We start from the raw sequence: 144,179 nt of genomic DNA on the forward strand, positions 1-144,179 counted from the left end.
TTGTGATTACTCTTCTTCAATTGGATAGGAGCTAGCTCCCCTTCCTTCGCTTGACTTTCTTCGTCTAACAACTGGTCTTCCTATGCTTCGGTTCATTATTGTTGCCTACCGCCTTTCTGAAGTTCTTGAAAACTTAGGTATTCCCCGCCTCACTGCTATGAATGCGTCACCCAATTACTATATAACAATTTTATCAACAAAGCTCCGTAAACGAATTTGAATCTGCGTTCGTATTATGTAAAGGACTACGAACATACGACGAACATTTTCTTAAAACTTAAACAATCTTCAAGGCGCCAAAGGTTTCGCCCAAATCTTCTTATTTACCTTACTCGTCTTTTACCACCTCTGAATCCTTACGTTGATTCACGCGACTCCGGAACCGATGGTTAAAAACTCGATGCAATATGATTATTTTCGTTTAATCACATTTTGGGTTTTATGGTCGTCTAATCTGCTATTTAATAACCGCTTAGTAGGATTGAAAGGTGTCGATTTTAATAGTGTTGCCATTCGTTATTTTGTTAGCATAGTATTTTACTTCGAGAATATACTGGCGGAGATCTGTGAAGTCATAAGATAGCGAATTTTTCTTTGAATTTTCTTTAATTTTAATTTCTTTCTAAAAGATTTCATATACTGTTTTTACAGTATATTTTATTTTCTTTTTTCTTATAGTGTAATTTCGTAAAGTTTGATAAATAATTAATAAAGATAAAGCGCTACTATACCATTGTTTGTTATTTCCGAAATGTGATTATGACGCACCCGTTTTGGAGAATGCTAATATCCGTCCTATCCTTCGATTGAGACGTAAATCTTCATCTTCTTCTATTAATAAATTTTTCTATTTTATTTTTTTGAAATTGACTAATTTGTACATTTAATGAATTATGAAGGTAGGTTTTGATTTTATTAAAGTGTCCAAAATATGTGAATAATAAGGAGCGATAATAAATTTTGGCCACATGACATCTCGTGGTGTTAATTGATAAATTTGGAAGGTCTAAATTTGAAACGATTCTTTTTAATCGATTTAAGCTTTTAGGTCTCTCCCAAAATTTTAGTCAGTAGGAAAAATATGTTTATTTGATCGATGTGTTTTGGTTTAAAATAATTTTCTAATCTATTAATAAGTGAATTAATATAATAATAATCATTTTCTAAAATTCTAATCGAATAGGAATATGTTTGATGCGTATTTTGTTTAATTATAGGGAAACCTATAGCGTTAATAGCTTTGTGAATACTTGCATACAATGTTTTCAAAACTATGTTGACGTGTTTTTGGGGGTGTATGGCTTGGGAAAGCGTGTCGATATTGATTGAAAATTATTCCATACAAAGTTTTTAAAATCTACCCACTTTCTTTTGGATATTTTGCTATAATTATATCTTTCATTGATGGGAAAAGAGTTTTTGTTACACATTTCAATTTCGTTAAAAATGGCGATGTTAATGGGTGTTTTGATTTGGGGAATAAAAAAATTTATTGCTATTCACAGTAATCACTATTAATCGATGATCAGTATGTACAGGTTCGTATATCACATTACAAAATATTAAAATATTATAAATATCACACTCAAATATCACGCGTCCGAGCCTACAAAAAGGGGGTGCATCAACTTGCATATTTTGATTGGGTCAAGATTCATATATTTGGTTATGACTCGACCCTTTCTGGAGGCGTGTGCTCGCACGACGTTGTCGATCACATATATTTTACAATACTTTATGTATAGGGTCGACTTGTGAGGTGTTAGTTCTAATTTCTAGTGAAAAAAAAAGATCTTCACTCGTGATTGATTGAGATATCTATAAATAATTAATTATGCTGCTGTACGAGGTTGCATAGTTACACTACTTTTATATTAGGTGATCGTACGTCTAAGTCTTGGTTTTATACGAACTATGTATATTTACGATATAGTTATGCTGTGTCAGAAGAATATTCCTTGCTTTCCTGTAGTATTTAAAAGCGTTCTTTTGGTTTAAAGTCACATCTACACTAATTTTTAACTAAAATTCTTTCATCATAAAAAGTGTGAGCGTAATATAATTCGAGATCATTTACACTAAACATTAGTAATAGAGTATGTAAAAAGTCCATATGTATTATTAAAAGAGAACAAAAATTTTGCCACTTCATCTCTTACCGTTAAAATGCGTTTTTCCTGTTTCTTTTGTTAACATTCTTTTAATATATGGCAGGGACAGATAACGCATACTGTCTGACATCGAAGTCAATAAATATCAGATTTCCTGTAGAATATAATAAGATATTCTAGGATCATTCTCACCAAAGTAGATATTCTATTCCTTCAGGTTAATTATCCGTTATTAGTCATTATATTTTTTTTTAATTAATATCTTTCTTATTTAAAAATATTAGAAATGAATTCAATACTAAGAAACGATAAATATTGTACGATTCTTGAAGAGGAGGAGGATATGTTCTCTGATGTTTGTACTAATGACGGGAAAAAACTTTGGGAATACGGAATCGTTCCATATGTTTTCAACGATAATGTTAGTGACGAACTTAAAAAACTTGTGATGGAAGCAATGAAAAGGATTACCAGGGTATCTGTCATAAAATTCGTAAAGAGAATGAACCAAAGAGATTACATCAAAATTAGTGATAAAGGGAAATTTTCTTCTTACGTGGGTAGAATAGGAGGCAAACAGGTTCAGATTTACTAATAATTATGTTCTGTCAATAGTGCCAATTGCTCTCTCTCACTTTATTTCGCAATCATACAGAATTTGCATGTTACTAAGGATGAAATAAGGTGGCCAAATACTGTGGGCAGTGTTATGCATGAACTGATGCATGCGCTCGGTTTTTACCATGAACATTGTCGCCCAGACCGTAATGAATATGTGCACGTTGGAAGAACTAGTCGCAATTATGAGAGATTTAAAGAATCAGATGTGTTGTGTTATGGACCATATGATTTTGAATCTATAATGCATTACTCTGAAAAACAAGGAGTAATGTTAATACCAGGAGTAAATGCTAGAATAGGTTTGTATGTATCTCCTTTCTTTTTGTTCTTACTTCTTCCGTCTTCGCATAATAACATTTTTCCACAACTGAAATAACGCAAAGCGTTAAGCTCGATGCGATAAATAAACGCGCTCAATAATATTTATCCGGCTAAATACTATTGCTATATTAATACGTCTGGTTACCCTAATTCATATATGTTGAACTATGTTGGACGATTACGAAAACGACGATCAATACAACGATTAATACGACGATCACAAACACAAAACTTATATTATAGGCTGAAATTACCAAGACAAGAAACAAACCCTCTATTCTTATCTCAATTGTTTAATGGATGTTCTTTCCCCTAAAATATTACGATTCGAAAAATGCAAAATCCGTATATGATGATATTTATAATAACTTAGTATTTTTTTAAGCTGCAAAATATATAGTATGAAATTTTTCAAATAAGAATAAATATAATATAATACTTATAACTTTTAATGTCTATAATAATGAAAACCTTTCTCTACTTAGTTTTACCTTTTGTTTGCTTATTTTCGTTACTTTCTTCCACAACGAATTTTTTTATAAACAAACACCTTTTAGTTCTTCTAATTTATTTTAATTTCTATTTCTATACATTTTCTTTAGCAATATATTTTCACACCAAGAAAAATTTCTATAACGTGTCTTTGTACTACTAATTCGATATCTTTGACAAGGTCATCTCCAAGACTTGTCAAGATGTTGTATGCAAGTATTTTAAGATTATTGGGAGCCATAGTGATCCACCAGTACAAAGAATAAAAAATCCAGTTTTTTTATAGCAATAAAAAATTCTGCAGGAACAGGAGATCACCAGATCATCATTTTCTATTGTGTACTTCTTTCGTCATTTTATTAATCTTCCTCCTTGCAAATCACCATAATTAGCATACACAACATAATGGGTAAAATATTTCATCTTGGAATATAGTAATACCGTTAGATTATAGAATTGTAAATCATCATGATTAACATAAATAATGGTAAAATTTTTTAGATATATAATAGTACTATGGTTTATTCAGCACCAAATTTTCTACAAGACCTTAGTTTACTTGTATACTTTTAAGTGATCTAGATATGAAAGGAAGTTGTTTTATTTCTTAGTATAAGAGATACCTAATAACAAGATCATGACCTAAGGTTACAGTCAGCTTATTTCAGAAAATCAGGCATGTCTTACATAATACAATACTAATTTCTGATACTACTGTGATGTGTAGGTCCTTATTGAAGATTTTTTTTATCGATCATTTTGTCGATCATTAAATTGATGGCTGAATTATTATTTAATATCAAAATTTTTTGACAAAGCTATAATAAAAAAAAAATTTTATTTATTAAATATCATATATTATTCATATTATTTGACAATTATAATTTATTATAGGGTTTTGTTTTTTATCGCACCCGCGATATGTCGCAAGGGCATGCGCCTCCTAATTTTATTGGCGAAAAATTTTTTTGTGGCGCGTCAAATTTCAATTGTAACACGATCTTAAAAAATTTTTTTTTAAAAAATTCTTCGATCTGTTTTGGTTTCTTTGTCCCTACCCTTTAATAAAAACAAACCTTTACATTTCTTTTCTAATTACGTTTTCATTAAAAACATTGTTTATCATGTTTATATTCGATGGTTGGTTTCTTTTTTCTTCTTTTTTGTCTTGTTTTGAAAACTACACTAAAGGTTTTTTTTTTCTTTTTTCAGGTCCTTTGCGTTGTGGATTTTGACGTTAATATCATTTGAAAAGAGACTTTTCGTTCTTTAAAGACTCGGTAGGTGAAGTTTAATACACCGTGTTTAATAACCTTAAAAACACTATTAACGATTTTTTTTTTACTTTAGATTCTTTCACTTTAGATTCTTTTCACAACGGAAGTTTAATGTCAATTTCGTTACTCTTCCTTCTTCTCATTTGGAAAAAATATTGGTAAGTGTCGGTTATATAGACTATGAACTAATTTAAACGGCCTCTTCAAAGTTTTTGTATATGTATTAACCTCTTGTAAACAATATTAACCAATTTTCTTCTTTTTTTTAGGTTCTTTAATTTGATTTCCTTTCTAAAGAAGACCTCTTACTTTCCACTTTGGCGAAGTCTCGGTAGGTGTTATTCAGGTTGTTGGTGTACGCGAAGCTTTTAGAAACAACACTAACAGGTGTTTTTTCTTTTTTTTTAGGTTTTTTTTTCGTTGTAAAAGCTAAGATTTACCGCCAATTGTGTTTTTTTTCATTTCGGTAGGTGTTATATAGGTTAATGGTGCATGTAATAACCTGTTATAAATGATATTAATGAGTTTTTTTCTTTTTTTAGGTTCTTTCACGTTGTTAAAGCCAAACTTTAAAGCTGATCTCATTTTTAAGGTACCTTTGTTACCTTTCACTTCGGTAGGCGTTATATGGGCTAATGGTGTATGTAATAACCTATTATAAATGATAATATTAATGAGTTTTTTTTTCTTTTTTTAGGTTTTTTTCACGTTGTTAAAGCCAAACTTTAAAACTGATCCCATTTCTAAGGTACCTTTGTTACCTTTCACTTCGGTAGGTGTTATATGGACTAATGGTGTATGTAATAACCTATTATAAATGATAATATTAATGAGTTTTTTTTTCTTTTTTAGGGGGTTTTCACGTTGTTAAAGCCAAACTTTAAAGCTGATACCGTCGGACGAAACATACCAGGTAATAAAGGACTAGTAGAAATTGTTTGGCGGAAAAATTCTAACGCTCTACCAGGATAAATGGTATAAATCCTTTTTTCTCCATTTTTTTGGTACCTTTGTTATTTTTTACTTCGGTAGGTGTTATATGGGCTAATGGTGTATGAAACAGCCTTTGGAAATGATTAAAGTATATAAATTAGGAACCAGGATGCTTAACAATTTTTTTAATAAAGTAATTAATTACATACACATAAAATTCTTATATAGAAAAGGTCTAATAATTAATGATTAATCCTTACTTTTCTTACTTTCTTGATGGTATTGTCTTTTTATTTTGATAGAGAGTTGGTAAATATTATATTAAAAGACTTCTTTTATTGCAGAAGCTTAATTTTAATTTTAAATCTTGTTAAAAAAAGACTTTTCATTTTCGGTAAAGTGTTGATAGGACTAATAGTATATGTTATTGCTTTTATAAATGTCATTAACTTGGTTTTAGTTCTGAATAAACGAAAATATTAGTGTGCGGACAATGCTTAATTTTATTGGCTAGTAAATATATGAATTGTGATTGTAACACAAAAGTTACTATTTGTTTACCTAATTTTTTTGTACGTCCCTTTATTTTTTTTTGCTTTTTACACACCTTATACCTTTGTTTACTACAATGCAACAAGAAAACTCTGAACCAGTTTTGTATCAAGGAAAGGCTTTCACCACTTGGAAGCAAGCATTTGAAACTATTGAAAGTCGGGCAAAGCAGCAAGGGTTTAATATCATATATAGTCGTGTTGAGAAAAAATCTGATGGAACTTTTCGTACGTACTGCACAATGTGAACATCATGGTAATTATGTTACAAAATCCAATAAAGAGACAACAACAAAACGTCTAGGCTGTGCTTGGCATATTAATTTATCAGAACCTACCTCTAAAAATCCTTTTAAATATGTTTATATTACAACACTTCATGATATCCATTCACATAATCTTAATCCTAATATCATTCAATTTGGAGATAACAAATACATACCTCCTGAAATTATGAAGGAGATTGAATTTCTTACTATTAAATGCAGAATGGGAGCTGCTACACAAAGACAATATCTTGAAGCAAAGTTCCCAGGACAAATAATTTATGATAATGATTTGTATAAAGCAATTCAACATTTTCGTCCACAAAATAAAGATGATAGTAATGATGCAGCTAAATTGTATACGAAATTACTTGAATTATCACAAAATAATCCAATGTGGAAGGTTGCGATCAAATTTGATAATAATAATACTCTTACACATTTATTCTGGATGACGCCATCTCAGTTAGAATTATGGTATCGGTATTCAGATATTGTGGTACAAGATGTAACTTGTAAAACCAATAGGTATGAGATGGCTTTAAGTTTATTTATTATTCTTGATGAAAATCGGAATGTAAGACTTGTTGCACAAGCATTATTAATTGATGAAACAAAAGAATCACATGAATGGTCATTTGAACAACTCAATTTAGCAACAAATAATGTGTATCCACAAGTAATAATGACAGATGCAGATCCAGCTGTACATGCTGCGATTAGGTCTACATTTCCTACCACATACCCGATGCATTGCACTTTTCATATTAGCCAAAATTTGATTAAAAAGGTTCAAAAACTAATTGGAAATAAATTTCAAGAGTTTTTTACAAAATTTCATGCTGTACGTAATACACTAAACACACTTTCCTTTGAATCAGAATGGAGAAAATTAATTACTCAATATCCTGAAATACAGCAATATTTGATAAATACTCTTTATAATACTAAAGAATCATCGGGCTCATCCTTGGACATGTCACCAATTTACTGCAGGACTCCATGCATCTTCTCCTGTAGAAAGCATTAATGCATGGATTAAAAGTTATATTTTTAACTCTAATATTTCTTTATGTGAACTTGGGGATGTAATAGAGAGAAGACAAATGGCAGAAAACAAAAAATATCAACTTGTGTTATGGAAAGCTGCTATTCCCTGTATGCCTACTCAGATTTCCACTGCTGCGTTCATGTTTACTTCTATTAACCAAAAACTTGAAGAATATTTGCCTCCTGCCATATTAGAACTTCAAAGAGATGAAATTCGTCAGTGTGTTTTTTATAATGCTGTACAAGTTACCCAAGAAGTAATTGATGAATTTGATAAAGTATATATTACAATAATAATTGTATACTTATTATGTTTGTATTTTACTTGATTTAACATTGCTATTACATGTGTTTGCAGTATGATCTCTTATTAGGTCAATATTTGGAAGATGTATCTGATGCTCGTCAAATAACTGCAGCATGTATGATTTCCAACATTAATAAAGATCAAATTTCATCTATGTGGGCTGTAAATGTTGAAAACAAACTTGTTGAGAAACATTTTATTATCTTATTAATAAATGGATCTCATTATTGCTCTTGTCTATCTCTTATTAATCGAGGAATTATTTGCAGGCATTATTTTCAAATAATGCTTCGTAGTCCTGCAGCAAGATTCCATTTAAGACTTATTCCTTCACGATGGTATTATAGAGATAAAGATCCTAGTAAAGAGCAATTTTTAGTTGCTAGCAAATTTGAAAATGAGATTACACCTCTTATTCCTCAACATAATGTTCCATTTTTAACTGCAATTTGCAAAACATCACAAGAATTTATTACTCGGCATGAACAACTTACAGACATACAATTATATGGTAAAATTGCTGGCTTATCACATAAAGCTACTATGAAAGCTGTTAGTAAAAGGGATATACGTATAATACATATTTTGGAGAATTACTTAAAAGATGTTGATGAAGAACAAGATGAAGAACAAAATGAAAATATCGAATTAGAAGATACAAAAGATGATGAATCTGATAAGGAAAATTTTCCTTTTATTCTCAATAATCCTAATAAACAAACCAGGTCTAAAGGACGCCCGAAGGGTACAAAACGAATTAAAGCAAGCCATGAAAAAGAAAAGGCTACGACTTCAGTAAATAGTAAACAATATAAATGTGGAAATTGTGGTGATATGGGTCATAATAAGCGAAATTGTAATATTTTAAGATAGTTATCAAATGCTAAAGTATCTTTAAATTTGACAATAAAGTTTATTAAGCCTCCTAATTAAATCTTCACTAATACTTCCCAAAGATATACATACACCACTAATCTATTTATTATCTCCGAAATAGAAGACATCAGAGTTTCCATGTGCATTTTTCATGTTCACTAGTCGTACTTGTTACACTTGCTGTATCATCATTGTCGGGTGAATTACATCCGTATGAATCTAAAAAAGAAAAAAAACCATTAATTCATTTTAAAGACTACTATATAGTACATACACCATTAGCCCATATAACACCTACCGAAGTGAAAGGTAACAAAGGTACCTTAGAAATGGGATCAGTTTTAAAGTTTGGCTTTAACAACGTGAAAAAAACCTAAAAAAAGAAAAAAAAACTCATTAATATTATCATTTATAATAGGTTATTACATACACCATTAGCCCATATAACACCTACCGAAGTGAAAGGTAACAAAGGTACCTTAAAAATGAGATCAGCTTTAAAGTTTGGCTTTAACAACGTGAAAGAACCTAAAAAAAGAAAAAAACTCATTAATATCATTTATAACAGGTTATTACATGCACCATTAACCTATATAACACCTACCGAAATGAAAAAAAACACAATTGGCGGTAAATCTTAGCTTTTACAACGAAAAAAAACCTAAAAAAAAGAAAAAACACCTGTTAGTGTTGTTTCTAAAAGCTTCGCGTACACCAACAACCTGAATAACACCTACCGAGACTTCGCCAAAGTGGAAAGTAAGAGGTCTTCTTTAGAAAGGAAATCAAATTAAAGAACCTAAAAAAAAGAAGAAAATTGGTTAATATTGTTTACAAGAGGTTAATACATATACAAAAACTTTGAAGAGGCCGTTTAAATTAGTTCATAGTCTATATAACCGACACTTACCAATATTTTTTCCAAATGAGAAGAAGGAAGAGTAACGAAATTGACATTAAACTTCCGTTGTGAAAAGAATCTAAAGTGAAAGAATCTAAAGTAAAAAAAAAAATCGTTAATAGTGTTTTTTAAGGTTATTAAACACGGTGTATTAAACTTCACCTACCGAGTCTTTAAAGAACGAAAAGTCTCTTTTCAAATGATATTAACGTCAAAATCCACAACGCAAAGGACCTGAAAAAAGAAAAAAAAACCTTTAGTGTAGTTTTCAAAACAAGACAAAAAAGAAGAAAAAAGAAACCAACCATCGAATATAAACATGATAAACAATGTTTTTAATGAAAACGTAATTAGAAAAGAAATGTAAAGGTTTGTTTTTATTAAAGGGTAGGGACAAAGAAACCAAAACAGATTGAAGAATTTTTTAAAAAAAAATTTTTTAAGATCGTGTTACAATTGAAATTTGACGCGCCACAAAAAAATTTTTCGCCAATAAAATTAGGAGGCGCATGCCCTTGCGACATATCGCGGGTGCGATAAAAAACAAAACCCTTTATTATATTATTAATTTATAAATTTGAATGTTCATTGATTTACAAAACAATGAACAACGCTATAAATATTCAAAAATAGTAAAATTTCATGTTTAACGAGATAAAAAAAAACTTAAAATAGCATTCGCCATCTCCTCTTTTGACATCGATCTTTCATTTTCATTTCCAACTTTTTCTTTTTTTTAAATTATTGGCGGACTTTTTGTGTAATCTCTACACTTTCATTACCAGAACCTAAAAGAATGATTCTTGATTCTTGTAATTCTTTGCTCATATTCATGTGCACTTTTATGTTATATCTACCCTCTAATTACTGCTAGTGAATAGCAATTGGCTAAACCTGATACTTAATAAAGGTATATACCATAGAAAATTTCCAGTATTCATTGGAATCTGAATTGGAAAACTTCTCAAATTCTTTCAAAAAATTTGGTTCTTGAAGTGCTTCCATTAACCCAAAAGTATTAATAGTTTCATTTTGTAAATCTTCCTTCAAAAATTCAATATAAGAACTTTTACGCTGTGAAGTATTGGAATGCTATTTTGAAAAAAAATATGTAAAAAAGCATAAGCAAATGCTTGATCATAATTGCCTTCTAATTGACAAACACTCAAAGGTAAATATATCCATGGTAATATCCATTTGAGAAATCCATTTAAAGCTTGGTTAACTCCTATTTGAAGAGCTTCATACAATTCATTTATATCTTTAGAACTTAAAAGTACACTTTCAGCTAATTCTTCTTAAAATATTTCAGATATAGTTTCTGCAGCATTTTGGAGTTTATCTATCCATACCATTACTTTATCAGATATTTCGTAGACGTGATTACTAGGTGGAAAAGTTACTATTTTACCATCTACATCAGAAAATTTGTTTAGACATAATTTAGTGTAATATTTCAAAGGTAGTGTAAAATTTTAAAATATTATACTAAAAACATAATATTACAAAAGTTTATGCTTTTAAATTTGAATAATTATAGTAATTTAAGAATATCTCGCTTAAAGCCCCGAATGGGTCAGTTTGGTCCAGATTATAGATGGTTCAGATTAGAGCTAAAATCCGTAAAAACTAAACCAAAAAACTGGCAATTCAGTTCAGTTTAATCTGATTTTTATAAAAATGCGAAAAATTGAATAGCCGTCCATCTAGTGATTGTACAAAGTCGAGCCATATATCATTATATTAGTCTTGATGAGATACATCGAATGGTGGTAAGATCATGTTTTTAGCATCAATAAATCACAAGTTAACTCACGTTAAATAATTTATCAATAATTTGAATCAGCAAGTTATCTATCAGTGCTGGAGACTTGATCTTAGCACCATTCGACGCATTTCAGTAAGACGAATCCAATGAATATAAATTTGTCTGTGTACGACTACTGGATGCGAATAATGTCAAGTTTTGCATTTTTTTAAAATTTTCAAGCGTTAAAAATTAAAAATTCTGATATATAAATTTATTCGTTATCCGATAGTCGTATAAATATAAATTAAGACTCATTAGATTCGTCTCAATGAAATGAGTCGAATGGTAGTAAGATCACATCTCTAGCATCAATAGATAACTTGCTAATGCCAATTTTTTATAAATCATTTAATATGAATTAACTTACAATCTATTAATGCTAGAGACATGATCTTACCACCATTTGACTTGTTTCGTTGAGGTGAATCTAATAAGTCAGAATTCATATTTATACGACCATTGGACGACGAATAAATTCATGTATCAGAATTTTTAATTTTTAATACTCAAAAATTTTAAAAAAATGCGAAACTTGATATTATTCGTCATCCAGTGGTCATATACAGATGAATTTATATTCATTGGATTCATTTCACTGAGACGCGTCGAATGGTACTAAGATCAAGTCTCTAGCACTGATAGATAGCTTGCTAATTCAAATTATTGATAAATCATTTAGCATGGATTAACTTGTGATTTATTGATGCTAAAGACATGATCTTACCACCATTCGACGCATCTTATCGAGACAAATCCAATGATATATAGCTCGACTTTATATGATCACTAGATGGATGGCTATTTGATTTTTCACATTTTTATAAAAATCAGATTAAACTGAACTGAACTGCCAGTTTTTCGGTTCTAATACCTAAACCGAATCGAACTGAATTTTGAGCCAATTTCAGATCAGTTCCTCAGTTTAGCCTGAACTGTTTGGAGCTTTAATCTCGCTATCTACTGATCCAATCAGGATTATCTATAGCTCATTGAAATCAGCTTATCAAGACTAAGGTTGCTTGTCTAAACCTCTTCAAAATTCTACGATTAGTTTCGTCAAAATTTTACTATAGATTTATTATAGTTTCGGCAGAGTTTTGGCAGTTCCAGCATTTATAATAAGTTTCAGCAGTTTCGCTTTTCTCCAAAGTTTCGCCAGTTTTTTAATATAACTTTAATATAGTTTCGGCAGAATTTCGCTTTTCGGCAAAATGCCATCTTGCCTAAACCCCTAGGTTTCAGCAAGCAACCTTAATCAAGACGAATCGAATGGTAGTAAAATCACATGTCTACAGTTGATAGAACACTTTATAGTATGCAATTAAGTTTTAAATTAATAGAAAGTCATCTATCGAATATAAAGATACGATTTTACTACCATTCGATTCGTCTTGATGAGCTGATTCCAATGAGTTATTCATTCTGATTGGATCAGTAGATAGCAAGATATTCTTAAATTACTATAATTATTCAAATTTAAGAGTGTAAATTTTTGTAATATTATATTTTTAGTGTAATATTTTGAAATTTTATACCACCTCTGAAATATTACACTAAATTATGTTTAAACAAATTTCCTGATGTAAATTATAAACTTATGGTATAAGATTATAACTGGTAAGAAATTCATAAATAGGTTCAAAAAACTTTTCTCCAAATTTAACAAGACAACATAATTGAAGATTAAGCTTAATATTATTTAATTATGAATAGAATATTTTTAATTTTTCAATATATCTTTGTGGCACTTTTTTAATAATGCTTAATTTTTAGACAAACCATTAAGTAAATTGAAGGTAGATTGCATATTGTTCAAAATATTGTTTTGCTGTTCGTAATTTATATAACCATCTCATCCTAATTGGTTTTTAATATTTTGTTAGATTATAATTTAAAAGTTTTTTATAAAGTTGATATATTACATCTGTTTTTATATTTAAAGAATTATCTTTATCACTTTCATTATATCCATCATGAAGATAGAAAGCCAGATTTATTAAATTATATGGATGTTCTTTTAATAATAATCCTGATAGTGAGTCAAGTTTTCCAAATGCTATATTTTTAAAGTTCATTAATATGATTTGAACAACATGTAATCTATAAGGAATATGAAAAAAATCTGCAGCTGCTATTGTATTGAAGCATATTATTGCGCCTTCTTTTTCTGCTGACATATATGTTGTATTATCACCCTATAAAAAATATGTATATAGTTTTTATATTGTATATACATATTTTTGATACAGTTCACATTTTTACATATGGCATATCAGTATAATGTATACTGTTCGCAATATGTGTTTAGTAAAAAATATAATAAAGTATATGGTAAACATATTGTGTAATACAGTATATTAAATTCATACGTTTATAACATATACCATTTCTACTGTATATCAGTATTTTGTATACGGTTCACAAAAATATTGTAAATAAAGGATACGGTATACGTATTATTCTACAGTATATTAAAATTTATACATTTATAACGTATTTTCTACAGATATACACAGGTCAAATAAATAAAATCAGATTTTTGCTCTTTTTAATATGGCTGTCTTATAGATGTCATCAGAATTCCCTAATTATGACATTTTGGAGTTACAACATATGTTATTAATCATGCCGTAACCATAATAAAATGCTATAAATCATAAATGCCATAATTCTGTAATTTAATTTGATGCTGTAATGCCATATTTTAATCTAGCGTTGTAATGCCACAAATAGCCGTAAATATTTTTTTTTAAAAAAAAATGTTTACAATGCACCTTTTTTTTTAGAAACAGTTCTTTCTGAAATATTATTAACTTCTTTTATTTTATTTTTAGAAGTATTTTCTCATATTTCCCAGACTTCCTGTAGGTAAAGGTTTTTTTTTATTTACTTTTAACAAATGATATTAACTAACTTCATTTCTTTTTCTTTGTATTTAGGAACAGTTCTTGTGGACTTATTGTACCTCCTAGTAAATAGTAAAGGATTTTTTTTTTTTGACATTTACTTTAGGAAATAACATTAACTTCGCTTTCTTTTTTCTTTTTTAGAAGCAGTTCTTGCAGGATTTCTTGGATTTTCTGGTAAGTGGAAAGAGGTTGTTTTTGATATTTACTGTCAAAAACAACAACTAAATTTATTTCTTTTTTTCAGAACAATTTTTGTGGACTTCTTAGACGACTTCATGGTTAAGTAAAGAGGATTTTTCTTAACATTTATATAATAATGTATGCAAAAAAAACATGTCTAATAAAAAGTAACCCAACAATAGTACATATATAAAAATGTTCTTATTTTTATATAATAATGTATGCAAAAAACACGTCTAATAAAAGTAATCCAACAATAGAATGTATATAAAATGTTTTTGTTTTTATTTTTATTAAGATGTTAATTTGTATAAAATACAAAAAACTAAATAAGATACACGAAGAACTTTGTAGGTAGGGAATGGTTCAACCATTGACGAATCTATGGTAAGCAGAGGAAAGTTTCTTGCATTTACTTTTAAGAAATATTATTAACTTTCATTTCTTTATTCTTTAGGAACATTATCTAGTTACCTGTTGGAATTGAACTAGTTTGGACAAATGTCTAAACCATTAATAAATAAAATTGAAACAAATCAAACAACTTAGAAATTTTTGAAATTTTTTATTATTACGAAATAAAAAATATTTTGTGTTACATAAACTTTTAATCAGTTGATGTGTAACATGAATCACAATTTTGATAATCTTTTTTTTAATTTAAATAATCTTACAAATTGTGTATTACATTTTTGCTTTTACATAATCTTTGTGACTGTAAAAATGGATTCAACAGATTTATTTGATAATCAAAATATTAGAGAAGTTAGAAGGGGTCGTAAAAAATCACATGTCTGGGATCATTATTTTAAAGAACCATTGGGTAGTGAGCATTACATAGCTAGATGTCATTACTGTAATCAAAACTGGTCTAAAGGAAAACCAGAAATTTTGAAGCCACATTTAGCATTGTATTGTAAAGATGTTCCACTATATATTAAAACAGAATATATGGAAATGCTGGCTGTTGAAACTACATCTACTAAGCATAGCGAACATGCTTATATCACCTTGCCGATCATTTGCCGATCATATTATATGTGATATCACACTAATTTTGAGACTTTATTCCAGGCCATAAATATTCTAAAAAATCATTTTAAATTGTTTTTTTAATAGTATAATATATTAATAATTTAGTATAAAAATTTTGTAGCAAAATAAAATGTGGCGCCAAAGTTAGCTTTAGGCCGAAATTTTCAATATTTGATATATATGCTGATCATTTCCTAATCGGACTTTGGAGCATCGGGCGAAGCCACAGATGTTCGGGCGAAATTTGAAACTTTTACAATATATTAATTAGGTATTCAAGAATTAATGGCTAAAATAACCAAGAATAATTTTTAATAATCAAGAAGTTATCATTAAATAAAGACTTGCAATTGTTATAAGGTTAATAAGGTTAATTTTTGGCACATCTTATGAACTATTTTAAGAATTAATTCATTAACAATATAAAATAAATAAATAAAGTAAAATGATTAAAATTTATATGGTTCACTTTTTTATAAATAGTCCTTTAAAAAATTCACAAGAAATATTTATAAAATTAACATCATTTTCAATATAAAATATTATTATTCAATTTAATATAAAAAATATTATTTTTTTTAACTTAATACAAAATAATACTTTTTTAACTTTAAATTTCTGAAATTTTATTCAAAAAAAATGTCCTGCAGTTTTAACTCAACTGATTGCAAAGGAGTAATTAGGACAATGACTAATAATACAAAAATTCCAATAACACAAAAAGAAACTATTTTAGTTGGCATGAAATTATGTCAAACTCACTATAATAAATTTATTATTAATGAGGCTTATAGCCTAAAACATAATGAAACTTGCTCTCATCCAAAGCATGATGAATATAAAAGCCAATCAAAAAATGCAAATAAGAGATCAAAAAACCTTAATCTTGAAAAGATACCAAAAAGATTAATACCAATTTTAAATTTAGATGAGACTGCTAAAATTTGTAGTTTGTGCAGAAAAAAAAACAGATAATGATCCTGATTATAATATGTTAGAAGAATATACTGCACCAATTTCCAAAAAAAAGGATGATGATAATATTTTAACAATGGGAAATCATACTTATTCATTTAGAAAAGATATTTTATATAATGGTGAAGAACTAAAACAATTTGAATCAGATTATCAAGAAATTATATCACAATTAACAATTACAGATGAAATTAGTTTAAGTAACAAAATTAAAAAAATGTCTAATATTCTTTATAAAAATCAAAGAATATTAGAACAAAAAACAATTTATGATCCTGATAAATTTAATAATATGTTAGAAACAGAAGATGCAGATTTAATTGGTTTTTTTGATGAATTATATCAAGGAACTAATCCTAAAACTAAATCTGATAAAACAAATAATAGTAATAAGAAAAAATTAGTTTCTTTATGCTATTTTTTAGCTAGTATTAATAATAAATACATTAATGGAATTAAGGCTGATATTGGATCATATTTACAAACTTCTGGAGCATCAGCTACTTCTATTGATACACTTGCAAATCTTGGATTATCAGTATCAAGAATGACAGTAAATCGACAAAAAAAAATTGTTTCAGATGAACATGAACAATCTGTTGATAATTATTGTTTACAAAATATAGAAAAAATGTTTGTTTTGAATATTGATGATTACCATAATATTCATCGACGTACTATGCCATCATTATTGGAAACACATAATATCTTTCATTTTGTTACAATATTATTAAATTCTAATCCTAATATTCCAAGCATACCATGTTTTTCAAATAATATTTTAATACATAATCCTAAAGGAATTGACTCTAAATTAATTATTAAAAAGTTTGAGAATTATTTTATGAACCAAATAGGCAAAAGTTATTATGAGCAAAATGAATTATGGAAAAATTTGTTAATTGAAGATTCTTATGAAAATAGAATTGAAAATCTTAATGTTCATAATTATGATGGTCGCATTCAAAAACATCAGGAATTAAGATCATTAAATAATAGCAAATTAGTAGATTTTATTTTGCACCCATTACATAGTACTAAAGATTATATTGAATGTTCAAATCTTTTATTTAAAGTATTTGAAAGGTTAGAAAATACTGATTATTTAGATCATTACATTATTCCTATAATTGCTGATTGGCCAGGACAAGTAAATATAAGAAGAGCTATAACATTAAGAATTAATAGAGGAATTGCATCTGGAATTCCAAAACAAATATTAAGTTTAATTCCTATGATTGGACCACTTCATATTTCTTTAAATAGTAGAGAAACCTTGTTTCAAACTTACCATTTTTTTCTTTGAGATGTTGTATCATGATTTATTTGGAGATAAAAAAGTATTGTCTCAAAAGCCAAAACAAACTGTAATTAATCTTATTTTAGATTTAACATTTAATGGTTGGAAAAAGATTAGAAAAGTCATTATGAATCGTTTTAAAAATTCTAAAGATGCAGAATATAGAATGATGATTGATTTGTTAGATAATTCTATACCACTTACTTTAGATATATATGCAGTACTTTTTAGAAGTGGATACTTTGAGGGATATTTAGAAAGTGTTGTAAGAGTTTGGGTATTATTTCAAAGATTAAGGAGACATAATTATAATAAAGCACCACTTGTATTTTTAAGTGATGTGTTTTATTGGGAGCTTAATAATCATCCAATGGCAAATGTTTTGAAAAAAAATTTACCTATTTTTAATGATTATTTTGTTGAAAATTTCCACAGTTCTATTAGAAGTCAAACTGCTGAATCAAATAATGCACTGCAAATTATTCAAAAAGCAAAAATTATTGATGCTGAAAGAAATAATAATTCATTTAAAGAATCTTTTATTAATTCAAGAAATCCAACTATTTCTCAAGATAAATTAAATTATTTAGAAAGAAAAGTTTCTTTATTTTTGTTTTCTCTTTTTGATAAAATTTATCATAATATTGGAAATACAACCCAAATTAATAATAGTAAATATCCAAGTTTTATGCTTCCAAGCTTTGAAATTAATGTAGATATAAAAGTTCTTCCATTAGCATGGAATACAGCATATAAACCTGCTAATGATAATTTTTGTGATGCAGAAAAATGTTTATTACCTAATAATATAGATTCATCTAATGGTATTGTTTTAATTTGTGGGCATGGTTTTCATAAAGAATGTTTAACTTTATATAATGATAAATGTAATCATTGTTTTAATTATTTATCATTTGAAGCTCAAAAAAATATTAATACCTTAACAGCAAGATTAACTACTCCACTAAAAGATAATGAAATACCTTTAGTTGAAGAGGAAATAAATAACAATTCAAATGAAAATAATGATGAAAATATACAAAGTATTTTAGAAAGATTAGAGCAAAATATAGATAATCAATTTGAAATTTTATATCAAGAATGGTCAAATTATGATAGCTTATAATTTATTTAACTTAGAATATATTTTGATTTTTATATGTAATATTATTTAATTTATAATAAAAATACATTTTTATTAAAATTTAAAAAGTTGCTACTAATAAATCTTATTCAATGATGATGAGGTTTCATAAATCAGTAAAGTTAGATCAATATTAAGTATTTTGTAACTGAAATTTGAGCCATATTATTATGCAGAATTGTTTAATTAAAGTTTATTAAACAATATGACAGCATTTTATTAAAAGTTAAAGTTTCTACTAATAAAAGTTATCCAATAATAATGTGATCCAAATAAAATTTGATACACAGTAAATTCAAATCAATAATAAGTTGTTTGGAAATTTTGAGCATATATTATTATGTAGAATTTTCCAATTTAAGTTAATTAACTTAACATAACAGTAAATATGCTATTATATTAAGTTAATTAACTTCGATTGGAAAATTCAACATAATAATATATACTCAAATTTTGCATACAGTTTAATATTGGTTTGAAATTACTGTATATAAAATTTTATTTGGATCGCATTACTATTGGATAATTTTTACTAATAGAAACTTTTAATTTTAATAAAAATGCTTAAAATTTAAAAGTTTCTACTAGTAAAAGTTATCCAATAGTAATGCGATCCAAATAAAATTTCATATACAGTAATTTCAAACTAATATTAAACTGTATGCAAAATTTGAGTATATATTATTATGTTGAATTTTTCAATCGAAGTTAATTAACTTAATTATTGCGAAGTGATAAAATTGATTAAATGATCGACAAATGATCTACAGATGATCGGCAAAATTGTGATAAAATCGGGATGTTCGCTATGCTCATCTACTATAAATAGAAAACAAAAAACAGATTCTGATTCATCAGTTGAGCTTACTGCGGATAAAAAAGATAAAATCGATCAAGCACTTATACGATTTTTTATTTGCTGTGGAATACCATTCTCAACCGTTGGTCATCCTTATTTTATTGATTTTGTTCAAAGTCTCTGTTTTGCTTATAGTCCTCCTAAAAGAACAACCCTATTAACAACTTTCTTAAATCATGAAACTGCTATAATTTTAAATAAAATCAAAGAAGAACTCAAATATGAAAAAAATTTAATATTAGGTAATTTATTTAATTACTGTATATCAAATTAATTAATATTTTTACATATATATTAATATTTTTAATTTTGTTATAGCGGTTGATGAATGGTGTAATCCTTTAGGAAGATCTATTTATGCATTTATAATAATTATCGCAAGTAAAAGGCAATATATTCTTACTTTGAAAGATACATCAATGGATTCTCATACTGGAACTTTTAATGCTACTGAAATTGAAAAAGTTTTGACTTCAATTGGCCCAGAAAAATTTGCAGCTGTCACTGGTCAAAATTAATACTATCGGGTACCTATCGGGTACCTGATATGTGTATAATATATGTGATATATGTGTATGATATTTAACAATGCTACACATATCAGGTACCCGATATGTGTAGTAGAAATGTAGAAAAATGGTGACACATCATGTACATATCACATATACATCTTACACATATCAGGTAGTTAAATATCGGTCACATATCATAGACTTATTGGGTACCCGATATATTATGATATATATCATATAGATATCATACAGATATCATACAGATATCAGACGGATAGATATAGGATAATGATTTCGTATTAATACTAGTAAATTTATTATAATTTAATTCAAGCAAAAAAATTATAAAATGCAATCATAATTTATATATTTTTTTAATTTTAATTCAAAACTTTATTACAATTTAAATTTATTTACACTTTTTAATTAAAAAAAAACAATTATACTAATTATACTTGAATACTTGAATAAATATATATAATATATAACTTCTACTAAAAGTAGCATAAAAATAAAATCACTTGTTTGCTTATACCTGTTTGATTATTTAAAAGAAGCATTAATGATAAATATATTAGTAAGAAAAAAGAGAATGTTATTAAAAAATATTAGTATAAATATATAAATATAGAAAATATTAGTAGAAACATTAGCAGAAAGAAAAAGTTAGTAGAATAAAAAATGTTAGTAGAAAGAGAACGTATATCAGTAGTAATATAATATTAATAGAAAATATTAAATAGTAAAAATGTTAATATAGTAGAAAAAAATAATAAAAAATATATTAGTAGGAGTATTAGTAAAAGAAAAGAAAGAAACGAAAAAAAAATGGTAGAAAAACATTAATAAAGAAAAGAAATATTAGTAATATATACCTTTTTATGCATTTCTAGATATAACAAATAAAAAAAATATAAAAATATGTATTTCTGGTTATATTAAATAGATAAAAAATTGTGTTTTTAAGTAAAAAAAAATTGAGAACAAAGAAAATGTTTTAATAAGATAAACAAAAATGCGAAATATAAATATTTAAATCATGTGATCACATGATAACAATATTACGTAACGTAACTTACCACATGTTATTTTATAGCCTGAATACATTTATAATTAAATTTGGTAAAATTACGTCGTAAAACAAAAATTTCTCAATCCAAATGACCCCTTCGATTAAAAAATTATCAAAAAAAAAATCTTTCCAAATGAACCCTTAGAAAATTTCTCATCAAAAAAATATTTGAAATGACCCCTCTAGTTAAAAAACTTTTTTAAAAAATTTCTTCAAATGAACCCTTAAAAGATTTATTAAAAAAATCTCAAAAAATCTTCCAAATGAATTTTTAGAATTTCTTTATTAAAAATAAAATGTCCTAAATGATCCCTTTAGTTAAAAAAATCCCAAAAAATAATTTCCCCAAATGAACTCCTAGAAATTTTCTGTCAAAAAATGTTCCAAACGATCCCTTTGGTTAAAAAAATTCTTAAAAATAATCTCCCCAAATGAACTCTTAGAAAATTCTCTATCAAAAATGTTTCAAACGATCCCTTGGTTAAAAAATTCTCAAAATAATCTTCCCAAATGAATCCTTAGAAAATTCTCTATCAAAAAATGCCCTAAATGATCCTTTTAATTAAAAAATTCTCGAAAAACTATTTCCCAAACGAACTCTTAGAAAATTCTCTATCAAAAATGTTTCAAACGTTCCCTTTAGTTAAAAAATTCTCAAAAATAATCTCTCCAAACGAATCCTTAAAAATTCTCTATCAAAAAATGCCCTAAACGATCTCCTTAATTAAAAAATTCAAAAAATAATTTTCCTAAACGAACTCTTAGAAAATTCTCAATCAAAAAATGCCCTAAATGATCCTTTTATTTAAAAAATTCTCGAAAAACCATTTCCCAAACAAATTCTTAGAAAATTCTCTATCAAAAATGTTCCAAACATTCCCTTTAATTAAAAAATTCTCAAAAACAATCTCTCCAAACGAATCATTAGAAAATTCTCTATCAAAAATGCCCTAAGCGATTCCCTTAATTAAAAAATACAAAAAATAATTTTTCTAAACGAACTCTTAGAAATTTCTCTATCAAATGATACCTTCAGTTAAAAAATTCTCAAAAAATAATTTTTCCAAACAAACTTTTAGAAAATTCTCTATCAAAAAATGTTCCAACAGTCCCTTTGGTTAAAAAATTCTCAAAAATAATCTCTCCAAACGAATCATTATTCATTAGAAAATTCTCTATCAAAAAATGCCCTAAACGATCCCTTTAATTAAAAAATTCAAAAAATAATTTCCCTAAACACACTCTTAGAAAATTCTCTATCAAAAAATGCCCTAAATGATTCTTTTAATTAAAAAATTCTTGAAAAACCATTTCCCAAACGAACTCTTAGAAAATTCTCTATCAAAAATGTTCCAAATAAAGCTCCAATCGGGTCGGTCCTAATCCGACAACCTGGACCGAAAATTCAGATTGGTCCGGTCTGGGTTGATGCTTCAACCCGGACCAAAATATTTGGTCCGGTCCGGTCCGGTTTCGGATTATAAATCTAACCCGGACTGAAAAAACGGGTTGGGACCGGATTGGACTGATAAATATTTTCGCAATGGTTTATATTAAAACCGTTGCGATTATTTAATTATTAAATAAAAAAAACGTTGCGTAACATTTTTTTTAACATATTATTATAAAAAAAATGTTTGCGCAACGTTTTTCTAATTAATTTAAAGAAAAAATGTTGATCAACGTTATTCTTAATATATTTAATTAGAAAAAACGTTTGCGCAATGTTTTTCTAATTAATTTAAAGAAAAAACGTTGCGCAACGTTTTTTCTTAGTATATTTAATTAGAAAAAACGTTTGCGCAATGTTTTTCTAATTAATTTAAAGAAAAACGTTGCGAAACATTTTTTCTTAGTATATTTAATTAGAAAAAACGTTTGCGCAATGTTTTTCTAATTAATTTAAAGAAAAAACGTTGCGAAACATTTTTCTTAGTATATTTAATTAGAAAAAACGTTTGCGCAACGTTTTTCTAATTAATTTAAAGAAAAACGTTGCGAAACATTTTTTCTTAGTATATTTAATTAGAAAAAACGTTTGCGCAACGTTTTTCTAATTAATTAAAGGAAAAAACGTTGCGAAACGTTTTTTCTAAGTATATTTAATTAGAAAAAACATTTGCGCAACGTTTTTTATTATAGGACCGGACCGGACCGGACCAAAATAACTGGTCTGGTCCGATCTGGTCCCGGATTCTCCTTTTAATATAAACCGGACTGGACCGAAATGAACTAATTTTTCGGTCTGGTCCCGGTTACTCTCCAACTCGGACCAACCCGGACCATTTAGAGCTTAGTCTAAACGCTCCCTTTAGTTAAAAAAATTCTCAAAAACAATCTCTTCAAACGACTCACAGGAAAATTCTCTATCAAAAATGCCTAAGTGATCCCCTTAATTAAAAAATACAAAAAATAATTTTCCCAAACAAACTCTTAGAAAATTTTCTATCAAAAATGCCCTAAATGATCCTTTTAGTTAAAAAATTCTCGAAAAACCATTTCTCAAACAAATTCTTAAAAAATTCTCTATCAAAAATGTTCCAAACGTTCCCTTTAGTTAAAAAATTCTCAAAAACAATCTCTTCAAACGAATCATTAGAAAATTCTCTATCAAAAATGCCCTAAGTGATCCCCTTAATTAAAAAATACAAAAAATAATTTTCCCAAACAAACTCTTAGAAAATTCTCTATCAAAAATGCCCTAAATGATCCTTTTAGTTAAAAAATTCTTGAAAAACCATTTCCCAAACAAATTCTTAGAAAATTCTCTATCAAAAATGTTCCAAGTGTTCCCTTTAGTTAAAAAATTCTCAAAAACAATCTCTCCAAACAAATCATTAGAAAATTCTCTATCAAAAATGCCCTAAACGATCCCCTTAATTAAAAAATACAAAAAATAATTTCCCTAAACAAACTCTTAGAAAATTCTCAATCAAAAATGCCCTAAATGATCCTTTTAGTTAAAAAATTCTCGAAAAACCATTTCCCAAACAAATTCTTAGAAAATTCTCTATCAAAAATGTTCCAAGTGTTCCCTTTAGTTAAAAAATTCTCAAAAACAATCTCTCCAAACGAATCATTAGAAAATTCTTTATCAAAAATGCCCTAAGCTATCCCTTTAATTAAAAAATACAAAAAATAATTTTCCTAAATGAACTTTTAGAAATTTCTCTATCAAATGATACCTTCAGTTAAAAAATTCTCAAAAAATAATTTTTCCAAACAAACTTTTAGAAAATTCTCTATCAAAAAATGTTCCAACAGTCCCTTTGGTTAAAAAATTCTCAAAAATAATCTCTCTAAACGAATCATAATTCATTAGAAAATTCTCTATCAAGAAATGCCCTAAACGATCCCCTTAATTAAAAAATTCAAAAAATAATTTCCCCAAATAAATTCTTAGAAAATTCTCTATCAAAAATGTTCCAAACGTTCCCTTTAGTTAAAAAATTCTCAAAAACAATCTCTTCAAACGAATCATTAGAAAATTCTCTATCAAAAATGCCCTAAGCGATCCCCTTAATTAAAAAATACAAAAAATAATTTCCCTAAACGAACTCTTAGAAAATTTTCAATCAAAAATGCTCTAAATGATCCTTTAAGTTAAAAAATTCTCAAAAAACCATTTCCCAAACAAACTCTTAGAAAATTCTCTATCAAAAAATGTTCCAAACGATCTCTTGGTTAAAAAATTCTCAAAAATAATCTCTCCAAATGAATCCTTAGAAAATTCTCTATCAAAAAATGCCCTAAACAATCCCCTTAATTAAAAAATACAAAAAATAATTTCCCTAAATGAACTCTTAGAAAATTCTCAATCAAAAAATGCCCTAAACCATCTCCTTAATTAAAAAATTCAAGAAATAATTTCCCTAAACGAACTCTTAGAAAATTCTCAATCAAAAAATGCCCTAAATAATCCTTTTAGTTAAAAAATTCTTGAAAAACCATTTTCTAAACGAATTCTTAGAAAATTCTCTATCAAAAATGTTCCAAACGTTCCCTTTAGTTAAAAAATTCTCAAAAACAATCTCTTCAAACGAATCATTAGAAAATTCTCTATCAAAAATGCCCTAAGTGATCCCCTTAATTAAAAAATACAAAAATTAATTTCCCTAAACGAACTCTTAGAAAATTCTCAATCAAAAATGCCCTAAATGATCCTTTTAGTTAAAAAATTCTCAAAAAACTATTTCCCAAACAAATTCTTAGAAAATTCTCTATCAAAAATGTTCCAAACGTTCCCTTTAGTTAAAAAATTCTCAAAAACAATCTCTTCAAACGAATCATTAGAAAATTCTCTATCAAAAATGCCCTAAGTGATTCCCTTAATTAAAAAATACAAAAAATAATTTTCCCAAACGAACTCTTAGAAAATTCTCTATCAAAAATGCCCTAAATGATCCTTTTAGTTAAAAAATTCTCGAAAAACCATTTCCCAAACAAATTCTTAGAAAATTCTCTATCAAAAATGTGCCAAGTATTCCCTTTAGTTAAAAAATTCTCAAAAACAATCTCTCCAAACAAATCATTAGAAAATTCTCTATCAAAAATGCCCTAAACGATCCCCTTAATTAAAAAATACAAAAAATAATTTTCCTAAACAAACTCTTAGAAAATTCTCAATCAAAAATGCCCTAAATGATCCTTTTAGTTGAAAAACCATTTCCCAAACAAATTCTTAGAAAATTCTCTATCAAAAATGTTCCAAACGTTCCCTTTAGTTAAAAAATTCTCAAAAACAATCTCTCCAAACGAATCATTAGAAAATTCTTTATCAAAAATGCCCTAAGCTATCCCTTTAATTAAAAAATACAAAAAATAATTTTCCTAAATGAACTCTTAGAAATTTCTCTATCAAATGATACCTTCAGTTAAAAAATTCTCAAAAAATAATTTTTCCAAACAAACTCTTAAAAAATCCTCTATCAAAAAAATTCTCTATTAAAAAATATTCCAATGGTCCCTTTGGTTAAAAAATTCTCAAAAATAATCTCCCTAAATGAACTCTTAGAAAATTCTCAATCAAAAAATGCCCTAAACGATCCCCTTAATTAAAAAATTCAAAAAATAATTTCCCTAAACGAACTCTTAGAAAATTCTCAATCAAAAAATGCCCTAAACGATCCCCTTAATTAAAAAATTCAAAAAATAATTTCCCTAAACGAACTCTTAGAAAATTCTCAATCAAAAAATGCCCTAAACGATCCCCTTAATTAAAAAATTCAAAAAATAATTTTCCTGAACAAACTCTTAGAAAATTCTCAATCAAAAAATGCCCTAAATGATCCTTTTAGTTAAAAAATTCTTGAAAACCTATTTCCCAAACAAATTCTTAGAAAATTCTCTATCAAAAATGTTCCAAACGTTCCCTTTAGTTAAAAAATTCTCAAAAACAATCTCTTCAAACGAATCATTAGAAAATTCTCTATCAAAAGTGCCCTAAGTGATCCCCTTAATTAAAAAATACAAAAAATAATTTTCCCAAACAAACTCTTAGAAAATTCTCTATCAAAAATGCCCTAAATGATCCTTTTAGTTAAAAAATTCTTGAAAAACCATTTTCCAAACAAATTCTTAGAAAATTCTCTATCAAAAATGTTCCAAGTGTTCCCTTTAGTTAAAAAATTCTCAAAAACAATCTCTCCAAACAAATCATTAGAAAATTCTCTATCAAAAATGCCCTAAACGATCCCCTTAATTAAAAAATACAAAAAATAATTTCCCTAAACAAACTCTTAGAAAATTCTCAATCAAAAATGCCCTAAATGATCCTTTTAGTTAAAAAATTCTCGAAAAACCATTTTCCAAACAAATTCTTAGAAAATTCTCTATCAAAAATGTTCCAAGTGTTCCCTTTAGTTAAAAAATTCTCAAAAACAATCTCTCCAAACGAATCATTAGAAAATTCTTTATCAAAAATGCCCTAAGCTATCCCTTTAATTAAAAAATACAAAAAATAATTTTCCTAAATGAACTTTTAGAAATTTCTCTATCAAATGATACCTTCAGTTAAAAAATTCTCAAAAAATAATTTTTCCAAACAAACTCTTAGAAAATCCTCTATCAAAAAAATTCTCTATTAAAAAATGTTCCAATAGTCCTTTGGTTAAAAAATTCTCAAAAATAATTTCCCTAAACGAACTTTTAGAAAATTCTCAATCAAAAAATGCCCTAAACGATCCCCTTAATTAAAAAATTCAAAAAATAATTTCCCTGAACAAACTCTTAGAAAATTCTCAATCAAAAAATGCCCTAAATGATCCTTTTAGTTAAAAAATTCTTGAAAACCTATTTCCCAAACAAATTCTTAGAAAATTCTCTATCAAAAAATGTTCCAAACGTTCCCTTTAATTAAAAAATTCTCAAAAACAATCTCTCCAAACGAATCATTAGAAAATTCTCTATCAAAAATGTTCTAAGCGATCCCCTTAATTAAAAAATACAAAAAATAATTTTCCTAAACGAACTCTTAGAAATTTCTCTATCAAATGATACCTTCAGTTAAAAAATTCTCAAAAAATAATTTTTCCAAACAAACTCTTAGAAAATTCTCTATCAAAAAATGTTCCAACGGTCCCTTTGGTTAAAAAATTCTCAAAAATAATCTCTCTAAACGAACTCTTAGAAAATTCTCAATCAAAAAATGCCCTAAATGATCCTTTTAGTTAAAAAATTCTTGAAAACCTATTTTCCAAACAAATTCTTAGAAAATTCTCTATCAAAAATGTTCCAAACGTTCCCTTTAATTAAAAAATTCTCAAAAACAATCTCTCCAAACGAATCATTAGAAAATTCTCTATCAAAAATGTCCTAAGCGATCCCCTTAATTAAAAAATACAAAAAATAATTTTCCTAAACGAACTCTTAGAAATTTCTCTATCAAATGATACCTTCAGTTAAAAAATTCTCAAAAAATAATTTTTCCAAACAAACTCTTAGAAAATTCTCTATCAAAAAATGTTCCAACGGTCCCTTTGGTTAAAAAATTCTCAAAAATAATCTCTCTAAACGAACTCTTAGAAAATTTTTAATCAAAAAATGCCCTAAACGATCCCCTTAATTAAAAAATTCAAAAAATAATTTTCCTAAACGAACTCTTAGAAAATTCTCAATCAAAAAATGCCCAAATGATCCTTTTAGTTAAAAAATTCTCAAAAACCCATTTCCCAAATGAATTCTTAGAAAATTTTCTATCAAAAAATGTTCCAAACGGTCCCTTTAGTTAAAAAATTCTCAAAAATAATCTTTCCAAACAAATCTTTAGAAAATTCTCTATCAAAAATGCTCTAAATGATCCTCTTAGTTAAAAAAAAATTTTTCCAAACGGACTCTTAAAAAATTTCTCAAAAAAATCTATCTAAAAGTTTCTTAAATAAAATCCCTATTAAATATTATTTAAATGGACTTTTAAAATTTCTTAGAAAATTATTTATGAAAATTATCTAAAAAATGAATTTAAATAAAAAATTTTAGTTGAAACGGATTATATATAATACAGTACGTTGTACAAAATAAAAATCTTACGTATTAAAATTTACATATCGGGTACCTGATATGTGTAAGATAGATCAATGCCCGATATACAATATCAGTAACTAATAGCTTAGCTATTGGGTACCCGATATGTAAAAATACCCGATATTTATCCGATTAGCCACTGATATATAGGTACCCAATATGTACCCGATAGAATTGATTTTGACCAGTGTGTAGAGGACCCCAGATATCACCAAAACAGGTCATAAGTCACACTTTCGGCAGATTGGCCCATTTTTAAAAGTTCAAAAAATCGTTTTTTGTAAATATCTCGGCATCTAGTGGTCTAATTTTGATGAACTTTTTTTTAAATCGTAGAGATAAATGAGGGCTACAAAATAAAAAAATGTTCATTAAAATTGAATTACTGGATGTTGAGATATTTACAAAAATGATTTTTGAGTTTTAGTAAAAAGGGGTGTTTTTGGCCAAAAGTCCATTATGACCTTTATATTAGATATCCAGGATTCTAGTTGTAGTATCAGATGCTGAATCAGCAATGCAAATGGCGAGAAGACTAATTACTGAAAAGTACACCCATATTTTATCTATACGATGTATGGCACACCATTTGAATTTAGTTTCAAGTGATATTATTAAATTGGATTTTGCAAAAAATACATTAAAAAAATGCCAATCTATTATAACTTTTTTTAAAACATCATATCATGCAGGTGCAAATCTCCAAAAAGATATTATTCAAACTTTAACAGAAGGAGGTGGCCTTAAGACATCAGTAAAAATAAGGTGGTCTACTGCATGGACTTGTTGTTATTCAATTATCCATTTGAAAAATAATCTCAAAAATTAAGTTAACAAATAATAACATATTTAATTGCTAGTCTGAATAATATCTGCAGTGACACATATAGCTATTTACTATAAAAATCGGGAATAAGTAACATATAAAAAATATATTGTTTTTGAATCTCAAAGTCGTCTCTTTTATATGGTACCTAAAGTTCGTGAAATTGTTGTTACCTTGTTAGTAGTAGGTTCTATACTATTAGACTTGCACTATGGGCCATATTCGCGTCTTTGGTGGCAAAAAAATAGTGACAATAAAGAAAATGAAATCTCAAATTACTTTCTGATTCGTATTGGTCAAACCACAAAAGCTGTTCTAAATGAAATGGACTTTTATACCACTATTTTACTAGGAAATTCTGAAAACTCTTTTGCTTCTGGGTTTATTTGTACTTCAGGCGTCTTTTCAAGCAGTGTAGAAAGTATAGTGCAGAACCTCTATATTCAACTACTTATGTATAATAACAATTGATTGATTATAAATTCCTAAAAAAAAATTTTTTTATATTAAATTAAAAAATTTAACCGATAATTTTTATAGATATGACCATTAGCTTTAAAAATTATCGGTTATTTTTTTTCTAAATTAAATTTTGGCTGAGTTTTAGCTGTTTAAAAATCTGTAATTTAAATATATTGATTAAATTTAGTTAAAATTAAGACTAGTTTAAATTTTTGTATTACAGGTTTTTTTAGCCATATTTAATGTACAGATTTTTTTTTTTAATATGCTAAGAAGAAAAAAAATTTTAAAACTGCAAAAAAAAAATTTAATAAACAAGGTTGTTTAAATATAGGTCAATTTAATGTTATAGATGATAATTATATACCATCAAGTGAATATTTAAAAGACAGTTCAGATAAATTTATAAATGAAAAAATTCAAAAACTAAGTAATTTTACTTTAATTTGGTCAAAAAATACATATAATAAAATACAAATCTCATCATCATATACCTGATTTATCAGTTTATAATGAAATACAATAAATAAATATATTATATAAATTTTAATATCTAAAATCCTAATTTCTGATTGGTTAATATATGTATCACGTGATGCTTACATAATCTGAAAAATTGAGACTTTTTTTTTATTTTATAAATCAATTCCTTTTAATAAATAGAGTTTAATTTTTTTTATAAAATTAAAATCCAATCATAAAATCAAATTTTATTCAATTTTTTTTAAGTTCCTATTATAGAGGTTCTGCACTGTAGTTCTTCTGCTGCAGTTTCAAATAGTGGTTCGATCCGTGGATATGAAATCTGGATATCCGTACGGGTACACAGATATCCGGATATTAATTTTAAATAACGGATAAAAGATTACGGATATACAAATATCCATGGATATCTATACAGATATATATTAGTTTTGTGTAACTTTGTTGATCAAAAAATGCGCTATAAAATACATTGAGCAAATGCGCGTCAGTGATTAAAAAAAGGCTTATTATAGTCTAGTCTTTGTTATAATAATGTCCAGTGAGAAGTTGGCAGATATTCCGCAGCCAGAAAATCTTGAAACCTTAACTTGTGGGTCAAAAAGGCCAAGGCAAAGGGTATGTGAACTATTAAATCAGCAAAATTTAGCTCCAAATGGACCTTTAATTGAGCTAACGTCAGACACGGATTCTACAAATAACCAGCATAAAACTGGCAAGAATAATAAGAAACGCAATAAAGTTTCAACAAAAACTGATTTAAATAAAATAGCTAACCAACTAGTTTTAATCCCAAATGCTAAACCACCAGGACAGAGTTGGATATGGAGTTACTTTGAACAATATGAACCAACTGAACAATATAGAAGGATTGTAAAATGTTTAGTTCAAGTTCAACGGAAAAATGGTGTAGAACCATATAGTTATTTTATGGGTTCTGATAATTCTACTGGCAATTTTATTGTTCATCTTTCTACACATAGAATTACTGAAGAAAGCTATAGAAGAAGGATGAGTGAGATACGAAATAACAATCAGCTATCACAAACCCGTATAGATGAAATTATTCGAAATAATCCAGACATTAAAAATAGTCAGGACAGGAAGTTTGTTGGAATATTGATTAAAGATAATAGACCAATTAGTATATGTAATGATGAAGGTTTTGTCAAATTTATTCATGAACTTGATCCAAACTATCAAATTCCAAGTGATAAAACAATTCAACAACTAATAGCTGAGTCATACAATCAAATCAAGGTTGTTTTAACAAAAAAATTTAGTAAAGATGTTATTTCTTGTTCTATCACAACGGACCTATGGACAGCATGAAGTAGAAATGGATATATTGGTGTTACGTGTTCTTTTATTGATAACAATTTTAATATCTGCGAAGCAATTTTAGCAGTTCAATACGTTCCATATCCTCATACAGGTGATAATATTTGTGAAGTACAGATGGTGCCCAAAATTATCTGGCCACTTTATTTTGCCAAAATTATACTGATCATCATGTGTTATTATGATGTAAACAAACAATAATTTTGTATTTATAATCACAATGAACAATCCTCTGCGCCACATTTCTTCTGGAACTTTCCAGAAAAATGAAACCACTTACCCCAAAAACTCGTGGCGCAATTGTTTACGGTCACAATTGTGGACATTCAAGTCGTACAATTGCCAAACAACTGGGGTGTGGGAAAACAACAGTTAATGACATACTTAAACGCCTTCGTGAAACTCACTCTTTAACACCAAAAAAACAAACTGGGCGTCCACCACTTCTTAACTCACCAGCTCAACAAAAACTTAAGTCCTTCATTAAAGAAAACAATGAAAATCGTCGACTTTGTTCAAAAAAAATTGCGACCACTTGGACAGTTCAAACAAAGCAACCTATTTCTCGTAATACTATACGCCGAAACCTTAAGAAAGTTGGACTTACAGCCTGTGTTCCTCGTCGTAAACCTGCAATGACAGAAGCACATTGTCAGGCTCGGCTTGAGTGGGCTTATGAACATGAAAATTGGACAGAAAGAAAATGGAAAAGAGTCCTATTTTCAGATGAAAGCACTTTTACTCAATTTCAACAGGGTCGGCAGGGAATGGTATGGCGTGAACCTGGGGAGGAGTTAAATCCTGATTGTATTTCAGTTACTGTGAAACACAGTCCTAGCAAAATGTTTTGGAGGTGTTTTTCCTGGAGCGGCCTTGGGCCAATTGTTCCATTAAATGGTTCAGTTACTGGCCAAATGCATGCTCAAGTTATTAATGATTTTGTTGTACTTACCTTGCACACACATTTTCCACAGGGTAATGGAATCTTTCAGGAGGATAATGCTGCGCCACACTGTTCAAGAGTTGCAACGGCTGCACGTGAAAATGCTGGGATTGTGACTCTTGACTGGCCAGCTCAGTCACCAGATATTAATCCTATAGAAAATATTTGGGCTGAAATGAAGATGATGATTCGACGTCGTTCACCACCACCATCTAGCATTAGTGTGCTTATGGAGTATGTTACAGATGCGTGGAACGACATTCCTCCTGAATATTATAGAAAACTGATCAAAAGTATGCCTCGGAGGGTTGATGCAGTTATTTCCGCAAATGGAAATAAAATCAATTATTAAATTTTTGTAAAATTCAATAAAGGAAGGTATAATAAATATATTAAACTTAAATTTTTATTTTCATCATATTTAACATATATAAGTTTTTCAAATTTGAAAAGTGGCTGGATAATTTTGGACACCATCTGTATTACATGATATTATTTCAAATTGGAATTTAAATGGTAAAGTCTTTACAATGATGACCGATAATGGTTCCAATATGGTAAAAGCTGGAAAATTAATGAATGAACTTACAAAACTCCCCTGTACAGCTCATACATTACAGCTTGTTGTAGGTAAAGGATTAATACCAGCAGAAGTTTTAATTGCACGAGCTAAAAGACTAATAAATTTTTTTACATCACCTAAACAAACGGAAAAATTACTGGAGATTCAAAAAAATACCAACCATCTTAATAATAATGAGGTAATTAAATTTTTATTTATTACTAATTTATTAGATTATTTATTACTCTATTATGCTAAAAAAATGCACTCCATTTTATTAAATCAATTTATTTAGTATTAATTAATGTATTTTCTTCAAAAAATTATTTTATTACAGAATTTAGAAAATAATAATGGATACCTCTGAATGATTGCTGATGTAGAAACTTGGTGGAATTCTAGCTATCTTGCATGGAAACGTTTAATAAAAATCAAAGATCTTATTAATGTCCTGGCATCTACTATGTTGATTGATCCTGATGCTTCAACACGGCGTGATGGAAAACGACTAAAAAAAATAAATTTAACAGAAAATGAATGGCAAGAAATCGGTAAATTAATTATAATTTTGGAAGATTTTGCCGGAGCAACTGAATATTTAGGCGGGAGTAAATACACAACCATTAGTTTAATGTATAGTGTATTAGCAATAATTAATCAAAAAATTTTACCAGATGATAATTCGGATGTGGAAGTTATAGATTTAACCAGTCAAAATATGGCATTTGATGATGATGTTGGCTATGAAGATGCACCAGAAGATGAACCTATTTCTGGACAACCTATACGTAGAAAAATTAATATTAATATGCCACAAAATTGCATCAATCTTGATAAGCGTGTTAAAGCAGCATTATACCAAGCAATGAATCATTATTGGGAAGTTCCACAGGAGCAAGGGATGTTGGCTGCTTTATTGGATCCACGATTTAAAGAACTTGGATTTGCATCTAATTCATTGCGCCTTAGATCTCAAGAGCAATTAAGAAATGCATATCAAGATATGAGGATATTAACTGGTGAAAATCAAGAAGTTGAATTACAACCAGTTTCATCAAATTCATTATTAGCAAGGATATTTCAAGATAATGTTACTCACGTTGATGAAGTAGCTAATTATTTAGCTTTACCTAAGATTCATCATGACGATTGTCCTTTAACATGGTGGAAAACTAATAAAACAAGATTTCCGGTACTATCAAAATTAGCAAGGAAGTATTTGGCCATCCCCGCCACATCCACTCCAAGTGAAAGACTTTTTAGTGAAGCTGGCAATGTTATGACCATAAAAAGAACACAGTTGGCGCCAAATATGTTGGAAAATTTGGTGTTTTGTAAGAAGAATTGGCGTTTGGTTGAAGGGATTTTTCCTTTAAAATATTAATTATGCCGATTAATATGACAAAGCTACACGAAAAGTATTTAAATCTTTTCGTTCTTTTATTTTTTTGAAACTTTATTTTTTACATCGTATTGTGATATAATAATGAATAATAAAATAATAAACAACAATAAAATAATAAACCATACTGACTATTGTTTCAACTTTTCAATTATAATAATAAAATTTTTTTATCCGTTTTATCTGTTGTTATCTGTTTATCATGTTATCATCCGAATAAATCTGCAATCTGGATTATCTGTGAATTAAATTTATCTGCACAGATTTATCCGGATTTACCTGGATTTTTTATTGGTAGAAATCCGTATCTGTGATGGAGGTCACGGATTATCTGTTCGCAGATAAATGGATATCCAGATCGGACCACTAGTTATTTGCACGAGTATATCGTTTACTTACTATAGAGATTTTACCACATAATCCTTGTTCTACCATCATGTACAGTCGCGTCCGAAAGTGACGCCCGATTTGAAAATGAAGACAAAAGCAAAAATATCTGTATTTTTTCACTAGTGTATACATTAGTAAAATATTCATACCTAGTTTGTTTCTCATACTAAATCAAATTTTCATAATGCCAGGGTGGCAACCTTCTCAAAAACAGAACTATTTAAATTTTTATTTTTTCTTTAATATAGCTTTAAATTCGCCTACAGCTCTTGGGAGAGGGACACACTTCTGGATAATATATTGGTTCATTTTTAAATGTTCTCTACTTGGTTTAAACCAAATAAATTTGTTGGAAAATTAGTAGTTGCAATTTTATTTAATTTTAGCTTATTTTTGGCCTAAAGATAAAGGATATAATCATCTGGAAACCTGGGATTATCTTGGCATCCAGTGATCAGAATTCGATGAACAAAGGCTCATTGGATTTGTCTCGTCAAGATGAGTTGAATGGTGAATGTCTCATATCTCTAGGGTTAATAGATACTAAGGTGTACCTTAAAACATTTTTTTGATGGTTTGGCCTTTATCCTGAGATATAATGATGCTACATGTATGAACTGGCCACCATTCGACGTGTATCAATGAGACAAATCCAATGAGTCTTTGTTTGTCAGAATAGAATCACTGGATAGTGAGATATTCCCAATTTCGTGAAATTTAGAGTTTCGAAAAATTTTCAGGTAAAGAATGTTTTAAGTTATATCTTGGCATCTATTGATCCTAGAGATATAGGCCAACCACCATTCACTTCGTCTTGACGAGATGAATCCAATGAGCCTTTGTTTGTCGAATTCTGATCACTGGATGCCGAGATGATCATAGTGACTTAATAATTATGGCCTTCATCTGTAAGTAATCGGGCAACACTTTCGGACGCGACTGTACATGTCCTGGTCAATTATAAGATCCAATTTTTACCCTGTCATGAAGAATAGTGCATCCCATGCAAAGCCTGGTGTTGAGTAATACCAGAGAGGATCTAACCCATATTTTTTCAAGGCCATTTCTCGGAAATTCTGAAATATATCGGCTAGTAGGAGGACATCAGTTTTGAGATAAATATCATGATAATCTTGCATTGTTTTACATCCTGCTTTTTCCCATACATACTGTGCATATTCATATTCTTTATCACTAATGTGGGTTTCATTAAGTTTGCTATAGAATGCTCCTTTAGGTGGTAAACTAGTTTTCTTGAACTTTTTCCAGTCATCCATGTATTCATATGGGTAGACACCTTTCTTAAGATAAATCTCGAGTAATTCAGGTGGTATTTGACTTCGTGTTATCTTAAAGTTTTCAGGATGTGCAAAGCATCTACCTGCATCAATTCGCCATAAGTGTTGTGGATTACTACATTCTTGTGCTCTACATTTTTCTGCGCCTAGGTTGGATGCTAATTTGTCGAGACTTGATTTCATGAATTGTAAGCTGTCTATAAATCGAAGAGAACCTAACTTGAATGCCATATACTTTTCCATGTTATAAGGGATAGGATCGATATCATCCTCACATTCCATTGCACCAATTCCTTGCATAATTATGTGTCCATCATATCCTGATAAATTGTGAAAGATTACTGGGATATGCATTTCGTGAGGTTTTATGGATAAGTCAAGATTACATCCTCTATGTGCTGCACCTCGATACCTTCCTGTAATATGGCAGTGATCTCTTACTTTATTTCCATCTAAGAGGTTACGACATATCCAGCAGTTTATTGCATTATCATAACTTGCTTGCTCTTGGATTGTTAACGGCATCATTTCCATTGGGTTTCTGAATTCATTACGAATTGCTTCAGCTTCATTTAGCATTTCGATTACAAATTTTTGTGCTGCATTTTCTCCTGTAAATATCTTCTGTAATTTACTTACACCATTATATCTTACCTTAATATATGAGTATGAGCAGGGGATTTGCTCTTGTACTTTCTTGGTTTTCTTATCTTTGTCTTCATCTGTAGGTGGTATATCCATTACTAGGGCTTCAAAGTCTGCAACAAAGTAATATAGGACTTGCATGCGGCGTTTCCAGTTCTTGAATTCATATATATCATTTCCTTTCTTTACTGATGGCATGCGGTCTGCTTGTGGAGTTTTCTTTAATCCTCGACATATTACTACATGTTTGTCATGGATTTCTTGTTGATATGTGAAGTGGGAGATATACCATCAGCAGACAAATGTTGCATGTCCATCTTTTATATGTTTATTTACTAAACGGCTCATATTCTTAATCCAGCAATAGTGCTGCTTTTCCCCGTTACTGATAAGTACTAAATCTATTATTTTACGTCCCTCTCACTAGTCGAAATAAGGCAAATCGGCTAAAAATCGGATATCCGATTTTAGGTCAAATTACGGCTGAAATATGTCCGATTTTTACAAAAAAAATATATTCCGATTGTTATCCGATTGACTGCCAATCAGATGTACTTCGGAACTTAAATCGGACATAAATCAGAACTAAATCATACTAAATTCTGACAGTCAATCAGATGTACTTCGGAACTTAAATCGGACATAAATCAGAACTAAATCATACTAAATTCGGACAGTCAATCAGATGTACTTCGAAACTTAAATCGGACATAAATCAGACTAAATCATACTAAATTCGGAAAATTATTATATATAGAAAATTCGATTTAAATTTATTATCGTTATATATTAATTATCAGAAATATTTACGAATAATACATGAAAAAAAAAAATTTAAAATAAATGTAATCGATAGTCCCGCTTTATTCAGCTAAATCATCACCGGCTCCACTTTTTTGACTATCGATTAACACCTCTTCCGTTTCTTCACCATAGTCTTCATCTTCGTCGAAACCACTTCTACTATCGATTTCCGTATCATATATAAAATCCTCTTGCTCGACATATGACCATTGTGGAGCATCTTCAGAATGCATTCGGTCGAAGTGTTGAACTTCGTCATCATACTGGCGAGGTCGTTGTAATTTTGCCGTTTGAATATCTGCCGAATGTGAGTCGATGACGTTTCGAAGTAAATTTTTTAGCTAAAAAAGACAATATAAATAAAATAAATACAAAATAAAAAAAGGAACAAGAGTGATATATCGAAGTATAAATATCGAAGTATAAATATCGAAGTATAAATATCGAAGTATAAATATCGAAGTATAAATATCGAAGTATAATAAATATCGAAGTATAATAAATATCGAAGTATAAACCTCTTGTGATCGCCAAGAATAATCATAGACGCATACGATCGTCTTATCTGGATTCTCTTCATCTGACTCACTGATTTCCGGCGAGTGGTAAGATCGATTTGCCAACATTTTTAATAATTGGCGTTTTTCATAACCAATTATTCTTTCGTCATTTTTCCTATAAAGATCCTTTGCAGCCTTAATTCGACGCAATTTTTTCTTAAATGATAAATATATAAGAAAATTAGCATAAATCATTAACATGATGATAAAGGAAAAAATTCGACAATTTTACATTTTGTACGCGACTGTTGTTGTGAACTCTGCGACTGTCCTCGTCGCTTTTTCCACTTTTTTCAGTTGTGTTTGTGATCTTTGCGACTTATGGAGGGCGCTTAACCAGTTCGTCAATTGTGCTACTGAAGGTTTATAATTCGGAAACATCGCCCTTCGAAGTTCGGGAATTAATCTACTGCGAATTTCAACATTTTTTGGACTATTAAACGTTTCGTTATCATCCAAATTGTCATTAGGTTTAATAGTTTTGAGGATCATTTTCATTTCAATCTTTAAATCGGAACAATTAGTATAAAAGTATAAAGACTGTACAATTCTGCCTAAAATTACAAAATTACAAACCCTCGCCTCCTTTTCACGTTGTTCTTCTTGTTCTTCTTTTGGTTGATTTTTGGCGTAGTGTACCGTCTTCTTTACTTTTTGACCCATCCGATTTGAACCGTTTTGCTAACCGTTCTTCTGGAACATCAATAAAATCAAGGCTTTCAGATGATGATCGTATCTGGTATTGTTCGAGTTTCGTTTTTAATTCGTTAACCTCTTCTTTCAAGTCGTCATTTTCAGAACCGAATTCTGCGTTAACACCAACAAGAAATTCGTTATCTTCTCGTAAGCGAGCTATTTCAGTGGCAACGACAGCTGTATGTTTGGTTAATTCATTATTTCGTCATTCTAACTGTAAACACTTCGCACGCAAATCGGATACTTCTTGAGATAACCTCCGATTCTCTGTATAAAATGTAAAATCAACAAAAAAAAAATACTAAATCTAACTGACGATATATACACGATACAGACCTGTTGATGCATCATCATCATCGCGGGTAGGTTCATTAGTTTGATATCTGACCGGAAGCCGAAGATTTTTATATCTCTCTTTTACACTTTGGACTCGTTCATGACTTGGCGCAGCAGATGGTGGTTGAGTATTGGACGAATCCGGAAGCCGAAGATTTTTATATCTCTCTTTTACACTTTGAGCTCGTTCATGACTTGGCGCAGCAGATGGTTGTTGGATATTGGACGAATTTTTATTGATGTTAGTAGTTTGAGCTCGCTCATGAATTGGGGTGGCAGTCCCTTCAACAGCTTGTTGGATATTGGACGAACTTTTATTGATGTTAGTAGTTTGAGCTCGCTCATGAATTGGCGTGGCAGTCCCTTCAACAGCTTGTTGAATATTGGACGAACTTTTATTGATGTTAGTAATCGTTTTATTTCGATTATCACTAGCCAAACCTTTTTCAGTATTTTTATTTTTTCTATTTTGGATCATTATTTTTTTTGGTTGCGAATTTTGGCTCATTATTTTTTTATTTTTTTTTTGGTTGCGAAGAGTATTAGACGTTAAAACTCTAAAAAGAAAAGGTGAGAAAAAATGAAGTTTTATTTAAAAAATTAAACTTTAAGAAACTTTCGCCATCATACTGATCGAATAGTCTATTTTATTATTAATATTATTAATCGAACGATTTGAACGCAAATCGACATCATGTAATATTTATAATTTAAGTGATAGTTGATGATTTTAATAAATTTAATATAATTTAAGTATTATATCGACAATTAAACTCTAAAAAGATTAAACTCTAAAAAGAAAAAGGTTGGTGAGAAAAAATGAAGTTGTTTAAAAAATTAAACTTTAAGAAACTTTCGCCATCATACTGATCGATCGAATAGTCTATTTTATTATCAATATTATTAATCGAATGATTTATATTTATAATTTAAGTGTAGATTGATGATTTTAATAAATTTAGTATTACATCGACGCAGTTGATGATTTTAATAAAATTTATTCTAATTTAAGTATTTTAAACGAATTATATTGATATTATTGATATATTATTAACAATTAACTTTATTTCGAAAAACGTTCACAAAAATGACGAGAAAAAGATCATTATCAAGTATACTCAATGAAGAATCAGATTCTAGACCTCATGCCATACCTTCATCACGTATACAAAGAACCAGATCAGTGTCAAATATAATTGACGAAGAATCTTCAAATCAATCTTATCCTACATCATCACGTATTGGAAGGTTAGTTGCATGTAATTGTTCTGAATGTAATGGACGATTAGTAGATCCTCGTATGAAAACTATCCATGAAATTAACCAAGATTCAGAGGATGATGATTCAGAAAGAACAGAAGTACATCTACCTGATGAAGCTGAATTGCCTAGTGACGAACCATACGAAAGTGCCTCAATATCAGATGAACCACGAATGAGAGAATCGGAAGCTGAATTGCCTAGTGATGAACCATACAAAAGTGCCTCAATATCAGATGAACCACGAATGAGAGAATCAGAAGCTGAATTGCCTAGTAGACAACGATCAAGAAAATATGTTCGACCGGTTATAATTGCTGAATTAGGAGATACAGTAGATGATAAATCTTCTGAATCTTCTGAATATACTACGGAGGAAGATGCAAATATCGATGATAGAAATGAATCATCTGATAATGAACCATCCAATGATGACGAATACCACGAAATTTTTGAAGATTATTCATGTCCACCTTTCGAACCATTTCAAGATTCTGATACTGAACAATCAATAAATAATCGGTTCTTATGGATATTATTATGGATCATGAGCTTCCGAACCAGGTTTAACTTACCAGAAACAGCTACAGAATCATTGATAAAATTCTTGAAGCTTGTTCTAACAGAAATCGGTAGTCCTGATTTTGACACATTTCCTGACACTTTATATCTAGCAAGAAAAGCCCTTAATCTTGAAGACCGGTTTCATAGTTTTGTGGCGTGTTCCAAATGCCACAAATTATACAACAAACAGGAAATAAAAAGTTTTCTCCAAAATGAGCAACCTGCCATCATGAAGTGTTGCCATGTCGAATTTCCTAATTCGACAACTCGAAGATTAAGGTTGTGCCAAACACCTTTGGCACAGAAAACAACATTGTTAAATAACCAAATTTTAATCAAACCTGAATTATTATTTCCGTTTGTGAGTATTAAGCAGCAATTGGAAGCAATGTATCGTCAACCTAACTTTGAAAATTCTCTAAGGCATTGGATAAATCGTCCAACTTTCGATAATATCCTAACTGATATATACGATGGTGAAGTTTGGAAAACTTTTAAAGAAACGACAGATGAAAGTTCGAATAATTTTTTCCGATCTGATGTTGCTGATTCGCACCTCGGATTGATTTTGAATTTGGATTGGTTTCAACCCTTCGACGGCACAATCCACAGCACCGGAGTAATATACGCTGCAATCGGTAACCTTCTGAGGGATGTCAGATTCAAGCGCAATAATATCTTGATTCTTGGCTTATTACCCGGCCCAGATGAAGTAAGTTTACATAAGATTAACCACTATCTGGCGCCAATCATTGATGAGTTGAAGTCACTTTGGGAAGGAGTGACATTAAATAAAACGTATGAATGTCAAGAAGGGAAAAGAATTCGCGCAGCTCTGATTCTTGTTTCATGTGACATACCGGCAGCAAGAAAAATTTGCGGACATATTTCCGCTTTGGTGTCATGTCATAGATGCGAAAAGAAGGCGAATTATGAAAATCGGCAGCATAATTTCGCTGGGATAAATGAAATGGACGAATGGTTTACTTGCCGTGATTTGGCTCAACATCGTCAAGATGCTATAGGATGGAGACGCTGTAATTCGGATGCAGCAAGAAAGCGATTTGTAAAGCAAACTGGAGTTAGATGGTCCGAATTATTGCGTCTACCATATTTCGATCCAATTCGGTTCATTACAATCGACCCGATGCACTGCTTGTTTCTGGGCATCGCAAAATGGATTGTAAGAAGACTTTGGATCGAAAATGGCGTATTAACAACACATATTTTGAAAACAGTTCAGAAAAAAATGGATGAATTTAAAGTTCCAGCTGACTTGGGTCGAATCCCGGGAAAAGTCGATTGTGGAGATGGGTTTTCAAATTTTACTGCGGATCAATGGCGAATATTTTTTACAATATATGCAACGGTCTCTCTCTGGGAACATCTTTCTGAGAATGACCGGAAGATTCTCGTGAATTTTGTGAGAATTTGTTCAATTTCAGTAAGTCGAATTGTAGAAGTCGATTTCATGAGAGAGGCGCATCAGAGGCTAATTAACCTAGTGAAGTTGATAGAAGAAAATTACGGTCGTGATAAAATCACACCGAATTTACATTTATCACTTTACTTATGTGAATGCTCACTCGACTATGGACCTTTATATACATTCTGGTGTTTTTCCTTTGAGCGCATGAATGGCATGCTAGGTATAATATTTTAAATATTCTTGTTACTTTCTAAAATAATGCATTTTTATCAACTTTTGTTTAAAATAAATTTAGGCTCTTTTCCGAATAGCAGAAGGAAAATTGAACCGGAAATTATGCGCCGCCTGATGTTTGATAATCAAATCAGTAATATCATTAATTCCGGCGTGGAATCAAAGGGCCTAGATTTGATTAGTAATAGACCATCTGTTGGCTCTCTATCAGAAGCCGACCAATTTTCTGCTGATGAAATGAGGCGATTTTGGTTGACTTCAAGAAACATTCATGAATCGACCACCACAGGAAAAGAAGCATTTCCGGGCGAAATGCTCAGACCAGTATTTAACGATATTGTAATGTCAAGTGATATGCTTGACTTAATAGTTGAATACTACATGGCGAGCTACGAAACGATGGAATTTCGGAAACCATTTGGAGAGGGTGCAGAAGATTCGATAATAGTTCAAGTTAAAATGAATCAATTTGGAAGGTGCCGAATTGGTTCTGAAATATTCGGCTCTTCGATATCATCACGTCATGTAAAAAGCTCATTTATCTTGGCAAAATTTATGACAGAAAGTGGTGATATCGATTGCTATCCTGGACAAGTCCAATACTTTTTTACACATGCCGTTAATTTGCCGGATGGGTTATCCGAACATAATCTAGCATTTATTCGCTGGTATAAACCTGCAGAATCATCAAATATTCGGTATCATTTCAGAGTTAGAGATGACGAAATATGCAATGTTGAATTATGGGGTACCGAGTTTTACCCAGAATCTCGCGACTGTATTATTCCAGTTCATCATATTCTTGGCCGATTTATACCAACGAAATACTGAATTTCAGGCAGGAGAAGTTCAAACGTCTATTTAGCAGTAAATCCAGTCAATAGAAAATTTCATATTCGCTAAAATTAGTATCTTTTTCAAACTTTATTTTGATGAAATGACATATAATTTCAAATAATACAAATATCGGAATTTATTAAATTTCAAAATAATACAAATTTCAAATAATACAAATATCGGAATTTATTAAATTTCAAAATATACAAATTTCAAATAATACAAATATCGGAATTTATTAAATTTCAAAATAATACAAATTTCAAATAATACAAATATCGAAATTTATTAAATGTTAAAACAATACAATACAAATATCGGAATTATTAAATGTCAAATTTACATATAATATAATTATCGGAATGTCGAAATATTATAATGCGCAAACATCGGAATTTGAAACAAATATCGGAATTTGCACCGCAAATCGGCTATGCCGAATGTCATCTGATATGCAGCCGATTATCGATCATATCCGAAATCGGAATTTTGCACCGCAAATCAGCTATGCCGAATGTCAGCCGATTATCGATCATATCCGAAATTTATCCGAAATTTGGCCGAAATTTGGCCGATTTGCCTTACTTCTGATTTGCCTTATTTCGACTAGTGTATAACTCCCGAAGCACATAATCTTTATGAAAAAGTATACATTAGACAAAAGATTCATTGTAATAGTCCAATTGAAGCAGTATATTATTCATGCCGTCGTTTAAAAACAGAAATTATTTGTTTTTATTGTGGGGAAAAAGATGGATTATTAGAACCAGATGATAATCTAAGGAAAAAGTTTACAACTATATACCCATTTTGTCAAACTTGTAAAAATAAGGGACATAATTGGCCAACAAGAGGAAAAATTAAAGTTGGTAATAGATAAAATCAATTTTACTTAATAAATCACTCAATAAATTTTGATTATATAAATAAAATTTTATATGTTTATTTTTTGATGTTGTTTATTTTGACCCCCCTCCCCCCTGGATTTTTTAAGAAAATATGGACGTTAAACAAACAATTAATTTGGAACGGCCTAACAATGTGAATATGGAAAACATGGTTAAAGAAGTTTTCAGTTACATCGTTTGGTTGTTGGAAGAGGCACAGAAGCCTGATTCACCCTCCAGGTATGAAGTAGATTCATGAAGTGAAGAGAAGGTAATAAAAAAGCCTAGGTCATTGAGCAACCTTGCTGAAAATTCACTTTGTGAGCACAGCTCAGATGCTGTAGTATAATTTTAGGATAGAGACTTCAGCGAACAATGTTCGCCCAAATCATGTATCAAGGGCAAAGTCCCGAACCTTTGTATTTATTTTTGCGTGTATTAGGGCTACGTTCCAAATTGGTATTTATTTTAATAAAAAATTTCAGCGAATATGTTCGCCAAAATCACATGATTATTTTTCCCCGAATGTTATGCCAGGACCAAAATTAAAGCGTGAGTGACGCAAGCAATGCAAAATGATTTTATTGGTCAGTATTACTGCGGTATAATTTTGTGACCTTTCTCACGTGATTCAAAGAAAATGACAAAAGCAACACGGGTAAATTTATATGATAAATATCTTTATTATAATAGAGCGATAGCTGCTTGTAGTATACAAAGATAAAAATAAATTACGCATCGATATGCAGGCCTCCTTGTATACAGGAAACTAATGACTAAGCCATTAAACCCGATTATTATTCCTCCTCCTCCTCCTCTCTGGCATATCATCATGAAATACATTGCCAATTGAAACTTGTTTTAGTGCTTGTACAATAATTAACAGCAGAAGTACCACTTACCTTCAAAAATTTCTTCACGAAGGATGATACAGTGGGGTGAAAGGTATTTTCATGATTGATATAAGCCCACCCTTCTGCTGCTCTTAAAGTAGTAATGTTGTCGTCTTTGTATTTGTATTTAACTATATCGCCTTCATGGATCGTTCCATTACTAAATGCGAGTTGCAATCTTGTATTCTCTGCCCAACATACTGAAAATAATAACAGATAAATATTAACTTCCTTTAGCTAGCCCACAAAGAAAATACAGGAAACCTACCATAAAATTTTCATCGTCTCTTTACCGCAGCTAGCATATCAGATAATTGAGTAAAAAATTTGGTATCTTTCTCTTCATTGTGCTCTTCTAAAACCCTCTATTAGCATCTGCATGACTGCATCGTATTCAATCCAAAGAAAATATATATCAAGCTCTAAGAATGACTACTAGCCTTGATTTAACGTCAAAGTATTTATCTGATCCATTAAATCCTGATTGATCTGACTCCTTTTAACTAATTCCTTATTTTTGGTTAGGATTAGCGAATCAACGATAATATGAATACATCCTTCTTTTGAACGCTTTTCTTCATCATTCCAATGATCCACTATCTTTTCTTTAAGCTTATTTAAGTTTTTCACATCATCATTCGGCAAGACGAGACTGGAAAATTTGTCGTTATCACCGTTATTGATTTCTACTTTCCACAATTTTAAGTCATTAGCCTCAATTTCGAAGAAATTGTTATTTAACTTCTTGACTTCTTCGTAAATCTTCTCTTGGAGGTCTAAAATGAGATCTTGAGTGTTGACCTCAGCAACAAATTCTGGAGAATTTTCTGCAACATCTTTGAAGAACCGATAAGTCAACGTGATGTCCACCATGATTTTGTATTTGTTGCCCATGGTGAATAAAGACGCATATTTATACTTCAATTTTCAAAACTCCCTGGTGAACCTGTTATGCCTGTGGTTAATAATTCTTGGCCTAACGATATAGGGAAATTATATCCATTTGGGTAATTACTTTCATAAGGCGTAAAGTTTTGCCCAACCACACCTAATCTAATACAATTGCATACTAGCTCGGGCTAAGGCGCTAAGCATAACTTCGAAAAATAAACAGTATATTTACTAACTAGTCTGTAGTTCTGTAATAACATAATTGTTATTAATATAGAATGACAGATGTTGCATAACACAAAAAAATATCCGGAATGAATAATGTTACCTCTGAAGGAATTTGCTTATTTGCTGTTGTGTGATCGACCAGTAGTGTGGGTTTGGCTTTAACCTTACGAAGAAATAAACAGTTTCACGAATTGATATGTTCAGGGGTATTACGCGTTTATTATTTTTTTAACGATGATATCATATCCTTTGATTGACAGTAGATAAGTCTTAGAAAAGGTGTATTATGGGCAAAGTCTCGAAACATTATCTGTATATGTATCACAGCTTATATCCCGAACGTATATTTATCTTTTGTGTTTTAATAAAAAAAATTCAACGAACTTGTTCGCCAAAATCACATGATTATTTTCCTGATTGTTTCAGTCATCTATTTTCCCTTACCTAACACATATGACAAATCACAGAAATAAACGGTATATTTTTGTGCCTCTCCAACTGAAACTAACTGATTAAAGACACACTAACGAATTTTTTAAAATAACGATTTGACGATTTGTCATCAGCGATCAGACACTGTTTAATTAAGGAATAATATGCATTCAGAGATTAATGGAGATTCGTAGTTGACTATTTAATTATAGTAGCTTTTGCTGTTTTGCTGATTGCCATAGATTAAGTTGAAAGATCGACCAGGGATTTATATTAGTGCTCCGTACTTGTCTATTTCGTCCTAGCAATGGCGAGATTTGCAAAGATGATCAGGGAGGGTTGCGTTTACTATGATGATATCATATTTCTTTGATTGTTAAGGTTGTGATAATAAAATAATTGTATGCTGCGCTCATCTTTGAGTGTTTATTAATAATCTATTGTCTTGATTGTCATTATTGTCTTTATTGTCTTCTCTTCAACGTACATTCGCCCTTTGGGCTGTCTTCGTCTGATATCATCTTTTTAAACCCAGTTAGCTCATTCTACGTAAGAAAAAATATATAAATGTATGTTTTGCCCAGTTTCACTAAAATAAATTCATTGCTTGATCATTTAATATCGCTCTGCACAAAACTGTTAATAAATTTAACACATTTCAATATTGATTTTGATTAATCTTGATCTTTTTCTCTACTTCGTACGCTCCAAGTATAAAATATCTTCATTATCTTGATTCAAAGGTTCGTTAAAGTTGGACTATTATACCTAAAATTGTTTACCGAAACAAACTAATCGATTTTTTCATTTAGATGTCCTTAACTAATTTTAATGAAAATATACTGTTTTTGTCAGTTACCTCATCTTTTTTATCGAGAAAATCAGTACACTTATTGGGATCGCAATCATTTCGAAGAAGGCTTAAAGCCACTTCGTGTGTTTCACCCAAAAATCTCTGATGTATATTACACCAAAATTAATAAAAAATTATCTGCAGAGATTAACAAAGTTAATTCTCATTGTACTGCAGAAATCACATTGATCAATGCACATATTGAAAATTTTGTCATGGAGACGCAAAGCATTCTTAATAGAATTAATAACATCGAGCAAATCGTTAATGATCTCTATGAAGAAAAAAACGTTGTGAAGAAGCACAGATAGTTAATCAGCCAGAGACCGCCCAAGGGCAAAATGATACAGAATCAATTACTTCATCCGTTAACTCTTCGTCTAATGTACCTTCTGAAGGTGTTTCATACGATATTTGGACTCGTTTTAAACAGATTGTTGAGCGGATTATAAATGAAAAAAATTTAACTTTAGATGAAGCGTGTAATAGAATATCAGTTGAAATAACTGATTATGGTATAGGAAAGATTTGTGCGCAAACTGTGAAGAATTTCTATAAAAAGAATACCTCTTATAGTAAAACATTAGATAAGATTAGTGTATGGGTACACAAGAATGAGTAGCGGGGAAGAAACTCTCATTTTATGGGTTAGGGCTCGAGTGATTCCTCCCTTGAAACAACCTGCTACTCATTTATTTCGTTTTATTAGTTATTCTATTTCTCGTTAAATAAAAATAATAAAATTTACTTTGTAGGCATAGCCCTTATCCTTTTTTCGTTTATATCTATTTAATATATATTGATCATTAATCATGTAATATATGTTATTTAGACCGAATTTCTTCATTTAGATATGTTGTCTCATAAAGTACTGTATTTTGTTCTTTCTACTATTCAAAGTATTATATATCTTGTGTTACTATTTTTTACGATAAAATAATGTCCTAAAGTTCCAATACAATCAACTCATTAATGTCATTGGACCTTATAACTTTGGAAAAAATAAATCGCTATCCATGAAATGATGTGAACATGTGTAATATTTTTTGGTAGACAACGGTTAACATATGGGAAAGTAAGAGAGACATTCTGAATTTACAAATTTATGCAAGCCACAGTGTGCTATAACTTAAATACAGCAATTACGCCATTTGTATACCCGAGAGAACCTCTTTTGGAAATGATCAACAATAATTCGCCTTGTTATACTTATACCTTAACTTTCTTTGTAAACATGTCTCTGATTCGCCAAGTGGCACATGACGATCTAATGCTAATTGAAGTGTATCTAGTGTATCTATATTTAATGTTCCATTAATGAGTCATGTATTGTCATACATTTTTTTCTCGAAAGTTCTAGTTAATAATTTAAGTAGGGACTAAGGAACACGAGTAAAATAAGATATATCATTCAGATTTAATTAATCATTATAATCATTATATCAATTTCGCTTTGATCTAGTCATTATATTAAAAAGATATATATACAACACAAGATATTCAATATGCCTGAAGATAACTACCCTTCAAATATGTACGATTTACTTTTAATTGATCTTTCATCTAAAGCTTTACACCAAGAAGTTTCTGAAATGCTAAATGTTACATATTTGGCAGAGACCACACAAAAAGAATTAAAAGAAGTCAAAGCAATTGTATACGGCCCTAATTATCGGGTCATTGTTTCCTTACCAGTAAAAATAGGAAGAAGAACAAGCCGAAATGTTTTCTTCATTGTGGATATAGGTTCTCCCGTCACTTATATTTGCGAAGAAGTTTACAAAAAATTTAAAGTGACCCTACCTGACTCAAAATCTTATCACATATTATTAAATAATCATCCCACTATCACCCATTTACCACCATCCAAATCACATTTTACTGAAAATAACGTTCTTGGGGTAGAATTTTTAAAGTCTACCGGTGCGGATTTTATCTTAAAATTCAGCGAGGAAAGGGAAAGTGCCTTTATACGCTTTAATAATAAATATGAGGTTCAAAGCCAACAGCAATCCATTCCCAAGCATATCTTTCAATTGGAAGAAATTTCTTGGCCAGGAAAAGTATTTAGTATCTTTTTAATTGCCATAGTTTCATTTGTAGTTTTTAATAAAAAACCCTATTTATTTTTTTTTATCGCTATTATAGTCTTATCTTACATTTTCTTACAGATTTAATAATTGATTCTTGGCAGTAGTTTTTCTAAATAATTCATTATTAGCTGTAGCTTTTTCAACAATTTATAATTGCTTACATTTAAAAAAATATTCCTTTTGTATTTACTCTTTGCATATTGTAGTATTAAATGTTCATTATATACCAATAATAAAATTTATTCATGATTTAAAATCATGATGCATTCTTGGCAAAAGTGATCTGGTTACAGTCCGTAACAAAGTGCACGTATTTTTTTTTGAGTTTGAATAATAATATCAGTTGCTCAGAGAAAAAATGCCAGACTTATGGCTTAAAATTATTGAGCTTGAAGCTAAGAATTTTGAGGTTAAAGTCAAAATACGAAGCTAAAAGCCAAGCTTAAGAGCAGAATCAAGGAGTTGGAAGAAAAGTAGAGCAGATATTGCTGTTGAGAATGTTAGGCGTGATATTAAGATGAGAACAGACAGCAAAGTTTCCTTCAATCAGAGATTATTTCTGAAGAAGTAATTTCAGAAAATGGGCAGAATAGTATTATTCTGGCTTTGAGCAAATGCGAGAGGGCAAGTCATCAAGATATCTGAAGATCGAAATATACTGTATAGAAACGTTCCTTTTCTTATCATGAACTAAATCAAATATATAATATCATATCACAGTATCGAGATGCTTTTGAATATACTAATTTTAACCAGAGTGTGTTCACATGCATCGGGGTATACATGTAGGTGAATTTCAATTTTCTTATGTGTTGCTGAAATAGTTACGTGAGATCGATCACCTGAAAATATATTATTATTGATTTAAAAAAAATAAATTTTATTTCAAAGATTTTTCTGATTTATAAATAGAATGGAAAAAGCAAAAATATTAAAGAAAGTTGGTCAATACTGAAATGACGTGAATGTAAATCCAGGCGAAGTTCAGCCAGATGATAAAGTCACATTATACAAACTAAATATATAGGAGAAGCCTCAGAGTGAAATTACAAATTGGAATGAGGTTGTTAATGATTATAGTAATATAATCATCCTTAACAGAGGTAAGTATTCCTCAATCCATTCAAAGTACTTTCAATACTTTTGTATGACTTTATTTTTTTAAAGGAAATGAAACTGAAATGATGTGTTAAAATGAGAATCTTCGGGATGCCATCAATGATGTGTGTAAGATAATTTCTCAATGGTATAGCCACTTTTTATATCATTACAATGTAATATTATAAGTTAATCAAGTTAATACAATCAAAGAGTTAATGGACTAAAGTTGCCTGCCGAAACCTATTTGGCCTAATGCCGAAAGGTGAAACCCCTTACATAGTGGTGAAATTGCGAAACCGCGAAACTGTGAAACTGCCGAAACTTGCGAAACTGCCGAAACGTGCGAAACTGCCAAAATTTGCGAAACCTCTATAATTAAGTTTATCTATAGTTTCGGCATAACAAGCATTAATATTTTATATGAATTTCACCATAGTTTTGCTATTCTAATATTTTTTAGCATTTTTTTTTTAATTTCAAATTGTCTAATAAATTTATATGTAATTAAAAAAAAATTATTGTAATTTTTATTGTTTTACTTAATATTTTTTTATTTTATTATAATTATTACAATAATAAAGAGATTACATTTCTTTGAAGTAAACTCCCCAGTCCCCACCCGAGTTTTATTCACCCAAATGTCCAATAATCTAAAAAAATAGAGAAAGAAACGTTAGTAACGTTTCTTTAATATTAAAAAAAAATCACCTCTCCCTTTTCCAACTAACATTCCAAAGTCTGGGTTCGTCCAAGGAATCTGGCAACCTAATAAAAATAAAGAAACGTCAGTACGTTTCTTTAATATTTAAAAAAACTCCCCTTCCACCATTCCTTACATTCTAAGTCCAGGTTCGTCCAGGAGGCTATTTTTATTTCATTTCAACAGAATTCATGTCCCGAAAGAATGACTCTAAAGTAAAGAAAAAGGACCGTTAGGTACGTTTCTACAATGAAAAAAAACCAACATTTCCCTTTTCAATCTACCGTTTTGCCAAATTCCCGGTTTGAAAGGCGCCCTAAAGTAAAAAAAGAGAAAAGGAACGTTAGATACGTTCCTACAATTAAAATTAAACAAGTTAAACAACACTTCTCCCTTTTCAACCTACCGTTTCACCGAATTCCAGGTTCAGAAGGTGCTCTAAAGTAAAAAAAGAGAAAAGGAACGTTAGGTATGTTTCTAAATTAAAATAAAACAACACTTCCCCCTTTCCAACCTACCATTACACCGAATTCCAGGTCCGGAAGGCGCCCTAAAGTAAAAACAAAGAAAAGGAACGTTAGGTACGTTCCTAAATTAAAATAAAACAACACTTCCCCCTTTCCAACCTACCATTTCGCCAAATTCCAGGTCTGAAAGGCACCCTAAAGTAAAAAAAGAGAAAAGGAACATTAGGTACGTTCTTAAATTAAAATAAAACAACACTTCCCCCTTTCCAACCTACTGTTTCACTGAATTCCAGGTCTGGAAGGTGCTCTAAAGTAAAAAAAGAGAGAAGGAACGTTAGGTACGTTCCTAAATTAAAATAAAACCACACCTCCCCTTTTTCAACCTACCACTTCGCCGAATTCCAGGTCCGGAAGGTGTCCCTAAAGAAAAAAAGAGAAAAGGAATGTTAGTGACATTTCTACAAAAAAAATAAATAAATTAAAAACCCAACCTTTCATGTTTAGGGCGGGTTTATTTTTTCCAACTATAAACAATAAAAATGTTTTTTTTTAACCTTTTTTTTTTAATAAAAAAAAGATTATCAGATCAGTAAATTAGTACGATCAGTAAGTCATATGATGTACCGAAACTGATCAGAATAAAATCTGCAAACTGCAGATTATAGTGTATGCCGAAACTATCTGTATATCATATGATATACTATGCCGAAACGTCAAAACAGTTTCGCAGGTTTTGGCAGTTTCAGCATTTCAGCATTTTAAGGCGATTTTGCGAAACTAGTTTTGGCAGTTTCGTATACACCATCTTGCCGAAACCTCCTAGTTTCGGCAAGCAACCTTATAATGGACAGGAGTGTCGATCTAAATATACATAAAAGAATTGAAAGAGTTTGCGAATTTTTAGGTGGAATAACTTTTAACGAATTAATTGTGATTGGATGTTATAAGTTATAAACTAAGGAGGAATGAAAGAGTTCATAAAATGAAGTGATCAATGCAAGATAATGCTTTGAACTGGTTGGACATAGCAACTATTAAAATGTCAAAAGATTGCAAACAAGCAATTGACAAATGCATAAAAATCGTCTATAAAACTTGATACAGCGGATCTATGTATTTATACACGTACAGTAATACTTTATTTAGAGAGACTTAAAAAAATGTATTTGTCATCCAAATTCTACCATAGTAAGGCAAATTGTAGTATAATTTCTTGTAAATTGTGATATGCTTATAGCGTAACCATATACATAGTAAAAAAATTATATATTTGCAAAATAAAATATTATATAGAAAAGCTATCGCTAAGAAAAATTATATAAGTAACCTACATTTAAATCTTTCATTATAATCTCACTTTTATGAAAAAAATAAAATCAGGATCTAATAAATTTTTCCGTGAGCAAATCCTTAAGTTAGGTGAAGTCTCAAAAAAAATCATCCAAATCAATGACATCAGTAAGTCCGTACTGTACTAAGAGTTTTTCATAAGACTCACGATCATAATTTTTAGCAAGTGCTTTACATATAAGATAATCTTCTTCATATTCAGTAGATTTGGCAATAGTTCCTTATCGTAAAAAAAATAAGATAAAACATGTTTTAAAGAATTCATGATAAGTACGATTACATGATTCAATAAATAATAAAATAGTTTATTATGAGATAGAAGCAGTATCGTTATCTTTTTCTCATTTTTTATAATTCGTATTATTGACTGCGCCTGAATGATCCACAACGCTATCATTATGGTTTAAAATTAGATGCTGATTTAGTTCTTCAAGAGTTTCAAATTGACGTAAATCATTGCAAATTGGGCACAATGGGCACTAACACAGGTCAAAATCGAGGCTATCGGTTGCATATCGGGTACCAGATATACAGTCGCCACTGGTTATAATGAACCTGTTTGTACCGAAAACTTGTTATAGTGAACTAAGTTTTACAGAACCAATTTTTTTATAGTAAATTACATTGGATATAACGAAATCACATAATAAATTGCTATATACCGCATCCGAACTCATTATAGCTAGCCCAAATATATTAGCTGCATATTTAGTATACCGAACTGTTACGTGACTTATATGGCTAATATAAAAGATGATCGCATCACCATTACACGTAAATACTTTTTCCAATTTCCGTTAGTCTGAATCGGATAAATTTCTTCAAAAGTTCTGATAATGCTGACGAAAAGAAAAAGAGTTAGTCTTTCTGCTAAACAAAAGCGTGAAATCTGTGAAATGAAAGAGAAAGACCCAACACTCCAAAATGTAGAACTTGCACAAAAATATAATGTTGGGAAGTCTACAATTACCGACATTTTAAGAGAAAGTGACCATTGGCTTACAATTACAGAAAGCAAAAAGAATACTAAAAAATTTCGCGGATCAAAATGGCCACAACTGGAAGGTGCACTTGGTTTATGGGTTGACAACGCACTTAATACTAAACAAGATATTGATGGTAATATCTTAAAGGTAAAGGCAAGCTATTTTGCCGAACAGTTTTCAATAGAAGATTTTCATCATTCAGAGGGTTGGTTAGGTGGCTTTAAAAAATGGCATGGTTTGCGTCAATTTAAAAAGCAAGGTGAAGCTGAAAGTGCTCCTTCAGCTGAATCAATAGAAAGAGATCGTTTTGCTTTACAACAGCTCCTTGCACCTTACAACTCTGAAGATATTTGGAATGGTGATGAAACTGGCCTATTCTGGAAGATGGAACCTTCTAGAGTTTTGGCACGTAATTCTCTATCAGGGCATAAAAAAGAGAAATCCCATGTTACAATATTTTGTGCAACAAATGCAACCAGCAGTGAGAAAATGACGCTAACATTTATTCACAAATACAAAACTCCTCGTGTTATGAAAAATATTAATTATAAAAACCTTCCAGTTTATTACTTTTGGAATAAAAAAGCATCGATGCAAGTTAGCATTTTTAATGAAGTTCTTCTTAAACTCAATGAAATAATGAGACGAAAAAGACGAAAAATAATTTTTTTAATTGATAATGCACCAGTACATCTTATTTTAGATGAAACTCGAGAAAAGTTGGATAGTATAGATGTGAAATTTCTTCCACCAAATACTACCACTAAACTTCAGCCTTATGATGTGGGGATCATTCATTCATTTAAGTGTCATTACAAACGACTCTTCATTCAGAATAGGATTGATGCATATGATGATGTGCAGGACGGTATTGTGGAAGAACTTGCAGATTATACCATTTATGATGCTTTACAGAATGCGGCTGAAGCATGGTCAACAGTATCTTCTCAAACAATTTCAAACTGTTGGAAGAAAACGGGTATTGTTCCACCAAGTATTAACGAAACTGGAGAATTTCCTGATAATAATTCAGCATTTTCTGATGATAGGTATGCAAAATTATATAATATAATTTTTTTAAAATTAACATTAACTTCTATTTTTCTTAGTTTTGATATGGATATTGATGAACTTGAAGCGTTAATTTCCTAGCTTCCAAATAGTGATCTTAATGCGTATGAATACCTTTATGTTGAGGATGAGATGCCGGAAGGTGGGCTTACAGATTTTGAAATAGTTGATACTATACGAAATGCAGATAAGGAAGAGGAAGATATGATGGATGAGACCGAATTTACACCTATATCGGAAAAAGTGAGTCCAACAGATGCAGAAAAGGCTATAGATAAAACTATAAAATTTTTGTATGAACAAGGACCGGAATTTGGTGATGTAAATGAAGAGTTAAAGGTTTTAAGAAAATTACATAAAAAAGTAAAACTTTTAGTTGTAAATAGTCTTAAACAGCTTGATCTTCATTACTTCCAATATAATAATAATGTTTAAATAGCTGGTTAATACTTATAGTCGTTAATAAAATAATATTGTAGTACATCGCGCATTTTATTAACTTTAATTTAAATATAATGGTCATGTGCAGCTAAAACTATTGGATAAATTTATATACCGGACAGTTCGGTATATAACATAAATATTATATATCGAATTCGTTATATACCGAACTAAATCTTTTGGAACGGCTGGTTCGTTATATCCAGTGGCGACTGTATGTAGGATATGTATATGATATGTATACGATATGCAACAATTACACACATATCGGGTACCTGATATCTGTAATGTTTATGCAGAAGTTCGGTGATATATATTATAGATATTGTGCACATATTACACATATATCAGGTAGTATAATATCGGGCACATATCTTATACATGTCGTATAAATATCATATAGATATTGGTCAGTATAATATCGGACACATGTTATATAGATATCGGGTAAATATAGGATACATATCGTACATTTATCTGACAATACGATAGGTAATTTTTTATAATATTATAATTTAATCTGGGCAAAATTATAATTTCAGATTAATTTTTAATTTTAATTTGGGCTAAAGTAAAATTTTATTACACAAATTTTATTATTTTCAATTAAACTAAAAGTTTTATTGTTTTTTAATTAATAATAAAAAAGATTACAAAAAAATATATTATTCTATATAGTTATATAAAATAATTAGATATCTGTTATCTACAAATAGCGCTTATTTTTATCTGTTTAATATTTAAAAGAAAGAAATAGTATTTTAGTAATAAAGATATTAGTATGAATAATGTATTCGTAAAAGAAAAAGAATAGTATTAAAAAAATATTAGTAAAAAATGATTAGTAATAGAAAATGTTATTAGTATGTTTAGTAATAAAATATATTAGTAAAAACAAACGTTAGTAGGTTAGAAAAAAAGAAAAGAAGTGTATAATATAAATAAAAATTAGTAAAAAATATACTTTTATATTTATTTCACCTCTTTTTTGAAGTTTGCTGTTTAAAGAGAAAATAGATCTTGTTAATTATTTTTCTTTAATAAATAAAAAAAATAAATATTTAAATTACCTTGATGTGCGTTACTCTCATATTCTTCTGAAGATATATGATTAGATCTTCTTTTTCTTGAGTTTACTATATATAAACCAAATTAATTTTTGATTAAATTTTTTTAAAAAGAATGCTTAGATTACCTTAATATGTGTTGCTTCCAAATTCTTTTGATTTAGAGTTTTTTTTCTTGAATTCGCAGATATAGGATTACCATCTTGATGCACAGTATCAAAAAATGTCTGCCCTTAATGTGAAAGGTACTTAGGAACTACCTTGTTTCCCAATTAATGAGACCCTAAGTCAGAGGAAGCTAGCCTATCGGGTACAAGTACCCTACAACTTCATCCCTAGGTAGTCAAAAATCTCGGGTGGTTCCAGACCACAGCGTACTACATGATTAGTCTTTGGACATGTTGGGATTTGATAAGTGAGAGAAAAAATAACTCCAGTGCCAGCGTTTTGTAAAGAATAATAAAATAATATTTTTAAGTTAATTCTTTCTTTATTAAATTTTTGAAAAAGTTTTGTTTCTTAAAATTGTAAAAAAATGCTGGTTGCTACAACTGGAGGACAACGACAAATTGTCAGGCTACCTCCGGACAAAGTAATTGGAAGGCAGAAAATGTTATAAAATATCCAGCCCTATTTCATAACATTTTCCTCCAGGCTAAAGCAAATATTACAAAAGAAATTGCAAATATATTTAACAAGCAATAGATACATGGCAGTTGAAAAATATATTCACACTTCATATTGTAATACCACAGTCTAACAAAGAAAGCAAATATATTTAACAAGCAATAGATACATGGCAGTTGAAAAATATATTCACACTTATACCACAAAGAAAGACTCAAACCACTATTGTAAAGAAAAATATGAAAAATACGCGTATATCCTATTTTCATACCTTACTTAACAGTTCCACTATTTATTTAAAAGAGACTTTTCTCTTTTTTGTATGTGGGTAGGGGTACATTTTTTCCTTTTTTTTATTCTTTTCTTTTGTATATAGTAGATGAGTATGTCTTACTATATTAATTATTAAATATATAAACTAAAGTGCCAAAGTATTATTAATATTGTAAAAGATAAGTAAAATATACTTGGATAAAAGAAAAAAGAAGAGACGAACCGTAAAGCGTTAATAAAAGATAAGTAAGAAGAGAAAAGTGTATTTTTGAAAATAAACAAAAAAAATCGCGCATTAATTTTAGATATCACATGTATGTAATCAAAGCGATTTTAATTGGTTATTAATATACATGCATAAATGTCATGTGATTTTAGTGACCTAGAGCTTGGACTCGCACTCATGTAACTCGAGTTGACTCGAGTTGAACTCGCACTCGAGTCAGAAATTTCTTGACTCGAGTCAACCGAGATCACGTGGTTTATAGTGCCGGCTGAACCTATTTGTAATTCCTGCCGGCACTATGACCATAACGGTCTAGGTAAAATTATGGATAAGTTTTTTAGCCCGCACTTTGACTCAAATTAACTCGAGTCCTGACTCGAGTACTCTTTGAGTCAAAAAAATTCTTGACTCGTTTTACTCGAGCCGCCTTGACTCATCCCGACTCGAGTTCCCAAGCTCTATAGTGACCTATACAAAAGATAAAAATTATTTTACAAAAAATACGTTTCCAACCTTCCAACCAGTGTATAAAATCTGGAAAAAAAAATGTGCACACGTGCACATAAAAATTTTTTTTTTTTGTACACGTCACGAACTCAATTTTTAAAAATTTTTGTGCACAAAAATGTGCACTATATTAATTTATAATATAAAACGTCCTAACTTTTAAATTCTAAATTCCTAATTATATTATAGATTTTATTTATAAAATATAATTAATTACACTAAAATGTTCCAAAAAAATGAAAAATAAATCACTATAATTATTAAATTGCCTGATCTTTAGAAGCCCAATGATTGTAAGCTGCTAAATAATTGAAATTTTCAAAATTTTGAGGGCCATTTAAAGAAACATGTAAATGCATATTAAGAGTATCAATATGCACTCTGTTTCAAATGTCAGTTTGTTTTGATTAAATTTTGCCTAGAAAATACACGCTCCACCACAGTGTTAGAAAAAGATATAATTAATGACAAATCAATAAGAATAATAAGATTAGGGAATTGGTTTTGGAAATGAGTAGTATTAAAGATCTTATACCAACATTCAGTAAATTTACATCCTTTGGCAAATCTATATGACGCAATTAGATTTTTAGCCAAATCCCATTCTTTCTTAACTTCTTCGTCATCAATTAATGAATGCTCATCATTATTAATTCTTTTTTTCTTTCCATAAAAATGTATAAGATCCGAAAGCTCTTCTTCACATAGTTTTGTAAAGCATTTTTATACATTTTTTATCAAGCGGCACTTCATGAGGATCAAAAATTCGTAAAGAATAATATAAATTTTCATTAAGAAATCTTTTTCACAAATTTGTAATAACTTTTTCAGCATAATGTTTAATAAAATCTAATTAACAAACATAATTGAGCAAAAATTTATTAATAATTAATTTAATAAATAAGTTAAAAATAAACTAGCCTGGCAAATCTTCAGGGTGTAATTCTAACTCATCTATTAACTTTCGCAAATAGGTACCATACTTCGGTAAGACATCTGCAGATCCAATAAAATTTGCGGTTATAGATTCATATGCCATTTCGAGTTGTAATCATAAAGAAATATAATCAAATTGAAAAACCAATATAATTTTTTTTAAAATAAAAAAAATATCAGCAAAAAATTTCGTAATAATAAGAAATTCGGTATTCACATTGCATTAAATAAGAATTTAGCCATATTAGATGAATTAACATCACGTTGTAATGCTTTTTGAATGGGTTCAATTATTTGGTGAAAATTGTTAATTACATTATACCATGATAGCCATCACGTATCACATACATTAAGAATTGTTAAATCAGAAATTTCCATATCTTCTTTGATTTTTTTAATTCATACATTCGCTTATATGAATTAGAAAAATAAGAATAAATTCCTTTAATTATAGTTTTATAATGTGCGAAATATGGTGTTTCATTTGCAGCTTCTTCTGAAGCTAAGTGTAAGCGATATGCAACACAATGTGTTGATGTAATAAAATTATTAAGTTTTTTTAGTTGAGTTGCAACACCATTACGAATGCCTAAGTAAAATGATAAAATATATATATATATATATTATTAAATTATATATTTTTGATTAATTAATTATTATTTAATAATTACCTGTCATGGTTGCAGCTCCGTCACTACCAAAATGTTTTAATATCCAGTTCTTTTTGAGTTATAAAAAGGTTTATTACATTCATAATTCCATCAGCCGATGCATCTGTTATTTGTGTCAATCCAAGAAAATGAAAATAGATCCACCATTTACTAAATGTTTCGAAACTAATGCAATAGTTTTTTCAGATATAACATTTGTATTGCTTTCATCAATAAGTAAACTCTAACATGGTGATTCTTTAACCTCAGCAACAACGCTTTCTTCAACAATAGTAAATATAGAAAAAAGTAATTTTCTTTCTGCAACTGCATTTTTATAAAGTGCATAATTATTAGTTGAAGATGATGAAGTTGTAATTTCAGAATGATTTTGAAGAAGAGGTGGACGAAGATTTTGGATAAAATTTTCATCCCCAGTTTGATATTGATAATTAATTTGATATGTAATTAAATCACAAAGAGATCTATAATTATTAAGTGCTATATTATGTTGTGTTAAATAATATACATTACGCATACAACAAATAATTAATGCTTGATTATGGTTCATTTGTTGCATAAAGCCTTCTTTAATTGTCAACTGATCTGAATTTTTTGCATTAATTGCTTTTATATGCCTTTCAATACAATCTTCCTTTAACCACTCCAAACCAGTAGTTGTCCACACATTAGAACTATTTGCATTTTTGCATATTTTACAAAACATAACTTCTTTTCCATTTCTTTTTTCACAATATAACCATGGATATTTGAAAGGATCTTTTAGTGTTCCGAAACGAGTCGAGCTGACTCGCGAGTTGGTTGAGTCGAGTCGAGTCGAGTCGAGTTGAAAATTACAATCAAATCGATTCAATTTGAGTCGAGTTAATAATTTAATAAAATCGAGTCGAGTCGAGTTAAGCCGAATTAAACATAATTCCGGCCAAATTTATGGAATTTCCTTTTTTGGAAATTATGTTACACAAAATCCGAGACGAAAATTTTTTGAAAATTACAAAAATGGAATTTTGTGGAATGGCTATTACCAAAAAAAGGAAATGATTGACATAGCCGAATAAAATCACATGATTTAATTCGACTCGACTTGATTTGGTTTGACGGGCCAACTCAATTCGAATCGAGTTGAGTTTATATTTTTATAATTTTAACTCGACTCGACTCGACTCGTTCGGAGCTCTAGCCAAGATGGATTCCATTTAAGGTTATCTTTTTCTAAACATGAATATTTATTTTTTTTTATTTTTATTTTTCGCCTTAAATAATCTCATTTAATTCTCCTTCACTATTAATTTCATTATCTTCAACATCACTAATTTGAATAACCTCTGTATTTTTATCATTTCGACTTCTTTTTTTTGTTGGTTTGTCAGTTTTTTTCTCTTGAGGAGTATAATTATTTAGATATTTTATGATATCTTCCATTCTTATTACGCTTAAAAAAAAAGAAAAATTAGATTATCATATCATTTATCTAATACGAATATATATACGATGCATATCAAATTTTTTTGTGCGTGGAATAAAATTTTTTGTGCACGAAAATGTGCACTATTATTTGTGCACTATAGATAAACTACGTGTGAAAAAAAATTGGTGTATGGCAGTCTGCCAGATGATCAGTAATTGAAAGGGACCAATAAATTAATTAGCATAACGAAAACAATTTTTAAGAACATTGGATATCATTTAAGGATCTTATAGAAAAGGCTTTAATTTTTAGCGGCGCTGAAAATTTTGATGATAGTCATGTATTAATTATTAAGTATTATTTGATTCTTGCATCAAATCATTAAGTTTAGCATTATTTGAAGACTTTTTTATTTAATATAATAATTACAAACATGCTATTATTTTATGTATTTATTATAGCTTTGAAGGATATCGAAATGTGAATTATTATTCCGTGAATGAAAATAAAAAACTCATTCATCATTATTGACTAAAAAAGGAAAAGAAATTAATAAATTTTATATTTACGACTAAAAAAGAAAAAAAAAATTAATAAATTTTGTACTTACCATTTTGATCTTCTATATTTAGAGTATTCGTATTTTGAGTATTCCGGCTCCCATATGCTATAAAATAATTAAGAAAATCAATAAAAATTTATAATTTGATTAAACTTTTATACTTTACATACCATTTCTTCTGTTTCGTCTGCATTGAGTTATATTAATACCAATTGAAGCCTGTACAAACTGATCATCTAGAAACATATTAAATCATATTAAATAAAACAATTTACCTCTTTAATATAATCATTTTGTTGATTATATAATGTTGTTAGATTTAAAAGTTCTTACCTGGTTTCTCCCAAAACCGTGTATTCATGACTTCAAAAAAAAATGGCACCAGCACGGCTTCTTGCCCCTCTTGGATCATTTGCAATCACTAATAATTGATCCTAAAGTATTAAGTGTTAAATAAGTATTAAAATTACTATTACAACAAATTTTTATTAATATTTAACTCACGTAATAACCGGTCACTAATCCATTGAATTTTGTTTGGCACTGTTTGCCCAAATAATTGCTCCTACACCTCTTATTTACTTTATTCGCAACGGAATTCCAGAAATTTTTTCTATTTCTTCCTGCAATTTGATAATGGTACTCGAAGTTTCTTAACCTCCGCTGCTCAATCAAAGCAGCGATTTGGTCATCCAACCACTCCACCCGGCCGGAAGAATAAATTATAGTGTCAAAAATGGAGGTAGTATTGACATTGATGGTATTGGTATCATTGACGGTGGTTGAATCAGTTGAAGATGAGGACATTGTTTGAAATTTTGTTAAAAAATTATTTAGAATATTTGGAAACATATTTGATAAAAAAAAATGTATTGATTATAAAAAAAAATATGTATTGATTATTAATTAGTATAGATTATTAAAAAAATGCGAGAAAGTTCTTGTAACAATTCTAATTATGCCATTCAATTATCATGATATTACATCATTTTATTTTTTAATTATTAGTACAATTTTTAATGTAACACCATTTCAAAATGATTTCGTTGATTCATGATATTATATCATAAAATTCACAAAACATAGAATTCGTAAAACTCTGTCTCTTGTCCATTAAAAGTGATTAAAATGTCGATCTTCCATTGTTTTCCATCGTACAAAAAAAAAAATTAGCCATTAAAAGTGATTAAAAATTTTGTAAATTAGGCCCAGTATTATTCTTACGTAAAAATTAACATTTATTTATTACAACTTACTAATGCGAAAAAAAATTAATTAATTTTATTAATTTTACATCTCGGATTGATTTAATGTTAATTTTCAAATGTTGAATTAATGTTAAGCGTGTTAAACGAATTTGTTGAGCAAAAATTATGCTTATGTAATACGCGATTAATAATTTTTCATTTGATGAAAGTCACGAGACATACTATCTTCTTGCTTATATTATACACGATTATCACTAAGCTTGAAATGGAAATCAAATGTGTCATTATTTCTTTATTTGGCACAGGTCGAAATATAATATACCGGTCATCAATCGGTCATATAACTGATTGGTACCTGATTGGTAGCTGATCTGTTACTGATTCATTCATTCAGATACCAACCGGTCATCAATCAGGCATTTATTTCAATCGGCTACACATCAGTTGTATGACCGATTGGTGCCGATTGGTGACTGATTGGTGCCAGTTTAACAATCGGTAAACAATCAGCCATCTGTCATCTATATTGGAAGTTGACCGATTGGTTGCCGATTGGATATTGTTGACCATCAGTTATCAATCGGCTATCAGCAGGTCGAATTATTGTCAATCGGGTACCAATCAGGCATATGTCCGATTGATACAGATTACAGCTATTTGCGAAATAATGGACCACTTACAGCTATTTGCGAAAATAATGGACCACCTAATTCATTTTCGACTGCGTATGAAATTTTCATACGCAGTCATACGCATGGTAATATCTGCCCGGACCGTTAAACTCATTTTTTGAGTTTTTCATATGTAATCATCCGCAGTTATATCACAATAATTCTAGCAGTTAACTATGCGTATATGACTGCGTATGGCTGCATATGAAATATTCATACGCAATCAAAAATCGAATTAGCTGGTCCGTTATTTTGCAAATAGTTGTAATAGATGATTTGTATGTAGCCGATTGATGCTCATTCAATAAATGTGCTTTATGATTTTATCTGATCTAAGACTTATCGAAGAATAAAAATTCGATACTACTGGCCGACTTATTTTAACTGTTACTAGTAAACCGAACAATGATGGAAATCATAATAAAAATGTATGTACCCACATTCTTTTATATTGCATAAGCTAGTAAATGATTTATTCTAAATAATAAACAATTTTGTCACCAATTGTATTAAAAGATTTAATAATTCTCCTAATTACCCACTGAAAATTTATCATTTGACTATACATGATGAAATAATGTGTACAAAATGAACAAGGAAATATACAAGGAATGATATTTAATAAAGAAAAAATAGGCAGAAAGTCAAAGATTTTTATAAAAAAGAATATCGTTGGATGATTAAAGAAATAATTGAAAAAAGAAATATTACAATAATATTATTTGAAGGAAGTATTTTTAGAAAAAAAAAAATTAACTGTATGTACTAATTAATATACATAAAATTCGCAAAAGCAGGGGAGGGGGATCGGTTATTAGTGAAAAATAGGTAAATAGAATACAAAATATAGGAAATCACCACCATCACAACACCACCACAATCACTACCATCAATCGTCCATTTCAAGATAATCATCGTCAGAAAGTTGGTCAGAAGGTTGGCCAGAAGGTTGGTTGGAAGATTGGCCGGAAGGTTGTTGGTTGGAGGATTGATCGGAAGGTTGTTGGTTGGAGGATTAATCAGAAGGTTGTTGGTTAGAGGATTGGTCGGAAGATTGGTTAGAAGGTTGGTTGGAAGATTGGTTGGAAGGTTGGTCAGTACTTGTTAATAAAACAGTCTCTTCCATTTCTTCCTCCCCTTCTCCAACGTCAGCATCATATCCATCATTAAAGGACTTTTCACTTTCCGCAAATTTCATCAAGTCATACTGCTGGTCTTGACGCTGGTCCAGCTGCTGGGTGACTGCGATCTTTAACTTTCCTTTATATCTGGAACGAGTCCAATGCGGCGCCAACAAAGGCGCCGCTGGTTCATTATTACAAAAACAATTGCCCGTAACTCGCTCACGTAATTTTCTATTATTTGGTTGTTCAGTTCTTAATCGGTCAATATATTCACGCAAAAATAATCGTAACTTAAAAAAATTAAAATAGTTGGTAAAATTAAAAATAGTTAGAAATAGTTAGAAATAGTTAGAAATAGTTAGTAAATAAATTAAAAATAGGTAGAAATAGTTAGTAAAATTAAAAATAGTCAGAAATGGTAAAATTAAAAATAATAAAAGCAGGAAGAAATACTCACTGTGTCAGATCTCCACTTAAGATCTTTGACAATAATATTGCTTCTCCCGTTTTCGCAATCAGTCTCGGATTCCTCGGGTGAATGGTAAGCGTTATTGTCAATTATTAATTGTAAGTCTTCGTCCTTAAATTTCTTGACTAATGAATTTTTCACCATCTGTAAATGTTTTATTAGTCTTCCCCTTTTTAATCTTTTCTGTATTAGATAAGAAGTTAGTATTAAGCAAATATATACACTGTACAAAACTTTATTTACTCACGTCATGGCGTCTGGAATTGGAATGTTTTCTTTTTTCTTGCAGTTTTTTTCTTGACGATGACCGATTCTTTTTAAGGTGCTCTTCACGTCGATGACGATGAAAGGAGTGAATTATATCATATAAAATTTCGTTAGAAATAGGAAATATATTATTATTAATATTTTCCATTATACTAGATATAATATCGTTAATAACACGATTTCGCTGATTAGTGAATGTTTGACCCAAATCAATCCTTCTCCCTTCTGGTAACGCATCATACTTCCAAATAACTTCCTTCTATATAAAATCAACAATATCAGTTAATAAATATATATAAAATTAATTTGAGATATCCTTATTTATTCTTAAGGCTTCTCTTAGATCTTTTGGCATATCACTCTTCGTCAAATAGAAGGGAGTATTTGAACTATTTGAGCTATAGGAGCTGTCCGAATCACTTGAATCGTCTGAACTTGATTGGACTGGGGCTTTTCCCTTTGCTTTATCGCTGATGGCTTTTCTGGAATTTTTGTCACCATCGTTAGTATTTTTTTTTTGACGGCCTTTTTATTACCCCTGTATTTTTCATTAGTAGCGCTGGTTACAGCGCTTACATCTTCTTTTTCATTAGTGGCGCTGGTTACAGCGCCAGCGCTTTCATCTTCTTTTTCATTAGTGGCGCTGATTACAGCGCTTTCTTCACCTTTTTCACTAATACCGCTAGTTACAGCGGTGTCGCTTTTTCCATTTTAATTGTTATATCCTCATCTGACGATCTAAGAATTGGTTCTTGTTGAGAACCAGCCTGTGAAGAACCCCGTGAAGAAACAGCCCGTGAAGAAACAGCCCGTGAAGAACCTGGCACCCCGTAGGGTTCATTATTTTGCTGTTCTTGTTGTCCTTGTATAATATTCGCAATTTTTTCAAAAAAATATTTGGCTTGTTGGGTAAAAGCTATTAATTTAGATAATCATTAGTTTTTAGTAATATCCTGATATCTGCTGTCCGCCGATCAACTTACCCAATAGCTCGTCTACTTTCTCTAAATCTTTCTTATTGGACATATTTAATTCAATTTTTTTAAATTTTTTTAAAAAACATAAAAATATCCACAGTATAGAAAGAAATCAGTATTTTTTTTTCAGATCGATTATTTTCATTATTTTTAACAATTTTAACAATTTTCAATTGTTCTAACAATTAACAATTAAATGATTAATAAATTTAATAAATTAAAATCTTGACAATTAATCATTAGACTAATGATGTAATGATGTAATATTATACGCGAAATTTGCAGAAATTAAGCTATGTTATATGTTATTTAATAAGATATCATTGACTTACAACTTTTCTATAATTTATTATTTGACTGTAACGATGTAATGATGTAATATGATACGCGAAATTTGCAGAAATTAAGCAACACTGATATATGTTATATGTTATTTAATAAGATATATCATTGACTTACAAACTTTTCTATTATTTATTATTTGACTTTATTATTCGACAAATATTATATCGAAATAAGACTTACTCGCATATTTCACGTATTTTAATTTTACTGTCTTCATCCTCCTCACCCTCCTCACTTCTGATATTATTTATTTTGACAGAGGATGCTAACATCAGAGCACTGCTGAACGAATTCACTTCTTGATTATTTAATAAAGTTCCCATTTCTGAATTATTAAGTAGGGATAGTTGAGTTTCTAATATATCGATCTTTTGTTGTAGAAAATCATTTGCTTCTTTCTGCATACTCATGATTTCCGTTAACGCACGATTACAGTTTTCTAATTCTACAACCTTTTTCCGAGATTCTATATCCCTGATCGTTGAGTGATTCGACATTATTTGTAAAGAGTCATTTACTCGCGTTAAATTCTCATTCTTTCGTATCAGATTTTGCCTAATGTATTTAAGGCTACTATGTTTATGCTTTCAGCCCATTATAACCCCTAGGATTAAAATAAAAATCAATTTATAACCTTTGACTATTTATAAAAAAATGAGATAAAAAAAAAATGCAGATATAAAAACCGAATATTGTGATATTCGTACGAAAGACCAATAACTATAAGAAAAAACCGGTATGAATATATAAAATAATTGTTAAGAATGTTTATTATTATATTAAAGCGGAATCGGTTTATATAAAAGAAAATCGATAACCGTAAAAAAGAAACTGACTTGAATGTAATCTTTGTTTTCACCGACCTATTAAAATTGAAGGATATGCATTAAATTTTCAAGTAAATTTGTTCCATTTGATCATTATCGGTATACCTGTAATAAATTTTTGAAATTACAATCCACTTTCAAAAAAACTTTCAAACGTAAGAGATGACCGGCAGAAACATATCCGCCGATTTGCGGAATTGAGGCCTTTAGTCATTTAGTTTATGATAAATAAAAATGATAAAAATATTCCAAAAACCATTATGGAAATGATCAGATGGACAATACTATCACGTGCATATAACATTTGTAATAAGCGTATGTGAAATTTTCAAAAAACTCATATATTTTGGCATCCTATTATTTAAACCAAACAAAATTATGCTTAATTGAAAGCTCTATTTGAGTAGAATCTACTAATAATATTTTCATAAAAATAAATTTTTATATTAGTTAAGTTATTAATTTTTGTAATATATTATTTATTATTTAAAAAAAATTATTTTTTCTGTAACTTGTGATTCAAATATAGTAAAATTATACCAAAATAAAGCTTTAAATAAGATAATTCTAATGATATTAAAATAAACCTATTATTGACAAGGAGTTAAAGAGATCACATAAGTTTCCCACTATCAGATTCTTGAATAAAATTTGCCTAAGTTTAAAATAAATGATAAAACTTTTTATTACTTAAAATTCTTTAAAATATGATATAAAATAAACAAATAAATAAACAAATAAATCATACCAAGTTTTGCTTTAAGTTCTAGGCTTTTACACTTTTTTACAACTTTACTACACGTTAAAAACCTTTAGAAACAAATAAAAATAGTTACTTATTATATTTAATGTACAAATAACATGAAAGACTTTTCTATATCATAAACCCATCTAAACGTTAAAAACCCATCTTCTTTCGCGTTGTTTATTTGTGTTTATAGATAGTATATTATTTATTTCAAAAGTAAAAGTTCCATTTTTTTTTATCAGTCCGCAAAAGATGATCATGTAACGCAATTAAAATTAGGGGTTGTGAAACAAATATCACGTTTTTCAAAATTAAATTGTTAAATCCTTAATTTAGGCCAGTTCCGAAGATCAGCGCATATGAGCTGATGAACTTATTTATCATGAGTTTTTTTATAATCGGCACGATTTTTATTGCTGCTTACAGACTAATTACTCATGCATGATTACCTTATAAGAAAATCAATCAAATAAATTATATTGGAACTTTTTTATTGTAACTTTAATGCTGCAGTGGCGTATTGGTTAGGGAATGTAATACCTGGATTATATTTCTGAGTTCAGTACCTGCTGTATGCATTACTTTCCAGAATATTTGACCATGACCGTGAGTTCTCTGGACCGGTTGGCTTGGATGCCGTGAGTCCTTTGGACCGGCCCGAGTCTTGATATTCTGATCTTTTTTGTATATTAACAACAGTCGAAGGGTTATTTAACTATCATTTTAGTTACTTGAATTGAAATAGTCGTGTAACTAATTAATTACTCAAAATAAAAATATAATACATCGTACACTTCCATTAAATGTTAAAGTAAATCTGCATATTTAAAATTTATATTTTCACCAAACAATAGAATTCTATTATACCAGTAAAAATTCTCACAAATGAAACTGCCTATTTATTAGGATTACAGCATTATATGTAATAGGATTCTTTTTGCCAATTACAAATTCACCAGATACAAAGCGACTATATAGGTAATGAATTGGAATTAAACAATCTCGCTCTATCTCATAAAATTCATTTCGCAAAAGTTCAATATTTGAGCTTTTTTCATCACTATCAATACTTGTATAAAATCGGGTTTTCTGGTTTGGCGCCAGTTTATACCATTTAACAAATACTAATCGATGTGTTTTAAGTTCACCCGAAATTCTCACAGTATGTTCAAAATAATACTGTACCTGACCTGGAAATAAGTCGGTCGTTTCATTGTTTTGGATAAATTTCGCCAAAACATTTGCGTTTTTCAGGTATCAGGGTGCCATTGCCGATCCAAACACTTCTGCTGAGATCCTAACCCGCCCAAATTGATCAACCATATTTGGCACAACTATTGCATCTCTTGAACTGGTTGATGTTGACTCAGCAATTGTTACAAATTGCAAGTCGTAAGCAATATTATAATATTCAGTTAGGATTTGATAAATATCATCAGGCAAGGCAACCCGATTTTTACATGGCGTAAGCATTTCTCCAGGAAATGGTTCGCTACCGACAATCATTTTATCAACTTCTTGGAAGAATACCTTTCTAAATTGATACAGCTCAGTGTAATTAAAATTATCGTAAGCTGCTAAACTTCCGGAAGTTGATCGTAGTTGAATTAATTTTAAAGCTTCAACAAGCTTAACATTATTTGATTGAACGGATACAAGGTTATCAAGTCTCCAATTTCGCATTATAATTCGTAAAAGTTTGGGTTCAATTTGACGATTACTATTGGGAAAAGAGCCTATTGATATATTATTTAATAAATTATTAGCAAGCTTAAATGATTAAACAGTTCACAAAATACCTACCGAGGATACCGTTCATTCTTTCAAAGGAAAAACACCAGAAAGAATATAATGGACCATAATCCTGGCAATAATCGGCAATATGAAGATACAAATGGAGGTTTGGGGTTATTCTTTCCGGACCATAATTTTCTTCAATTAACGTTGCAACTTTGAGCAAACGTTCGTGAGCTTCGTTCAATATGTCACAGTCAATAATTCGATAAACTAGCAGAGAACAAGCTCTAACGAAATTCCCCAAAATTTGTCGATCTGGTTCAGCGAGCAAATCCCACATCAACGGGATAGCATAAATTAGAACAAACGTTTTATATTGGTCGGCCATAAATCCGGAAAATCCTTTTCCAGTTGTGATTTTATTTGGAATACGCCCCAAATCCGCGGGTATTTGTATGTATTTTGCTCGCTTTTCCATTTTTTCTAGATCTTGTTTCGTGATCTTGTTGCCATCGATCCATAATTTTTTAATTATCCAATGGGCTATTCCGAGGAACAAACAGTGCATTGGATCTACGACAAGGTACCTTATCGGATTAAAATACGGCAATCGAAGCAGTTCGGACCATCTAACATGGGTTGAACTCACATGACGTTTTCTTTCCTCCTCAGATTTACACAGTCTCCAAAGCTCAGCATTCCGTCAATGTTCATCCAAATCTCTTTCTACAAACCAGTCAACCATATCATCAAAGCCGCCAAAATTTGACTTATTTCCATTTCCATTTGAATTTGCAGTTTTATAACACCTATGGCAGCTCACTGATGCCTGATATGTGACTGCGAGTTCCTCGCCGCAGGAATGTCATTCGAACAGCATATTAATGCCAATCGGATATTTTTTTCAGCGGCGGGAATCTCAATCCCATCCCAGAACTCTAATAACTCATCAACAATCGGAGCGAGATAATGGTTAATTTTGTGTAACTTAACCTCGCTTGGTCCCGGTAGTAGACCAAGCGTCAACATATTTTCTTTTTTAAATCTAATTTCACGCGGTAGGTTACAAATAACCCCATAAATAGCCCCACAGCTGTATACAGATGACTCGAAAGGCTGAAACCAATCGAGATTAATCATAATTCCCAAGTGGGAATCTGCAGTCTCCGGTGTAAAAAATGGGACGTCTGAAGTATCTGGAAAAGTTTTCCAGATTTTACCGTCATAAATATCTGCTAACATACCATTATTTACATCCTGATTGGTCCATTTTCATAGTTGTTGCTTGAATTCTGGTCTCTGGTACAAATTGTTTATCTGTATTTTCAAATTCGGCAATGGAAATAACAATTTGGGGCGTCTTTTATTTCCATTACCATGCGGTACTTGCACAGTTAATTCCATTCCGCAAAATTTTTCCTTCGGTTTCATTGGAAATTCTATATGCGTACATTTAAATCCTTCATCCGCAACAACATCAGCTATATTATATAATGTATTACAGCTTAGACATACTGCGTAAGTCATAGATTGGTTGTCGATTCGTAATAACTTAGTCGCAGTGTATAAAGAAGATGGGAAATCTTTGAATCTCGTCTGATTAGCATCCATTAATACTTGATGAAAAAACTTTATTAAAGAATCTAGTGCAACATCCGGCAAGCAAAATCTTGCTTGATATTTGAATATCCATGTTAATATCCAAGAATCTGCAATATTAACATTTGTGTTGGGATATGCAAATTCTGAATCATTTTCAGGCGCAGCAAATTGTTCAACAGGATCGTCGTCCAAATCCATATTGTCTTCTGGAGAAATGTCACCTTCATATTCATATTCATTAATCGGTTCATTGCTTTCCTTATTGGTTTCCGGTTCCCGAAACTGGTCTTGTCTACGCCTTTTTTGAGGGACAAAACCGGCAAAATCTGATTCATAATTATTATTAAATGATGTTGACTCTTCTTGTCCGGTCATTTCTTTTGATCTTGATGATCCTTCTACGATTGGACTATGATAGACGGTATGTGCTGGCTTAATCCGATTGTTTCTGGGAAAAAGGTGACAAATCCGGAAACGCTAGACGCTAAATGACGCTCTAAATCTAGATGTCTTTTTCTGGTTCTTTCATCAACATATTTGCCATTGCATTCCTTGCAATCACATGATACTTTATATCTAAGTTTTGTAGACATGATTATGTTTTAGTAAGATCGAAGCGTTCAATGAAAAATTTGAGAATTTCTACGTATGTATCTTATAGCCTATTTATGAATGCCAAAATCGACGAATAAAGAGCTTTTAATATGTACAATTTCATATATTAGTCCGGTCTGAATAGACTATTATTGCTTAGTGGCATGTGAAGATAGGAAATTGTACGGGGTATTAATGAAAAATTAATATTAATCGGGTTTTACTATAGCGAAACCAGAAAATTATCACGCGGTCTGTCCGTTTTGGTAATTCGCTCAAATGATTTAGTTGCAAAAATATCGGACTTGACCCTTCTGGTGACATCATCTTGACCCTTATTAAAATATATTATGCGGGTCAGCACCGCGTGGTGGGTTAAGAACGATACCGACATTCGCGAATTAATTATATTGCAGAGCGAAACGTTGTTCTTTTTTACCATATTATAAGTCTTTTTTTTTTTTGGTCTAAAATTTTCAGTTCTTTCAGTCCTTTATAGTAAGTAAAGTTATAAAATCTTGTTGTTGGATTTCTGCAACGACCGAAGTCAAAAGCCCGAAGGCTTCTGAGCCCTCTACCAACAAGGCTTCCTAATAGATAAAGAACCGGACCTTTTTTATCCCAGAGAACCTCGGAGGCTAACCGATACATAACTTTCTCTTTTTTTTTCAACATAACTTTCAATAGAGTTTACAAAATGGGAAATAAAAAGCTTCGTAAGGAAGAGTAAGTAACCCTTCGTGTCAGTTAACTTATCAAAAATTGAGATATATTTATAAATTTATACAAAAAGCAGCCTGGAATCAGAAATCTTATACGAATCTAGTTCGGAATCAGAATCAAAATCGGAATCGGAACTAGGTACATTTAGTATGTCGTATAATTCTGCTTATTGTGTTCTAAACATTCTGATTCACTGCTTAATCATCAGGAAATTATATAGTGCGAAAAGTTGCGCAAGTTTACACATCATAATATTTCGTAAGCTTCCAGACCCGCCGCAAGTTTGCGTAAGCGTAATATTTTGTAACTTTTTAAAATATTTCGAAATATTACGATATGCAAAGCTTCGTAATTTTACGATTTGTAATATTCCGTAATTTTGCGGTTCGCAATATTTCGTAATTTTACATATTATTTCGTAAGTTTTCAGACCCGCCGCAAGTTTGCGTAAGCGTAATATTTTGTAACTTTTTAAAATATTTCGAAATATTACTGTATGCAAGGCTTCGTAATTTTACGATTCGTAATATTCCGTAATTTTACTGCGTAATACTTCGCAACTTTTTAAAATATTTCGAAATTCTATGATGCGTAATGTTCCATAATTTGACGATTCGTAATATTCTGTGATTTTACACAACTTAATATTTCGTAATATTTCAAAATATTTCGATAAATAATACTTCATTTTCTGTACTATAAGTTTATATAATGTATGTTTTATTAGATATAATCATAAAAAATTACAAGTATTTATTAATATATACAGAATACATAAAAGTAAAAAAAAGAAAGAGTAGAGTAACAATATTATTAGACGTAAAAAGAAGAGAAACAGCTATAGTAACGTTAGTATTAGATATAAAGATAAAAGAAATATTGTTATTATTGTTAGTATTAAGGTAAAAAGAGTTAAAGAAACAGTAAAAGGAGTAAAAGAAACATGGATATTATCGTTAGTATTAAAGTACAAGTAAAAAGAAATAAAGGAAACGTAGATAGTATTGTTAGTATTACGACATAAAGTAACAAAGAGGTAAAAAAAAACGCGTTAATATTAAAATAATTAGTATTAATAAATAAATATTTCTATACCTGCAAAGTAATTGAACAAAAGAATAAAGAAATAAAGAGAAAGGAAAAAATAAACATGTTGTTAGTATTGTTAGTATCGTTAGTATTAAAGTACAAGTAAAAAGGAATAAAGGAAACATGGATATTATTGTTAGTATTACGATACAAAATAACAAAGAGGTAAAAAAAAATGAAAATAATTAGTATTAATAAACAAATATTTCTATACCTGCAAAGCAATAAATTATGAAATATATGTAAATATATTGTATATAATTAAAGAAATAATAGAAAGAAGAGACAAAAAAATTAAAAATATTGAACAAAAGAATAAAGAAATAAGAAACAAAAATAAATAAGACAAAAACGCGTGCATAATTAAATGATTAAATGATTAAATCACATGCAAGGATCAGCCTAATTTTGATTGGCCAGAAAATACGATATCATAAAATTACATTTTAAAAAATTATATATTGTACAGCGGGTGTGACATAAATAAATCGTGACTGAAATTTGTGTTCAATTTGTGTTTAATTTGTGTTGATAATTCTGGTAAAAAATTATTAATTTTGGCCAAATTTCGTTAAATTTGTTAAATTTGTGTTGAGTTTGTGTTGAATTTGTGTTGCGTAATTTTTTATTTATCACAAGGGGATGATATTTAGTAATTGCATGTAACGACGTACAAGATTTTTTTTTATGATTTTTTTAAGAAATGTACGCAAAATATTTAATCAGAATATAATTGTTTTATTTTTAAATATGATATATTGATGATTTTTTTTTAAAAAAAAAATTGATTTTTTTAAAATTCAATAGAATGTGCTAATAATAAATTGGTTTATTTTTAAATATAATATATTGATATTTATATTTAAATAACCAAAACATGTACATGATTTTTAATTATTTTTAATTGAAATCAAACTAAGATTTTTTTTTTAAAAAAAATTAAAATAAATTAAGTGATTTATATTTATATTTAGAATCATGATATTTATATTTAGATAATCCATATCCGCATGAGATTTAATTAATATGTTTAATGATGAAAAGTCTAATAAATTAAATTTTAATTGAAATGAGAAATAAAATCAAACCAAAGAGGTATTGTTCAAATTTTATTTAAAGTGACATTTTACGACTTTCTTTCAAATTTTTACTCATCCCAAAATCAAATTACTAATAATGCCTCGCCACACACGTCGTCGTTCCCACTATAACGTCCATTGGAACTGGGCTATGATGGACGAACTTGTTGACATACGCCGAGACAGAAACCGCGCCTACCACAATATTAATGGTAGAAGCCGCCAAGATTTTTGGGACTCTGTTGCCAATAGGTTCATATGACTAATATCTATAATTTCTTTAAGAAAAGAATTTAAATTCAAATTAACCAATCCATTTAATTGAATCAGAATAAATAGAATATTTCGAACGAGGGTTTCCAGGCAACAGTGCAGCCAAAAGTGGAGGAACCTCGTCAGGGATTACCATGTAAGTAAATAAATAACATTACATTCATATAAATTAAATGTATTTACCGAATATTCAAACTGATTTTGATATTTAGAACTATGTCCTTTATCGTAATGGTAACCCTGGGTGGCGGCTGTGAACGCGTACCGGCGCAAGATATTATCGCGAATTTAGAACGAGATTTTGGGAGAGGCCGGGTAATTATACTATAATAAAATTTATAATTAATATTTACGTTCATGTTTTAAATTTGATAAATTTGATCAATTTTAGTCACGCGTGACGATCGTAGGGCAAGGAGAAACTTACCTACGTATCGTAGAAGAAGATAATTATTTTTATTTTTTTATTATTTATTAAGTGAGTAGCTAGGCCCAGTCCGTACCAAATATCGGCTGGAGACTCACGTTTTTTTTGGGCTGTGACTGATACTGACGTCCACGCCGTACAGCCTGGGTACTATTTTATAAAATAGTAGCGAACAAGTATTAAATGTGTATTTTTTTTATTAAGTTATAATAAAAATTAGAATTTACTTTAATTTTTAACATAAAAATTGTAAATAATAAAAAATTCGTAAATAAAAATAAATTTGCTTTCCCAAACTTAAAAAAAAAGGTGTTTATATAAAAGAAAAGGTGTTTATATTATTTTTGATTATTCAATAGTATCACATGCCCTTGTATACGTTCTACTGCATATGCAGTTTACAATCTTGTAAATTTTCGAAATATTTCAACCGTAATATTACGCAGGTTTACAGTTTCGTAAATTTTCGAAATATTTCAACCGTAATATTACGCAGGTTTACAGTTTCGTAAATTTGCAGAATATTTTGACCGTAATATTACGCAGGTTTACAGTTTCGTAAATTTTCGAAATATTTTAACCGTAATATTACGCAGGTTTACAGTTTCGTAAATTTTCGAAATATTTTAACCGTAATATTACGCAGGTTTACAGTTTCGTAAATTTTCGAAATATTTCAACCGTAATATTACGCAGGTTTACAGTTTCGTAAATTTTCGAAATATTTCAACCGTAATATTACGCAGGTTTACAGTTTCGTAAATTTGCAGAATATTTTGACCGTAATATTGCGTAAATCTTACGATATTGAAAACTCACGTAATATTTTAACCGTAATATCACATAAATCTTACGAAATTGTAAACTTACGTAATATTTTGAAATTTTTCGAAATATTATGCCATAAACTTTCGTAAACTTACAAAATCGTAAACTTACGCAATTTTTCGCGCTATAAAATTTCCTGATGATGGTCAATATACAATTGATAGAATTAAACCCGGAAGGCACTCAAATTCTTGATTCTGATTCTAGGCCAAGAGATGGCAAGAAAAGAAAAAAGTCAAAAGAACGACGATACCAACATGTATCTGAAATGCCCAAAGATTTGAGAGAAGCATTAAGGGTAAACAAAACTTTCGCTGTATTTTTTATTTTTATAAATTTACTGATAATAATATATTTTTAGAGAGATCTATTCTGGAATCAGGCAAGAATGCCTCAGGAAACTCAATTAGATATCGAAAAAACGTTCGAGCTTCAAAAGGATCTTGTAGTTAAAACGATTGTGCCAAATTTAATGAAAACATTGGATCTTGACACCTACACCATAGGGGAAGGTGTCATATACGAGATGATCTATCAGCGGCACCGCCACAAAAGGGACAATCTTTGGGTCAAAAATAAATCAGAAAATGATATAAAGAAAGAAACAGGATGGAAACACCAAAATTCACGACGATCGGAGGTAAATATAAATGTTATATTTTACTAATCATCCTAATCATCATTATTTATTTACGAGTTTTTTATAAAATAGAAAAGAAAAAAAAGATCAAAGACGATCAACAATTTAAAAAAAATTAATGATCCGTTGATTGAAAAGTTCAGTAACGAAGAATTGCGGCCAATAATTACAGAAAACGGCTATCATAGCCCGGAAATTTCAGAAAGCGAGGACGAGCGAAACATAATCGTTGTGCGTAACTTGCGATAGCGCTCCAGCACTGTAAGTGAATTTATTGAAATGGGTTACATATAACTGGCATATGCTAATTCATTTTAAAACAAAGCTGCGCAGATTTTTGTACTATGTTGATAGTAATACAACAAAAGGCGACAAAAAGCGTGAACGGGTGTACAAGCCTAGTGAGTATGTTAAAGAAACGGCGCCGAATAGCGCGCCTAGTTGGACGAAATCAGGCTACGATGGGCCATTAAAAAATCCAGTTGCCAAGGCGATTAGTAAATTACAAAATAAATGAAATATGTTAGTAAATTTAATAAATATAAATAAATATATCAGTAAATTTAATAAATATATCAGTAAATTTAATAAATATCAGTAAATTTAATAAATATATCAGTAAATATAATGCTTGAGTCAAACAGATTGAAAAGAAATTAAAGACTGAGACAACCTTTTTGGTTCAATTTTCACAATACCTAATTTTTTTATTTTATTTCATCAACTGACAATCATACCGATATACCGATATATCAAGCTAATCTAGCTGCGGATTACCAGCCAGATTATTTTTGACATTAATTTAGAAATCGACATATATACGCAAAGTTGCTAAATTTTGTAAATTTCACGAGTCGGGCTAACTAATAAATCGGTATCCGTATTTGCAAATATATTGTTATAATACGCAAATAGTCCAATTTGATTAGTGATCTGGATCATTGAAATTTAATCTGATTGGCCAGATCTCTGTTTGATTACGATAAATATGGAAATAAGCACATTTTGTTTACAACAAAACCTTTTTACCTATTTGCGAATTTTTCTTTTTTTTGCCGTTTGCCTATTTGCGAATTTTTCTTCTTTTGCCGTTTTGCCTATTTGCGAATTTTTCTTATACCATCTTACGAATGCGTTGCCTATTTTTTGTTTATTTTTGCTTATTATATCACCGTTTACTTTCTACGCCCATAATATATGGTGTGAAATTATTGGACTCGTTCACTGACAATGGTTGACATACTGGTATGTCAGTTACTTTCAGCTGTATGAGTTTATAACAAATTAATAATAATAAGCACTTTCACATTCAACAATCGTGAACGGGAATATTCCAATTTTATTCTGGAGACAGATACGGAAACTGTTATTTATCGCTAACCTTCACTATTTCCTTTTTGTAAAACAGGTTTCATTGAGTTGTGTTTCAAATATCCTCCTGTTTTTATAGGTGCGAGAACATGCCGATTTTTTGATGAATTTAATACTTCTTTTGCTCCTCACACTCAATCAAAGTGAAATATAGAACGACAATGCATATTTCTTTCGATTTTCATTTTACTGAGTGTAACTTTAAAAATGGTAAGCGAATATTTGTACTGATCTTCACTTCTAACGAAATAAACTTTATTCGTTTTTAGCGATCAGAAATGAAATGTATATATACCGATTTTGATAAACTTCATTTAGAGGCAAGCCTGACTGATGGGTCTAATGGTATTATGGTAAGTAATAATAGGTATACTTTTTTTTGATATAACATTCTAGTTATGTATTTTTTTTCATGCATATTTTTACATATAGTACGCTGTGGTCTGGAACCACCCGAGATTTTTGACTACCTAGGGATGAAGTTGTAAGGTGCTTGTACCTGATAGGCTAGCCTCCTCTAATCTAGGGTCTCATTAATCGGGAGACGAGGTGGTTCCTAAGTACCTTCCACATCAAGGGCGGACATTTTTTGTAAAATCACACGTTGGGAATACTATCTCGTAATGAATACTTCAAAGACAAAAGGAGCGAAAAGCCTTCAGTTTGTTGTTAGCGGTGAAGATGTAGTGGTCGTGCCATTTAATGGTTGCGTTGATTGATTGATATACTCATATTTTGTAGGATTAGCTAATACATGAGATTTCTCGAAAATCAGAAATGAACACTGCCGATTTTCACCCTACTGACATATATTTTTAAATTCGTTTTCTGCAATCAGAAACGAAGTGTATCTACCGGTGTTGAAAAACTTTAAAGGTGAGTTCATTCCTAGCACAATTCGTTTAGATAATTAACGTGACGGTATCTTTAAATTGTTCCTACTTTCAGCAATCGGCAAACTCATCTCTGATATCAGTAACTATGACCAGTTTTATGGTGGGCTAATGGAGTAAAATAGGTATGCTTTTTTTTTGATATATAACATAGTTATGTGTATTTTTTCATGTATATCAAAAGGAGTGAAAAGCCTTCAGTTTGCTAGCGGTGAAGATGTAATAATGATCGTGCCATTTAATGGTTGCGTTGATTGATTGATTAACGTATGCCTTACTCATATTTTGTAGGATTAGCTAATACATGAGATTTCTCGAAAATCGGAAATGAACACTGCCGATTTTCACCCTACCGACATATATTTTTAAATTCATTTTCTTCAATCAGAAGCGAAGTGTAACTACCGGTTTTGACGAACTTTAAAGGTGAGTTCATTCCTAGCACAATTCGTTTAGATAATTAACGTGACGGTATCTTTAAATTACTCCTACTTTCAGCAATCGGCAAACTTGATTTCTGATATCAGTAACTATGACCAGTTTTATGGTGGGCTAATGGTACAAATAGGTATGCTTTTTTTTTTGATATATAACATAGTTATGTGTATTTTTTCATGTATATCAAAGGGAGCGAAAAGTCTACAGTTTGTTAGCGGTGAAGATGTAGTGGTCGTGCCATTTGATGGTTGCGTTGATTGATTGATTAACGTACACCTTACTACTCATATTTTATTTGTAAGATTAGCTAATACGCGAGATTTCTTGAAAAATCAAAAACACTGCCAATTCTCACCCTACTGACATATTTTCTGCGATCAATAGCAAATTGTGTATTTACCGATTTTGACGAACTTTATTAAAGGTGAGTTCATTCTTAGCACAATTCGTTTGAGATATTTAACGTGTCAATAATTAACGTTTCAGTCAGATCTAAATTGCTCCTACTTTCAGCAATTGGATAACTCGATTTCTGACGAAATGTAGAAGTACTGTGCCGAGGAGCGAAAATTAATTATTGCATTTGTCAGCGGTTCTTTATTAAATAGTTGCTCATGTTGATTAATCGATTAATGTACGCCCTTATTCATATTCTAATTCGCAAGATTTCTCAAAAAATCAGAAATGAACCGTATTTTATTTCATTTTTAGAAACGAATTTGTATATCTATCGATTTTGACGAATTTCATTCATTCGATAATTAACATGATGGTCTTTAAGCTGTTCCTACTTTCAGTAATCGGAAAACTCGATTTCTGACGGACATTCGTTAGGAGTTTGGTAAGCAAGATTTCATCACCATTTATTTCTAATAACTTGTTTGTTCGTTTAATGTATAACATTTATTAATTCTTTATTTTTAAATTTGTTCCTGTTAGCAATCAGAACAATCAGAAACAAAAACGTACCGATTTTCGCTTAATCATATTACTTTTATTATGATTGTATACATTGATATAAGTTCCCATTTGAAATAAATTATATTTACAACTATGATTGTACAATCAAATTTTTGAATATATTGTAAATTGTAATTAATAAAGCGCATGTAGGCTGGAATTAAAACCATTGTTTTTAATAATTTGTAATTAATAATGCGTAAATAAATATATAATAAATAAAATAGGTGCATCATAAACATTTTATAAAACCGATTTTACCAATCGGCTATTACAAATCAGCTATTAATCAGTCATCAATACATTATCAATCGGTCATTAATACGCTACCAATCGGTCATTAATCAGATACTGCCCGATTGCTGTCGGATTAAGCAAATCCAATAAGTCATCAATCAGTTATCAATTGACCATTAATTGACCATCGTTCGGCCATCAATTGACTCTCAATTTGTCACCAATCGGGCAGCCCGGATGATAGCCGGTTGTTGTCGGATTTTGGCGGAAATCAACTATCAATCGGGCAGCCCAATTGAAAAAATCAGTTACCAACCAGGCATCAATCGGATACCCGATTGATGCCTGGTTGGTGACTGATTTGGCATCTTTCGACCTGTGTGGTGTGGCATACTACAAGTTAAATCTTCTATTCAAAGGTATAATCGACAAATATTTTTGTTTTCCTACCATAATATTTCTAAATTTTGTAGCTCGACATAATATCCTATGAACCGCTAACAGGGAATCACAATTTTCTTGAAAGTATTCAGCTTTCCATAATTCGGTATTTGATATTTCTGGCTCCATAAAACTATGTTTAAACCGAATACTAGAAGAAGGTGCAGGTTTATACCACTTGACATATGCTAGGAGGTGAGTTTTCGTTCCTTCTGGAAATCTAAGGGCATGCTCAAAATAATATTGGACTTCACCCGGATAAGTGTCAACTGAATCATCATTAGCTGCTTTCCATTTTGCAAATATATTCGCATTTTTTTCATGGTGACCAGAAATCATAGATCCAAATATTTTGGCGCCAATTTGTAGTCTTGCATGCTAATTCATATGCAAATCCATAAATCCTAACACATCTTCTTTTTCCCTTTCATATAATATTGCATACCATTCACATAGAAATTCTCGCAACTCCAAAGGCATAACGACATTGATATATGATGGGTTAAGCATTTGGCCAGGTAATGGTTCAGTGCCATATATTTTGAAAATTATAGACGTATTATGTCTCATGAATAGAAAATGCTGCAGTTTCTCCCTTTCTGCTGTGATTGCTAAACTTTCTACAGCTTTTTTTGGTACAAGAAGATGGAGAGATTCATCTAGAAGGCCAGATGTCCATTTACATGATAAGTGATAATCCACCAAAGTGTTTTTAAGAACAATTTTCATTAATTCAGGTTCTATTTATCGGTTACTATTAGAATATGATCCTAAATAACAGGAATTTTTTTAATAAAAGTACTAAAGACAATTGAAAGACACTGAAGTAAATTTACCTATATATCCATTAAGTCTTTCAAACGGGAAAAGCCAAAAACTATATATAGGACCATAATCACGACAGCAATCAGGGATATGAAGTGCAAGATGTATATTGCTTGTTATAAATTCTGGTCCATATATATATTCTATAAGGTAGGCCATATCTTTTAACCTCTCTTGCGCCTCCTTCAAATCATTATCTGTAATAAATCTTGCTACTAAAAAATTACAAGCTCGAACAAAATGCCCTAAGATCTTTCTATCATTATCATCTAGCATATCCCATAATATAGATGTAGAATAAATCATAATAAAGGTCTTCCATTGATCAGCAGTTAAGTTAGAAAACCCATCATTTCCGATTGCAATTTTTGGAGGAATTCTACCAATGTCAGAAGGTAAATCAATATTATCCATTCTGTTTTGTGCTACACGAAGTTGTTCTATAGTTAATTTTTTTGGTTTACAAAAATGGATTTGATTATCCATTTTGCAACACCGAGGAAAAGACAATGCATAGGATCCACTACAGCAAATCGTATAGGATCCATGTATGGTAGGCGAAGCACTTCAGTCCATCTTATACCATATACTTTAAAATGTGCTTCTCTGGAGGACTTTGAGTTACATTGCAACCATTCATGAGCATATTGCCTATGTAATAAAAGATCTGCAGGCTTTGTTACCCATTCATTATAGTCTTGCATTCTTCTGTAATGAGTTTTTCTAAATTTCCCGCTATAAGTGGTATATTTGTCACATCTATAGCATTTCATTACTGCAGATCTATGACCAAATAACTTTCGTGTAGCTGGAGTATCAGACGATCCAACAATTAACGCAACTTTTTTTTCTAAACCATTGGAAAATTGGTGAGTTTTTGGTACTTTCCACCCCTTCCAAAGTTCTAATAACTCATCTACAATAGAAGCTAGATAATGATTAATGCGTTCCAACCCTGCCTCTTTTGGTCCTGGTAAGAAACCCAAATATATAATATTTTCAGGCTTATTCCTTTCTGACCTTAGAAGATTACAAATAGACGCATAAATAGCGCCAGTACTATGCTGCGTGTAGGAGAATGGTTGGAACCAATCAAGATTAAGGAGAAGACCTAGATAGGTTGTGGCAGTCTCTGTTGTAAAAAAGGTACTACCATCAAATGGAAAATTTTTCCATACCTTACTATCGTAAATATCTGAATAGATATTATTTTTGTTTCTTTGAGTCCCTGATAATTTTAACATGTTCTCAAAATCTGGTCGTTGATATAAAATGCTCAATTGCTGACGAATGTTTGGCTTAAGATAAAGCATGCGAGGTACCGCAATTGTTGCATTTTTATTTTTTTTGAGAATGGAAAGTGGATTATTGCATTAGTGATTACGACTTGATATTGGATTATTTGAATATTCTTTATACGGGCAATTCATTATAGTAACTTTTCCTTCTTCCTTATATGCAATAATATCTTTAACATTATGCAATTTATGGCAATCGGTACATGCAGCTAATTGCATTTTCGGTTGAAAAATGTTTAACCATATTTTTGCCATATATAATAAGGTAGGAAAATTTTCAAATTGCAACTTATTAAAGCGCATAAGAATTATATGAAAAAATTTTATTAAGGATTTAAGTGCAATATCAGGCAATCGAAATCTTTGTTGAAATTTAAATAGCCATATTATAATCTCAGTATTAATAGAATCACTTAAGCTTTCCACTATAAATGCTTCTTCATTGTCATTGTCAATCTTAGGAGATGCGAAAAAATCTTCTACATCATCATTCTCCTCTCATTCATCCACATCATCATTCTCTTCCTCATCCATATTATCTACATCATCATTCTCCTCTCCTTCATTCACATCATCATTCTCTTTCCCATCCATATTATTTACATCATCATTCTTCTCTCCCTCATTCACATCATCATTCTTTTCCTCATCCATATTATTTACATCATCATTCTCTTCCCCCTCATTTATATTATCTACATTATAATTCTCACCAAAATAATTGATTTCATCATTATTTTCATTAATTGTAGATGCTGGAATACGAAAACATAAAGGTTTTGATGAAAATAATGTTATATTTTCTTCAATATATTGGAAAGAGGGACCAGGATGGGAAGAGTCCTGATTCGAACTAGATGTACCGGAGTAATTATTTCTTTTTCGCTTTTTTGATATATTCAATTTTATTTCTGTATTTATATATGTATTATTAACAGATGATGTTTTTTTCTTTCTTATCATGATGGTATTTTCCTGATTTTTTCTAAAATCTTTTGATCTCGATTTTCACAAACTATCATCATACGTATGTTTCTCTTGAGTGCGAAAATCAACTTCTGCACCTTTGCAACGAGCACAATTGCAAATATACAAATACTTTTTTTTGGGCTTTATTAAATCAGCCACAAAGGTTTCAGAGGTTTCAACTTTACGTTTTTTATTACTCTTTATTAATTCAGATACAGAGTTACATTTTTTATTACTCATTTTTATTAAAATGTATAAAATATATTTTTTATTCTATCACTTTTAATAGTTAGTAATCAAGACGTTCAGAAACGAGCTTTTATTAATCCTTATCATACAAAAGAATTGCACAAGAATTTTATGAGCGCGTTACTTTTACCTGGTGAGAATTGTGCAAACGCGTTGCTAACTCTGAGCCTTGATCTGCATCCTGAAATTTCCAAAATCATTATAAATTTGCACACAATCAACTTTTCTTGCATTCTGAAATCTCTACTTTATATGGGATTTTTTTATTTTACAAAATAACAAAAAGATTTTATACTTCGTAACAATGAATAGTGATAATGTATCATCTAGTGATGAATCATCGTCATCATCCTCCTTCTCCTCCTCCTTCTTCTCCTTTTCTTCTTTTTCTTTTTTTTCTAAAAGTTCTTATAACATAATAAAAGCAAGTATTTAATTATTTTATATATTATTTCTGCTTTTATCCTATTTACATTTATCTATTATTTTACAGAAAGAAGTGTTTATTTGGAGCGACTTCAAGCTAAAAGACGTATACAGTATTAACTATGAGCTCACATGGGCTGAGCAAAAAGATAATATAATCACCAAGTTGCTTCCACCACTTTACAAACTTGTAAATAAAAAATATAAAGTCTCAAATAGTGATTTATTAAAGATGTTATATGGACGTTGGTGATCTCGCCATCACGTTAGTAATATTAGAAAGCAAGGAAAGCCCAAATAAAACGTAACAAAAGAAGAGCAATGAAGAATTCAAGGATGCAAGATGTAAATTATTTAATTAACAGAAGCTATTAAATTTAGTTTTTTTTTTAAATTAATTATATTGTGCTTTATAATTAACATTGTTAGAAAAAAAAGAATAATAAACGTGGCTAATTACCTAATACAAAACAAAGATAAGTACATTTGCCGATATCCTGAAAAGGATCTAGTTCAAATTTTAAAAGATTCAGGCTACCATTCCAAAGAATGGGAGAAAACTGACGAAGATGATGAAGATGATGAAAATGATGAAGAAGAAGTAGTCACAAAAAAAAATTTGATATATATTTATGAAAGATGTTGGACATCTCCTGCTGTATGTATATTTTATTATTTTTTATCAAAGTATAAACACTAATTTATAGTTTAATTTCTTTATTTAAGCTTCAACGTTTATTACATGATCGTATTGATCCAATGGTAGAGTTATTAAGGAAAAAACCACCAAACTTAAAATGTAAAAGAGTTCTAGACAAAACAGAAATAGCTAGTGTGCCACCTGCTGGCGCACCAAGCTGGTGTTTGAATAGAAAAGCACTTGAAAAATTCAACCGTTTAACCAAAAATATCCCGGTTTATGATTATGATACTGATGAAAGCATTATTCAAGACAACAATGGTGCCGATGATGATGTTGATAATAATGTCGTAAATAACAAAAATAACAACAAAAGGAAAAAAAAGAAAAATAAATCTAAATCAAAAAATAAAAAAGCAAAAAAATAAATTTTACAATTATTACACTTTTGCCTAAATAGGTTTATCGTAAAAAATACTAATCAGACTTTAATAAAAATCAGAATTCAAACATTTTCATTTAATTTTTTTAATAATTGATTGATTAAATTAAAAATATCATGGTTTGATAAAGCTATAGATTACAGTTTATTTTTTATTAATAAACAAGTTACGGTACTGATTACTTTATTACAGTAACAATTTAATTACGAATAAGGTATTTAATAAGATATCAAAAACTGATTAATAAAATTTTCTATATTAACATACGATAAATTAGATTAATGAGCTAAATACGATAATATTATTTTTTCAAAAAAATTAAAATGAAAATATACACAAATTTTTGTTTTTGGTATGTAAGTCAAATTAAATTACTATATGCTTAAATCATAACTCATAACCCAAAGTTGAGAATTAACCGGGTACCTTGCTTTAGATTTAGCGACACTTCCCAAGTCAGATGAGGTGCCACAGGTACGCTTTAAGAAAACTCGCTATGATAATAAGGATAAGTATATTTGAAAATATCATTTATGAATGAACATAGGATACGATGAATAATCTCAAATAGAAAAATAAAAAATAAAAAAATAAAATAAAATAAAAATAAAAATATAAAAAATAAAATAAAATAAAATAAATATTTTCAATTAGACAAAGCATCCTCGTTCCTTCCTGGAATTCTTATTTGACTAAATTATTATTGTTTGTAATTTGATCCATTTGAATCCACCATAAATTGCCAGACAGGGCGAACCCTTATTAGACAATTATAGCTTCATCACCAAATGGCTGCGATGTGTTTAATGATATGGCAACCTGTTTAATTCATTTTTAAATGAGCAAACGTGGCCATAAAACTCATTAAAAAGGTAGGCTACAGAGTGCAATGCAACCTACCTAACCTAATAAGTAGGTCTAAGGGTTAGGGAATAAAATATACCCTAAACCCACTCAGTTGGTATGGAAATAAAAGTTTACAAATAGAAGTTTTAGACTGTGCCTGATGACAAAATGGGTGAGGTGCAATCAGGACTTTTTCCTCTAATTCAGCCCGGAATTATAGAGGCAACATTGTTATCGTACAAAGCACATCGACGAAAACGTCTCTTAAAGAAATTAATCAATAAAGAGTATACTTGGGCAATAGCTGATCTTTATCATCACCCTATAAACTCCAAAAGGACAGTGATCAGCACAGGTATTTTGGCTTACGTATTTCTTTAAGGATTAATTAAATTGAAAGATAGGATCCAAATTCAATATGACTGAATCGATCGCCTCCGGTTATCAAACTTCCATCAGAAGTGATCGCTAGAATCAAAGATACCAATAATCACCCTTATCAGTAACGATCAAACTAAAGATGTTGGAGAAATAAAATCCGTCATTTATATGGAATTAGTTTGTATTACAATTTTATTACGATTTGGGTAAAAAAAATATCTCCTTAAAATTTATTTTTTTTCAGGTATCCTGGCTATATGGAAAGATTCCTAATATGGAGGACCGTTAAAGCAGGGTAGAATCACGTGACTTTCGAAATTTTTCTTTTTTTTAAATAAAACTCTTTATTATATATAAAACCTTCCAAATAAACTTATACTAAGTGCATTTTGACCTGTTCTGCAAGTTTACTTAGAGCACAAAATAAGGTTTAGAACACCGTTTTCGATTTATTCAACTTTTTCAATTTCGTTAAAATTGATCTATCCTTTTTTGGGTATGATCAGCAAAATTCGTTTGCTCATATGTAAAGTCAAAAACATTGTTCTTTTTCCACTTTTTCTCCCTAAGTAAACTTGTGGAGCAGGCCGAAATACACTTATTTAACGATTTTTAAGTTTACTTTAATTTTAGTTTATAAAAAATTTATCAAATCATAATAATTTTAAATCACGTGATTCTACCCCGCTTTAACGGGCCCCCTAATATGGTAATAGTACAATACACTTTATACGCCATTTTGCAAATTCAGTGTAATAGTTTACAAAGAAAAAAGGGGAACGTATTTATTTTTTTGCCATGAGAAATTTAATTACAATAAGTGGATTTCAGAAAATCGCGGTAATTTGAATAATTTGTATATGCTTTTGATAACAGGTTTGAAGTTTAGGTATTCTCTGGCCGCACTCTTGTATTACTATGATCACTGAGAGTTGGCTTGCTTATATAATAATCTTATCATTCAATATTTTCTAAAAAAGTAAATAAACATCATCTATTTATAAGTATTCATGATTTGGAAAAACTCCGTATGAAGTTGAATCAAGCATTCCATAGCAATTATCTTTTTTCGTACACTGTATTACATTTTTACAAAGTATAAAGCGTACAAAGCCAATACCAAATAGGCAGAAATCAGTAGCTGTTTTCTATACTACGATAATATTAAATAAACACACAAATTTTTTTAAAGATTGTACAAATATCAGTGACCGATATATATTAGATAACGGATCGGTGACTAATAGTTTGGATATCAGACACTTGGTAATTTACATTTTTTTTAACCATATTTGAAATTTGCGCATTATGTGACAAATCGGGTACTCGATATGTTGTTAATATGTAAAAATGCCCGATATGTACCTAATTAGTCACCGATATATAGGTATCCGATATGTATGAGATAGATCGTTTTTTGACCTGTGAATACATGGCTGTTTTCTGTATAGCAGCATTAGGAGGCGAAGTAAAGTCAGTTACAATAATCTCTTCAATAGGTCTTTAAAGAATTTGGTTAGTTTGAATAGATCTTGGATTTTAAGATGAACTGGATTGTGATTGATTAATATACATAAAACCTTGGATTGGAATTGGAGTTGTCAAGTATTCTCTGATTTTGCTTTTAATATCTTTCTCAGGTTTATATTAAATTTCTTTCTATACATTATTACTTTCTGTACACAAACTAATTTTTTAATATACTAGTATAGGGTTTTTTACATTTACCATACAATGATATTCAAAAGTATTGCAAAACCTTTAGTATTAGTTTATAGAAGTTTTATAAATATAAAATTTATTGTATTTCAGTGTAGTTAGAAAAGACTGCATGTTAAAGTCTCAAATATAAAAATTTTTTACAAGAATTTTCAATGATCAAAATTTCACAAATCACGTTAGATAAGAGATTACTGGATTATCATATATATTAAAACTTATTTTTTTTTGCGATATATTGATAATACATGTAATTTTAAAATTTTTGAATTCATTAATATATTTTAAAATAAATAAATATTTAAAAATAACTTTTGCGTTATAAAATTAAAAAAGTTTTTATATAAAAATAAAGTATTACATTTTGTATTAATAAAAAAAAGATTTAAATGATATCAAATTGATTACATAATAATAAATCTTACAAGAGGAAAAGAGGACAGCTTTAACCCTATAATGACATAATATGTGTCACTTTCCTTATTGTAAAAATTGGCAAATCTTACGCAAATAGTTCAAATAGTTAAATCTTACAACAGAAATAAGCTTTTTATATGTATCAAATTTATAAGCTTCATTTTTTTCACTTGAATATTTTGTTTGAAAAACATACTTTTATTTTTTTTCACTTGAATATTTTGTTTGGAAAACATACTTTTGAGATTGTTGCAAATATGATTTCAAAACTAGAAGGTCCAGAAGAATTAGAAAACCTGTATTTCAAAATACAAAGCATCCTTAAATCACATAATCTTGTTTAAAAGAATTTTACAAGCAGTGAATACTAATCTACGTTAACATATTCTTACTGTTTAGTAGTATTATTTAAGGATGACCAAGCCTTATTTATCTTATGTTTTAACTCTATTTTAATGTTTGATATGTATTTAAGAAAAAAAGATTTGGAGATTTTTATTAAGATTGCAAGAACATATGTTACCAATATCCAATTAGCGGTATCTTATGAAAATGATCAAATTGCACTCTTTGAAGTAAAATACAGTGAAACTATTAAAAATTTGGCATTTACATTATGTAAATTTGAAAAGAACTGTTGTGAACAATGCGGTAAGTTTTTCTTTACAGACTCAATCTATTTGAAATATTAGTACCCCTATAGTATTTCTTATATATAGATAATTCTTTAAATCTTGATCATTCAGACATCATATATAAAGGTATTTCAAAAACTTGAGATAGACGTGATATTATTTGCAATTTCTGTATTCTTAACAATCTTTAGTTGTGGTATGGAAATGAGAAAAATATTTAATAATGTACTGATGTGAACAGTGAACCTATTCATAATTTATTATTTATTCCGCATTCTGATAATAATGAGAAAAATAATTATAACTATTTTGACAACAAGAAATTGATTAAAAATTAATTATTCTGGTAGGATTTGTTGAAAGAAAGAAAACATTTGAAATTTAATTCAATTTCGTTCAATTATGGCATGTGGGAAACTAAATAAGTAAGATCAAAGGACAAATACATACAAAACTTTTATGGTCATATTCATCTTAACTTTAATGATATAGATTAGGAGAATTTAAAAACTAAGATTTCTGAGGATTTTAATTTTTCATCATTAACTATTTATTGTATAAGTTTGATGTTAATAGTTTGAAATTTTTCTCAGTCAAATAATTTTTTTAAAAACTGTCTTAAATTAGAATGTTTCGGTTACAAATAGTCAAACCATAGTTGATGGTAGAAAATTTAATCAAACTTACAGGAAAGGTAGATAATATCATTATAGCTCTTTCTGTAACTAATAAAAAAATATCCACACTTATCGATTTGTTAACAAAAAAACATAGTGTATAATTTGCAAAGTTTTACCATTTTCACATATGATTTTTGCTTTTTCTTTTTTATCAGTTATATTTTTTTTATCTAACCTTTTCTCTGTACTTTAAAGGCTATTACATGTATATTCTATATGAAGAATACTTGAAAAAAAAAATATCACATAATAATACATAGCAATATTAATATAAAGATTTCTTTATATCATCTCATATCATTAGTATATATTTTTTCTAACAAAATATACTTCAGTGAAAATATTTTGGATTTTAGGCTGCACATTAACTATATGTCTTTTATTAACTTTGTTTTCTATTATTATTTGTTCTTTACCTTGTTAGCAAGCAATTAATATGAAGTTAGTTTGGATTAGTCTTAGTTGATTTGGATTGATTTTACTTTAAATTTCACTTTTTATTTATAATTAGTGTATAGAATTTAATAAAGTTTAAAAATAATATACAGTTTCTCTTTACCATAAAAAAAAAAGAAATAATTTTAATTTTTGACTTTTAATTTCCATATGGGCCGATCCTTGGAATCTAATTTTTTTACACAAAAATAATTTTATTAAAGCAAATATAAATTATCATTTATATAAGAATAATAAATTTATACTAGATAATGCAAAAAAAAACTAATTAATTATATAATTTTTATTTTTTTTTAATATAAGATATCATTAAAATTTAAAAGATCAAATATAACTCTCATGACAAAATCATTGATAATTCTTCGTAGAAATAAGCTATACAAATAAATTTACATTCATTTGAAAGAGAAAATCGAGATCTATCTAATGAATCTAAAATCAAGTGAATTGAATCACTAGTTGTTCAGTAATCATGTTCAGTATATTTATTGAATTTTATCTAAATTTGATCATTAATTACTTCACATGTAGTGATTCAATTTGAATGATCTTTGCTCCCTAAGGTGATGCCAACTTTTATCTTTAAAATAAATTTAAAATAATTCGTTTAATATATGTAGATGTTTAGGAATCATCAATTATATTATTAATATAAAATTTTATAAGTTTGATAAAATCTGATATAAAAAAATTTATTAAATACCTGTAGATGCAAGCTACACGAATGAAATTATATTCATTTGAAAGAGAAAATTGAGGTCTATCTAATAAGCCTAAAATCGAATGAATTGAATCACTGGATTGTGAATAATTACGTCTAATATATTTATTTTTAATTTTTAAATTTGATTTGACTTTGATCGTTAATTACGCCTCGTCCAGTGATCCAATTTTCCTGATCTTTGATTCTTACGATTGAGCAAATTCTCAGCTTTCAAATGAATATAAAATGATGACGTTAGCATATCTCCGGGAATAATAATGCACGATTTTGTCACCTGCATAAAGTCCGATCTGAAAATTTTATTTCTTACCAAAAAATGCTTTTATAAGAGAATCCCAAATTCTTTTACTTTATTTAAAAGATTTTATTTGCCATTTAAGGATTTTAGTAGAATAAATCTAATAAAATAATTTTAAAAGATAAAAAACAAATATATAATTAGTTATTTTGAAAAAAAAGAATATCTTATTATTCATTTTACAACTATTTTACATCATAATTATTTTTTATTTGCATGTATTTTTTACAAAGAAAAAACAATAAATTAAAGCTAAAAATTATGAAAAAATATGTCTTATCTATGTATATAAAATATTAAGTTTTTTCTTTTACTTACCACTTAAAAATAACTGCTATATTTGCTTATAAACTTTTTTGTCATATTTAATAAAAGTGAATAGAAAAATGATGGAAAAGTAATGGGCAGTGATGGGGAAAAAGAAGTGGTTATTACCATTATTTTTGAATATTGATTAAAAAATTTTTTTTATTTTTTATTAAATCTGAGTTACGTAAATATGTAACACATATTTAATTTAGATTTGTGTAATGTTAATTTTGCTAAAATATTAAATTTTTATAAAAATCTTAATTTAGACTAATTCCAAAAATTGGCATATATGCAATTTATATATAATATTGACCTTATTTCTTTTGTGTTTAGTGCCTAATTTGCAATAGTTCATGTCAATTTTGAATCTCCTGATAAACTGAATTAACATCTAATCAGTTTTTAACTATAATAATAGCATTGTTGATCCTGCAGGCAGTCAATATAATAAAACAGGAAAAACAGAAAAAAAGTAATGATATTACTTCTATTTCATGAGAAACTATGTTATTATTTATTGAATCATATAATTGTACTTATCATGAATTATCTAAGACGTTTTTTTTTTACATACAATATATAAGAAAATATTTCTAAATCTGATAATATGATGAAGACTTGTTAAAATTATAATCATGAATCTTATAAAAAACTATTAGTGCAATACAGATTTACTGATGTTATTAATTTGAATAAATTTTTTTGAGGCTTCATCTACTTATATTAAGACAGACAACATACATTTAAATCTTTTATTATAATCAAGAAATTAACTTTTATGAAAAAAATAAAATAAGAATGTACTTACAAATGACTTTTATATATTTTTCAATTGCTTTTTTGCATTCTGATGTCATTTTAACACTAGCTATGTACAACCATTTAAGAGTAACATCTTGTGTTGACCATTTCATTTTGTGAACTTTTGCATTCTACCTTAGTTTATAACCACTAATTGCAGTTAGTTTGTTAAATGTGATCCCTCCCAAAAATTCAGATGCTCTTTCAATTCTAATATGCACATTTCGATTGATGCTCCTGTCCATTAACTTTTTAATTGTGTCAACTCAATTACTTTCAAATAATGTTATATTGTAGTGATACAGAAGGCAGGTATATCATTCAGATATCATCTCGCAGACATCATCAGTGGCATCTCAGAGGTTCTCGTTATAACACATTATTTTTGTATCATTTCTTGTATCTTTAGAAAAATAAAATCATATAAAAGTATTGAAAGTACTTTGGGTGGATTGAGCCATTGAGGAATATTTACCTCTTTTAAGGATGATTATATTACTACAAATATTAACATCCTCATTCTGAGACTTTTCTTGTATACTCAGTTTATAGAATGTAACTTTATCACTTAATTGAATATGACTTGATCTGTTTGGATTTATGTTCACATCATTCCAGCACTTCCCAATCTTCTCAAAAATTTTTTTTTTTCCATTTTCTAATGAGTTGGAGAGGAGGACTATAATAATGAAAGATAGCCTGAATATATATTAATCTCACGTGACTGTTTTAGCAACACATAAAAAAATTGAAATTATTTTTATCTCAATGCATTTAAACACTCTTACACTCACTCAGTGTAGTTGACTTTATTCAAAAGCATCTTGATGTCATTGATGCATATAATTCGATTTAGTCCATAATAAGAAAGGGAAATGTTTCTATACAGCATATTTCAGTCTTGATGACCTGCTTTCTCACATTTGCTCAAAACTAGAATAACACTATTCTGCTAATTTCCTGAAATAATTTCTTTAAAAATAATCTCTAATTTGCTCTTGCTATTTGTTTTCTGCAATCTTAATATCACGCCTAGCATAAAGCTCCACATGAGCCGAGCCGGCTCACGAGCTGGCTCGAGTTTTTCAATCTAAGCCGAGCTGAGCCACGATTAAATTGGCTCAGTGGCTCGCGAGCCAGCTTGAAATGAGCACAGTGATAGGCTATTTCAATCAAGCCAGTAATAGGCTCGGCTCAAAAAGCTCGAGCTGGCTTGAGTTATCATACTAAAAACATTGCGAAAATGTTTTTTGTATAATATTATATTAAAAAAACGTTTCGCAACATTTTTTTAATTCTTTAATAAAAAAACATTGCGAAAACATTTTTTTCACTATATTATATTGAAAAAAAATGTTTTGCAACATTTTTTTAATTCTTTAGTAAAAAACATTGCGAAAACGTTTTTTTCACTATATTATTTTAGAAAAAAACGTTTCGCAACGTTTTTTAAATTCTTTAGTAAAAAAACGTTGCGAAAACGTTTTTTCACTATCTAATATTAAAAAAAAACGTTTTGCAACGTTTTTTTAAGTTCTTTAATAAAAAAACGTTATGAAAACATTTTTTTCACTATATTATATTAGAAAAAAATATTTTGCAACGTTTTTTTAAGTTCTTTAATAAAAAAACGTTGCGAAAACATTTTTTAACTATATTATATTGGAAAAAAACGTTTGCAACATTTTTTTTAATTCTTTAGTAAAAAGCGTTGCGAAAATGTTTTTTTCACTATATTATTTTAGAAAAAAACGTTTTCGCAACATTTTTTAAATTCTTTAATAAAAAAACATTGCGAAAACGTTTTTTTCACTATATTATATTAGAAAAAAATGTTTCGCAACGTTTTTTTAAGTTCTTTAATAAAAAAATGTTGCGAAAATGTTTTTTTCACTATATTATTTTAGAAAAAAATGTTTCGCAATGTTTTTTTAAGTTCTTTAATAAAAAAACGTTGCAAAAACGTGTTTCGCAACGTTTTTTTTAATTCTTTAGTAAAAAATGTTGCGAAAACGTTTTTTTCACTATATTATTTTAGAAAAAAATGTTTTCGCAACGTTTTTTTTAAATTCTTTAGTAAAAAAATGTTGCGAAAACGTTTTTTTCACAATATTATATTAGAAAAAAACGTTTTGCAATGTTTTTTTAAGTTCTTTAATAAAAATTTTGCGAAAACGTTTTTTTCACAATATTATTTTAGAAAAAAATGTTTCGCAATGTTTTTTTTAATTCTTTAATAAAAAAATGTTGCAAAACGTTTTTCTGAAGATAAAGCTCGAACCTGGCTTGGCTCGAGCCATCGAAAATCATCGCTCGGCTCAGCTCACTTTAGCTTGAGCTGAAATTTTTATGGCTCGGCTTATTCTGGCTCAGGCCAGAATTTTTTTTTTTGAGCTGAGCCGAGCCAGACTGTGGCTCGGCTCAAGCTGGCTCATGCGGAGCTTTAGCCTAGCATAATATCCACTCTACTTTTCTTCCAATTCCTTGATTCTGGATTTAACCTCCTTAATTTCATAATCAGCTCATCCAGAACTTTCTTCTGATCTTCTCCAATTATTTCAAATTCAGGCCTCATGCTAAATTTCTCCTCCATTAAGTCTCCTGTGATATGAAGGAAGGTATGAAGTATGGTGGAGACATATTCATTGTGTATAGATTCCAAACTATTCACGACCAATAATCCATAATGTTTTATTCAAAATAAAAATATCATTCATACAATGTTCAAAATATTTATTATTGTCCTGAATTTCGTGGATCTGAAGGAAAAATAATAGAATAGTTTTTGTGCCATTAGAGTCAATGCAGTATTTCTCCAACACCTCCTTTAAACTGCGATAGGTTGAAAGTAAACATTTCTTTTTTCTTGCAAAGTCCGCTAACCTTTTCACTGCAAACAATTTCCAAGTCCATCTTTGTTAAGTTCCAAGTCCTTCTTATACAAAAAATTGATAAGTTCTGCTGTATTATATTTTTTTATTTCATCTGCTAACATGAGACAGAGACAAGGCAGGTGTGTTTGACTATTTTTTTTCTGAGAAAAATGTGAAAAATTAATATATCGTACAGATCTGCTGTTCTATTTTTCTTTTGTAACACAAAATAGGAGATATGCATGTGGCTTGACAAAAAAATTTTCCAATCACCATTGCATAATATCCTGATTATTAGCGAAGAAGAAAAAAATCTGAGTAAGGTGATCACTGATCACTGATCACTGCTCCTGTGCTCCGGACTGGTCTTAGAAAATATGTTCACTCACTATCTAAATCTGACCAATTAGACAATATTTTGATCAAGCCTTTTCATTACTTTTCTACTTCTACAGAGCTCTAAGCCAAGGTATTTTAAGTTAAGACATGAATAAGCAATTTCTACAATAGATGAATTACCAATCTTATACTGACCGAGGTCAATATGTTTAAGTTAGGACATGAATGCACAATAGCATGAATACTTAAATCAGTAACTTATATATATTGAGATGCTTTAATATTTCACTATTACTTTTATAGTAGTATCAGTAATATTACGACAATTCCATAGATCTAAATATCTAAGGTTTCGCTATAAACGTGCAAAAATACATATTATGTCTTCCAAGGTCAAGCTGCTCTAATTTATGACATATTTCCTTACATATGAATAGGAATTATATAAAAAGGTGTCACCCGGTATGGCATGTATTATTTACTTCTTATGACTATCATAATGTCCAGTAAAGTAGAGTTAAATACGCAGTAATATTATAGTAATTATTACATGTATCATAGGAACAAGTAATTGTGTGAAATAATTTATTCTCAAACTTTCTTGCACATTCTCAAAATTATGTATAGCCCCTTGATGATCTTTACATATGGATTTATTATTGTTAAATTAAGGGGATGCCATTGATCAGATTTTCATAATGTGTTCATATTAACGTAATTTTCCCAAAAACGTATTCCAAGATCGATCCTGCAAATTGTATAAAAAGGTGATGCCTTAATTAGTGAATCCTTTTTTCTGCCTCATGCAAGTAAAATAAAAATCAATCAAAGCTAATCAAACCAATCTAACCTACCATTATTTGCATTAATAATATCTCTAATCAACCAAACAAAGTAATAATAAAGTAAGTTGGTTTATTATTCAGCTAGATTCTAGAAACATGTCATCATGACATTAATTGATTTTCCCGCCTCTATAGATGTTCCAAAATAAAACGTATATATTACTCTTATTGTTATATATCAGCATTTTGATCTTTACCGAGAAAATCTTTGATAATCAGCACGTGTATAATAGGTGCAATGAAATTACTCACATGAATCTCATCACATGCAACAGTACAGCAAAAGTCTGGCACAGTATATCAAATGGCATAAGCATCTTCACGTGCCGAATTCTTGAAACTTTGCGCAGTATCATGCAGAAAAAATCAAGTAATCAATTCCTTGTATATGAGGTGGAATGGAATATTGTGAAAATGAAGTATATCGGTAAGTGGGAATTGGAAATACTGTATTATTTTTTTTTACCTCAGTTGCTAATCTCAGCTAATTCTTCCTTTGTTCCTGACATCAGGAAATTTGTTTAGGTGTAATTTAGTGTAATATTTCGGAGGTAGTGTAAAATTTCGAAATATTACACTAAAAACGTAATATTACAAAAGTTTACGCTTTTAAATTTGAATAATAATAGTAATTTAAGAATATCTCGCTATCTACTGATCCAATCAAGACGATCTATAGCTCATTGGAATCAGCTCATCAAGACGAATCGAAAGGTAGTAAAATCATATTTCTACATTTGATAGATGACTTCTATTAATTTAAAACTTTATTGCATACTATAGAGCGTTCTATCAACTGTAGAAATGTGATTTTACTACCATTCGATTCGTCTTGATGAGCTGATTCCAATGAGCTATAGATCGTCTTGATTGGATCAGTAGATAGCAAGATATTCTTACTATAATTATTCAAATTTAAAAGCATAAACTTTTGTAATATTACGTTTTTAGTGTAATATTTCGAAATTTTACACCACCTTCGAAATATTACACTAAATTACGCCTAAACAAATTTCCTGATGGAGTATTTATTTTCCCACTCATTAATAATTTTGGGAAGTTTCTCGTTAGAAACAGTATATATATTTTCACCAATACTTGAATCATATATAATATTACCATTTTCTAAAGCCTTTTTTAATGACTCTTCCATTTTAAAACAAAAACTTGTAATTATGAGATGAATAAGATCCCATTATATATTTAAAACAGTGGCACGTGAAATATATGCGATATCAGCATAGCGGACATCCTTCATTTTATCACAATTTTAACAATCATTTGACGATCATTTGTCGATTACTTATTCAATCTTATCACGTAAAGTAAATGCCGTTATTTATAAATTTTGCATAATAATAAATAATAATATATGCTTAAATTTTGCAAATAAACTTAATTTTTTAATTTTTAAATATTAAATTGTATTAAAATTGTATTATTATTGAATAATTTGCATATAGAAAACTTTTTAAATTTAATAAAATTGCAAAATTAATTTATTATTATAAAATTTAATACAGGAGCTTGAATTAATTATTTATATTTTGTTTTAGTTTTCTAAAAAATTAATAAAATTAGCAAAATCTGTTTAATTATATTGTACTATCATAATTTAACCATGTTTGATCTAATATTTCAGGTTTTTCATTATCTTTTAATGGTGTTAGTAATCTTTTTTTTAAACTAATAATATTTTTTTCAATATTTGAAGATAAATAACTAAAACAATGCTCACAATTATCTTTCAATAAATTTAAGCATTGTTTATGATAAGCATGCTATGTTCACATGTTAAAATAATATCATCAGATAGTAAACTTAAATTATTATCAGATAATAAACAATTCTTTGCATTACAAAATTTATTATCAGAAGGTTTAGTTTCTGTATTCCAAGCTAATGGTAAAACTTTTACATTAACATTAATATTAAAGGTTGAAAGACTGAAATTTGGATATTTTTTTCTATTAATTTGTTATACATTTCCTATGTTATGATATATATTATTAAAGAGAGATAATAAAAATAATGAAACCTTTTTTTCTAAATAATCCAATTTAATATGAATAATAGTTAGATTTCTTGAGTTAACAAAAGCATTTTTAAAAGAAAAATTATTGGTTCTTTTAACATCAATAATTTTTGCTTTTTGAATAATTCGTTGTGCAGAATTTGATTCAGCTGTTTGATTTCTAATAGAACTATAAAAATTTTCAACAAAATAATCATTAAAAATTGGCAAATTATCCTTTAAAATATTAATTATTGGATGTAAGGTTGCTTGCCAGAACCTGTTTGGTTTAATGCCAAAAGGTGAAACCTCTTATATAATGCCAAAATACTGAAACACCAAAACTGCGAAATCTATCAAAATTGCGAAACTGCTGAAACATGCTGAAACCTCTATAATAGGTTTCTCCGTAATTTTGGCATAGTTGATCATAAGATTTGCATATAGTTACGCCAAGTTACACCAATTAATAATATAATTTAGATGATCAAATATTTTACCGTTGTCTTAGTTCTTTTAAGCTTTATCTAGTGTTAGAATTTTCATTTCTAACTCCCATATTAATATTATAATATTAAACGTTTTTGCAGTTTTTTTTAAGGGGCTTATATTCATTAAAGGAAAATGCGTAACATGCATTTAATAAACCCAATTCCATCATCTCCTTTAATACTAAACTAAAGTTTCTTTTACTTTCTTCCATTTTCTTAATAATAAAATTAATAATAAACTGTTTCAAATGACTGATCATATAGAAGATTCACCCATTAAAAAGAAAAATAGAGCACTTGTCAGAATAGTCCATTTTGTCCAAATTTCAAATTGACGAATGTTGGACAAAAGTTGGTCTAAATTCGGCCGATCATTGCCAAAAAAATTGTCAAAGTTATTATGGACGATTTGCACAGTTCACCTGCCACTTGACAATCACAAATTGGCAAAAATTTATTAAAAAATTGGAAATAAACTATTCGTCAACTTTTACTAGACATTCGTACAAATTTTAAATTGCCAAATGTTAGATGAAATTAAGTCTAATTTTGTCTAATTGTTAATGATTTTATGTATTTAGCTTATTTTTAATTTTGTAATAACAATCAATTGATTAAATTTTATTATTTCGCTTTATTAAAATTACATATTAAAAATTATCATATTAAATATCTAATATCTATATTTTACAGTATCTGTCTATTTACACCTACCATCTACCATTTACCATTTACCATTTACCATTTACCATCTATTGTCAACCATCGTCAACCATCCTTCACATCCATCGTCTACTACCCATCATCTACCATCCATCATCTACCATCATCCATCATCATCCACTCATCCAAAATTATCTACGACTTACTCTATCTGACAAAGTATGAAAGAGAAACCTACAAAAAAAAAATAAAGAAACGGTTAGTAAACCATTATTATTACAATAAAAAAAGGTCAAAGTTTTGAAGATTCAAAACCTACCCATTCAATAGAAGTCCAAAGGAAAATCTACAAAAAAAAATAAAGAAATGGTTAGTAAACCAATTCTTTAATAAAAAAAAATTTAAGTTTTGAAATATTTCGAAACTTACCCAACTAAAAATCTGAAGTGGAAACTTACCCATATATCCAAAATCCAACTGAAAGCCGAAACCTACAAAATAGAAAAAAAAAATTAAAAATTATTCTTTAAAGAGTTTCGATTCTTTCACTTCAAAACTTACCTATATATCTAACGTCCAATAATCGAAAGCCAAAACCTACAAAATAGAAGAAAAAAATATTAAAAAAAAATACTTTTTTTAAAAAAAAGTTTCGAAGTTTTAACTTCGAAACTTACCCATATATCTAACGCCCAATAATCAAAAGCCAAAATCTACAAAATTGAAGATAAAAAATTTAAAATATTAAAAAAAATATTTTTTTAAAATAAAAGTTTTGAAGTTTCACTTCGAAACTTATCCATATATCCAACGCCCAATAATCGAAAGCCAAAATTTACAAAATTGAAGATAAAAATATTAAAAAAATACTTTTTAAAAGAAAGTTTTGAAGTTTTAACTTCGAAACTTACCCTTATATCCAAAGCCTAAGAACCAAAAGTCGAAACCTACAAAATAGAAAAAAAAATTAAAAAAATTATTCTTTAAAGAGTTTCGATTCTTTCACTTTGAAACTCACCTATATATCTAAAATCCAACTAAAAGTTGAAACCAACAAATAGAAAAAGAAAATTAAAATAAAATTAAAAAAGTAATTTTTTTTTAAAATAAGTTTCGAAGTTTCACTTCGAAACTTACCCATATATTCAAAGCCCAAGAATCGAAAGTCAAAACCTACAAAATAGAAGAAAAAAAAATTAAAAACATTTAATAATTTTTTTTAAAAAAAGTTTTGAAGTTTTCACTCCAAAACTCACTCATATATCTAAAGCCCTATAACTGAAAGAACCTACAAAATATAAGAAAGAAAAAATTACAAAAAATAGTTTTTTTTAGAGTTTCGAATTTTTTACTCCGAAACTCACCTATATATATAACAATTTTTTTAAAAAAAGTTTCAAAGTTTTCACTTCGAAACTTCATATATCCAAAGCCCAAGAACTAAGAATGGTCATCGGTCCTACCGGTCCTACTCGGTCCTGGACCGGTCAGTCCCAGGACTTGTAAGACCGGACCGCGGTCTTGCATTTTTTTGTGGCGCAGTAGGACCGGTCCTGAGGACCGACTAGTCCTCATACCGGTCTTCATATAATAAATGAGTTTTATATTGAATAAACCTATTAATCTGATAAAGGTCTTCATAAAATAATATAAAGACTGGCTATTTCCAAACCAATAAATAATGACAATCACTCTTCCCACTTGTAGAGTTTCTTGTCAAAACGCTGAAACTCCGAAACTCCAAAAAAAGCGTTTAAGCAGAATATCTCGTCATCCAGTGATCATAAAAGGATGAAACTACCACCATTCGAATCGTCTCAGCGAGACGCGTCGAATGGTGACTAAATCATGTTTCTAGAATCGATAGATAGTCAGTAATTATTGAATTTATTATCAAATAGTTTTGCCGACGTAATTTTTTTTATCGATTCTAAAATCATGATTTTGATACCATTCGACACGCCGTAGCGAGACGATTCGAATGGTGGTAAAATCATCCTTTTATAATCACTGGATAGCGAGATATTGCGTTTTGAAGTATTTTTTCTCAAAGCTTTAAATTTTGCATGACGTTGTGATGATATCCAGGTGATTTGTAAAAAAAAAATTTATATTAAAAATCATTCCAATTAGTGTTCATTTATAAAATAAGGCTATTCCTAATAAAGTTAGGGAAGAAAATCTTTTTTTATTTGCAAAAAAAGAAAAAAGACTGATCGGTCTTAAAAAGACTGCGGTCCTTAAAAAGACCGACGGTCTTATTATATGTGATACAGGATCGAAAGACCATGGTCCTACACTAAGACGGACTGGTCCGTCTTTTTATGGTGTAGGATCGTAGGACCGCGGTCTTCTAGGACCGATGACCATCTTTACCAAGAACTGAAAACTGAAACCTACAAAATAAAAAAATATAAATAAAAAATTTTTTTTTCCTATTAACGCCAATAGAAGAATAAGGGTGAAAGAAAGAAAAAGAACGAAATAAGGGAGGGAAATAACGAAATAAGGGAGAGGAAAAAAGGGAGAAAGAAATAGATAGGGATGAAGGATCCACATTAAAAAAACATGCTTTTTTTTAATTTAATCTGGATAATCTCACGTTAAAGATAGTGCCGCAAATAGGTAATTGCAGCAAATAATCTGTAATTGCGGATAAATTGCAGAATCGCAAAAAAATATACAATTTTAAACTTATTAATCGAAAATGATTATTTCTTATCATTAAAGTAAAAGAAAAAAATCGTTTTTCATTAATAATTTTTAAAAAAGAACGATTTTTTTTAAAAAAAAACAAATCAGCCGGTCAATTTGACGGTTATTGATAGTCCAGCTGATTTGATTTTTTTAATATTCAGTCATAACAAATATTGGATAATCCATCAAATTATCCAGCCAAAACACCTTTTTTTGGTTTTTTTTTTATGTATTAATTAATTTAAAAATGATATATACAGTATATTAAATATTAATATTTTTATATTAATTAAATTAAAAAGATAAAAAAAGATAAAAAAAGGCGATTTGGCCAGAAAATTCGATGGATATTGGATAATCTGTCAAATTATCTGGCTGAATTTGGATTTCTTTATTTGTGAAAATGCATTTTTTTACCAATTCAAATGCAAATATGATAGAAACTGTCAGTAAAATGTGTTTATAATAATACCACAGTTCCACATTTGCAGACTAATTGCGAAATTGCGCAATTGATTGTCAATATTATTGATATTAATTAATTAAAAATTTGGTTAAAAATCGTCAAAAAAGTTTTAAGTCGATTGTCATTGTTAATAAAAAATTGATAAAAAAAAGTATTGGTCGATTTATGATTTTTTTTATATTACAACTCAACCAAAAATCGACTAAAAATCTTTATGCCAAACTTTTATGATTAGCCGAATGTGTGACAAATCACGTGATGACGATGATGAACTTTGACGAAAGGTATTAATACCGAAAAAATGATTTCAACCAGTAGAGGTCGGCCACCTAATAGCATTTGGGAAGATATTAATAAAGGAAAAGCTATTAGTTCTAACAAATTTGCCGTCTTCTGCAAGTACTGTAAAAATACATGATCACGCAATGAAGTTTTAAAGCTCAAAGAGCATCTTTTAAACTATTGTCCAGATGCGCTAGTAGTAGTTGTTAGAAGGTATATGACTAAAGTAATGGAACGGTAAGATAAATCCAAGTCATTCAAAAAAAGAAAATACTCTGAAAGTCAAAGTAATATGGATGATTACCATGATTTAACAGAGCTTAACAAACAAAGATGTATATGAATTAATCGTGTATTAGTTAAATTTTTATTGCGTGCAGAATTGCGTTTAAAATAGTGGAACATCCCTTTTTCATCAATTTTATAAAAGATCTTAATGCTAGATACAATACACTATACTAGTCGTAATAAGAAATTTCAGAAATGTGACTTTTGGCTAGGTTTCAGAATAAATTTCAGCCAATATTTATCTGAATTCAATTTCAGCTTAATTTCGACTCACATGATTTCCGAAATTCTTTTCTGAAGTTTTTCTGAAGTTCTTCTGAAGTTCTGATTTTTCGAAGTTCCAATATTTATATAAAACTCAGTTTCCAAAATTTATTATGAATAAGTGGTACTTATGTATAACTCAAAAAAAGAATTTATGTAAAATCCAATAAAAAGCAACAACTTGTCAAATTTTGACTAACAAAAATGAAAATTTATTATTATTATTTTTAACGAATGTTAAATTTTCTATTAATAGGATTTACAGCCAAATATTCTCTCGCATTTTTCCTATCCAAAATTTTAGCACAAATCTACTGAGAATATTATGCACTGGAATTATGCAATCTCAACCTTTAGAATAAACTTCAGTACCCCAAAGTTTGACATTGCAAATTTCATCATTTTCAATACTGAAATAATAACAAGAATTCACTAGTTGATACCATTGAATGAATGCCAAATTATGTTCCAATTCTCCATCTGGTAAGTCAACCTTGTGGGAAAAAAAGAATTGAACTTGTCCAGGATAACAATTGACGCTACCATTTTATGTTATAAATTTGGCTAAAACATATGAGTTCTTTACATGATGAGTTGACATATTTGACCTAAATGTCTCTGAACTGATTCTGCATCTACTGAACTGTTTCATTTTGACGGGAATGATCCTTGAATTCTCATGGCCTTTTCTGAATGGCTTTTGAAACTCAAGTGTTTTATAAGTCACCAAATAGTATTCAACCAGTAAATCAAGCATTAAATTTGACATTACTACATTTTCAGAGGTAGGACCCAACATTTCACCTGAAAACGACTCGCTTTCAGTGACTATTGATTGTTAAATATTCTGTGAATTCAACTAAAATCGTTCCATTTCATCAGCTGAAAACTCATCAGCCTCTGCTAAGGAACCAACAAACGCTCGGTTGTAGAAAAGTTTTAATTCCTTTACATTTTCTCCAGAATTTATAATACTATCAATGTGGATATCAGCCATCATTCGTCACATAATTTCTGGTTCTATTTTCCTATAACTGTTCAGTAAGGTGCCTAAAATTTAAAATTACGATTATGCATAAATTAAGAATAAGAATATTAAACCTAAATAAATAGTTATAGTTTACCTAATATACCGTTCATATGTTCGAAGGAAAAACACCAGAATGCGTATAAAGATCCAAAATCATATGTACATTCACTCAAATAAAGTGAAAGATGAAGATTAGGAGTAATTTCATCTTGTCCATAATGTTTCTCAATCAACTTCACAATTTCAATCAATCTCTCATGTGATTCTCTCTAAGGTTGCTTGCCGAAACCTAGAGGTTTAGGCAAGATGGCGTTTCACCGAAAAGCGAAATTCTGCCAAAACTATATTAAAGTTATATTAAAAAACTGGCGAAACTTTGGAGAAAGGCAAAACTGCCAAAACTTATTATAAATGCCGAAACTGCCAAAACTCTGCCAAAACTATAATAAATCTATAGTAAAATTTTGACGAAACTAATTGTAGGATTTTGAAGAGGTTTAGACAAGCAACCTTAATTCTCTCACAGCATTAAATTCTAAAATTCGATTTACGAAAACTGTACAAACTTTTACAAAATGATGAAGAATTTTCCGATCATGTACCAAAAGGTGACTCCATAGCAATACCATAGCGTAAATTGTGAAAAAGATTCACCATTGATCTGCTGTAAAATTTGAAAATCCTTCTTCACAATGGATTTTACCAGGAATTCGTCCCAAATCAGATGGAATCTGAAACTCATCCATTTTTTTGAATTTTTATAAACGATTGTTAGTTCAAAATTCCTTCATCAACCCAAATTCTTTTCACTATCCATCTATATAAACCTCAATAGAAATATATGATAAATTATCCAAAAATTCTACTGGTTTTTCAACCCATGCATGTCATTGTCCACATTTTTCATTAAAAATCCGTTTTTGCATAAGGATAAATGTGGCCAGACCAAGGTCTATTACTAAATAAATAATAATTATTAACAAATAAAATTATTTTTTACAATATAAAATAAAAAAATTTTTTACCTAATGTATTGTTAGATAATGTTTTTAGTCTTTTTCTTATTATCTGCCATTATTTCAGTAATAAGTTTATTTATAACATTTTCATTAATTTTATTATTATTTTCATCTATTGTAGTTTGATGCAAATGATTGTAATTAGCTTTTAAATTGCGTGAAAATGCTTCATGACTTTGACGAATTTGTAAAAGAGTTGGATATTTAAAATATCATCTGTAAAAAGTTGTTTAAATGGATGAAAGGAAGCAGGAATAGGTTGAGGATGATGAATGATATATTGAATATCGGGAACTTTCCAACTGATGGTAATTCTTGTGTTATTTCTACTTCTTCATAATCGTCTAAATTTTCATCTTCATGTAACTGACTATTTTCATTTTGTGGATCTGATAATATACGTGTTATTTCTAGGGCTGTATTACCAGCTGTAAATGAATGGTTTAAACCAGTTTCAGGTATAGTGTTATGTAGTAATTATTTATTATATTTAATTAATTATTTAGTAAATGTAATATATATAACTCGTCACTTTCAACATCATCATCCGTCATTCTTCTTTGAAGGTTCTTCACGTCTATCTATATGAATATATTTTGCTAATGATGTAGCTCCATCAAACGCAACTCTAGCACATTCTTGTATATCATCAGTGGTAGGCTATGTGCGAATTCTTTCGATTATCTCATGTGGAAGTGATGTACCATCTATATCAAAAATGTAACCTGAAAAAGTATTTTTATTAATTATTTGATGAAGTATTTTAAATAAGAAAATGAATTTCAAATTACCTGCTGCAGAATTTCGTTCTCTATTGGTATCAATTATTCCTGCTCGTGAAATTTTATCACGATATGAAACTCTTTGTTGTATTTTAAAAAACTTGTAAAAATTAAAATCAGGAAGTATTCTTCGTGAAATTCCAAATACATGCTCTAATGCTTCATCAGTTCCATGTTCCCATAGAAATAAAGGAAATTGTGAATATATTCACGGTGTGCTATTACAAGCATTACCAGGGATTCTACCATACTAATAAAAATATCATAACTTTGAATTGAAATAAAATTTTTTTGTAAACTATACCATTTTGTTGAATATTGAATACTACAATGTTCAATATAATTTTTCCATATGTTTTAAAAAAAATAAGCACGTAATACCATTTCAATCCGTGTTTTGTGATCAATTGTCCTATTTAAATAAGCATCACATAATTCTCCTAAGATAAAAATAAATAAATTAATTATTTAAAATTAGATTAAATATATATATATAATTATATGTATAAATTACCTAATATAAATAAATATACAAAAAGTCCAATGTAAAGTACCATTAACCAGAATTTGCATGAGACTATTTAAATGAAAAGTACGTAAAAAAGCACCGTCGTCTTGTTTATCAACATTAAAACATCACGTTTCAAAAGAAAATGTTGTGACTGATGTGCTAATTCAAAAAAGTTGAACATAACGTACAGTTTCAATTCCAGGTGATAAAAGTTTTACTCCAGAAAATATCTGATTCCTAACCCTTTTTTAGCATGCTTGAGATCTTGAATTCTAATAAATGGGTTACCATTATACATTGGTGCCTTAAAGTGAATTTTATAAAAGAAATCTTTATATTCAAGAAAATTTGATGGTTCATTCATAATAATTGACTGTGCATTAAACTCTGATCTAGCACCATCAGCTCCAAAACTTAAAATATTCAAGTTCGCAATATGTGATATTTCAATTACTTGACGCATTAAGTATGCAATTTATTCAGCCCCTTCATTACCCTTTGTAGGAATCATTGCTCAGTAGGAACCTAGATAAAATAAATAATAATTAATCTGATTTTTAATTAAAAAATTGTAAATTTTAATGACTAACCTTTAATGCTATAGCACGAACTTGCGTAGCAATTACATTATTCTCTAATATATAATTGATTTTAGGATGTATATCTTCAAGTACTTTAATACTTATTTTGGAATATAGTAAAGCTGATCCAGCAATGTAATTAAGTTCTTCAGCATATACAAGTTTTTCTCGTAATTTGGTAGAATCTGTCATAACTATAATTGGCCCATTCCATTTAATGCTTGATACAATTTATGAAAATTTCATAAAGTTTTCTAATACTAAATCAGGATTAGTAATTATAATGATGAATTTGTCTGTTTTAGAAAATTAATAAATTATCAACTTGTATATTTGTGATATAAAGTATTTAGACAATGAACTATAATTACCGAATTCTTTGAACTGAAAGTCCAGCAAAGGCCTTCCTAAAAATTTCATATTCCCGGCTGCTTTCAGATAATAAACTAAAAAAATGCATTAAATGTTCAGAATACCGAAGTCCCATTAATTAAGCTTTGCCCTTTAATTTTTTTTTCTTTGATTTGTACCATTAAGGCTACAAGTTCAGTAAAAGTACCATCTCCATTAAATGCTCCTTAAACCAAGTTGAGCTAATTTGTCCAAAAATTAACACCATTAGCTTCATTACTTGCAGCAGCCCAAATTTGCTGTAAATTAGAATTTTTAAGGAGATTTAATAATGGTTCGTTATAATAATGCCGAGGACCCCTTAATTCTTCACATTTATCACATATAGCATTTTTATTCTTTGTTTTTTTTTCACATTACATATGATATATTGCTATAGCTTCTTTATCCAAACGCCAAGTTGCTTCAGATTCTAATGCTTTTTCAAATTCTTTTAGTTGGATTTCTCGAAAATGGAGTTTTGTCTGGAAATTTCTCTGGAAAAAGTTGTTTTACCACAACTTCCGGTTTTTTACCACCGCCGAAGCTAGCAGGACTATTTATAACATAATTAACATGTCAAAGACTTTGACACAGAGATTTATTTTTTGGAAAATACATTGTTTAATTACAATTTTTGCTTTGAGAATGTCTTTGAAAATTAGCAACTTTGATAGGTGGCTCCAAGCGAAACAATTTTACCACATTCACAGAGAACTTTTTTGTCACTAATAAATTTTTTAAAGTTATTAAAAGAGGTCGGCTTTGACGTGAATCGTAATCGTAAGGGGGTGACTTATTTATAAAATCTTTGTTACACTAATTTTAATATGATGAACCTGTCCTTAACGTGGGGATGTCGTACAAACTGGCCCGAGTTTAGGAGTTATGCACTTACACGTGATAGCGTTAACGTTAATTCCGGCCAGTTTGTACGTTAATATCGTACACCCTCACTGTACATTAAGGACCTCGAACCTAAAGTATTAATTAATGCGAATCTCCTCTTTATAAAAATCCAACTCCCCCAAAAAAAGCACTGGTTGGCCGGCATTGTGCGGAATTATGCACTGTCACGTAAACAGTTGTGTGAAAAGCACGTCTGAAATCTGTGACGAATTGTAAATTTTTTTTTAATAAAATATAGCTAAATAAATATTATTTAAATGATATTAAATAAATATATATTTTTTATTTAATTTTATCAGATGCTAAACCTTCACCTGTTAAAAAATCAAAAATATTTAAATGTAATTGTATAGTTTGGTATACATGATATGGAACTAATAATTTTTTTATAGTTATATTATTATTTATATTAGATGGACCTGAATTATCATATTTTTCATATTTATATGTTCTTATTGATTTATTAAGTAAATCTTTCAAAAAAACTTTTGTTATCTAAATATTAATATTAAGTATATTAATAATAATATAATGAAAGTTTTAAATAAAATGATTGGTTAATACTTACTTGATATAATAAATTACCAATTTCTAAGTGTTGTTGCATAGCAATACTTTGATCTCCATTCTCAATACTAATTATACCATTTTTATTTATTAATTTGGTAGCAATAACACCTTCTAATTGCAACTTGTCAACTACGGACCATATCCAATCAATTTCCAGTGGATTCGAAATGTTTGTTGCTGTATACCACTCTTTCATTTTACTTATTGTTGTTTCTTTACTTTTTAGATTAAAAGTTTCATCCCCACCAATGTCAATATTCATTGCATCGTCGCCTATAATTTAAATATTTTATTTGTACATAACATAACGTGTAAAATTAAATAAAAATAAGAATTTACCTTGATAATTATCGTTATCCTCCAGTTCTTCTAAAATTTCTTTTGCAGACGTTAAACTAACTAATCGACGCTTTTTTGTTTGTAAAATATGTGGCCTAAATTTGCATTTATAAGAAAATACTATACCATTACTAGATTTAGTTGAACTTGCATTAATTTCATGCCAACTTTCAGGGCATCCGCAAGATTTACAATAATTTTGATGATGTCGTCTTTTAATTAGTGAAACAGATACATTGATATTATTTGGAAGTAAAGATGATTTAGTCGCAATACTCTGATTAAGTGCATTTGAATTTGGGGAATCTTCAAAATTTACAGGTGTGTATTCTTTTTCACGACACCAAAGAACAACTTGTCTAGTGGTCAATGATTGAGTAATTGTTTTGACCTTTTCATTAAGTGATGTACGTGCTAATGATTGAACTAATGAACGTATTAATTTCGCTCTGTTTATTTCTGAAGCTTTACGACGATCAAGGTCCCAAGAAAGAAATGCCTTTGCTGACGTTGCAGTAGAATAAGGGAGAGTTGATTTTTGCGTAGCTAAAGCAGCTAAAGATAAGACTAATGGATAACTTTGAACAGCTTCTTTCAACAACGGTTCTAAATAATTCATATCTTCTGAGGTAAGCCTTTTATTATTCCATTCACTTTGTTTTTGATCATTAGAAATTTGTTTCTTATTAGGTACAAATTGTTGAGGACTCTCTTGAACTATATTTAACTTGCGCTTCCGTTTATTATTTTCAGGAACAGGAGCAATAAATTCTGTATTTCTATCCAATTCAAGATCAAATGCATGTTCATCTCCAAGTCTTTGCTTCCCACTATGAGTGTCATCAAGTTTCAATGCATGAATCACATCTACGGGCTTGTTCCTCTTATCAACAAAGAATATTTGTATTCGTATTGGAAATTCACCCCATCCATATCTAGTTAATTGGAAAGGAGGATCAATTACATCAACAATATCGTGAGGTTTATAACTTGGATGAAGATAAAATCGAACTTTGCGTATGAATGGTGTGACATTTAAATCATGAGGTGGACCGGCAACGTATACCATCCATTTATGTGTATATTTTTGAAGATTTGGATCTCTTTTTTCTGAAGCAATCCATTTAGAAACATTACCAACGACAATACGACGCTTTACGTAAAATCGTGAACCATGATCAATTGGATCAAATACACTGCTACACGCAGGGATTGTAAATGCCGCAGAAATCGTAGTAACTTCCCGCTGTTGTAATGTTCCAGGTGAATTGTTTTGATCGCTTGTTATTGAAACACGTGTAGCTTTGACCATCTCGTTATTGTGATTGTTAATGAATTTAGACTTATCATGTTGAAAGCTTTCAGCTTCATTATTTATTTTTAGTGGATTAATATCCGGAGGAGTAGCCTCATTTTCATTTTTCTCGATAGTGTTATCTGATTCTTTTGAAAGATAATTCTCAGTATTATTCTTAGAAGAAATGTCGTTATTTGTGTCTACGATATTTTTTTCGGGTTTTACTTTATCCTGATAATGAGGTGGTGTAGTTTTATTAAAAGGTGAAAAGTCTAAATCACTGGAATTACTGCTAATCTCGTCATCATCAATGTCTGACGAAGTATAATTTAAGCCTGAAACGTCAGAAGAATCTAGATTCATGTCATTTTCAGAATAGTTTATATCACGGTCAGACGTAGTATACAAAGTAGGCAAGTTTTCGGAATACCCACTTTCTTGATTATTAAAATACGATTTATCATGGCGAATGGAATTTTCTTCTACTCCAGGATCAATATCTTCTTCAAATACTTTAATCGTTGGCTATCATAAATAGAAATTCAATTAATTAGCGGATAATGGCATATCTGTTCAATACAAACAAGCAACATACCCTGCTTTCGCTAATGGAACAATAATTGGAAATTAAATACGTTTATATTATTAGTTTTGTATTTCCAAGTTATTATAATTTTCTCGCATGTGAATAAAAAATGAATATACTTTGAACGACTTAACGATCCATTCGACTGACCCAATATTGTACGAAGCGAAGGTGGTCTAGTGACAACTCTGGATCTTGCAGGATGATCCAGTGGAATAATATTTTCATCCTATAAATTTAATTTAAACCTAGATTAATATAATTACTCAAACACTAAATAATAATACTGATAATTTACCACTGGGGTACCACAGATTAGGAGAGCTTCTTCATGATTAGGGAATTCTATCTTATGAGAGAGACGGCAATGGTTCAAAAATCCTTGAACATTGATGAATTTGGAACGATGACATTCAGGGCAAGCCAATCTATAAATTCGAAACAGCATATATTTTGACCTGATAGCTAATCAGATGTATTAAACACAGTTTAAGACTTACTTTACGTAAGTACCATCATTTCTACGCGAATACAAATCTCTACATGGATCAAAATAGTAATAATCGTTATCTCTAGTAGAATAAATTTTACGAGTCGAATGACGCGTTGAGGTCAATGAAGAAGATATAGATTGACTACTATTAGATGCCGATAAGTTACAGATTGAATCTTGGAACTTGTCTGGGGGTGCTGTTTAAACTTGCAAAATTAATAGTTTTCCTGATAATTGATTATTTTTGAATAAAAAAAGCGTTCAGTTTTACTGTTAAACTTACGTTCCAAAATACAATGTTTAAGAGTTTCGAGAACCTTTTCCGCTTTTTCCAATTCTTTTTGAATTTTTTGCATTTCTCGATGACGTAGCAAAATTTCTAAATCAAAGTGCGCATCAATGACCTTAGTGGCCTTTCGTATAGTCTCTTCATCTATAAATTATAAAAAATTAAATTTTCTTTTAACGTAGTTTTATTCTCGGACAAATTCTATATACCTCTTAGAATTGGTCTTCGTAGTTGGGCAGAGCGATTCATACTGAACTAGAAATAATTTGAAGCTCGTTTAATTTTCGGCATTTTTAATCATCAGCCACGTTATTCGTGTAACATTTACCCATCGGCGGGGCAAAAGTATCGATCAGGGTCGATATATCAATAATAAAAATCATACCGCGGGATCCACGGAGTAATTTAAAATACTAATTTAAAATACTGGATTATAATAATTAATTTATTTATATATATATTTTTTGAAAATAATTAAATAATTACAATTAATAATTTGTTAGAAATCTGTTAAACATGTGGAACTTTAAAATGGGAAAGTCAAAAGCTGCATAAAAAAATTAATGTACCAAAACTGTACCAAATTCATACATATAAAGATCCATTTAATATTAATTTAGGTGAAACTGAATTTACAACTATTTGGTGATTTTTTATAGAAAACAATTTTTCAGAAGGAAAGATTATTTAGTGTTAATTAGCATTAAATTATTTTCAGTTATACCTTATACAAAAGATTAGTATTATAATATATATATATATATATATAATAAAAATATAAAATTAGGTAAATTTCAAATATTAACAGTTTATAAATAATTTATATTTACAGTTAGGCCTCTATAATTGCATCCACTATGTATACCCTTTCTAAATATACCCTCTGATTCGGTCCCAGGCTTATATAATCTCTAATTATTTTACCTCTATAAATGCACATCCTGTTTAAATGCACTATTTTGAAAATTATGCATATAGTCCCAAGAGGTGTGCAATTATGAAGGTCTGACTGTATAAGGTAAAAATGGTAGTTTCAAATTTTAAAAATTTTTAACTTTTTTTTTTCTTTAAATAACTTGCTAATTATTAATATTAACAAGTTTCCCTGTAAATTTTCTATAAGTAAGGTTACTTGCCTATTAAAACCTCTTCAAAATCCTACAATTAGTTTTTCCAAGAATTTACTATAGTTTATTATAATTTTAGCAAAGTTTTGGCAGTTTTGACATTTATATTAAGTTTTAAAACCTTTTAATTTTTCCAGTAACCTTAATTATAAAAACCAATTTTTTAATATTATATTATCTTAAATATGGATTTTATTTGTAATTGCTAAATATAGAAAATAGGATTATATAAGGACCCTGGACATCTCTGATATAACTTACATTTTAGTTTTCGCGAATTGATTCAAATTTAGTTCGAAGTCACAATTTGAGTTTAAGCAAATCAATCCAAATTTGGCCTCAAGTCACATTTTTGGGTTTTAGCAAATCAGATGGATTTTCACAAAGTCACTTTTCACATTTGGGCAATTTGATCGCTTTTTATAATAATATCTATAAATTTAAATTTTTTTTTGATTATTACTTAATAAAACATTTTTACACAATTTTTTCTAAAAAAAATAAACCATTTTTTCCCAATTATAATGAAGTGAAAGCATACAAAAGAGCGTTTAGCTAAAAATAAATTTTGTGAAGCTATTATAAATGAACGTGCAGTATTTTGCATATGTGGTCAAAAGTAATACTTGATAAAAATTATGACAAGTCCAGGCTTAATGAACATTCAAATAATTTAAGATATAAATTAAATAATAAAAAACGTCAACTTGGTTTGCCAGGTTTGTTTCCTATTATACCTAAAAAAGGGGCGTCTAAAGCCGTGTTCGATCATGTGACTTGTAAAAATTTATTTTTCACAAATAAAACTTTTTGCCAATACATAAAACTTTCAAGTTACACATAATATGTGTATTTTAGCCTGATGTGCAAGTTTACTTAATGCGCAATATGGGTTTTGAACACCATTTTTGACTTATTTGAATTTTTTCATTTTTGTCATCCATTTTTGGATATGATCAGTAAAGATTATTCGTTCATATGTAAAGTCAAAAACAGTGTTTAAAACCAGCTTTTTTTCATTAAGTAAATTTGTAAAGCAGGCCAAAATACACTTATTTTATAACATTCACATTAACATTAATCTTAGTTCATAAAAAAATGGCTTATTTATAAAATGTCAAGTCACATGATCGAACAGACCCCTTAAAAAAGCAAAAAATACACCTTCAGACTCAGAATCTTCACTATCACCATTAGAATCTTTAACACTAAATATACCATGTCCTGGACTTATTTCTGAATAAATATTCATATATATCAATTGAACACCAGTTACATACGGAGGTACATGCCGATGAGAAATTATTGGAAAAGAAATGTTTTCAGATAAATTTTCATGTGGAACACAATTTGATTTTAAAAAGCTTAATGACGATGAAATAATTCAATTTAATAAGCAAATTGCAGCCGAGTCTGAATGGTTTATTGACCGTCTTGGTAAAAAAATTTATTTATAACTTTAATTAGTATCAATAAAAATTTAATTTATCTTTTTTAACATTAGGGATGTGTGTTCGATCTAAGGTTGCGGGCTAAACTAGTTTTTGAATTTGGTAAAACATCTAAACCTCAGTTTCGTCAATTTTATTATAAAAGTTTATTATAGTTTTGTCATTTCATATGATTTTTATAGTCAAGTTTCGCCAAATTTTTATTAATATTTTAATATAGTTTTGTCAAGTTTCACATTTACTATAGAGTTTCGCCCGTAATCTTAGTTCGATCAGTCAATTGCGAAAGAAGATCTTATAGACAGACCTGTTCACCATATTCTCTTATTCAGCAGAATCCTTATTTCTGGAGTCATGTTCGAATTGCTGTTCCTGATCCAAAAAATATTAAGCATATACCAAAATTTTATTATTCTAATGATCCGTTATTAACGTATTTGAAGAATAATCAAATTAAACAATTGAATAAACTTCTCGGTACTGAAAATTCATCATCTACTGAATTATGGTTAGAAAGCTGCCGATGGTGCATTTGATCAAAAACCAGTATTTAAAGGCTTTTGCTATATTATACTACAAACCACAGAACGTGAAAAAGATAATAAAGGCATATAAAATCTTAAGTATTCAAATGAATTTTTAGATTTTCTTGTTATTTTAGGAAGTATTAGTCTAAAAGCATTGGATTTATTTTGCCAAAACTTGGCTGGTATGACGATTCGTACAATTAGGTAATTAAAATTATATAATATTTATGTTCAAATCTATTTTATTAAATTGAATTAATTACAGACGCCATAGAAGTGCTTCGGAGGATGCTATTAATAATCCTGATCTCTGCTATGAAAATGTTGCTAGATTCAAAAGACTTTTAGATGTATTAAATTATAAAGGTTCAGTAGCGGCAATGACCGATTGTACAAAATTAAAAACAGGACTGCAATATTTATCAAAATTAGGTTGCATTGTCAGATCAACTTTGAACTATAGTGATTGTAAGATTAAAACTTATGACAATATATATAATACAGTTTCTAATATTAAGAATAAAAATGCAATTACGAAAGATGTTAAAATTTATATTCTTCAGGTAATTTCTAATATAATACATTCAATTATTCTAGCATTAAATTATTTAAATTTTATTTAAATTATTAGGTACCTCTTCTGAAGTTTCTACCTATAGTTGTTGCATTAATTCCAACTAGAAATAATAATGCTGAAAAAGTTTTTGCATTTCATCAAAAACTTATCAATATTGCGACAAGACTTGATATACATATCATTTCTATTGGATTGGATGGAGCAGCTACGTAACTTTGCAGCACAAAACCTGCTAGCAAGCAACTAAAACTAATATGCGTATTCAACATCGAAACATCCAATTTGGTATTAATTTCAACTGTCCTGTATTCCCTAAAATTGGCCCATGATTCATATATAGGACCTAAAGCATAGGAAAAAAACAGCAAGAAACGCTGCTATGTCTGGTGCCCGCTTACTCACTTTTGGCAATTCTACTGTCCGATTTGATCAGTTGTTAAAATTGTCTCTTAAAGAAGATAGTGTCATGTATAAACGGGATATTATAAGATTAGATCGATAAGATGATAATACAGCATATCAAAGAATCTGGAACAGTTACTAGATGAAAAAAAAGATTTGCCTTTTAAACAACATAACCTATTCGTTTATCTTTTTATTATGGGTAAGTATTGTTTAATTTGTATTTAATTTTAAATTCTTAATTTATGAAGTATTTTTTAATAAAATTTTTTATTTATTAACTAAATTAACTTTAGGCAAACTTATTGATAGTTATCTCAATCAAAATATTACATATTATAAAAGGATCTAAATGGCTATTACTGCATATTTCTTTTTACATCTTTGGAAATATCATATTGAAACTTTTAGTACATTTTATCCTTCTCATATATCCATTTCAAGGAACTTTTTAGTAATGCAAACTTTTAATATTATGATTAGTCTAGTTGAATCCTTAGTTCTTTTAATTAAGATCCATCGAGATTATTATAAAAATATTCCGTTATTACCGTGGAAATATGGCACTGAATCATGTGAACATATTTTTGGTATTTCTTGCCAATTTTGTGCTAATTTTAATTATTTAGAAATCGTTCAAATGGTTCCAAAAATTAATCAATATCTTAGATCCGTTAAATCTGATGATTTGATGATGTTTAGGAAGGAAAAAAAGTGAGTATTATTTATTTTTTAATCATATTTATTTTGCAATTACATGATTTATTTTATTTGATTTATTTTAGGTTATGATTTTAATGAATATGGAGAAATCAATCTTATAGATGATAATCTTGAATGCTTACGCTACTGGCTATCTGATACTGAGATTGATAATGCAATCAAAGTGGGTTATGAAAAAGCCGTTCATCTAGCAAAATATTTGGAAATGACTGCCATACCACATAATGCTCATTATTTTGCTATTTATTAAAGACTTCCTACCTTATGGCTAGAAGATTTTTGGGATGACAATTCAAAGTTTAGGTATACTGACAATAATGAAAAAATTAATAATGATAATCTAAATATTTCTCAAAGTATAAACTGTGCAGTATCTAAATTATCAAATCAAGAAAACCAAGAAGAGCTTAATTCATCAGATTTGGATGTTTCGTCCTTGCTAAAAAAAAATTATGGAACCTGTCAAGTAATTGTGGAACATATCCAAAAATTACCTGATATTTTATGGTATCCAAATTGTAAGTAATTTAGTTATTATATTTTAATATTTCTTTACAAATCTAATTTCATTTTTTTTATTATTTATATAATTATAGATTCTAAGGACTTTGATTATCCTTTAAACAATAGATTATTAAATATTGAACACTTTTTAAATTTGCGTCAACATCATGATGCTTATTTAAATAGAAAACTTGAATGCAAAAATATCTTATTAAAAAATTATAACAACGAAACTGATGGTGAATTTGACATTAATAAATAAAACAAGTGGTTTGATTTCTGTATTTGACTAAAAATGATTCTATTTCTATTAAATCACGAAAAAATCGATGGAAATCAGATGGAATGACTAATTGTAACATGCATAAAAAGCAAAATTTACCAGGTAAACTTAATGTAATAATGTTCTTATTTTAATTTTTTAATTTTTCTAACTTTATTTTTATATTTTTAGAAAATCTTTCATGTGCTAATGTAACTACTTTTTTTCCATTACAAGTTGGTTCTTATGTAATAGTTAAATTTGATAATACACTTTGTATTGCTCAAATTATTGCTATGTACGAAAAAAAAGTTTCAATACATTCTTATATCAATACACTCATTTCAAATCTCAAATCTCTTTCTTATATACTGTATCTATGAAAATTTATTTTCATATTAATGGTGCAATTTTTTCAGAAATCCATGATTATTCTTTTTGTATTTTTTCTCATGTTGAACCTTTACATATTACTTATCATTTGGCTTCTAAAGATATTAGTATAGGACCCCGCTTACTTCTAATAGAGGTCTCCGAAAATATAAGGTAAAATTTATATTAAAAAAAAATTTTAGGTCTCTTAATAGATAAAGGTAAAATTATATATATGACAAATAAAAGGTCTCCGGATATGTAAGGTAAAGTTAAAATAGGTTTCCGGTTTTATAAGGTAAAATCAAATATAAGTTTACAAATGTTTCGGTAAATAATAAGGTAAAATTGTATATAAAATTTAATATTTACCTTATATATACTAATTTGAAATATTGTACAACAATTATTACAATATTTGGTAATATACGTTTTATAATTTTTTCTCAAAATAAAAAATTTATTCTCCTCTTTATACTTGTAAAAACCATTTTATATTTTTAATTTTATTTGCATTAGCACTATCTTTTTGAAAATTATTACAAAAATTAGCTTTTAAAATATAAAAATTCGTACAGCAATTAGCAACTTCAGAATTTAATTTCAGTACTTTGGTTAAATCAAATCATATTTTACTATCTAAGAAAGTTGTTTAGTAAGGTCGAACTACTTATATTTGAATTTTTATAGCAGTTGGAGTAATATTTATTGCATACGAGCATTTTTTTATTTTAATATTAACTTAAAATTTACGTTTTTTGTTTATTAAATTCGGAGCGTAATTTGGGCATTTTAGTCAAATGAAATCACCTTTTTAAGCTTAAGTAATATTGTTCGGCGAGATCGAAACTACCTGAATATTAATTTTCATAAGAATCAGTTTAATATTTACGGAATACGAGCAATTTTCGCACTTTTAATTTTTTTTTATTTTCCCGATCAGTAATTATAGGGCGTAATTTGGGCACTTTGGTCAAATGAAATCACTTTTTCATGCTTAAGTAAAGTTGTTCGGCAAGGTCGAAAATATTTAGATAAATATTTTCATAGCAGTTGGATTAATACTTATGGGGTACGAGCATTTTTTCATAATAATACCAATTACGAATTTATTTTTTTTAAAAAAAAATTAATTAGATTTTTTTAAAGAAAGTAAGTGAATAATAGTTTCGAAGTAAAGTTAAAGATGTGTGTCTTTAAGATTTTTTTTATAGTATTTTTGTAATTCAAAGTACTTTTTTTACTAATAAAAGTTATTTATCTTTAAAGAATAAGAATTAAACTTAGTAAAAATAAAAAATTTTTAAAATTTATTGTAATGATTATAAAATATTTTGTTTATTTAATATTTAAAAAAATTTAGGTCTCTGAAAATCTAAGGTAAAATTTAATATAATTTTAAAAGGTCACTATATATATATGGTAAAATTATGAGATAAGAAAGGTTGGTAAAATTACTAGTAAATCTGAAATTTTGCCCGGAGACCTTTATTAGAAGTAAGCGGGGTCCTATTAGTATCAATGAAGAAGCATTAATTCTTAAAGGAAATGCAAAAAAAACTTTTAATGAACTTATAAAACTTGATAGTATATAAATTATATATCTATAAAGTTTCGAATTAGATAAACAATAAAAATATATTGATAATCAAGTCATATTTCAAATTTTAGCAAATTTTATATAAATTTAGATGTGATAATTCAATTTTGAGCAGATTAGGCTAATTTTGAAAGGAGCAAAAAGTGTCTAATTTCATGCAGATCAGTTGTGAGTTATATATATAATGTCTGGGGTCCTGTTATATAGCTAAGAATAATATGTTTCAAATGATATTTACCATTTTACTTATTGAGTTAAATTGACTACTTAATAATGCATATGTAGTATTGTTATAAAATACATACATGAACATTGGACAATTTTAAACTGGATAGTACAGTTCATGTCAGCTATAATTTCATACTTGGAATATTTTGTTTGCATTAATGCCAGCCATTTTTCTTGTTAATTTCAGCCAAAAGATTTTTAAGGTTGGTTATTAACTTATCTATATTTGCAAAATCTATAGACTATAAACATATATGAACATGAATTCGTTTAGATATTCGTATCCACAAAAAATTGCCAGATAATATTCTATATACAATATTGTATATATGTGAGGTATAATGAGTAGATTGTATTTTAATAATATTATATTAAAATTTATATTAAATAATTACTTTCATGTATTTTTTTTATTAATTTTACTTTAACATATAATGTAAAAAAAAATAAAAATAAAAAAATATTTTAAGTATAAAATTTAAATAATTAGCTGATAATTATTTGTGTTAAAATAATTATATAAACTATTAAATTAGTTAAATTAAATAAATTAAGTTTAGCAATTCTAATTAAATTAAGTACTAGTTAAATTGGCTCAAATTTTGATTTAGTCCAATTTATGCAACTTTATATTAGAATAATTTTTAATTTTATTTAATAAATTTAAAAAGCTTCTTGTTAAACCAAATTTTACCTATTAAAAAATTTATAATTTAATAAATTTAATAATATTTCAAAATTTTAATTCATTTAATCACTTAAGTAAAAAATGGTAATGAAAACTTCTAATTTTACATGAAAAGTACAATGATTAAATATAAGTATTTATAAAAAAAAAAATTGACAAAAAAGTAAATTTAAAATTGCAACAGTTTTGCCATCTGTCTAATTAATGATAAATTGAATTCAAATATTAAGATAAATTTCAATATTTTGAATCTTAAAATGGTATTTAATAATTACTATATATTGCAAGGTATAGTATCCTAAGTATAATACAAATTTCAGATGATTAATTTTATATTACTATTACATTTATCTATAACATAAATTTTATTACAATGGCATATATTTCAAAAGCTTGTTTTATAATAATCAGAAAATTACTATTTACATATAATTTCTGGGTAAAATTCAATTCTCTAAATAATAACTGAAAATCAATAGAGAAAATATATAACCTGCAATATATGGTCTGAATTGGCTAAATGAAATTGCAACCACATGATTATTTTGCTTTAAATTTAAGCTGATCATATAAAATCACTATATGTTAAAATGCTTATAACTTTTATAAAAATCTGATTGGTAATTTAGTAGTTCTCATCTTGTAAAATATCTCTTTAAAGTGTAGAAAGATTTATAAGTATCACAATTATATTGTTGAGTATAGATTTCCTGCACTATACAAACGTGATTTATATAAATCAGTTAAAAAAGTTGCCAAAAAGCTATATCTACCCAGGAGCTCCTACACTAATAAGACACCATGAATTGCTTTCCATCTTGTTAACATTAACTCTTGTGGTTTGCTTAATCTTTTCTAATACTGCTTCAAAGTTGCACAGTTGTAATGGCATATATATTGTATTAGGTAATTCAAATTAAACTTTTGGCCATTCTTTTTAATATTATCAATAATTTCTTTAACTGATGAAAATGAAGTAACATGTATACTATTTAAGGAATGCAGGGCAGTAACGATTGTGTGCACACTTACTAATTTTCAAAAGTTCTAATCACCCTAATTGTTCAAAAAAAATAATGATAGAAAAATGTAATGTGGATTCATGATGTAAACTTTTACTAGCAGCGTCAGGCACTCGTACGATGACGAGACTTTTATTGGCTACATCCTTATCTGAAAAATATTTTGAAAAAAAGTTCGATAGGCATCAACTCTTTGTCTACATTTTTAATTTGTTCTTCAGCGAGAGCAATGTCAGAATCATTGAAGTGTAACATTTATTTCAAATAAGAAACTTGAGGTCTCCAATTTTGAGGCTCCATTAATATTATTTTTCACAAACATGAACCGTAAAAGATACGTTTTCATTTGAAGATAATTCCGTAAAGTGATAAAGAAAGAAGTCTTGAAGGTATATATACTTGCCCAATTGGATACAAATTTTTAATCACGTGTACAGGCCGGAATCAGTTCTGTTTATTATTATAACAACTAACTTTAATTTATCTTTTTCCAAAGTTAATTTATTTTGTTGTAATAAATGCATATGCGTGCGAAAATTTTAAATATTGTGATTATACTGTATACTTTACAACTGGTTTTACCGCAGCAAAATTGGTAATGGTGTACCCTAAAATACATCATCGTGAAATAAAAATTTGTTTAGAATATTCTAGAATTAACTACAATGCACTAGCATGTACTTCTAGTTTATTATAAAAAGGAAATCAAACTGACAGGTTCAAGTTTGCGAGACAATAAAAAAAAACCAAAAAAAAAAATATGGGTAAAGACTATTATAAAATTCTTGAAGTTGATAAAAATGCAGACGATGAACAGCTTAAGAAAGCCTATCGGAAACTAGGTAGGTTTAATAAATTTGCGTTCCTTTGTTAATTTTTCGGTTTTTTTTTAAAAAAAAAAATTAATAATTTTAGCATTGAAATGGCATCCGGACAGACATCAAACTGATAAAGATGCAGCGGAACAAAAATTTAAAGAAATTAGTGAAGCTTTTGAAGTACTGAGTGATAAAAATAAAAGACAGATTTATGACATGTATGGTGAAGAGGGTTTGAAAGCAGGTCCACCCCCATCTGAAAGTAGTGCTGGTGGTGCTAGTTTTGCGGAAGGATTTCCAGGTGGCTTTGCCAATTTCCCTGGCCGCACGACCTTTACCTTTAGTAGTAAACGTAAGTATTAAAAGTATTGAGTATTGATTATAAATATTTAAAATATTTTTATTAATATATATTCTCTTTTATATTCAGCGGGATTTAATCCATCAGATCCGAATGATATCTTTAAACAATTCTTTTCAGATTTCGGAGGCGATGACGATTTTATGAATGCATTTCCTGGTGGTTTCTCTAGAAGAAGTAGAGGCGGTAAAACATCTTCTGATGAATTTATGAGTGATTTCTTTTCTAGATCACGTGGGCAAGAAAGTGGTGGTGCATTAGAGGTTAAACACACTTTGCCATTAACTCTTGAGGAGATCTACAAAGGAACTACAAAAAAACTTAAAGTCACGCGAAAACTTATTGATAGTGCTACTAACAAAGTAGTTCCTACTGACAAAATTTTGGAATTTAATGTTAGACCGGGAATGAAAGCTGGGTCTAAATTTAGATTTCCAAAATCTGGAGATGAATTACCAAATGGGGAAACGCAAGATATCGTTGTAGTTTTAGAAGAAAAACCACATCCTATATTTAAACGTGATGGAGACGATCTACGTATTACTTTAACTCTAACTTTACTTGAAGCACTTGCAGGATTTAAAAAGACTATTCAAACATTGGATGGTAGAAGATTGGCTATCTCGGATACTTCAGTAATAAAGCCGGGTCAAGAGCAAAGATTTTCTAATGAAGGAATGCCTACGAAAGACCCACAGAGAAAAGGTGATCTTTTGGTGAAATACGATGTTAAGTTTCCTATTAAGTTAACGGAAAATCACAAAAATACCTTAAAAAGCGCTTTACAAGACGTTAATTATGAATCATGATTTTTTCTTTCCGAAAAAGTTTATTTTTATTTTATTACTATTATTTGATTATCGTACTAATTATTAAAAAAATAGATAAATCATTTGTAAAAATTTATTCTCACCTTTCATGAGTAAATTATTACTTTAATAAAACCATTTATATAGTTGTAATATAATAATTAAATACTGTAACTAGAATTATAATAAAAGAGAACCCCAACCAGCAAGCATAATTAAAGCTCCAATAGGAGTAACAGGACCTAAAAATTTAAATCTAAGTTTATTCAAAACTAATAAATATATAGTTCCACTAAACATAGTGGTTCCAGCTAAAATCAAGCAACCTGCTAATATAGCTGGTTTTCCTGTTTTTGGATTATTTACACTTGATAAAACTAATAATGCTACGGAATTCATAATTTGATAATTTGTTGCTATTTGCCAATTCTTGACGGAAATAATAATAAATTAATAATGTTATCCGTCTATAAAATGTTATTTGTATATATAGATAATTCAATAAATACCTTTATTCTTGTTTGATCAGTTATATGTTTTTGAAGACCATGAGAACCTAATTTAATAACGGATCAGTAAAAATATCATCATTCAATATCGTTTATAACCGACTTACCGTAAGCACCTAATGCAATTCCTGAAAAACCTTTTTATGAAAAAATTAATAATAAATTGATTTATAATTCCTTTTAAACAAATTAATATATTTACCTAAAAATGCTCCAGCCTGCCAAAGAAAAAGTTGAGATGGCATGATGTTAGGTATAAACCAGAGAAATATGTCCAACAAAGATATCATAATTTACGAGACTTTTAAAAAAGACAACTGATCAACATTGAATGTTTCTGGAATTGCTAAATATAGAAACTACAATAGATTACCATTATATTGGTTAAAACAAATCTAAAAAAAAAATTTAGACTTTCTAAATAATGATAATGAAACACATTGCTTCAACTAGAGGTCTTGAAATTTTCCGCAACTTTCGATTGACTTTAATTTATTCTTTTGTAAACTTTATTATTTATTTTTTATTAGGTTTTAAGTGTATCTTTCGTCAAAAGACATTCAACGGTACACCGCTTCCTGTTGTCCGCTCATGTATTGTATCCAATTTGAATTATATGTTACGTAATTAATTCTTTTAAGTATTAAAAAAATTAACTCCACTCGAAATTTAATGCAACAGCTTCTTCGAAAACGTCAGCAAATAATCAATCAACTTATATAAATTCTTTCAACTCAACTTCGGAGATACTGACATTAAAAAATATTCCACCACCAAAAGCTCCGCAAAAAAAGAAAACAAAACACGGAAATAATTTTAAGTCACTTGCAGTTTATCATTATAATTTATATTATGCGCAACTTCATTTTAATAGATTGGTTTTTATAGTTCAACATAATAATCTTAACATACAAGAACAAATTATACTCCGAAGAGAATTAAAACAAAAAGGAGCAGTTCTTACAGTAACACGTGGAAGTATATTTGGAGCAGTTGTACGTCAATCAATATTATATAGTAATTTGTTGCCTCTGGTTGTCGGACCAACTTGTATGATTGGATCAAATGTTACCGATGAAGAAAATCCAAAATTAGTTGCTGATATTTTTAACATTATTAATAAGAACAAGAAGTTTATTTTGGTTGGTGGAAAAATGGATAGATCTTTATTGAACTTGGAAGGGTTTCAAAATGTAACGAAATTACCAGGATTAAAACATCTTCAAAGTGAACTAATTGGATTACTGAATTCTCCTGGTTCAAGAGTCGTTGAATTATTGAATAATAATCCTCAAAATTTGATTTTCACTCTTGATACACATAAAAATAACTTTGGTACTCAAAATTCAGGAGAAAAATCCCGGAGCGATCAAGATGATCCTTTAAGAAATAAATGAATTAAGTTTAGTTTTATATTATTTTCTAGAGTAAGAAAATTAATTTTTTACCTTTTTGGTGTTTCTAATTGTAAAAAAAAACTCTTCTTTCTTTTTTTGTTTAGTTTAAGTCAAAAGAAAGAAATAAATAAATAAATAAAATAAATGAATAAATAAATTGTTTTATTAATTATCTCTATTATTTATTATGCCACAAGAAATTTTTGAGAGAAGCCCAATGATCAGAATCTAGATACAAATATTGCATAGAAGCTTGCAGAGAAGGTTGTAAAACATCTCGGTCGTGACGGAAAAGCCACATAACAATACCCCAAACCACAGCTGCAAATATCGGGAAAGTGTGTTTAGGTTCTTCCATTGTTTTACGAGAAACTGGGAGTTTAGCTAATCCCACCATAATACGTGCAAAAACATAAAGCACAATCTAAATTAAAATGTTTAAAAGAAAGGGTGAATGTTTTTTTTATTTACAACTTATTTGAAGAAAAACAAACTACCTGCTGATTGATGTTATTGTTTTCACCAAAAACAAAATAACCACCAATTAAACCGGCTATAAATGAATGGCCATTCTGTTCTTTACCAACAATTTTTCTCTGTACATACATCAAAGTTTTATATATTGTAACAAATTTTGCTAAATTCTTTGAGTGTGTTTTTGTAGCATCAAAAACAAATTTTAGTTTATCCTCAAGACTTATCAATTTATAATTAAGGAAAGAAAAAAAAAAGTTAATAAAATATTTTCATTTAAAAGAAAGATACTTTTCTTTTTAATTAAATAAAAATTACCTTCCGGAACGAAATAAAAATGACATAACTAGAGCATGAGGAAATCTAACTTTGGCACCATAAACAGCACCATTACGAAAACCTTTGACAATTGCCAAAACATCATGATGGTCCGGATTATTAATGTATTGTGTAATTAAGTCCAACATCAAAAAAAAAAATAATTATAAAATATCGAAGCAGAAAGGATTTGCTACCAAAGTATCTCAAATGATTGGCTGTAACAAGAAGTGTGGCGCAGAAATTTTTTTTTCGTGTCAGTCACGTATTTTTTTTTTTTAAAAAAAAAATTATAAAGCCTTTTATTAAAATTCATAAATTTAAACTTTAATTGTCCTTTAAAAAAAGAAGGAAATTTGTTTGATTACGATACATAGGAATTTGTAGAAGTTGAATGCTATATATATATCAGCCTTAAATAGTATCTTAGAGAAATAAGTTATCACTAAATTTTTTTTTTTTACTCGGTTTTTGTTGCATAGAATCTGTGAATTGTAGCACGAGTGCCATAATTTTCAAATTCAGTTTCAATTGTTTTCAATAATTTATCAATTTCAGCATCTTTCCCACCTTGCTTGCTAGAAGTAGTTAAACTAGATCTTCTAATATGTCCAGAATTATTGTTTTTCTTAATACTATTCATTAAACTATTTCTTCTTACATTACTATTATTTATATTTAATTTTAATTCATGACCTATAGAATTTAATATACATCTATAAGATTCCAACGTATAAGTTGTAAGTGATTGAGCTAATTTATCATGGGATAATCTTGAACTAATGGTAAATTCTCGGTGTTCATGGTAAATCGGAGAAGAAATGTTTGGAGTTGAAGAGAAATGTTGGGCGTGTAACAATGTTACATCTGGATTTATGCCACGTGATTGTAATTTCTTTCTAACTATTTAGTCAAGAAAAGTTAGTATAGATATTTAATTATAAAAATCATTCAATCACACACTTACATGAGTAATTTATACGTTCGGTAACAGGTCCTTCATTAATTAATTTTAATTCGGGATCAGATATTTCAATCCAACCACCGATCTTACACACTCTCATTAATTCAGAATACATAAATTGTTCCCATTGTGTTTCAGTTAGATCAAATATCATAAAACGAATGTGTACAAAATCAAAAGTCGAATCTGGAAATGGAAGACCATTAAGAAAATCGTGATGTATAAATTGAACATTAAATGGTTTCGTTGTAGGAAATAAAGGAAGTAAATCTATTCCTATATAGCGGGAAGATGGATAATCTGATGACATTTCACAAATCCAAGCTCCTGAACCACAACCCACATCTAACACTTTAGCACCACTAATTAAACGTGGTTTAATTGGAGAAGAGAAATTACCATTCCATCCTTCTCTAAGTACACAATGACCTAAATGTATTACTTCATCAACTGTGGCTAAATTATTGTTTTCAAGAAATAATTCTCTATAATTATTATTCGTTAAAGTTTTATTATTAATACTTCGATTGTTAAGTTTTGATTGAATTGTACCCATAATAATGTACCTATATATGTGTGTATATATGTATATTAAATTTCTAAATATTTTATTTGTTTTTATATATATATTAATTTTTTTTTTTTTTTTTTGTTGAATGTAATCGAAAGAAAAAATGGGGTTTAGATAAAAGAAAAAAGAAAGTGCATCGTCTCTCTACTGTCTGTCAACAAGAGAGTGGCGTTGATAAATGCAAAGAAATGATTTTATTTTATTATTTTGGATTATAATTGATTTTAATTGGTGTTTGTGAATAATTATTGTTATTTCTGATTCGGAAATATATATTGGAGAAAAAAAAGTTTATCTGCGGGAGCAAATTTATTGAGCACCAATTATATTCATTTACTTTGTTTGCATTCTTTTCATTCTAAACCAAAATCATATATTTTATAAATAATCACCATTGTTAGTAAAAATGATGCACTTTATGATATCACTGAAAGTTACTAGATCATCTTGCTTATCTCGTGACAGATCAAAAATCGGCAAAGATCTATAATATCACCTGATAATATAAAAAAAAGCCACACATAATAATGCTTTAAACTCTACAAGATAGAATGAGTAATCAATCAATATTTCCAATGCTATATATGCAGCATAATTAATTATTCTGTAATTAAATGAATTGAGTCTCAATACAATTATGTTCATGATGAAAAAAATATTGTCTTAAATAGAAAGGATATAAGGATGGTATAAAATGTACCAGTAGGTCTATGATTTTATATATCCTATGTTTTCTGAAAAAATTTTCATGTAAAATTTCTATTAGAGTAATAGAAAATGAAATGATTAATATAATTTCATTCTAAACATCACGCCACATTTCTGCGTAACTGATATCATATGCCTGTGATATATTACTACTAGTCATGATTTATTTTATCACAAATAAATAATCTACTTACTCGTCTTTAGCTATATTACAAAGTCCGATTGAGTCTTAAAACTCTATTCTCATAAACCCTTATTACAGAGAATGAAGAGAATGAAAGTCTCATGACGAAAAATTGATTGAGTGTGCAAAGTAACCTAGATAGTCTAATTAATAACACATTTAATCGGCATAATGAAATCCGTCACGATTGGGTGTTAATGTCATTCTATGACAAAGAACTGTTAATATTGATAAAGGTTGATGTAACGATGAATTCCGTGGTATAAACATTAAACTCTAGAACAGGTGGAAATAAAACTTCAGACTTCATTTCCCGAAGAAATGAACCTCTTCAAGGAACCTTTGCAAAAGGTTTCCAACGCTCTCAGTATCCGGAACAAATAAGAAGTGAATTTTTTTTCTCATCTTGCTAATTTAATTTATAGACAATACTTATCTCTTCAAATTTATTGGTATAAAAATTTCAACACTGTAGGCACAAATTTTATATTCGCGTGTATTACAACTGATCTTGCTCAGAGGAGACCTTTTCGATGGACACATTACATCTTTTCGTTAAATTAGTTAGACAGGTTGTATTATACTAAATCGCCTAGCTTTATTTTCATTTTTTTTTTATTTCTGTATTTATAAAAGCTTGTTCTTTCTGTATTTGTTATCTACTAAATAAAACGAAATTTAAATAACAATATTAAAAATCAATTGAAATACGTGAATTGATTTTAGAGGTAAGTTTTCCATCGGTTGCTTTGCAACATGAGTGCAGATATAAAAACAAGCGAAGTGTAAAATAAAAAGTAAGATCAGGTATGATAGATCGCAAATCAATTTTCGTTATTCTTTTTTATTAACTTTACGATGTCTTTATAGACTCATTTAATATTTGATATTGTTAGTGATGCTAAAACGTTTTCAGTAAGTTCCATGGCAAGGCATAAAACATTTACCCGCCAATGCTAGTTAATTGGAGTAATTAAGAAAATAGTATCATGCCTATACTCCTATTTCTGATATAAAATCGGATCTTGGCGTATTTAAATACGAAAAAGCTAGCATAATCACTCAAGCAATGAGACAGATAATTATTATATTATTGAGTCATATTAAAATTTGTAAACATATTATACTAAAAACATATAAAAAATTTACATGCATATTTTAAGACTTCTATATAAATAATAAATAATATAACTAGAATATCAATAAATTTTGATGACAACAAATAAATTATAAATACAACAATATAAATACAAAAAAATCAATACAAAATAGCTAGGTTATATTATGTAAATATTTCAAAAGGAGTAACAGCATTTGAAATTATACTTCCAAATAAATTTTCTTGACTTAAAAATTGTGTAGGGAATACTACTAGATGTCCACGAATATTTTTTAATTTTTCTTCTATTTCTTCTTTTGTTGCTTCAGAATTTGCTACATGGCCTGTTGGTACTTTTGCAGGATCAGGAACAAATTCCTTATATTGATCCCAATTAATAACTATAATAAAAAATAAGTTAAAAATTATTATTTTTTATCAAGGAAAAAAAAAATGAAAACTTACCATTATCATCAGGTACACATCTAAACACAGAACGATAAGTTTCAGTATTATTATGTGCGACAGATTGCCAATAATCATAAAATTCCTCCGAAAGTGGGTCCATAACAACTAAATCTTCTTTTGTAGGATGCTTAGGTTTCTTGGGAGGATAAAATGAAGCAGGGTCATCTAATATTGATGTGAATGGCTTTTCTTCCCCAACTGTTAAGTCATATAATATATCTGGTTTTATTGGTGGTAAACAACTTTTTGTAATTGAAGAATGATCTTGTATTTCAAGTAATCCAAGATGCTCTTTAAATAAAGAGCTCCGCAATGTATATGCAAATTTGGATGCCTGATACTATATGTTAAAAATAATATTATTCTTTAATATCTGATATTTTTTTAAAAAAAATATGTTATTATTTATTTACCGGCTTTCCATTCATACGTGCATCAACTTTCTTATTATCTTTAATAACAATCGCAATCTCCGAGTCACGATTTCCAAGTTGAGACCTGTCATTTAAATTAGCTATATAAAGGATAGGCAATAGGCCAAACCAAGTTAATTATTAGTTACGTGAAATGCAACTTAGAAGCTATAACTAATATACCACCGATATTTTTTCTATTAAAAATCTTTGATAGAAATTTAGAAATTTTCTTACCTGAACCAATAATAACATAACGATCATCAACAATCATTAATTTACTATGTATATAAATTTCTTCCGTAAAATGCTTAAGAACAACTGGCTCTCCTACTTTTTCATCGGAAAATGAAACTTTTGAAAAACGTGATTCTTTATCATTTTCACTTTTACTTTCGTTATCAAATGGTACTTCTGGTTGCTTTGATTCAGTTATATTTTGATTTTTATCCAATGATTTACTAGAAGTTGGTTCATTTAAATGTGTTGAATTATCTTCTGATGACCTTTCTTGATTTTGTTTTTCTCTCCTTGCTTTTAAAGACAATAATGACTTCTTTGATCGAAGTGATTTATTTTCACCCTTATTATTAACATGATGTACTTTATCATATCCACGTAATGAGTAAAAGGTAATATATTTCTCTGAATTAATTCCTGCCTCACTTAATTTTTCTAAAATTCCTTTTCCGCCACGACATATTGACATATATTGCCAATGCATCACCATGCTAAAAAAGAATATATATATTTGAGAAAAAGTATACTCATTATAATATGTAATTAAAGAAATCACTTACCGAATTGTTCCAGCATCGCTTGAATTTAAATCAGACTCAAATGATGGTAATAAAGGCATAATTACAATAATTCGGAATTTTTCATTATTTTCATGTGCCTTTTTAATTCTTTCAACAATACACTAAAAGTAATTAAATTTTAATTAAAGGTTAACACATTAGAATTATTAATAATAAAATGACTTACCTCGCCTATCCTATTCTTGATAACGTATTTTGGATCATTTTCTTCATTTTCTGTAGTTGTAACTAAAATATGAAAAAATATTAGAAATTCAATTTTAAATTTAATAATATCACTTATAAACTTACTAAAAAATTGATTCTCAATGTAAATAAAATGTTTCGAAGTTCTAATCAAATGACAATATGCATTATATATGGAGCTCTATAAAATAAATAAATTAAATCAATAAATAATTTATATATTTTTTTTTTTAAGGAAAAAAATAAATGAATACCTCACGTTCGATTCCACTACTCCAATATGCACTGCTCCTTAATAATTGTACATCACATGTTCCTTAAATTAATAAAATAGGTTATGAAAATTTGAGATAATCTTAAATAAATTCCCATTTAAAATTTACCTCTGAATTTACTTTCATCACGTGTACTAACGTATTCTCCTTTTGGAGTTAAAAACGGAAATTTATCTTTATCATAAGCTTTCTCATCTTTAATAAAATTCCATCTTTGGACAAAATGTCTTGCCACATCTCTCGCTGGTGGTCCAACCTAAAAATAAATTTAATATAAAATTTTGTTTGGTTAGATTTTTAATTATTAAAAAAATTTTAAATCTTAATTTATTGATATACTTACCATTCCTAACAAAAAAAATAAATAAATAAAAATTTAATTAATATTAACTATTAAATTTCTTATGTAATTACAATGCATTAATCCTATATATACCTATTGAAACATCATGCCATGGCATACGAGGAGCTTGTGATTTATCAACCATCGAGGTTTCATAATCAACAACTAAAAAAAAAGAAAAGGAATCAATAAAATAATATTATCAAATATTGACCGCAGTTAATTCTTACCATTCTGAAAATCTTTTATCCTCGGATTAGAATAGTCCTGACCTGGCCATATTGTGGGTTGTTTAAAATTATCCGGACACCAATCAGCTAATTCATGATTGTGTGTATCATAACGGCCAAAGCATAAATCTAATCCCCCGATAAATGCAATACGACAATCAACAACTACTATTTTCTGATAAACAAAGATTATTTAGGTAAATATTATTAATTTCAGGATTGGCATAAATTAAAGGAATCAAAATACCTCATGATGCTAAAATTTGAAATTAAATAAAAAATTAATAAATAATTGTATGTGTATTCAATATATAATTAAAAATAATTAAAAAAACTTACAGCCCAAAACATTGTACCCTCAGGTCCATGATCTGGATGTCTTTGAACTATAAAAAGTTAATTGATATTGTGAAATTTTATCAGTCCATTTATAAATTTCCAAAAATACCTTTAATATTTTCATGAAGTTCCTGTAATGATTTCTTTGTATGATATGAATCCAGAGTTAAAGAATATTTAACTTCCTTGTAAACAACAATATAAATCATCACACCTTCTTCAGCTTTTCTTTTAAGCAGTCTATCTAATCGAAACTCCTCATTTTCTGATGGAGGACGACGAAAATACTTTACAAGTATAAAACTTTTTAGTTTTATTTGACAAATACAAAATTAGAAAGTTCCTAGAAAACTTACCAATTCTGGTGATAACCACCAATCTTCGATATAAATTTCAGATTTAGCTGCTAAAATGGCTTCAGATACAGCAAAGAAATAATCTTTACCATCTACATACCATTTAACTTTTACATTCTCTCTAATAGGTGCATAAGAGTCATATCGATGTTGTTTAATCCAGGGAGATGATTGCGTAATTCTTTCAATGCTTTCCAAAAGTTCATTCAATTTACGTGAATCGCCTTTAAGTTCAATCCTTCGGGAACTATTTTCTATACTAACGTGGTCATGAAGTTTTAATTTTATTACACGATCGAGTGTTCCTTGCAAAGTAAGTTTATTGCATTTAAAATGTTTGTCAAGAAGGAAAACATCTGATGGTGTTAACGAACTCATATGTGAATTAAATGCTATATATGAATCACGAACGACTACCCATTCGGTTATCCATTTCGAACTCCTAAAAGAACACATAGGCGTATAGAATCTATCAACTTTATTCGCATAATAACCTTCTTTTCCCTTCCATCCCATGTCTCTTGTTATAGAAATAGCACCAATCTCCAAGAATTCATTGAGCTCGTAAGAAACATGCATATTTAATGTTCTAATTAATTTAATTAGATAATCCTCCAACTGATTCCTTCTTTCAAGAGCTGCGGCTTGGTGAAGTTCATGTCGTACTTGAGGTGAGTGAAAAAACGATTTAAACCATCTATAAAGACCACTTGGTATCTTTGGTATAAAAGGCAAGTCATTCCTTTGTTTTAAACTGAAATAAAGTAAAACAAAATCAAATCCTGTTCTTTTAATAACCCATTTAACATCTCCATATTCTAATTCAATTCTAAATATGGTTTGTACATTATAATTATTTTCATCTTTTTGTGAGTCTGTAATTGCAAGCTAAAAAAAATTAAAATTCGATAAGTAAAACATTTTATTGTTAAAATACAAAAAAAGTAATAGTTAATACCTTCAAAGCATCAAATAAGATAAATGGCTATAAAATAAAATGAATTATAAATATTGGTTGCTTAAGTTTAAATTTATTAAAGTAAAATTCAGTTTAATTACCGCTTTATGACCTTTATTATCTCTTCGAGCCCATAAATAAGGTACAATAATCGGACTTGGAAATGTAAGAACCCCTAAATTACCAGTATCCCTTAAATGTTTTCTATCAGATGAACTGATCATTTTATTAATTTTTGACATAGCAAGTGCTTTCCGAACACGACTGCGAAATAGGGTTTTCGTATCTTTTACTTAAATTTATCAAATTATAATCAATACATATACACAAAAAAAACCATATATATGTGTATATAACAAGAATAATTAAACTTACCTTCTTCTTTTTCTTCTTCGAGTTGTTGTTTTATTTGATTAGATGGTCCAGCTTCTTCACTAATTAAATCCGAGTCAGGAGGTTCTGATTGACGTCTTTGTCTTGTAAAATAAGGTTGTTCTGGATGATGTTCTTCAATGTATGGAGCAGATAATTGATCATCTGAAGGTCCTGGCGCATTTTCTAATGGTTTGGATTTTCGACGTCTTTGTTGTTTGTTCGGGTCAGTATTACGACGACGGCGAGGTTGACTCTTAGAATTTCCTTTCGTATTGAAGATATTTGATAATATAGATTGTTGCCAATAAGATTGTTCATCTTCTTCATTATCCGATTCATTTTTAGTAGATGAATCATTTTTATCGTCTTTATTTTGATTCAATAATGCAAGCGTTTTATTGGAAAGTTGTACTAATATATTGTTATCAGAAGATTCAATTTCATCATTTTTCGAGTCATTGGATGTTAAAGGATCAGACATTTGGGAAAATAATCTTTTATCATCGATTTAGTGATGATTATTATTAAATTAAATTTTAAAATTTTAAGTGAAAAAATAAAAAGAACAAGGATTTTCGGTTTACTTTTATAGCATTCATATCATTAATTTTTTAATGGGTAATATTTACGTATTGAAAATCATGATCATCATTTTGTTTTTTTTTGGCTGAAAAGATAAATTTAACAGGGGTTACATCTGACGTATGGACGATCCTTGTGACCTTGTCAAACGTTACAAATTAAAAAAAGGCTACCAAAAAAAAAATAATTCTTATTTATTTGACTTTAAAAAGAAACTTTATAAACATATTTTTATTTTAAAATTTTTTATTCCGATCTTCACGTTCGTAATAGAAGATCTGTTTAGAATATGCAAGCAAGTATTTAAAATGGTAGGTTCTCGTGCAGTGTGCATACAGTATTTAAAAGATTTGTGTTTCATAATTAAATTCTTTACAACCGTTTATCATTAATCTTTTGTTACGTTGATTTTTTATAAGGAAACGTGATGCTTAGCTAGAATATTCTTCAAAGTCAAAAATGTTGATAGATCCATACCGCAATTGATTGCTCATACATAACATTGAACATGTACTCTGAAAAGATTAAGTTCTTTGATATTTTCTATAATAATTTCGTGTAAATAAAATATTTGAGCTCAATGATATACGACCAATTAAATTTATATTCGGTGTGATTTGTGAATTGATAAAGGTAGACTCTAAGACTCAATATGTAAAAGATCTTTATTAAGTTGTTAGATCAATACAGGAAGGAATTCTAATCATCTAATAAACTACGTAATAATTGAAAGAATTTGGGGACATAAAATTAATGCAATGAATTTCAAAGCTCGTAAAAGTAAACGTCAGATATTAACAATCTAACAGAAAAGTCGAGGTCTAAAATTGAGAACTCAATAAAGAAACCGAAGAAAATGTAAGATTAATATTAAGAAATTGAAATTGATCATTGCATCAGTTGATCAAGAAGTAGGGTAACATTAGAAGATTAAGAATTATGGACGTGAATCTACAGAAAGAGTTAATTTGTATGGCATAATATGATGCAAGACCAACATTATTCGTGAAATAATCGAATCATTTGAAGAGAAATCAAATCGCTTTAGTAGAGCTCTATATCTTGATTCGTGATCTAATTTTGTGTTCCAGCTTAGCTTAGTAAAGATATTGTTTACTCCGTCCTTTAAAGGTTTGAAAAGTTGAAGTGGGACATTGTTCGACAGTTTTTAGATAGAAGCGCCATCTATAGAAGCGCCATCTTTAATAAGGTCTTTGAATTCCTGGAATTGAGTAAACCAACAACTAACAAAGCACACAAGCTACTTTCCGCGTAACTGATAAATTGATAACATATAAAATTTGGCTCATATGACTATGGTCAAAAAGTGGGATCTTTTTAAATCGTCAGCATATCGAGCATATCACTATTGATCTCTTCGCATACACTTTTAAAATTCTTAAACAATAAGAGAAATACACTCATCCAAAAGTTAAGTATCTGAATCTTTCACATGTATTTCTGTGTACTTCTATCTAGGTTTAATATAAAAAATAATTCTCCTTAATCGCCTTATTTTTTATAAGTTGACTATGGAAAAAAGACGTGATGAGACTGATAATATGAAAACCATTGGGGATAGCGTTTACAACGAAAACCTGATTGAATGTACAGATAACTTAGAAATAACATAAAACATGTGATTAATATAATGGAAGAATAATAAAAAGCAATCAACAAAGATCTTTTTGTGCTTGTGGGAAGAATTATTAAATAAATTAGAAAATAAAGATGCGTGAATACAGGGATTGGATCACCTATTATACTAAAATAGTAAGAGTTAAGTTAAGTTAGAATCGAATGTATATGGTTCAAAGTAGAGGCAGCCATTTATGGGAAAGTAAGTAATGAAATGCAAACTATTTTTGATTCGGAAAAAGGTTATGTCTTCGGACTTTATAATGGTTTCCATTTCCTAATTGTATTAGAATTGGGAAATCTCCTAATATGAAACTCTGTGATTATGAACTATTGATAGAAAATTTCATGGGGTGTATCTCAAACTAGAATACAGGGCACAAAATAAGTATCATTTCCCGAAGAAATGAAAGTCTTCAAGAAACTTTTTAATGCTCTTGGTATTGGTATTTGGTAAAGTTAAAAATAAAATAAAATTTCTTTCCCATCGATAATTTCTTTGCTTAGCTAGTTTAATTTTTTTTTCAAGGGACTTTTGGAAATTCATCTCGTTCCTAACTTTTTTCTTTTCTTGAAGTATTAAGATTGAGAATCTTTCTTAATAAGTATTTTATTTTTTTATTGAATCATCGTATTTAATACTCATTTCAAAAAGAAAAAAAATTCAAGATTTTATAACATAATTACAATTATAATTTGTATTATTAATTTATTTCAATTTAGATTTGTTGTTAATATTGGTCGACCAAATTGTATAATTTGGACCAAAAATTTTGAGCCAAAAATTTGTGGCGATTCTGAAATCGAATTATTCCAGTTTCTGCACAAACCATGAACTAATAGATGTGACTTTAAAAACTTGTAAACATCATACTTACTAATAAATAATACATTGTTATCATGTTTGATTTGTACTGTTGCAATATAAAACTCAAATTTCTTTTGATTTTTGTATCGTGAATTCAAAATCTAGTATAGAAAAAAAAAAAATTTGATAACAAATTACGTAAATTATTATAAACTTTTAATATTTTTCTATTATTATTAGAATTATTACAAGTTGTAAGCAAATGAGAAAATTAAAAAAAAATATTTTTTTCCTTTTTCTGATTAAAAATAATACTATAATTGCAATCTCATCTCCTTTCTAGGACATTGTAACTTTCAACGCTGGGGTTTTCAGCAGAATATTTCCATCATTGATTATTGCCAGTAAGTTCAATTGTATTTTGAAGTATAAGTTAGCTTGTGAGGAAAGTGAATAAGTAGTTTGATGGTAGATCATCTGGTAAAAATAGCTTGCAAACATGAATAATAAAAAAAAATCGAAACCCCTTATTAATTAACATACAATATTTGCCGCGTTTTTGAGTCGTCCTACCGATAGTGTAGATCATCACATGAATCATCGTCGTTGGCTGCTGGATTGTTTTCTTTAATTCACATTTTAAAATTAAGCTTCACCAAAAATTCCATGCCCCGTGCCTGCATCTGCAAAGATCCAAAGTTTAAGTTCTAAAATGGCAAAGTATGGGGAAAATGATTGTTATGTCATCAAATCACCTGCAGGAAATTTAGATACTTTACTCGTGACCAGTAAGAGCCTATTAACGACAAAAGCTTTTTTTTTTTTGATTTTAGTAAACGAAGAAATTAGAAATTATAGTAGATTTTATGATATTTTTTTTTGTACTTTAACGTTATAGGATAGGACTGGATTTGGTGATCTACTATCTAACACATGTCGAATTATTTGTAGGTTAGGTTCTTCATCGTTTTCTCTTGATTCAAGGAAATTCTTGTCTAAAATTACTATACACTTTTTATATATTCTATATTCTCTCCTCAATAAATTCCATGAATAATAAGAGGAGGTAAAGCAGCCAATCATGTGTCTTAATTCATAATTTGAAAATTTTCAGGATTCTACGAAAATAAAAAGGATTTACATGATCCAGATTATACGTCATATATTTAATACATGTTCAATTTACATTGTCTATTATTTATAGCTAAGCTAAAAGTCCAATGTTAGATATGTTTAATGAATGATCTAATACTTTCTATGATTTGACCAAAAATTCTGGCGCGGAAATCGGACGTTATTAAAAATAAATGTCGGGTAAAGAAAGAAAATGTTCATCCATATTATAAGGTAAAATTTACATTTTAATGACAATGTTTGATTTATATATATATATATATATATAAAAAAAAAGAAAAAAAAAAGAGTAATAATATGAATATATATGTAAAATAAAATAAAATAAAAACTGAGTGTGATAAATATATTATAATAAAATACATTACAAAAGTTACAAGGGGAATTTTTAATCTTGTTAAAAATACATTATCTGTTATATTTCAACAAATGTTTTACAACCAACCATTTTTAGTAAAATTACAACGTCAAAACCTGTTGAACTAATATATAAAAGGTTGGGTATAATTGAAACATAAAGTATAACGGAAAAAAAGTAAAAAAAAATGATAAAATTTCGGTTCTATTTACATGCTTAATTTTTAGGGTGATATCTTAATTAATATAAATTGATTTTTTTTTTTTTTGAAAAAAAAAAATAAATAAATAAAATAAAAATAACTTATTCATAATTTGAATCCAATTCTCCGGAAAACTTCCAATTCACACAGTTGAGAAAGGGATCAGAAATTAAAAAGATATTATTTGACAATTATTTTGTTCCAAATATTGAGAGTATAATGAATATTTTTTTTTTTTTTGTAAAAAAAGGAAAAGAAATTTCAACTGCTTTTTTTAACGACTTCTTCCAAATAATTTCTTTGTTGTAGGTGAGGATTATTATAACATGATTGAATCAGTTTTACCAATATTTCGTAATTCGCTCATAATTCTTTCTTCTTCCGTCTTCCACCAACTTTCTATTCTATTATCTTGTAAGTCTGTATTTTGGTCCAGCCACGTGGAGTCGTTAATATCTCTATTAGTATTTATCTTTTCCTGTAAGCTGCCAACTAAAAATAAAATAAGAATTGTTCATTATTCAACATAATCTAATCATAATAGTACTAATATAATATATATAATATGAATTTTCAATAATATTTACCTTCATTTTTAACTTTTTTAATCTGTAAGGCAACTTTAACTTTACGAACGGATTTTTTTAAAGATTGGCTTAAAGATTTACGTAAACGCATTCTGTTTATTATCATGAAGTATAAACAAAATATGAAAAAACACCTTTTTTTTCTATCTATATATATATATATTCTTTCTCTTCTATTTTATGGGTTTTATTAGGAAAAAATAAAACTTGATAGGAAAGTTTTTTTATTTCAATTTTGATAAAAGTATATCGTTATATTTTTTTTAAAAAAAAAAATTCTAGAAAGAAAAAATATTTTCAAAAACCGTTGGTTCTTTTATATCCAAATCATCAAAAAAAAAAATGATGTAAATAAATGAAAATAAATAAATAAATAAATAAATAAAAAAAAGAAACCAAAAATAAATAAAAAAGTGGTTATTTTTTTTTTTAAAAAAAAAAATAATAATTTTTTTAAATTTTAAAAAAAAAACTTGAAAAAAAAATGAAAATTTTTTTTTTTCTTAAATACAAAAAAAAATCGGTCGGAGGTTGGAAATATTTGGATACGATCAATACAATCATTCTTATTATAGAAAAATCAGGTTGATTTCACTGATTTCACTGTTCGGTGATTTCAGTGATTTCAGTTTTAAAGTACTGTATGTGCATATGTTATTACATAATATATTAAATTTTAGTATATTAGTGCAATATCAAAAAAATACTTGTCCCTGCATCAATATTATTCTTGAATTTTGAATTCATTTCATTGGATAATTTTTTTTTTCGTAATAAAAAAAAATTAATTTACACAATGTTTCTATCAGCTTCCATAATTCTGATCGATGGTCGCACAAATCAACATATTGAACAATGAGTTGATGAAAATCTTTATTATTTAAAAAAAAAAAATTTTTTTAACTTCCGCAGTAATATTTGTAGCTTTCGCCTTTATAAACAAAAAAGGCGTTAAATAACAGTTTTTTTTCATGAAAAAAATTTTTTTTGGTTATAGAATGAACCAAATTTTTAAAGTTTTCAGAATTTTTTCATAGGTTAATGCATAAACGCCATAAATTCCACGTGATAACGTGGCGTCACTTGCGTCTTTGCGTTACCTGCTTTGCATTCAATAAGTCAAAGTTTGGTCAGATTCTTATCGAATATAAGTTTATGAAAATTTGTGATGTTTGATAACGTTGGTAGACTTTTCAGAATTTTTCTTCCAAAAATTCAAATTTTTTAAATTTACCCATGAAATCATGACATTTCGGTCATTCCTTTGACGAAAATCTAGATTATCATTATTTTATAATCTTTTTTTAGGTAAGAATTATATTTTAGACGTGAGGTCAATGCGTGGAAAAAAATAAAATAAATAATAATTTATCCTTGTATAATCATAACCTTTAAATATTATACGATAATAATTGTTTGGAAACGTAAAGAATCTTTTATTAATCAAAAAAAAAAAAAAGAGATTAAATTTAATCGAGATTAAAAATATTTTTTTTTATTTTTTATTTATTTATTTATTATATACAAATTATAACAAATTA

General features: G+C 28.8%; 29 protein-coding genes across 30 annotated transcripts; 12 read left to right on the forward strand and 17 right to left on the reverse strand.

Annotated features, from left to right (window-relative positions):
* Nucleotides 1-2,397: 2,397 nt before the first annotated feature.
* OCT59_025796 (uncharacterized protein) lies at nt 2,398-3,108 on the forward strand (the record flags this gene model as incomplete). Its single annotated transcript, XM_066142720.1, has 2 exons — nt 2,398-2,691; nt 2,767-3,108. 2 exons carry the CDS (start codon nt 2,398-2,400, stop codon nt 3,106-3,108), a joined length of 636 nt encoding a protein of 211 aa, XP_065992304.1.
* A 13,460-nt stretch (nt 3,109-16,568) lies between these two features.
* Nucleotides 16,569-19,041, forward strand: OCT59_025797 (uncharacterized protein; the record flags this gene model as incomplete). Its single annotated transcript, XM_066142721.1, has 2 exons — nt 16,569-17,571; nt 17,882-19,041. 2 exons carry the CDS (start codon nt 16,569-16,571, stop codon nt 19,039-19,041), a joined length of 2,163 nt encoding a protein of 720 aa, XP_065992305.1.
* Nucleotides 19,042-19,829: 788 nt separating this feature from the next.
* On the forward strand, nt 19,830-20,436 carry OCT59_025798 (uncharacterized protein; the record flags this gene model as incomplete). Its single annotated transcript, XM_066142722.1, has 2 exons — nt 19,830-20,160; nt 20,237-20,436. 2 exons carry the CDS (start codon nt 19,830-19,832, stop codon nt 20,434-20,436), a joined length of 531 nt encoding a protein of 176 aa, XP_065992306.1.
* Nucleotides 20,437-29,990: 9,554 nt separating this feature from the next.
* On the forward strand, nt 29,991-30,320 carry OCT59_025799 (uncharacterized protein; the record flags this gene model as incomplete). The annotated part of the gene is made up of 1 exon (XM_066142723.1): nt 29,991-30,320. One exon carries the CDS (start codon nt 29,991-29,993, stop codon nt 30,318-30,320), a length of 330 nt encoding a protein of 109 aa, XP_065992307.1.
* Nucleotides 30,321-38,238: 7,918 nt separating this feature from the next.
* OCT59_025800 (uncharacterized protein) lies at nt 38,239-40,249 on the reverse strand (the record flags this gene model as incomplete). The annotated part of the gene is made up of 5 exons (XM_066142725.1): nt 38,239-38,520; nt 38,698-38,895; nt 38,986-39,293; nt 39,379-39,612; nt 39,772-40,249. 5 exons carry the CDS (start codon nt 40,247-40,249, stop codon nt 38,239-38,241), a joined length of 1,500 nt encoding a protein of 499 aa, XP_065992308.1.
* Nucleotides 40,250-45,812: 5,563 nt separating this feature from the next.
* On the reverse strand, nt 45,813-46,769 carry OCT59_025801 (uncharacterized protein; the record flags this gene model as incomplete). Its single annotated transcript, XM_025328993.2, has 2 exons — nt 45,813-46,075; nt 46,430-46,769. 2 exons carry the CDS (start codon nt 46,767-46,769, stop codon nt 45,813-45,815), a joined length of 603 nt encoding a protein of 200 aa, XP_025164404.2.
* Nucleotides 46,770-49,784: 3,015 nt separating this feature from the next.
* OCT59_025802 (uncharacterized protein) lies at nt 49,785-50,463 on the forward strand (the record flags this gene model as incomplete). Its single annotated transcript, XM_025328995.1, has 2 exons — nt 49,785-50,342; nt 50,428-50,463. The coding sequence occupies 2 exons, from the start codon at nt 49,785-49,787 to the stop codon at nt 50,461-50,463; spliced, it is 594 nt and encodes a 197-aa protein (XP_025164406.1).
* A 1,889-nt stretch (nt 50,464-52,352) lies between these two features.
* Nucleotides 52,353-53,138, reverse strand: OCT59_025803 (uncharacterized protein; the record flags this gene model as incomplete). Its single annotated transcript, XM_066142726.1, has 8 exons — nt 52,353-52,383; nt 52,458-52,489; nt 52,580-52,611; nt 52,692-52,723; nt 52,804-52,835; nt 52,916-52,947; nt 53,028-53,060; nt 53,132-53,138. The coding sequence occupies 8 exons, from the start codon at nt 53,136-53,138 to the stop codon at nt 52,353-52,355; spliced, it is 231 nt and encodes a 76-aa protein (XP_065992309.1).
* Nucleotides 53,139-54,826: 1,688 nt separating this feature from the next.
* On the forward strand, nt 54,827-56,482 carry OCT59_025804 (uncharacterized protein; the record flags this gene model as incomplete). The annotated part of the gene is made up of 3 exons (XM_066142727.1): nt 54,827-55,123; nt 55,811-56,025; nt 56,140-56,482. The coding sequence occupies 3 exons, from the start codon at nt 54,827-54,829 to the stop codon at nt 56,480-56,482; spliced, it is 855 nt and encodes a 284-aa protein (XP_065992310.1).
* Nucleotides 56,483-60,483: 4,001 nt separating this feature from the next.
* Nucleotides 60,484-61,501, reverse strand: OCT59_025805 (uncharacterized protein; the record flags this gene model as incomplete). The annotated part of the gene is made up of 3 exons (XM_025330998.2): nt 60,484-60,713; nt 60,796-60,844; nt 61,040-61,501. The coding sequence occupies 3 exons, from the start codon at nt 61,499-61,501 to the stop codon at nt 60,484-60,486; spliced, it is 741 nt and encodes a 246-aa protein (XP_025164407.2).
* A 4,158-nt stretch (nt 61,502-65,659) lies between these two features.
* OCT59_025806 (uncharacterized protein) lies at nt 65,660-67,005 on the reverse strand (the record flags this gene model as incomplete). Its single annotated transcript, XM_066142728.1, has 4 exons — nt 65,660-66,058; nt 66,226-66,420; nt 66,485-66,763; nt 66,925-67,005. 4 exons carry the CDS (start codon nt 67,003-67,005, stop codon nt 65,660-65,662), a joined length of 954 nt encoding a protein of 317 aa, XP_065992311.1.
* A 185-nt stretch (nt 67,006-67,190) lies between these two features.
* Nucleotides 67,191-67,530, reverse strand: OCT59_025807 (uncharacterized protein; the record flags this gene model as incomplete). The annotated part of the gene is made up of 2 exons (XM_066142729.1): nt 67,191-67,420; nt 67,488-67,530. The coding sequence occupies 2 exons, from the start codon at nt 67,528-67,530 to the stop codon at nt 67,191-67,193; spliced, it is 273 nt and encodes a 90-aa protein (XP_065992312.1).
* Nucleotides 67,531-68,002: 472 nt separating this feature from the next.
* Nucleotides 68,003-68,323, reverse strand: OCT59_025808 (uncharacterized protein; the record flags this gene model as incomplete). The annotated part of the gene is made up of 1 exon (XM_066142730.1): nt 68,003-68,323. One exon carries the CDS (start codon nt 68,321-68,323, stop codon nt 68,003-68,005), a length of 321 nt encoding a protein of 106 aa, XP_065992313.1.
* Nucleotides 68,324-72,410: 4,087 nt separating this feature from the next.
* On the reverse strand, nt 72,411-73,115 carry OCT59_025809 (uncharacterized protein; the record flags this gene model as incomplete). The annotated part of the gene is made up of 1 exon (XM_066142731.1): nt 72,411-73,115. One exon carries the CDS (start codon nt 73,113-73,115, stop codon nt 72,411-72,413), a length of 705 nt encoding a protein of 234 aa, XP_065992314.1.
* Nucleotides 73,116-77,892: 4,777 nt separating this feature from the next.
* OCT59_025810 (uncharacterized protein) lies at nt 77,893-78,910 on the forward strand (the record flags this gene model as incomplete). Its single annotated transcript, XM_066142733.1, has 4 exons — nt 77,893-78,051; nt 78,115-78,393; nt 78,466-78,624; nt 78,719-78,910. The coding sequence occupies 4 exons, from the start codon at nt 77,893-77,895 to the stop codon at nt 78,908-78,910; spliced, it is 789 nt and encodes a 262-aa protein (XP_065992315.1).
* A 29,081-nt stretch (nt 78,911-107,991) lies between these two features.
* Nucleotides 107,992-109,879, reverse strand: OCT59_025811 (uncharacterized protein; the record flags this gene model as incomplete). Its single annotated transcript, XM_066142734.1, has 8 exons — nt 107,992-108,062; nt 108,130-108,172; nt 108,427-108,551; nt 108,828-108,848; nt 108,915-109,005; nt 109,287-109,345; nt 109,420-109,482; nt 109,705-109,879. The coding sequence occupies 8 exons, from the start codon at nt 109,877-109,879 to the stop codon at nt 107,992-107,994; spliced, it is 648 nt and encodes a 215-aa protein (XP_065992316.1).
* Nucleotides 109,880-109,923: 44 nt separating this feature from the next.
* Nucleotides 109,924-110,189, reverse strand: OCT59_025812 (uncharacterized protein; the record flags this gene model as incomplete). Its single annotated transcript, XM_066142735.1, has 2 exons — nt 109,924-109,941; nt 110,007-110,189. 2 exons carry the CDS (start codon nt 110,187-110,189, stop codon nt 109,924-109,926), a joined length of 201 nt encoding a protein of 66 aa, XP_065992317.1.
* A 1,360-nt stretch (nt 110,190-111,549) lies between these two features.
* On the reverse strand, nt 111,550-115,119 carry OCT59_025813 (uncharacterized protein; the record flags this gene model as incomplete). Its single annotated transcript, XM_066142736.1, has 10 exons — nt 111,550-111,791; nt 111,865-112,139; nt 112,206-113,855; nt 113,937-114,027; nt 114,098-114,107; nt 114,208-114,317; nt 114,387-114,516; nt 114,589-114,778; nt 114,865-115,014; nt 115,080-115,119. 10 exons carry the CDS (start codon nt 115,117-115,119, stop codon nt 111,579-111,581), a joined length of 2,859 nt encoding a protein of 952 aa, XP_065992318.1. The 3' UTR covers nt 111,550-111,578.
* Nucleotides 115,120-117,313: 2,194 nt separating this feature from the next.
* Nucleotides 117,314-118,765, forward strand: OCT59_025814 (uncharacterized protein; the record flags this gene model as incomplete). The annotated part of the gene is made up of 4 exons (XM_066142737.1): nt 117,314-117,434; nt 117,716-117,974; nt 118,439-118,538; nt 118,607-118,765. 4 exons carry the CDS (start codon nt 117,314-117,316, stop codon nt 118,763-118,765), a joined length of 639 nt encoding a protein of 212 aa, XP_065992319.1.
* A 1,064-nt stretch (nt 118,766-119,829) lies between these two features.
* On the forward strand, nt 119,830-122,310 carry OCT59_025815 (uncharacterized protein; the record flags this gene model as incomplete). Its single annotated transcript, XM_066142738.1, has 9 exons — nt 119,830-119,840; nt 119,930-120,195; nt 120,274-120,420; nt 120,636-120,741; nt 120,950-120,989; nt 121,768-121,887; nt 121,953-121,967; nt 122,179-122,195; nt 122,277-122,310. The coding sequence occupies 9 exons, from the start codon at nt 119,830-119,832 to the stop codon at nt 122,308-122,310; spliced, it is 756 nt and encodes a 251-aa protein (XP_065992320.1).
* Nucleotides 122,311-125,080: 2,770 nt separating this feature from the next.
* On the forward strand, nt 125,081-126,502 carry OCT59_025816 (uncharacterized protein). 2 transcript variants are annotated; one of them, XM_025309592.2, is made up of 3 exons: nt 125,081-125,195; nt 125,269-125,523; nt 125,602-126,502. In XM_025309592.2, exons 1-3 carry the CDS (start codon nt 125,114-125,116, stop codon nt 126,339-126,341), a joined length of 1,077 nt encoding a protein of 358 aa, XP_025167935.1. In that variant the 5' UTR covers nt 125,081-125,113; the 3' UTR covers nt 126,342-126,502. The 2 variants fall into 2 exon arrangements, with proteins under 2 accessions (XP_025167935.1, XP_065992321.1); XM_066142739.1 differs by having other exon boundaries at nt 125,291-125,523.
* Nucleotides 126,329-127,198, reverse strand: OCT59_025817 (uncharacterized protein). The gene is made up of 4 exons (XM_025328141.2): nt 127,053-127,198; nt 126,958-126,987; nt 126,851-126,897; nt 126,329-126,770 (listed from the first exon to the last, which is right to left on the reverse strand). The coding sequence occupies exons 1-4, from the start codon at nt 127,138-127,140 to the stop codon at nt 126,522-126,524; spliced, it is 414 nt and encodes a 137-aa protein (XP_025167936.2). The 5' UTR covers nt 127,141-127,198; the 3' UTR covers nt 126,329-126,521.
* Nucleotides 127,199-127,274: 76 nt separating this feature from the next.
* On the forward strand, nt 127,275-128,423 carry OCT59_025818 (uncharacterized protein; the record flags this gene model as incomplete). Its single annotated transcript, XM_066142740.1, has 2 exons — nt 127,275-127,443; nt 127,532-128,423. The coding sequence occupies 2 exons, from the start codon at nt 127,275-127,277 to the stop codon at nt 128,245-128,247; spliced, it is 885 nt and encodes a 294-aa protein (XP_065992322.1). The 3' UTR covers nt 128,248-128,423.
* On the reverse strand, nt 128,380-129,207 carry OCT59_025819 (uncharacterized protein). Its single transcript, XM_025309593.2, has 3 exons — nt 129,040-129,207; nt 128,745-128,943; nt 128,380-128,671 (listed from the first exon to the last, which is right to left on the reverse strand). Exons 1-3 carry the CDS (start codon nt 129,186-129,188, stop codon nt 128,426-128,428), a joined length of 594 nt encoding a protein of 197 aa, XP_025167938.1. The 5' UTR covers nt 129,189-129,207; the 3' UTR covers nt 128,380-128,425.
* Nucleotides 129,208-129,320: 113 nt separating this feature from the next.
* Nucleotides 129,321-130,782, reverse strand: OCT59_025820 (uncharacterized protein). The gene is made up of 2 exons (XM_025321775.2): nt 130,007-130,782; nt 129,321-129,942 (listed from the first exon to the last, which is right to left on the reverse strand). The coding sequence occupies exons 1-2, from the start codon at nt 130,557-130,559 to the stop codon at nt 129,500-129,502; spliced, it is 996 nt and encodes a 331-aa protein (XP_025167939.1). The 5' UTR covers nt 130,560-130,782; the 3' UTR covers nt 129,321-129,499.
* Nucleotides 130,783-131,637: 855 nt separating this feature from the next.
* OCT59_025821 (uncharacterized protein) lies at nt 131,638-132,426 on the forward strand (the record flags this gene model as incomplete). Its single annotated transcript, XM_066142741.1, has 5 exons — nt 131,638-131,657; nt 131,747-131,853; nt 131,942-132,029; nt 132,265-132,273; nt 132,363-132,426. The coding sequence occupies 5 exons, from the start codon at nt 131,638-131,640 to the stop codon at nt 132,424-132,426; spliced, it is 288 nt and encodes a 95-aa protein (XP_065992323.1).
* A 322-nt stretch (nt 132,427-132,748) lies between these two features.
* Nucleotides 132,749-135,074, reverse strand: OCT59_025822 (uncharacterized protein; the record flags this gene model as incomplete). The annotated part of the gene is made up of 10 exons (XM_066142742.1): nt 132,749-132,966; nt 133,031-133,373; nt 133,447-133,547; nt 133,684-134,177; nt 134,247-134,368; nt 134,434-134,495; nt 134,559-134,634; nt 134,708-134,769; nt 134,837-134,984; nt 135,072-135,074. 10 exons carry the CDS (start codon nt 135,072-135,074, stop codon nt 132,749-132,751), a joined length of 1,629 nt encoding a protein of 542 aa, XP_065992324.1.
* Nucleotides 135,075-135,138: 64 nt separating this feature from the next.
* On the reverse strand, nt 135,139-137,879 carry OCT59_025823 (uncharacterized protein; the record flags this gene model as incomplete). The annotated part of the gene is made up of 9 exons (XM_066142743.1): nt 137,330-137,879; nt 137,056-137,246; nt 136,955-136,981; nt 135,997-136,884; nt 135,750-135,927; nt 135,641-135,687; nt 135,549-135,557; nt 135,302-135,476; nt 135,139-135,236 (listed from the first exon to the last, which is right to left on the reverse strand). The coding sequence occupies exons 1-9, from the start codon at nt 137,808-137,810 to the stop codon at nt 135,139-135,141; spliced, it is 2,094 nt and encodes a 697-aa protein (XP_065992325.1). The 5' UTR covers nt 137,811-137,879.
* A 3,820-nt stretch (nt 137,880-141,699) lies between these two features.
* On the reverse strand, nt 141,700-142,970 carry OCT59_025824 (uncharacterized protein). The gene is made up of 2 exons (XM_066142744.1): nt 142,639-142,970; nt 141,700-142,543 (listed from the first exon to the last, which is right to left on the reverse strand). The coding sequence occupies exons 1-2, from the start codon at nt 142,742-142,744 to the stop codon at nt 142,371-142,373; spliced, it is 279 nt and encodes a 92-aa protein (XP_065992326.1). The 5' UTR covers nt 142,745-142,970; the 3' UTR covers nt 141,700-142,370.
* Between the last annotated feature and the right edge of the window lie 1,209 nt (nt 142,971-144,179).

The sequence above is a fragment of the Rhizophagus irregularis genome, chromosome 6 (genome assembly GCF_026210795.1).
Source record: "Rhizophagus irregularis chromosome 6, complete sequence".
In the NCBI taxonomy this organism is placed as follows: Eukaryota; Fungi; Glomeromycota; class Glomeromycetes; order Glomerales; family Glomeraceae; genus Rhizophagus; species Rhizophagus irregularis.

Bases quoted from the DNA above. Each gene is read 5' to 3' on its own strand.
- OCT59_025820 (XM_025321775.2), bottom strand. From the start codon at position 130,559: ATGGGTACAATTCAATCAAAACTTAACAATCGAAGTATTAATAATAAA. The intron at 129,943-130,006 runs GTAAGTGTGTGA...TTGACTAAATAG, and splicing joins CGAACGTATAAATTACTCAT to TTAGAAAGAAATTACAATCA.
- OCT59_025824 (XM_066142744.1), bottom strand. From the start codon at position 142,744: ATGATAATAAACAGAATGCGTTTACGTAAATCTTTAAGCCAATCTTTA. The intron at 142,544-142,638 runs GTAAATATTATT...TTTTATTTTTAG, and splicing joins TAAAAAAGTTAAAAATGAAG to TTGGCAGCTTACAGGAAAAG.
- OCT59_025816 (XM_025309592.2), top strand. From the start codon at position 125,114: ATGGGTAAAGACTATTATAAAATTCTTGAAGTTGATAAAAATGCAGAC. The intron at 125,196-125,268 runs GTAGGTTTAATA...TAATAATTTTAG, and splicing joins GAAAGCCTATCGGAAACTAG to CATTGAAATGGCATCCGGAC. The intron at 125,524-125,601 runs GTAAGTATTAAA...TTTTATATTCAG, and splicing joins CTTTACCTTTAGTAGTAAAC to CGGGATTTAATCCATCAGAT.
- OCT59_025817 (XM_025328141.2), bottom strand. From the start codon at position 127,140: ATGATATCTTTGTTGGACATATTTCTCTGGTTTATACCTAACATCATG. The intron at 126,988-127,052 runs GTAAATATATTA...TTTCATAAAAAG, and splicing joins GCAGGCTGGAGCATTTTTAG to GTTTTTCAGGAATTGCATTA. The intron at 126,771-126,850 runs GTATTTATTGAA...ATTTCCGTCAAG, and splicing joins CTGATCAAACAAGAATAAAG to AATTGGCAAATAGCAACAAA.
- OCT59_025819 (XM_025309593.2), bottom strand. From the start codon at position 129,188: ATGTTGGACTTAATTACACAATACATTAATAATCCGGACCATCATGAT. The intron at 128,944-129,039 runs GTAATTTTTATT...TAAATTGATAAG, and splicing joins TTTTTATTTCGTTCCGGAAG to TCTTGAGGATAAACTAAAAT. The intron at 128,672-128,744 runs GTAGTTTGTTTT...ATTTTAATTTAG, and splicing joins ACAATAACATCAATCAGCAG to ATTGTGCTTTATGTTTTTGC.